Genomic DNA, 144,179 nt, shown 5'->3' on the forward strand with positions numbered 1-144,179 from the left:
CCCATGGTAATATTTTTGGAAAATGAAAAAATCAGGACACAAGCTGGTTAATATTATTTTAAAGGGACGTGATTCTCAAACTAATAAATACCTGCTATATATAAGGCAATGTCATTGGTATTGGGGATAAGGTGGGGAATAAAACTATACTGCTTTCATAGACCTCACATGCCATGATTGGGTATTTTGATTCTTTTTTCTTCACTATAAATACAAAACCAGGATAACATCATTTACATAATCAATGGAGCTCTTTTTATTTTTCTTTTAATAAAAGGGTTGACCATTGAACTATTATACATGCACTAGAGGTGTGGTGCACAAAATTTGTGCACTTGGGGGTTCCTCAGCCCGTCCTTCATCCTCAGTGAGACATCCTTAGAGCTGCTGCGGAGTAAGAAGAGGCTCCCACCACCGCCCTGCGCTCGCCAGCCTTGAGCCTGGCTTATGGCTGAGCGGTGCTCCCCCTGTGGGAGTGCATTGACCACCATGGGGCAGCTCCTGCGTGAGTGTCTGCCCCCCTGGTGGTCAGTGCACATCAAAGCAACCAGTCATTCTGCCCTTCAGTCTATTTGCATATTAGCCTTTCATTATATAGGATTATGGTATTTAAATTGATGGTTGCCAGAGGGGAGGAGGGTTGGGGGACTGGGTGAAAAAGGTGAAGGAATTAACTGAGAAGTGCAAATTGTTAGTCACAAAATAGTCCTGGACATGTAAAGTACAGCATAGGGAATCCTGTATAATAAAAGACTGATATGCAAATTGTCCCCTTGGGAGTACAACCAGGAGACCGGGAGTTCGATCATTCACTATGATGTGCACTGACCACCAGGGTGTGGCACGGAACATGGCAGGTGACCAGCGGTGGCGGTGGGGTGCTGAGGGAGTGAGAGAAGGGGGAGGCAGGGAGGCAGGGAGGCGGGGAGGTGGGGAACCTGATTGGCCCTGATCACCGGCCAGGCCTAGGAACCCAACCCGTGCATGAATTTTGCGCACCGGGCCTCTAGTATAGTCAATAATATTACAATAACTATGTGTGGTGCTAGGTGTCACTGGAAAAATAAGTGGGACTACTTTGTAAAGTATATGTTTAACTACCCACTATGATATACACCTGAAACTAATACAAAATAATATTGACTGTAAATAGTAATTGAAAAATAAAAAAGATCTGGCTGACACCTGAATTTGTTTTCTTTTTGCTCATTTTAAAGCAGGGAGTGGCCATCTACAGCCTGTGGACCAATCCTACCTGACACCTGATTTTGTAAATAAAGTTATATTGATAAATACCTAAAAAATTCTTATATGAAACAAAAATGGAGCTTTCATTTTTTTTTTCATTTGGCCAATAGTGTACATTTTCAGGAGAGATGGCTGAGCTGAGGAGTGCTGTGGCAACCATTAAAGCAGTGGTTCTCAACCTTCCTAATGCCGCGACCCTTTAATACCGTTCCTCATGTTGTGGTGACTCCCAACCATAAAATTATTTTCGTTGCTACTTCATAACTGTAATTTTGCTACTGTTAATGAATTGTAATGTAAATATCTGTGTTTTCGGATGGTCTTAGGCAACCTTGTGAAAGGGTCATTTAACCCCCAAAGGGGTCGTGACCCACAGGTTGAGAACCGCTGCATTAAAGGGAGCCAGGCTAAGTGGGTCTGCACACAGAATGACTTCCAGGTCTTGGCTAAGCATTGGCCCTCAGGAGCAGGCCAGCTAATAGAGCTTGTCAAGAAACCATTGCCTTGGTGTTATTGGAGAGCTTATACCCAGTTTCCTGACATTGATATGATTATTTTGTTAACTTATTCAATAAATCTTTCTTTTTCTAATCCCCAACATAGATCAAGAATTTTAATAGTATCTATGGCATTTTAATACATCCTACAAAATGGCAAGTCATGTATTCTATGAGTTAACTATGATTGTTTTGTTAACTTACTCAACAAATCCTTCTTTTTCTAATCCCCAACACAGAGCAAGAATTCTAATAGTATCTATGCCATTTTAATACATCCTACAAAATGGCAAGTCATGTATTCTATGAGTCCAGTAATCACTTATCTGGAAAAGAACTCAGTGATCCCAAGTATGCTGTGAAAGTTCTTTTGCCCTGAGTTCTCCTATAAGCATTCTTAAGAGGTAAAGTTTCTCAATAATATTCCACAATGGCACACATTATGACCCTTAGTCATATGGAAAATAGCTTAGAAACAAATGGTTAGGAAGATTCAAACTCTGGGATAATAATCATAGTGCAAACAAAGTAATTACTAAAAAAAAATTAGTGTTTTTCCCAGATTTTAAGTTTCTTTAAAAATAATACTATATTTTGGGGAAAGTGAGTCTAAAGGGGGGGGAGTCTAAGAGATAATAGGGAGGACCTAAATTTGATGCTAGTTGGCTGCTTCCCCAAATTTGAACAAAATAGTGATAGAAACGACATAAAAAATTAAGGCTATATCATTAGGAGCTTTAATTTTCTTGGAGTCATGGACTATTCTGAAGTAATCTTTGCAATTAAAAGTATTTTATTATTGGCACTGTGTTATAGAGGCTTCTTTGAAATAAATAAACAAATAAACCAGCACAGCCCCTTGTGTTTGGCACATGCAAATAACAGTTAAAGGATGCCTTCCTTTCAGGTAAAATTTGGCAATGGGGGAAAAGACTGCAGTTCTACATAGTTCCAGCAGGGGTCAATATGTTTTCATCATTGCATACTGGATGTTCAGAGAGCAGCAGCAGAAGTGTTGATCCTAATTGGAGCAGACACAAGGATCTTCTATAATCCTCTGACATCCTTTTCAAATAATAATTCTTAGGTGGGTGGTGGGCTGGTGACTGCAATGCCAGTGCAGGTTTCCCTACGATGAAGCCTAACCATTGTCAATTATTTTTGATGTATGCTAGCTTAACTTAAGTCTCCTTCTTACTGGCTTTCCCAACCCACAGAATGGTATTGTGCCTCCTAATTATTGAGACACAGCACCCAGGATGTTCGGGACAAGCGTGTTATTTTGGCTTAATGCGCTCTCTCAAACCTATCCCCTTCTTTTCCAGCCAGCCCTGTGCTCTTCCTACTCAGCACAAAGAGCAAGCATATACCTTCAGTCAAATACCTTCAGAGCAGTTTACTTACAACCCTGATTGCCATAGTCATTTGTCTTTAATTCATTAAATGCCAGCACTTGGAGGCAACTGGAGATATAATAATGAGCATATATGATTATAATTGCATGTATATAGCTTCAAATCTACACTAATAAAAGAGTAAGATGCAAATTGACCATACCTTCATGACACCCACCAGCCAATCAGGAGTGAGTATGCAAATTAACCCAACAAAGATGGTGGGTTAATTTGCATATGCAGGCACCAAGCGGCCAGGGGCATGGTGGGACGCTTGCATCGTCGCCATGGTGACGACACAGGCCTTCCACACCGCCCCAGCTGCTCCAGACCTCTGGGCAGCATGGGAAGGCGGAAAGGCGGCTCTAGCTAGAGCGAAGGCAGTGGCGACAGCCAGGGGAAGGAAGGCCCATTCTTGTATGAATCTTTGTGTATTGGGCCTCTAGTAGGTTTATAAATGAGACTAATTCCTCCCAAATCCCACCCACTTTTTAAATAATTTGTTCAGGGGCTCTGTCAGTCAGTGGTATTCAGGAAACAAATTGCCATCCTTCATATGAATTTTAAAGAATGGTGGTTGCCTGAGTTTCAAACTGTCACACAGACACTTAAGTTCTCTGAGTCAAAGAACAACAACAACAACAAAAAGACAAGTCCTGCTGCTCCCCTTTGTCCGCTCCCCACCCCCCCCTTGTAAACTTGTTTTTTCCTCTCCTTGGCCCTGACTTCAGTCCTTTCTGTGAATGTCACCATGTGGACACATTTTTAGAAACTCGGGTCTGGAGTGCTGAGGAGTGTTGAGTCAGGAATGTGTTACCAGGACATGTAGAAGGTGGTTAACTGCTTGAATGCTACTGCCTGCTCTGGAGAGGAGGGAGGAATGGCTACCCAACAGCGCTCTACCTCACAAAGCTTAACCCACGGGGGTTTTACAGGGAGGCCCTCATTCAGCTCTGTAGGTAGGGAAAATGGATGTCTCTTGGAAGGTGCACCATGGTGGTCAAGATGAAGTCAGAGTTAGCCAAGCAAAACCAGCAGGCCCGACCTTGGTCTAGGTTCATGGAGGCTGCGATCTTTTCCCACTCATGATTTAGAGCTTTAGAGAGGGCCTAAAATTAAGTAATCTGACACAGCCGTAAGATTCACTATCATATAGCAAGGAATATATTTATTCATACACGTAGTCACATTTTAAACATTCTCTCTAGAAATGCATAGAGATTTCTTTCTTTCTTTTTTTAAAAAATATATTTTATTGATTTTTTACAGAGACGAAGGGAGAGAGATAGAGAGTTAGAAACATCGATGAGAGAGAAACATTGATCAGCTGCCTCTTGCACACCCCCTACTGTGGATGTGCTCACAACCAAGGTACATGCCCTTGACTGGAATCGAACCTGGACCATTCAGTCTGTAGGCTGACGCTCTATCCACTGAGCTAAACTGGTTAGAGCCGTGGAGATTTCTTTTACTTTCAAAGATTACCAGTACCCTCCAATGTATCAATAACAAAAATAAATCCAATCATCTCATTATTTTTTAAAAATTTCTTTATTAATTTCACCATAGCTAAGATTTGGAAACAGCCTAAGTGCCCATCATCTCATTATTTTTGATAGAGCTTTCTTTTAAACTCAATGAAATATTTCAGCAAAACGGGCAATACAATTCTTTGATGGGCCTACTCTTTATCTCTTTCACTTTAATCCCACATTTATTTAGAAAACAAAATGTACCTTCTTCAAATTCTGGGGAAGGTATGAGGCATAAATGCTGGAAGTTGATGAAGATTACAGCAACAATTTCAGCTAGGGTCTGACAGCCACCTGACAGATGATGCCCATGTCCTGGAAGGGTAGTTAGAAAAGCTGGGAAGAATTTTGAGCTCATCCTTGGCTGTCATAGCAGACAGATTAATTTCTTTATTGTTCTAAAAAGGTCAAGGTTAGCATGAATGGGAGAATGGTTTACATGCACCATAATGCATTTCTTACAAGAAATATATATATGGAATGTTTACTGAGGGCCTATAAATATCAGGCACTAATATAAGTATTGGGGCCATATTGGTGAAAAGATATGCAGAGGCTGTGTTCTCATGGAGCTTACTTTCTTGTTAAAATAAGCATATTTTGAAAGTATATAGGTTCTAAAAATATCTCAGTGCACTTTTATTTTATCCCTTCACACATTTGCTTCTTCATATTTAAAATGTAAGCTGAAACACTCCTTGTATTCTTTGAAGGTGAAAGAATATATATAACTACAAGGTGAACTGCAGAATTTCATGACTGTAGAATTGCTTCAAAACCTGAATTGGGAACAGAGTGAATGTAAAATGGTTTACAAATAATTAGCAGAATAGGCTGCTAGTTAGTGCATTCATTCATGAAACTGAGCAATATGTGTCTGGAGCAGCTCACACCAGAGTTCAAGGTTGCTCTTTTCCCAGTGGGAGGCTGTGACAACTACACATGACCATGTCTTGTCTGCACAGCACGGCTTCAGGAAAACCAAATGCTCTCTGCCTGGAAATGCTGATCTGGGGAATTGGGATACGTGATAGGAGATGGTTTCCAAATTATGTTTTAAGACTTGCAAGGATTTAACTCTATCTATAGAATTTGTTATTAGGCCCCAAAGCAACCTTGAAACAGAATAAATAGGTATCAGTTTCATTTATTTACTCAACTATAGCTTTATGCTCAAAGAATGACCCCTTATATCTAGTGATTTAAAAATAAATAAATCTGTAACTTTAAAAACTTATTCGAAACCCATACTTTGAAGCTGTTGTATTTTTGCTTATTATTAGGATGGTACATTTTTGAAGTTATCTGGAAAGCAGGGCCTTGGGCATGTAATGGGTTTGCAGCTCTTTTACAAGCTAAGTTTGGAGCTTTACTATCCACTTATCTTGAGGAGAAAGCTACAGGACCAAAGATGAGAACTAGTCCTTTTTCCTCCCCATTGCCTTGGTTCTAACATTCATCCCTCCTTACCTTCCCCTCCAATAGATGTGATGGCAAAGTCTTCTTGTCCACATTTACCTTGAATGAATGAATACTAATAAACTACCAGGTCTTCCTGCCTTGCAGACTTCTGGAGTACAAACAATACTCCCAAATTTTAAAACCCATGTTAAAATTTTCCTTTGGAAGGTGTCAGAAAATCCTTGCTTTTGAGAATTCTCAACTCTTAAGAGAAGAGGTTACTGTTTTCCTAAAGCAGATTTTCTCTTCCAGACTTACTTACAACTCCTTAGACAGTCTTCATAATAAACAGAGAATACACCAATAGAGAAAATGTTACTGCTTCTTTTGTGAGTTTCCACTCTCTGTCTGCCTCTCTCTCTCTCTCTCTTTCTCTTAGGTTGGTTCAATGTTTGGGTATCCTATATAATAAAGAGGTAATATGCAAATTGACCATCACTCCAATACACAAGATGGCCGCCCCCATGTGGACACAAGATGGCTGCCACAAGACAGCCAGCAGGGTAGGGCAGTTGGGGGTGACCAGGCCTGCAGGGGAGAGCAGTTAGGGGCGACCAGGCTGGCAGGGGAGGGCAGTTGGAGGGACAAGGCCTGCAGGGGAGAGCAGTTAGGGGTGACCAGGCCAGTAGGGGAGGGCGGTTAGGGGCAATTGGGCCAGCAGGGGAGCAGTTAGGAGTTGATCAGGCTGGCAGGAGAGTGGTTAGGGAGTGATCAGACTGGCAAGCAGAAGCAGTTAGGGGCAATCTGCCAGGCAGGCAGGCGAGTGGTTGGGAGCCAGCAGTCCTGGATTGTGAGATGGATGTCCAACTGCCCTCAAGGGGTCCCAGATTGGAGAGGGTGCAGGCTGGACTGAGGGACACCCTTCCATGCATGAATTTTGTGTGCTGGGCCTCTAGTTTATTATATATGAATATTTCTCTATTATATGAATGTGATTTTTCTCTGTTACTGCAAGGGTATTAAAAGTTATAAATAGCCTTAGCTAGTTTGGCTCAGTGGATAAAGCATTGGCCAGTGGACTGAAGGATCCTGGTTCGATTCAAGTCAAGGGCACGTACCTTGGTTGCAGGGCGCATGCAGGGAGGCAACCAATCGATGTGTCTCTCTCACATTGATGTCTTTTTCTCTCTCTCTGTCTCTCTCCCTCACTTCCACTCTTTCTATAAAAATCATTGGAAAAATATCCTGTGGTGAAGATGAATGACACAACAAAAAGTTATAAATAGGTCTTAAAGTAAAGCAGTTGTGTATGTTAGAGTCCTTCGTAACCTGCCTAGGCTACTTTTCCCCCCTCAGGATGCCAATATAAATGTTTAAAGAAATAATCATTGCAGATAATTATCATGGTAGACAACTTTTAAGATTTTTTTTTTTTTTTTTTTGGTCATCAGCTTAGCGCATTCATCCCTCATTTATTCCTCTGTGTGTGTGTGTGTGTGTGTGTGTGTGTGTGTGTGTGTGTGTACTAGAGGCCTGGTGCACGGAATCTTGCACTGGGGGGGAGTCCCTCAGCCTGGCCTGCACCCTCTCACAGTTCTGGACCCCTCTCTCCTTACCACTTGGCTCGTTGCTCCTTAGCACTGATGCAGAGTTGGGAGAGGCTCCCACCACCTCTGCTGCACTCACTACCAGCCATGAGCCCAGCTTCTGGCTTTCTGGCTGAGCAGCACTCCCCCATGGGAGCACACTGACCACCAGGAGGCAGCTCCTGCATTGAGCGTCTGCCTTCCCCCCCGCCAGTTGTTATGGTCATTCTGCTATAATGGTCACTTAGGCTTTTATTATATATATACTAGAGGCCCGGTGCATGAAATTCGTGCACGGAGGGGGTTTCCTAAGCCTGGCCTGCACCCTCTCCAATTTGGGACCCCTTAGGGGATGTCCAACTGCCCACAGGGATCAGGCCTAAAATGGCAGTCAGACATCCCTCTCTCAATCCGGGACAACTAGCTCCTAACCACTCGCCTGCTTGCCTGCCTGATCGCCCCTAACCCCTCTGCCTGCCAGCATGATCACCCCTACCTTGCCCCCCTGCCGGCCTGATCACCCCTACCTTGCCCCCCTGCCAGCCTGATTACCCCTACCTTGCCCCCCTGCCAGCCTGATTGCCCCTAACCTCTCTGCTTGCCTGCCTGATCGCCCCTAACTACCTCTGTCTGCCTGCCTGATCGCCCCTAACTACCTCTGTCTGCCTGCCTGATCGCCCCTAACTACCTCTGTCTGCCTGCCTGATCGCCCCTAACTGCCCTCCCCTGCCAGCCTGGTTGCCCCCAACTGCCCTTCCCTGCTGGCCTGATCTTGCCCCCAACTGCCCTCCCCTGCCAGCCTGATCACCCCTAATTGCCTCTGCCTTGGCCCCCACCACCATGGTTTTGTCCGGAAGGAAGCTGGATGTCTGGAATATGGCTGGTAGACCTGGTCTAATTAACATATTCCCTTTTATTAGTTTAGATCGATTATATAGGATAGGATTGCTTAAATGGGGGGGGGGGGGGAGGGGAGCCTTTTTCAGCAGGAGAAGACGCTCTTGGCAGACAAAAATACATAATCTCTATATCTGGACTGATAGCCAGCCATATGAACTATACTTCCAAACCAGTCATTAAAAAATTGAACCACTTTCTTACACCTTACACCAAAAAGCTGTTGCCCTTAAAACCCCTCCTCATCCCCCACCTTAGGTTCTGCCTTCGCAGTTCACCCAGATATGATTCTGATTGATCTGTTTCTATGCCAGTCAGTGTCAAAAGCCCCGCCTCCTAGGCAGCCATTGGCTCCTCGCAATTCACCCAGATTTGGTTCTGATTGGTTGGTTTCTATGCCAGTCAGCATCAAAAGCTCTGCCTCCTAGGCATCCATTGGCTCCTTGCAATTCACCCAGATTTGGTTCTGATTGGTCGGTTTCTATGCCAGTCAGCAGCTCTGGGCCTGATCATAGAGGTGGGCTGATCAGCAGCTGCCCCAGGCTTCTGGTGAGCGGGCTGAACTGCTGACCTCCTGGAGAGAGAGAGAGGCTTGGCTGCTGGCGAGGCCTGGAGAGAGAAGCACAGTCTGATCACCTTGCTTCTCTCTCCGGGCCTTGCCAGCAGCTGCTGCCACTGCTGATCAGTCCCACCTCTCTCTCTCTCTCCCAGAGGTTAGCAGTTCAGCCTGCTTGTCTGCTGCGCACGCAGCCTGGTGTTCGGTCAAGTCTTCAGTTGTTTTGGATGTTACGACCCTGGCTCTTTATATATATATATATATATATATATATATATATATATATATATATATATGTATATATATATATATCGATAGATAGATCGATCGATCGATCGATAGATAGATAGATAGATAGATGTTCTGCTGTGATGGTCGCTTAGGCTTTTAAAATATATATGTTTTTCCATGTGAGAAAACTCATTTTTATCAAGGTAAAATCTTTCCTTTTCTACTAGGTGTGAGATGAAAGTGTTATATGAAATTTGGGTACCATATTAAAGCCCATTAACTTGATAACATGGGAAATAACTGAGAACCTTAGGTTATATCTTAAAAATTCAGTATCTACAAGTTTAAATTCCTCTCTTATATTGTGCTATTACTTGACCTGAACAACAACAACAAAATTGATTCTTAATACCAGATGACTTGTTTCCTTTTTTTTTTTTTTTTTTTTCACTGCTAGGAAATGCAAATCAAATTTAGAAACTGTCTATAGCAATTATATGTATCTTTATTAATGTGTCTTAACTTTAGTAACTCTTTTTAACTTTTATTCTTTCTGACTCTTATTTTTTCCTGTTGTACTGTATATGCTTGCATAATCTGTCTCAGATAATTTTGGAAGCAAGTTAGATCATAAATAAGCGACTAAATAAAATTATAGTTTACACTTATTTATTGCTCACTGTGTGTTACGCTCTCACCTAAGCATTTGACATGCACTATCCCATATGATATTCAGAACAACCCCAGGAAGTAGTAGTTGTCAGTTAGAAATGTATTCAGCTGCAAGTAACTAGATATCTGATGAATAGTGAACTAAACAAAGAGGAGGGTATTTATCTTAACAAGAAGTCTAAAGAAAAGTAGCTGTTGGCATGGATTTGAGAGCTCACTGGTGTTAGAGCTGACACCACTGAGGTTCCCTTGATTTTCTCCTCATAGATTTAGAATGGCTGCAGTACTAGTAGCTCTCTATTGTGCCTGCATTTAACACAGGAATATCTGTCACTTTCATTAGGAAGCAAAGTTTCTCCTGAAACCCTCAGTCAACTTTTGCTCACCTCTCCTAGATGTACGAAATGGATGCTGGCAAAAGATCAGGGGTTTGGCAATGGATATGGAAAGAATAAATTTAAAAATATTTAATATCTGCTTCTGCACAGAAATGGATAAATTAGAATGGGAACTGTCTGTAAATAGACCTTTCCAGGGGGCATCTACAAAATATTAACCTTATTGCAATTAACCTACACATAGGTAGGTAATTTATTATCTCCATGCTGTCAATAAAGAAAGATTTAGAAAAAAAAGTTTGCATAACTTTTTTTAAAAAATTATTTTTCAATTAAAGTTTACATTTAATATTATTTTGTATTAGTTTTAGGTGTATAGGACAGTGGCCACATACTCATACCCTTCACAAATTGCTCCCCCCAATATTTCTTGTACCTCCCTGGCACCATACATGGTAATTACAATATTATTGACTATATTCCCTATGCTTTACTTTACTTCCCCATGACTATTTTTTAACTATCAATTGTACTTCTCAATCCCTTCACCTTTTTTGCTCAGTCCCCCAACCCTCCTCCCTTCTGGTAACCATCAGTCTATTCTCTTCATAAAATTTAGAAAATTTTAATAGCTCGAGACAGAGAGTGAGTAAATAGATCTAGATTTTAATCTAGGGTGATTGTCTTGACAGTTTTTATTTTTGAACAATATGCTACTCTGTATCTAAAAATAAATACATTTCAAAATGGTACACAGGCATGCATATCAATATTAATGCAATACTAATACTGGGCTTCCAAGATAAACCCTTGTCATGCTTATTGCCTAATGAATTAAGCACACACAATAGATCCAAAATGTACTGAGGGAGTTTAGATACTGGTCATATCAGACTAGCTTGTATTAAACTAGTCTTCCCACAGATAACAATGATAACCTCTTGACAAGAAATTTACAACAATAACAACAAATATGTGAAAGCCAAAACAAGAGGAAAGTCAGTTCTTGAAGATAAGACGCTGCATTGTGTGTTATCGGATTTTATATAGCTGTTGGTCTGAGGTTACTCTCTAGCTTGTGGGGCATGAAAAAGCTAGAACTTAAGCAATAAACCAGTGTTAACGGGTTGAGCAGTTAGAGGATTGAATCATGGCTGCCAGGGCAGATAAAAGTGAGAACAGAGGAGCCGCGTAAAGGAAAGTTCCTAGATCTACAAATAACTCCACTCAAATTCTTGCCTCTCAACTGCACATGAGAAGGAGGAATGAGAGGGTTGGAAGGAGCCTGGCAAGAAAAAATAGATTGAAGGCTAAAATAATTAAGCACCGATTTCAACTGCTGCCCACCACAGTGGAGGCATGTTTTTCGTTTGTTAGTTTTTAGTCAATCCTTACCCAAAGATATTTTTCCATAGATTTTTAAAGAGAGTGGAAGGGAGGTGGTGAGACAGAGAGAGGAAAACATCAATGTGAGAGAGACACATTGATTGGTTGCCTCCTACAAGCGCCCTGTCCAGGGCCAGGAATCGAGCCAACAACCAAGGCAAGTGTCCCTGACCAGAATCGAACTTAGAATCCTTCAATACAAGGGCAGATGACCCAAACCAGCTAGTGCTGGAGGCATGTTTTGAATTTGAGTCCAACCAAATTAGATACTTGCTAGAGAAAACACACACACACACACACACACACACACACAGTTCAGAAGAAGATAACAGAACCCAGAAACTCTACAATGCAATGTGAAGACCCACATCCCACGTGGTTCAGGGTTTGAGCTCTGAAAGAGGGGCCACATGCAAATGAAAGAGATGAGACAAGAAATAATAATTTGGAAATATTGGGGGACCAGGCGGGATACCAACTCAAGAGGAAGGACTCCAGTTGGGCTCAGGCCTTGCCATCCTTTTATTCAATTTGGGATATACCTATAGTCCTTAGGCAGGCAATTTCCAGTAACAGACAGAGTATCTTATCAGTAAGGATTTACATGACTATCTGGTAGGGAAATTGCTTCAGCTACCATTGTCTAGACCCGTGGTCGGCAAACTGCAGCTCACAAGCCACATGCAGCTCTTTGGCCCCTTGAGTGTGGCTCTTCCACAAAATACCACGGCCTGCGCGAGTCTATTTTGAAGAAGTGGTGTTAGGAGAAGTTTAAGTTTAAAAAATTTGGCTCTCAAAAGAAATTTCAATCCTTGTACTGTTGATATTTGGCTCTGTTGACTAATGAGTTTGCCGACCTCTGGTCTAGACTAAACAGTGGGTGCATAGCTCTGACCTTTGCCAGGGCTCAAGGGTCACCAGCATTCCGGGATCCTTGTCCACACCTCTCTGCTAGTGAAGACAATAGGCAGTTTCCCACAATGTAATACACACTGTTTCCAGGATACTAAAATGAATTATTAGACATGTGAAGAAACAACAAAATGTAAAAATGTAACTTCTAGCAATGAGATAAAGCAGTTCATATAAATCAGCCCCAAAATGACACAAAGAAGAACTCTAATAAAGCTATTAAAAATATGTTTAAAACTTTAAAAAAATTATAAATAATGAGCAAATGAGAAAGATCAGCCAATAAATGAAAACCATAGTTGACCCTCGAACAACATGGGTTTGAACTTCACAGACCCACTTATGTGCATTTTTTTTTTCAGCAAATAACTGCACTGTTTTCAGTTAGTGGTGGAAATTACACAGATAGAGAGGACCGACTGTATGCATTGACCCACACCATTTTATCTAGAGGACCTGAGCATCTGCAGAAATTGGTATCTGAAGGGGTCCTGGAACCAATCCTTTGTGGATACCAAGGGACAACTAATTTAAAGTATTTGGGGAGTCAAAAGTTACATGTGGCATTTCAACTGCACTGGGGGTCAGCATCCTTAACCTTTATGTTTTTCAAGGGTCAACTGTATGAACAAAAATCAAATGGAAATTCTCAAACAAAAATATTCAATACTTAAGATAAAAACTAACAGAGCTTATGAGCATATTGGAAATAGCAGAAGGGTTCAGTAAACTTCAAAAGAAATTGTCCAATCTGAGAAATTCAGAAAAACTAAGATTGAAAATTATGAACAGAAACTTAATCACCTATGGGACAATATAAAATATCCTAATATATGTGCAATTGGCATACTATAATTGAGGAGAGGGAGGGAGAGAGAGAGGAGGATAGGAATATAGAAAAACAGAGCAGAGGGATGTATATATGGGAGGCGGGGGAAAGAATGAGAGAATTAGAAAGAAAATATGGGGTAGAAATATCTGAAAAAAATAATGAGTAAAAATATTTCAAATTTGAAAGAAAATATAATTCTACAGAGTCAAAAAATTCAGCAAGCCCTAAATTGAACAAAAGTCAAAATTCTACAAAGTCAAACTGCTAAAAAGCTAAAGATAAAAAGAGAAAATCTTGAAAGCAACCAGAGAAAAATGACACCTTTTATATAGGGGTTGGTAATGTAAAGAATGGTCAACTTTGAAACTTAAAGGTAAGGAAAAAACATGTTTAAAATACTAAAAGAAAAAAGAAAAAGGATCAATTTTATATCCAGATAAAATATTTTTAACAAATGAAGATGAAATAAAAACATTTTCAGGTAAGTGAAAATGGAAGGAATTCATCCTGTCCTAGGATAACTTTAATTTTACTAATTTTTATTTGTGACAGAAATCACAATATTTTTTGTAAAATGTCCATCAATTGGTATTTGTCTGATATATACATGAATATATGCATAGGTTAGTGCAATGGTAATCTTGTACCAATGAGAACATCTAACACAAAGTTAATAGTTTCTAATACCATTTTCCAAAAAATAGAACCCAAGATTCTTTTGAGAAATAGCAGATTCTAGAACTGGAGCAAGGAACATAGAAGATGAACTAGAAGAATCTTGCAGTGCCAGAAAGCAAGGAAATGTTCAAAAGCAGATCCAAATCATGGAAAAGGTGTGTAAACAGGATGTAGGAGCCAACTGGAAGAGCTTGGAATAATTGAGCAGTGGTCAAAGCTGGAATAATTTGAACAAGAAAATATAGTAACATTGGGTTATGACTCACAATATAAAAAATATTCACAGGTCCATTATGATACAAATAAATGAGAAAATAAATAAATGGAACAAAATAGACAAATCTGTGTAGAAAAATATTACAAATAATTATGCACATACTCCCTTCTCTAGGAAGTAGGCCGTGACTCCTGATTCCTTAAGTGTGAGCTGAACAAAGAGACTTCCTTCCAAACAATAAAGTATGGAAAGTGGAAAGAAAGAATAACTTCAGTGAAGAAACCTCACAAATACCATCTCAGCTAGGTGACAAAAGTTACTAACAACAGTGATAAGTCATGTGGATAGTATGTACCCTTAAATTCTTTAGTAATTTTGAAATTATGTCAAAATAAAAAGTCACAAAATAAGACCCGAGGGCTATTTGATCTCTGTGTACTTGGCATCCAAAATATGGTCCGTAAACCAGCAGTATTATCATCACCTGTGAGCTTTTTAGAAAAACTGAATTCCATGCCTCACCTCTGATCTGCTCTATCAGATCTGCATTATAACAACATGTCCAGGTGATTTTTTAAGAAAACATATTTGTATTGATTTCAGAGAGGAAGAGAGAGGGAGAGAGATAGAAACATCAGTGACGAGAGAGAATCATTGATCGGCTGCCTCCTTCACACACCCCACACTGGGGATCAAAACCCACAAGCCAGGCATGTGCCCTGACTGGGAATCGAACTGTGACCTCTTGGTTCATAGGTCCACATTCAACCACTGAGCCATGCTGGCCAGGCAATTTTCTACACACATAAATACTAAGCAGCCTGATTTTTAGGACTGTATTTGTGTGAAAGTATTTAGCACCATTTGCAAGTGTTGTAGAAATTCAGGGAGGTTGGTCATTCATCTTCATTTATTAGTAGGATGGCTCTAAGGATGTGCCAGTCCCATTCCCCATTTCCTTCCTTAACCCATGTTACTCTACTGTGCATGGTACAATGATACATTTAGAAACTTCTCATTCAATAACATCTGCTTAATGCATCTTTTGCCTTTATACTACCTAGTCTCATTTGAGGCGCAGCTTGACCCTCACCTCATTCATGAAGACTTCCTTAAACTCCTTGAACGTTTTATTTAAATTTTTTATTGATTAAAGTATTACCTATTTGTCCTTATTCCCCCTATCATCTTTCCTACAACCATAAAATTTATATGCATGCATACAAGTCCTTTGGTTGATCTCTCCTCCACCCCCACCTCCTCTATCTTCCCTCTGAGGTTTGATGGTCTGATCGATGTTTCTCTGTCTCTGGATCTGTTTTTGTTCATCAGTTTATGTTGTTCATTATATTCCATAAATGAGTGAGATCATGTGATATTTATCTTTCTCTGACTAGCTTATTTCAGCATAATGCTCTCCAGTTCCATCCATGCTGTTGCAAATGGTAAGAACTCCTTTTTTTACTGCAGCGTGGTATTCCATTGTGTAGATGTACCACTGTTTTCTAATCCACTCATCTGTTGATTAGGCTGTTTCCAAATCTTAGCTATGGTGAATTGTGCTGCTGTGAACATAGGGGTGCATATATCCTTTCTGATTGGTGTTTCAAGTTTCTTGGGATATATTCCTAGAAGTGGGATCACTGGGTCAAATGGGAGTCCCATTTCTAGTTTTTTGAGGAAACTCATACTGTTCTCCACAGTGGCTACACCAGTCTGCATTCCTACCATTATAATATTGTTAGCCTGCAGAAACAATTTGATCTTTTACTTCTTATTAGATGCTATTTTTTGTTTTGTTTTCTTTACGAGTTCCAAATATATTATATGTTGCTACTGTTATAGACCATTCTAGTTTCTCTGTTCCAACTATCTCCAAAGTATAGTAATGTTTATCCTCTAGAGTAAAATGAAGAGGATTTATTAAGGATGAGAAAAATATTAGAACTTCTGGTTATCACAAACCGAGGAAAGATAATAATATACTTTATTAACATTTGATTTTGATAACGAGGCAGAGTGTATATAATTTATAATTTTATAAAACACATGTTGAAGATGCAAACTCAAAACTTTTTCCCAATGTGGGTATGCAATCAATGTGGGAGACCATTGCTTTAGAGAGCAATAGAAAATACTCAATACATTTTTTAAAATTCCTTTTAGCAATAAAGAAAAACTAAAGGAAGAAACAATGACAGTGTGGTCTAAGAATCTCCATTGTAGATATGCTGGGGTCAGAGACTAACTCATTCCTTACTGGCTAAGAATGTGGTTATGGGGATCATGTTTAGATGGCATTGCACCAGAATTACTGTAATAACTTGGGATTCAAATTTCTGCTGCTTATCAGTGGTTTCTCATTTGATTGATATAGTGGGCATTCTAGGACAACCTGACATTGAGTCAAATAAACTCAGCAATTTTATGGTTGTAGGAAAGATGATAGCTGTATTTTTCTGCAAAATCTCTAGTTTCACATTTAGCTTTTAAAAATGCTAGCTCTTAAAAATAATATGCTAGAACTAAAATCCTGTAAAACTTATTTCATGCAGTCCTGATTTAGATAGCTCTTTTGACCAATAAATATAAAACAAAACTTCAGTTTTATGCCTAAAATCTAAATGTACTAGAAGAAATAATTTAGAAGAAATGAAAACAGCTAATTTTTGAAATTTTGACATTTTATTTGAAGACACAAAGTAACTTACATTAGTTCTCATTGTGAGAATAGAAGTAGTTGGAAAATCACTGCTAACTCACTACAATGATGACACAATAATAGAACCTGCTTCTCAAAATGTGTGCTATTTAAGCGATTTCCTACGTGGTAAAATATTTGCAAGCCATATTACTGATTTATCTGCCTTATATATGAAGAGACTGCTGAAATTAATAAAAGAAGAAAGACCGACTGCTCCAATGAAAAAAATGGACAAAGGATATGAAAAAATCTATTCACAGATAAGGAAGGTATACCTGGCTCAAAAGCATACATTAATACATATATAAATTAAAACTAAACAGAAACACAATGTATCTTCCATAACATTTGTTGGCAAAACCTGTATGAAGGGCAATTTGTTTATATATATTATAATAACAGATTACTTAAACATTTTTATCTCGTAATTTCAAGTCTGAAAATTTATTCTAGACATACACATGCTGGAAATCATGTATAAAATAGGCTATTAAAGTAAGTGTAGAGACTTTCACTACATTCTTTTAAAGTAGATAACATTTATGATATTTAAAAATTTTTAAATATTATGAAGAATTTAAAATGTAAAAATTAAATTACAATATTGTGTCTTTTCCTTGCATTGCATCAAATAGCTCACATCATAGTCAAATGGTGGGTACATTTATCATGAGATTAAATTGGTGTGTATCAAATTTCTCCACTTCAAAGTTATTTTTTCTTTTGTAGTTAATAGTTTCTAGTGGGAGAGGCTTTGAGACTAGGCAATTTTGTTTCTCCTCAACTTCTGCTCACTAATTTTAGCATCCGTTGCTGGACCAAGTCTGCCATAATTGTTGTGAGATGTCTAATGTTGATTTTCTGTTTCTCTCTCCTAATTCACTAAATGGAATTTTATTGTAAGAGCTATTTCTCCCAGGTATTTACTCAATTATTTATATCACTGCATACTTATAAGTATTTAATTTATTCTATAGGCTAAAATCCAATATAATTGTTATTTATTTTGTTACTCAAATTGATCCAACTTTGTTCATTATGACCATTTTATTATTAGGTCATAAATCCTGTTGTCTCCTCTGTTAATTCAAAAAGCCCCATCTTTTTGAGCATTATCTTATCTTCCTACACCACCAGAGAGTCCAGATTTGTATTTTCCCTGTCCCAGCCCTGGAGTCAGCCACTTCTTGAAGAGGTTCACAAACACATATATTGAAGCACCCTTTGGGGCATTGCATAATGTCATTTTAATTATGAGAAAACATTAGATAAAACTACATTAAGGAAAATTCTACAAAATAATTGGCTGGTACTATTCAAGTATCAAAGTCATGTAAGATGAGGAAAGACTGAGAAATTCTTACAGAACAGGAAGACCAAGGAAAAATGATAGCTAAATAAAATGTGAAATCCTGGATAGAATCATGGAACAAAGAAAGGACATTAGTGGAAGATTTGCTGAAATTAGAATAAGGTCTGTGTTTTAAGTGATAATGTTATAACAAATGTTTTCTTATTTTTTATAATTACACTATAGTTATGTAAGATGTTAACATAATGGAAAGCATAGTAAGAAATAGAAGAAATCATATTTTTGCAACTTTCCTGTAGCTCTAAAATTAGTTCAAAATAAACAGTTAAAATATTAAATTAAAAAGAGAAAAATACATTGAAGTAGTCTGGAAAGCTCTCCAGATATATTTTTAAATTTATGAAAGAAATGTTTACAAATTGTGTATGTGTGTGGAAATACATGTGTTTGTGAATATATATATATATATATATATATATATATATATATATATATATATATATATAAAAGGCTAAGTGACTGTCTGACCATCTGACCAGTAGCTATGATGTGCAATGACCACCAGGGGACAGACGCTCTGACCGGTAGCTATGATGCGCACTGACCACCAGGGGGCAGACGCTCAACACAGGAGCTGTCGAGCTGCAGTCACTTGGTAGCTGCGGTTCCCTGGTGATGCACCCTGGAACCAGAGAGGAGGGAGACCGATTCTGGAGTGCATCACCCAAGAACCACCCTCTTGCAATCTGGGACCCCTTTGGGGGATGTCGGAGAGCTGGTTTCAGCCCGATCCCCGCAGACCAGGCTGAGGGACCCCACCTGTGGGAGGGATCCCGCTCACTCCACAGACACCACCCCAGGTGCAGCCGGCCTGGGAAGGGATCATGGGAGGTTGGCACCAGGGCGTGTCTGGCCCATCTTGCCCAGTACCACCCCGCTGGCCACCTTCTAATTAATTTTCTTTCAATGTGCATGAATCCGTGCACCAGGGCACTAGTATATATACACTGAGTGGCCAGGTTATTATGATCTCTGAATGCATAATAATCTGGCCACTCAGTGTGTGTGTGTGTGTGTATATATATATATATGTATGTGTGTGTGTGTGTGTGTGTGTGTGTGTGTGTGTAATGTCTCTGAGAGGATACAATAAAAACTCTTGTAACCTCTGTAAAAACTTTGGGAGATAGGGAGTAAAAGATAAATTTTATTATATATTCTTTTTTTTAATCATGTGCATATATTACCCATACAAAAAAGCAAAATAAAAAAAATCTAAAGATCATTATATTGCTAAACTAAATGCAATGATTTACATAGTTAATATAAAATGTGTAGATTATTATTTAAATATATAATTACATATACATATTACTTTTATCTTATTTTTGAAAAATCTTTATTGTTGAAAGTATTACAGATGTCCACTTTCCACCCTTCCCCCCTTGACTCCTTCTAGCTTTCCCCTGCCCCAGGCCTTCACCACCCCATTGTCTGTGCCCATAGGTTATGCATATATGCATGCAGGTTCTTTGGTTGATCTCTTCCCACCCCTGCCTTCCCTCTGAGATTCAAGTCAGTTACTTTTATCTTATTGATGATAATAATTCATATGTGTTAATATCAAAAGTTTACTTAAATTCATTTATCTCATGTCGCTTTAATTTTTAAATCACTTTTTCCTCTACAGAGTGGTACTACTTGTCTTCCCAGGGCTGTAGGTCTTGAACTCCACTCAAGTGAACTATAATTTAAAAAATGATTGAACACCACTGTTGTAAGTCTCTGCTCTTTTTCAATAATTAATTTTTTCCATATCTGTTGTCTTGCTTAGGATGCCTTTCAGATTTTCCCCTTAACTGGCTGTCTTCTCTTCTTTAAAACTTAACTTATATGTGATTTTTTTCAGAAACTTTTTTCTTGGTTCCTAATCCTCAATTTTGAGCTTGTTACCTATCCTAAATGCTTTTCATTATGTGTGCTAATCTCTGGCAACACCTTCGTTTTATTATAATTATTTATTTTTTTAGTCATCTTCTTGGATTACATGCAATTTAAAGAAAGAGACTAAACATTTTGTCTTTGTGCTATTATATATCAGAGAATGATAAACCTTGGTCTAAAATTATATATATATATATATATATATATATATATATATATATAGAGAGAGAGAGAGAGAGAGAGAGAGAGAGAGAGAGAGAGAGGATGCAATTAAAATAAGTCTAAAATCTGAATATAGAAATCTCATGCATCCTGCAATGAGCAGATTCACACAGGTTTAAGTCACTATATAAAAAAAGAGTGAGATCAAAAGGTCTAAATTCTGAAAACCATTACACTAAATTAAAGGAAATAGTATGTAATAGCACTTGAAGGAATCCACTAGTAAGAGACAAACTACTATAGAGTATTTTCTCCCCCTTTTCTCTATGTTCCTTTAAAAAATTGAGACATAATTGACATATCCTATATAATAAAAGGCTAATATGCAAATTGACCATATGGTGGAATGACCAGTCGCTATAACATGCACTGACCACCAGGGGGCAGGAGCTTCCCCCTGGTGGTCAGTGTGCCCCCACAGGGGGAGCGCTGCTGAGCCAGAAGCTGGGCTCATGGCTGGCAAGTGCAGCAGCAGTGGCGGGAGCCTCTCCTACCTCTGCGGCAGTGCTAAGGATGTCCAACTGCCTGCTTAGGCCTTCTCCCCCGAGTGTAACAATTTCATGCACCGGGCCCCTAATAACACTATACATATTAGTCTCAGGTATATACAATATTATGACTCAATATGTGTATATATTGTGAAATTATCACCACAATGTCTAGTTAACATTCATCACCATACATTGTTACAAATTTTCTTGCCCTTGCGATTAGAACTTTTAAGATCTTAGCAATTTTCAAACATACAATATGGTATTATTAACTACTAGAGGCCCAGTGCACTAAATTCATGCATGGGTAAGGTCCCTAGGCCTGGCTTGCGATCAGGGCCAATCTGTGGGGCAACCAGTGGGGCGAATGGGGGCCCCACTGGCACCCGCCTTGGCTGGCCTGTGGCCTGTGGGCTGGGGGCAGCTCCTGCTTTGAGCGTCTGTCCCCTGGTGGTCAGTGAGCATCACAGTGACCTGTTCCGCCATTCAGTTGATTTGCATATTTGCCGGGGCTGACCAGCAGACCCTTAGTAACAGATGAATAGATTACTCTAATACATGTTTCTGTGAAAGCCTAAGGCACTACTTGGCTATCGCCATCAAGTAGCCCTGTACATCTGCCTCCTTTGGCTTTTATTGTTATAACAGCTTGAACTAAAATTAACCTCTAGATACAATTAGCAGGGTAAGTATCCTTCAGAAAGTATATGCTTCTATAAAGTCGGGTCTAAAAGACTAAACATAGAGATTCTAGCAAACACCCCAGGGATCAGACTTGTTTGGAAAAGTCAAGGTAGGGGCTGCCACCTTCAGCAAGTTCCCCCCAGAGGCCCCCAACCTTTCAGAGAATCCTCCTTACGACATTCCAACCAAGTCCTGTGCTTCCCCACATCTCCCCCCTTTTTGTTTTGCTGGCTGTAGAAGACAGAGGGAGGCAGCAAACTTTCTGCTTTGGAAGGTCGGGGTCTGCGAAGCGTGTTTACTGCTCAAGTTTTGATTTCGTAGACTATAAGAAAAACAAAGGAAATTACAATGACAGCAATGGTTAGTATAATTAAGAAGACAGGGTACTTACAAGTAGTAAATCTTGCCTTCTAGCAAGGTGTATCTATAATAATAAAAGCATGATATGCTAATTCGACTGGATGTCCTTCTGGACAAAGCCAGGGCTGTGAGGGAAGCCTGGGTCCCGGGTGCCTGCTGGCTGCCGGAGGGAAGCCCGGGTCCCGTGTGCCAGAGGGAAGCTGGTGTTGGCAGCCAAAGAAAGGAAGGCCTACTCTTGCACAAATTTCATGCATTGGGCCTCTAGTAGGATTATAAAGGGGAAGGGGATAGGGTGAGGAATGTAGCTAGGTGCAGGCCTGGGGTCTGTAGACATTTGCTATTGTCAGGCGATGAGATGATATTGAAGAGATAATGTTGATTTCTGGTGGGTTGGTCTGACCATGCTTATCTGTTCTGCTTGCTGGATTCAGAGCTGATTCATCTCCCTAATTACTTCACATAGGCCTTGAAAAGAAGACTTAAGAAAAACTTAACCCCCTATTCACATATAAGAATATGTGTTCTAAGATTTAAAATCATATGATTACTTTTTAGATTAATTCAGATGCTCTATTAGATTTATTATTCAGTATACTTCTAATTCCTTTTAAGATTTCTTCTTATAAACCTTCTATGACCTTTATAAACATTTTTATAACTTTCACAATAAATATTCTTATAACTTTTATAAAGTATTCCTACTCTAATTTCTTTTCTTCCTGTTATATTCCTTTCTTTATATTCCATCTCACAATTTTTACTTCCTTAACTCTAGTTCTTCTTTACCTTACAGACCCTTTGTAACTTATACATATCTTCTGCAATTTATATATACCTTCTGTAATTTATATATATCTTCTATAACTTACACATACCCTTTTAGTTTGTCTACTTCACTTTCTTTTTCCTTTATCTCTATACCTTATTTTATATAAAAACTATAAATTCCTTCTAATTAGTTATGATTAAAGGTTAGTTCTATATATGTTCCTCTATTCCTAGCTTTAGAGTAGTTGAAGTGGTGAGAAGTATGTCTCAGAGTCTAGCTCTTCTTTAGTTGGCCTATCGTCCTTGCTCTGCTCATGTCTGCTAACTGCCTACTATATTCCCCTCAAGGATCGTGGCTCTGAATTCTTTTAGGGAAAAGGGATGCCAGATTTCTTCTGTAATTACTTCCTGCTGAGGCAGGTCAGAGGTTTCTCTCAGAGCCAAGAGATCCTTGCTCTCTGTCAGAGGGACGATGAGGCCTAGGCACCAAAGGAGGTGGCAATGGTGCCTAGAGGTGGAATTATTCTCTAGGTGTAAGTAGGGCTTGTAATCTGGTGAAGACAAACTGTGATTGTATTATACAATTTATTATTATTGGGCAAAAGTTAGAACAGTTTCTAATAATTTCCTGTTGAAATAATTTTCCCTAAAATTACCCTTATTTTTATTAAAGACTAATTTACTTATTGTATTAAGTCTAGTTATAATTTGGCCTGATTGTTTGGTATGAACACAAAAAGAATAACAGTTGATTACATAGGCTATTTTTTAAAAATATGCTTTGCTGGAATCTCATGTGAAAGTTTATTCCCAGGGCAAAGAAGCCAAGCCACACAGTTGCTATCAGGCTTTGCCTGCAATACCTACAGAACTGGGGTGCATTCCTCAAGTTGAGGTCTCTCTAGGTGTCTTGAGATTTCTTTCATGCCATTTTTCAGGAAAGCAACCTTCGTTCCATACCTGGAAAGACTGTCATGAATTACGTGACTAAGCAAGGTACCAGGCTATTTATCCAAGGGGCTTATCAGCTTCAAAGTCAATCTTTATTCCTTAGAGCTTTCTGGTGACATCCAGAGTCCTGGCATGTCTCTCTTTCAGACATGATATTCTAGCAAAGTTTTGGTTAATAAAACTACAATTAGAAACTGACTTATGTCCTGTTATGAAGAAATCACATTCTTATTGGATTTATGCAAACAAATACATTGCCATGAGAACAAATAATTAACAAATTATTTATACAATAATTAACAAAACTATAATTATTTTAGTTCATTTAGTCCTATAATCAAATTCTTTTTCTCCTGACTTTTCTTGCTAATATTTCTATAAATCTAGATACTTTATAGAGTAATATAAATGACATGGAATCTTGTCCTTTTTACAAAATACAATATTCCACAATATTATAACTTATAACAATTAGTTATAAATGAAAATATATTAGAATATATTTAATATGTATATATAAATAGAATATAATTATTATTTCCTTATTTGACAGAGCTTCCCATATACCTTAGGTATAAAATTTTCCTTTATAAAGAGAGAAATCAAATCTTAAAATTCAAACCCTGGGAAGGTAGTCAAATATATTATATTATTATATATTATTATTATTACTAGAGGCCCAATGCATGAAGATTCGTGCAAGAATGGGCCTTCCTTCCCCTGGCTGTCGGCACAGCCTTCACTCTGGCCGGAGCTGCCTTTCCACCTTTGCTCCGGCCCAGAGCCACCTTTCTGCCTTCCCACACTGCCCAGAGGCCCAGAGTAGCTGGGGCGGTGCAGAACACCTGCCTCCCACCCCCCAGCTGCTCAGTACCTGTGTATGCAAATTAACCTTCCATCTTTGTTGGGTTAATTTGCATACTCACTCCTGATTGGCTGGTGGGCGTCGCAAAGGTACGGTCAATTTGCATCTTTCTTTTTATTAGTGTACATTATTATTATTATTAAATAATCTACTCATTTAAAGTAATTGACTTCCTGATTAATATAACAATTATTTTAATAATACATATTAAACCTTTGCTTCCTAGGCAAATATAGAAAAACCTTTTTTTTCCTTACTTTTAGAAATAGGTTTATTTTTCTAATGGAAAACATACTGACATTCTTAAGAAGCATAACAGAGATAATGAATTCCTTAGCTGAGAAACAATTCCCTCAAACTTGGAAATCCCAAGCGGGCTCCAATGATTTACTGCACAGTCACTTTCATTTCCTTGCTCTTGGTTTTTAAGGGTTCCACTGAGTTTCATTGCATTCTTTGGTCCTCACACGGGAGGACCTCTTTGCTGGGGCTGATCAGCAGCCCCTGAGCGACATATGAACAGATTACTCTAACACAGGTTTCTGTGAAAGAGAGGGCTTAAGGCACTACTTGGCTAACACCACCAAGTAGCCCTGTTCACCTGCCTCCTTTGGCTTTTATTGTCATAACAGCTTGAACTAAAATTAACCTCTAGATACAATCATCAGGGTAAGTATCCTTCAGAAAGTATATGCTTCTATAAAGTCGAGTCTAAAAGACTAAACATAGAGATTCTAGCAAAACATCCCAGGGATCGGACTTGTTTGGAAAAGTCAAGGTAGGGGCTGCTGCCTTCAGCAAGGTCCCCAGAGGCCCCCGACATTTTGGAGAATCCTCCTTACAGACATTCCAACCAAGTCCCAAGTTGCCCCACACATATTAGGCTTTTATTATATAGGATGGTCACCATGCAGTCATTACATGCCCAGGACTTTTTTATTTTATAACTGGAAGTTTGTTCCTTTTGACCCTCTTCACACATTTTGCTTACTTTCTATTCCAACTTTTCTTCTGGCAACTACCAATGTGTTCTCTATCTCTGAGCATTTTTTTCCAGATCCCACATAAAAGTGAAATAAAATGGTATTTGTCTTACTCTGTCTGACTGATTTCACTTAACATAATACCCTCATGGTCCATCCAAGTTGTTGCAAATGATAGGATTTCCTTTTTTATTTTTTTATTTTTATGGCCAAATTATATTCATATATATATATATATATATATATATATATATATATATATATGAATGAATATATGAACACTTGTTTCCATGTGTTGGTTATTATAAATTATGCTTCAATAAACAAAAGGTAGCTTTTCAAATTAGTGTTTTCATTTTCTTTGCATACATTCCCAGAAGTGGAATTGCTGGATCATATGGTATTACTGTTTTGTTTTTTGAGGAACTGCCATACTGTTTTCCATAGTAGTTGCACCAGTTTATTTTTCCACCAATAGTACTCAGGTTTCCTTTTCTCCAAATCCTCACCAAAACTTGTAATTTCTTGTCTTTTTGATAATAGCCATTCTAACAGGTGTGAAGTGATTTCATGCCAGAGTATACTCCTTCATGCCCATGAGGAAAGAAAAGTAGCTTACTATTTAAATTGGGTTATTTTACTTCAAAACCCAGATTCAATCAGTAAAGGGGGAGGTTATTTTAACGTTTACTTTTGGTGGCAAGGGCAATGTGTATGAATCCTACTAAATATTTCTTTGTCCAGGTCACCACAGTTCTGAATGTAGGTTGGGGATCTCTGTAGTCTTCCATCTTAGGCTTGACACTTTTGTAAAAGCACAGCTCTTACAAACATTCACTGTGACACTAGACAAGATAAACAAAACCTCACAGCAATCCCAGAACCTTACATATCTAGGCTAGTTCTGAATCCACTGTAGCACTGAGATCCTAGTTGAAGAAATTACTAGGTATCTTTCCCACAGCATGACTCAGTGGCCCTCCTAATGTTATCTTGCTCATGGCATCTGTTTCTACTCCCTGTTACCAATAAACTCTTTCTCTGTGTATATTAAAAACAAACAAAAAGAACAAAAATACTATTGTAGCTTATTCTAACTATATGATTTACTAAAACTCTGGCTTTTAGGATCCCTTATGGCTTGCACTCAGAGTTTCTCTTTATATATTTTTTCTAATTTGTTTCTTAGTACCTTATTCTATTTTAATTTTTTAGTTTAGTTTCTGAAGACAGTTGTGTGTGTGTGTGTTTGTGAGTCATAGATTTCTATCTATTTTTTAAAACAGCTTCCTTTGGATGGGTTAGGAGTCCATACTTGATGAAATTTGGGATGGGGCTGCTTTTGTTCAAAATATGCCCTCTGAAAAAAATCTATTTCAGAAAATATAATGGACAAAAGTAATATTGTAGTTCTTCAGATATTGTTGGTCTGTCGAACAAAACCAAAATATGGGTTGGAAATAAGACCAAAATATAATATTAGATTCAAATAGTCAATTTATATAAATGTTGTACTTGTTTATTCATATACATAGTAAAATGAAAGTTCTATAGGTCAAGAACTGCTTTGGGTATGTCAAGTTTAACACTTTATACACTATGGACATTTCATCAATATTAAACTAGTGTGATAACAGCTGAAGATATTTCATAAAATGCTTTTTTTCTCTTTTACTGTTGGTGTTTCAAGATTTGCTGAAAATAACTTTTGGAATAAATGTTCATTTCAAACATTTTTGGATAGTTCTTCATCAATTTTTTCTTTGAAATAAAGTGATTTATTATTTTAAAGTTATTGTTTGAAGAATCACATCTAGAGGATAGAAAAAAAATCCAGATATTAGTGCTATTTTTCTCTTAATTACCTTAAGATATTTTCTACAATTATTTAAAAAAATAGCTAAGTTATTCCTTTTCCTTCTGTTTTTTTCAATATTTGGGACAGATGACCTCAATAGTTTTCCAACAATTTCCTTTTTTCAGCCTCATTTGTCACCAGAAACATAATATTAAGTTGGGTTCACATCTATACTATAGATTTGAGGTGTTACAAAAAGAAATATCCATGTATGTAGAGTTTATACATGTGACTTAAAGGACTATAATTCCTCACGTAGATAAAAGTGATTACCAGCTGCAGGACCTAGCAAAGATGTTGGATGTTGTAAAAAGACAAAACCAGCCAGCCAACCAACCAACCAACCAAGCAAACAAACACAAGGGAACTCTTACAAAGTACATTTCAAGGAAGTGGTGGTTAAATAATAATAATGCTTTTTGCTGATTGTACACCACCAAGTTCAATCCACTTAATAAAATGGTATTTGCTTCAGGAAACATTATAAGCCATTGATTCCCACTTTCTCTTTCTAATCCACCTCATTTTCCTAAACTGCAGATCCATATCTAAGTGGACATTTCTATTTGGATATTTTACAGAGAGCTGAGTCTACATGTATCAAAGTGTACTTGTTATTTAGTCCTCCCATTTCCAAACCATCTTCACCTGGGCTCCTATTTTATTCAATGACACAGGAATTTCCTCACCTACCCATGGTAGAAATACATTCATCTCCCTTTCTTTCATCCTCATATTGAGTATCTACTCAATATCACCAAATCTTGGTTATTCTACCTACAAGATATTTCTAAAGGACATCTATTTCTCTTTATTTTTATGTCTAGTCTCCTTGTTCAAGCCACCAATTTCTTTTACTTAAAATACTGAAAAATTTTTACTGTGTCCTTAACTTTATATTTTATCTTTCTCCCCTTTAAAACCAAAATGATTTTTCTAAAACATGAACTTGAGCATTACTATTTCCTGTTTGCTTCTTTAGCAGAATCTGTCTCTTCCCTTATCTTCACATTACATTAGTTCCAGAATTTCTTTAGGTTTGCTGACTATACCACATTCTCATTCTTTGCTCTAGCCAGGGGTGGGCAAACTTTTTGACTCAAGGGCCACAATGGGTTCTTAAACTGGACCGGAGGGCCGGAACAAAAGCATGGATGGAGTGTTTGTGTGAACTAATATAAATTCAAAGTAAAGGAGCGGAGGGGAGAGCAAGAGAACCGGATAGAACAGCCGGATCCGGCCCACGGGCCGTAGTTTGCCCACGGCTGCTAGGCCCTTGAACATACCACCTGCTTGCCTTAGAAATACTTTCTCAATGTCTTTGCCTGGTTACCGCTTACCAATCTTTGGCTCTCTGCTTCAAAGTTGAGTGAAGTAGAATTCCTCAAGTCTCACAAGGTTAAATATCCCAGCTGTGAGTTTCTGGAACACTCTGTACTTCCTCTATCGAGATACCAATCTGAATGAAAATTGCTTATTCAAATGATGTCTGCCTTGTAAGTTATAAACTTCATAAGATGGAAACTATGTTGATCTTATTATTCCTCATAACCTCAATACCTACAAGAAGGTCTGGACCTATTAGGTATCAATGAATTTGTGTTAAATAAATGATTGAAAGTGCCCTGATTTAAACTATTTAATTTGATAAGAGTTAATTAATCCTCTCCCATGCTTAATGATTATCAGATAATATAAATCTCCTCATAATTGGTATCTAAAGGACACTTTTTACACCTCTAATGATTCATTTCATGTGTAAAGAGACTGACAGAAACGTTATTGCAAATACTTCCTTTAATAGTGAACAGTCTAATAAAAAAGAATGAAGCTTATATCTGCAACAATTGTTATGTCATTCACATAACAATTGTGGTCTGTCTTCTCACCCTCACACACTTCTTTGGGGGTGGGGCAGTGTAGGTTATGTGACATAACTTTTTGGAGAATAAGTGAGTATACTAGCTCAGTTTATCTTTTATTTAAAGATATTTTTATTGATTTCAGAGAGGAAAGGAGATGGAGAGAGATATAGAAACATTAATGATGAGAGAGAATCATTGATTGGCCGCCTCCTGCACTCCCGCTACTGGAGATTGAATCTGCAACCTAGGCATGTGCCTTTGACTCGAATCAAACCTTCAGTCCACATGCGGATGCTCTATCCACTGAGCCAAACTGGCTAGGTCCAGTTATTTCCTTTTATTTCTCTCTTTGGGTCCAAACTAGTTCAAAGAAAGTGTGCTTCTCTATGTGTGAGATCTACCAATGCAGGCTCACACCTGGGAAGGTCTGTAGTGTCTTTATGCTGTTGCACCCATGTTGGTGTCTGTTAAAATCTGGGTTAACAATTAGGAAACATACTTGTTGCAGATATACTGTAAGCTTCATTCTTTTTTATTAAACTGTTCAGTATTAAAGGAGGTAGTTGTAGTAAGTTTTCTGTCAGTCTGCTCCAGCTGCCATAATAAAATACCATAGACTAGGTGGCTTAAACAACAGACATGTATTTCTCACAGTTCTGGAGGCTGGGAAGTTGAAGATCAAGGTGCCAGCAGACTTGGTGACTGGTGAGAGCCCTCTTCCTGGTTTTCAGGTGGCTTCCTTCTTGCTGTATCTTCACATGGCAGAGAAAGAGGAAGAGGGCTCTGGTATTGTCCTCTTAATACAAGAGCACTAATTCCATTGTAGAAGCACCACCCTCATGACCTCATCTAAACCTAAATACCTCCAAAAGGCCCCGCTTCAAGGATCATCATATAGGGGTTTAACATATGAATTTTGTGGATACACATTTTTAGTACCTAGCAGCTTCCATTTGCTTTTCTATCTTTCTTGTTTTTTAATTGGTTCAGGAGAAAAAGAAATGGAGTGTACAATCTACTGGGTCTCATTGAGTCCCAGCATTGCTGTAGCATTGTCCCATTCTAGGCTATTTCCTTCATTTATCCATTTAGGCAACAAATACAGATTAAGTGTCCCCTATATACCAGGTAATCTCTAGGAAGATTAGTTCTTCCACCTGCACTTTAAAACAAGCATCAGAGAGTTTATGGTTTTACTGCCATTGGATTCTAAACATCGAATTAAAGTTGGATTGGATGGTATTTGGAGTTCATTTTATTTTAAGTATATACAATTTACTTTAACACTTTTCTGTATGACTTGCTCGTTTTAGGAGGCTAGTTTATGTATTCTCTCTTTTTTTATCACTCTATTACTTCTAGGTAAGTAGAATAAATTATTCTCTAAACTTCTATGTTTCCAACATTGTACCCCTGCCTTTAATTAATTAAATTTGTTCTTAAAGAAGGTATATAACTACATTTAAACGAAAATAGTTTCCATAGCACATCATAGATTTTCTAAATCCAGGCCATGATGTAATCAACTAAAATGACTATGATGCCCACATTCTTATTTCATCTGCAGCTTTCCTTATTTAAATCTATTGTACACACAGATTTTTCTCATTGCATTTAACTTAGAATTGTCGGACATTTTTCAATTTATTTTATTTTAGAAATTCTTGTTTGACTTCACAGTACTATGGAATTCAAATTTCTGCTGGAGTTAAGATATCGACCAAATAGGCTAGATTATGTGGAGCATATCTCTATGATGTTGACCTAGATGTTATAAAATTATGGAAATTTTCTATCCATACTAGCAGCTTATAGAATATCACTATACTCAAAATATTACAGGAAAGTGGATTTCTCACACTGCATTGATTGTTACTGTTATATCTATTAATATTATGTAGTAGTTGAGGAGCTTGCCCTTGATTTCCTAGAGTACATAATCTAATAGACTGCTTTTGTAGGTATATAAAAATTTTGACTTAATCCCTTTTCCTTTAAGTAGTAATTGCAAATGTGTATTCTGTATATTTGTATACAGAATATTTATATACTGGCATTGTTTTCTAAAGGGCTCTAATGGTAGAAAACTCAAGATCTTTGGTATTGGATTTAGATCAGATATTTTTTGAACAAATCTAACCTTTTTAGCCTATTAACTCTGGACAAAGAATTTTGGTAAGTGGATGTTCTTTACTAATATAAAATCTCTTTTGCTCATTTTTCCTTTTGATCCTAGCTTATGGCCTTAGAAACATAAAAAAATTGTGAAGAATAAAAAAATCAAGAACATCTATTTACGAGCATAGTTGAGTTATGCCTTAGAGGTTAAGAGAAAAAGGGAGAAAAGAACAAAGGTCATTGAATATGTTAATAGTCATTAAATAGTGCCCAAGGTGCCCCATGTACTGCTTGGAGCTCCCAGAAGAGTTTAATGTAGTCAGGGGATTTCAGAGGAAATCTTTCAAGATAATTTCCCAAGACATATCCAGTTACTTTTTCCTCTTTGCATTCATAGACGTTTGTTCCTTTTTATAGCACATCTTATTATATGTAATATTATATCTGTAAATATCGCTTCTACTAGTCTCTAAGTTCCTTAAGGATAGTAAGTTCCAAGAAAGCAGTTGCCACATTGGCAACAGTTTCAGAGACATTGAATTAAGATGGAAATATGCTGCACCTGGGAAATTTGGAGATTATTGGTGCTATTTGCTAGTACAGATTCGGGGCAGGGATGTTTGGGTGTATTCATCAGCATTCACTCAGGTAAAATGTCATTCACTGCATTCTGTTCATAGAGGGTTTGATATAAGATTAAGAGTTTACAGAACTTGGAAAAATTGAAGGAGAAAAGCTCTGGGACGCTGCCACTGAGGATAAGAAAAATGTTGCCCAAAGGTCAGAGAAATTGATCTCAGTCCGAAACATTAAAGTAAGTCTTTTTCAAAAGCTTGCCAGAAGCTATTACATGTCTCAACAACCTGTGGAAAGCCCCTAGAAACTGTCTGTCTGTGAGGGGAAGCAGATGGATCTTAAGCTTCCCTAAAAGCCCTGGTAACATGCTCATGTCTCTACATCTCTCTCATATGTCAACTGCTTCCAGGGAATAACAGCTTCCATTTACCTCAGCCTAATTCTTACCTGAGTTTCTCACACTGATCAACTTTAACCTAGAATCATGCAGAGCAGGAGGTTCTAGGAAGTGAGTTTCCAGGCTTAGTAGAAGTGGTAGTGGTGCCAAGTGGACAAGAACAGTCCAGGACTAGAGTTTGTAGGAGATTAGTTACCATGGCTTAAGAAGAGAAGTGGGTCACAAAGCAGAGGCCTTTTTTAAAAAAAAAAAATATGAAGTTGATTGAGACAGAAGAGTGTATTAAAGGCAGACAAAAGATTTAGAATTTTTTTTTTCCTTTTAAACAGTGGTAATATCTGGCTAGATTTTCAGCAGAAAAAAAACCACCACTAATAGAGAAGAATAGATGGTGGTATAATAAAAGAGGTGATAGTTAATGAAGCAGGTCTCTGAGGGAGATAGGAGTGGTTAAGAACAAAGCATGATTTGAGAGGTTAGGAAGGACAAAGCTTTCTCTGAAACTAAAAACAAGACAGAATGGCACAAAAAATGGATAGGGTTCGGAGTGCTGAATTGAGGGAGTTCATGAGTAACTACCTCTATTTTCTCTGAGAAGTGAGAAGTAATGATGCCTGTTGAGAGGGGGTCTGGTTGGGGTTAATAATGAGGAGAGTGCATTGGTTTGGAGTAATGATGAGGGTAGTACAACAAGAATTCCCAAGAGCCAGCAAGATAGTTAATTTCACTGAGAGCTCAGAGGAGTCTGGAGCCCATACATATGTATTGGCATCAATATTCATGGCTGCTGGATTTTTCCTACCTGCACTTACCATCTCTGATGACTTTATAGGTCACTTGAGTTCTTCTTTTCTATTATTTCAGTGAGCACCCTGTGCTTATCTAGTTCCTGACACTCATGTAGGCACAGTACAAAAATCATGTATGTGTGCCTAGTTTATGGTAGGCATTCAGTAGAATGTGTGTTAAACAGAACTGAACCAAGCTGGCTGTTGTAGGAGAAACTTGATCCAGGTTTATAGTGAGTTGTAAAATCCTGTGACAATGTTCCTGAGGTGACTGACTAAGGAGTTTAATATGGGTAGGAAAGAAAGTGAGGCTAGGAAGGGAGCTAATAAAAAGGGATACAGATGAAAGGAACAAGGGAATAGAAGTTGAGAGGTTAAAGAACAGATTTAGTGTCAGAGGAATAAGAAAACTAGGAAAAAAAAAAAAAACACCAACAAGAATTGTAGTCAAAGAGTAGATTGTTGGAGATATTTTCAGAGGTGTAGTACTTCTACGTGACAGAGAAAAAGGTTTCAATTATAGACATGGATTGGGTGAAGGGCACTGGAACTCAGAAAATGAAAGAATTAAGAATATGGTAATGGGAAGGGCCACCAATATACAATTGTACACTACACTGCTCTAGTCTACATCATAATGTGTGGATGCTGCTCACTGAATGTACTAGTATGCATTGCACACCAATGTGGCCAATATGGTGCCCAAAGTGGATGTTATTTATGTGGACTTTTTGTGTTCACACATGACCTTGCCAGGTATTGCCATATTGTTCTTCTAGTTAGCTAAGTGGGAAGTCTGGTCACTGTGTGATTGGAGGCTCTCTGGAGGGAGCAGAAAGAGAAATGGAATGCATCTAAGACAGGTTTTACAGTATACAGGAGTGGTACCTTGAGATACAAGGAATATTTCAATTCACAGAAAGGGATAAATACTTTACAAATGGAGAAATCATCAGCAACAAAGACCTAAAAGCAAGAAAGTGCTCTGGTCGTGTAGATTATACACTTTGTACTTTTCAAAGCTTTTCTGTGGATAGACCTTACCATGATACACACCATGGTGGCCATGGCGTTATGAGGACAATGGCAATCTTCAGCAAGAGAGTCTATTGACCCTTGGAGAATATATTCCAGTAATAGAAAGCAATTTTGAACTTAGAAGAGAGGGTCAGAGCAGGATGTTATCTACTTTTAAAGGAAGAACAGAAGGTGAAAATCAGAATGAGAAATTCTCTGATGTTTTATAAGAAATGAAACTGGTTGAATTAAAAACAAAAGGATTAGATTTCTATGTTACTAGAAATAATCATTAGTCTTTTCTAAGCTAAAAAGCTTCATAACTATGAAAATGGAAGAGAACAAAATGGATTGATTAAAGCAAGTGGTTTCTTAATTTGTCCCATAAAATTATTCTGATATATTCTCAAACAGTATTTACTTCAGAGAAACAATTGTTTCTGCAAATAGTGGTTTTGTATTTATATTATGCAGTATTATTTATTAAAATTATAGTGTATAATAAAATTAGCATCATTATTTTGCTTTATGTAGAGCCTTTGTTCCAAGGACCCCTGGAAGATTTATGAAAATATTGCAATAATCCCTATAACATCCTTGTGTAAAAGGTAAATTTTATTAAAAAATTCTGTTGGTAGTAACTCTTAAAAAAGTGGTGGGGACCTTTTGTCTGCCAAGGGCCATTTGGATATTTATAACATAATTTGCAGGCCTTACAAAATTATCAACTTAAAAATTAGTTGCTATATTTGGTCACACATTTAATTAACTCACCCCTAATGCCTTGGCAGGGCCAGACCAAATGATTTCATGAGCCTTATATGGCCTGTGGGCAGGACATTTCCCACTCCTGCCTTAAAAAATCAACTAGTCATCCACATAAAAGCAATATTAGTAGAGAAAGAAGGTGGGCGGCAATCAACATATAGGGTCTTTTGTATTTCTGCCACTATATTAGTTATGATGTGCTGCCACTATGTTAGTTATCCTGATAACTCAGTGACTGAACATAGCAGAAATTTATTTTTTCCTTCTCAAAAGTCCAGTTGATGGCGAGGAGTGAGGACTTATGTAAGAGTGAAGAGGGCAATCATATGGATAGAGATATTTCAGGAAACTTTGCCATTTTCAATATATAGACTCCAAAATTGACCTAGATGTTGTCATATGGACTACAGATGGTAGAATTGAGAGATAGAGATTTATGCAGGAGATTTTTATAGGCCATCACATTCCATAGGCCAGAGCATAACATATAATTACATCTAACTTCAAGGGAAACCAGGAAATGTTGCTGTGTATCAGGAAGAAAGGAAAATGGGTTTGATGAATAATTTGTCAGTTCCTGACTGTTGGAGTACTTACTCCTCAAAACCTAGATCCTTTATCCTGCTGACTAGGCCAATTGTAGGAACTCAGTTCCTTCATCCTGCTTCACTATGCTAACTGTCAAGTCCAAGCCCCTCAGCCAAGCCTCCTTGGACGCCAGGTATCGGAAGATGGAGAAGCCATGAGAAGTTATGGGTATGTAAGAGAGTCTTTACTATAGAAGCCAGTGGTCATGTAGCCATTGCTAACAAGGAGCCATTAGACAAAGCAGTTCTTCAAAGTAAAGTCTCATTCAGTAGCTGTATACCGGCTGGTTAACAATACATCTTCCCACACAGCAGTAGCAATACATCTTTGCCACACTGACAGCAGCAGCCTGCTGGTCAGTAACATACTTTATACTAGTTAGACAAAAGAGGCTTCTTTCCAAACAGTGACCTCACTATCTGGGTCATAGAAGGGAACACTTGCACAGTGTACAATACGATTACTGTGTCCTTGCTTTGCACCTGCATATAGCAACTCAACCTTGAACACTTTGATTAGGATTCCCATGCTCAGAGTGGCTTTGAACATCTGGTGTACTCTGAACAGGGCCTCAACACTCTAGTTGGCCTTGAGCATCTGGCGTACTCTGACAGGGTCCCCATTCTGATATAATCCCCAATCAGTAGTTCACATAAAATATGACCTGAGTTTCTTTTTTAAAAAAATATATATTTTATTGATATTTTACAGAGATGAAGGGAGAGGGATAGAAACATTGATGAGAGAGAAACATCGATCAGCTACCTCCTGCACACCCCCTACTGGGGATGTGCCCGCAACCAAGGTACATACCCTTGTCCGGAATCAAACCTGTGACCCTTCAGTCCTCAGGCCGACACTCTATCCACCGAACCAAACCAGTTAGGGCTGACCTGTGTTTCTTTAGCAACTATTTCACATCTTGACATAGGCTAGAGTATAGCAAAATTTTCCAGGAAATAGATTTCCACAATAGCACTTCTGCAATGGCTTAGTAATATAACTCTCAAGCAAAAGTTTTTGGTAAGATACAACTATTTGGGACAACCAATATAACAATTTCTAGTTTTGATCACAGGTGAACTGAGTTGTCATGGGCCCTTTTCTCATCCACTGTCAACACATAAAAAGCATGAGAAAAGAGATATGGATACAAACAATGACTTTAAAAATATCTAGCTAAAAGTGCTGTATCAAAGAAAATAGCTATAAAGTACTCTTGCATGTGCTTTACAGGTAACGTAAATGCTTGACCTTAAATGCCAAGTTCCATATTCATTTCTTACATAAAGCCTTCAAGACTAGCCATACTTAGTTTCAGTTGTCCACATTCCCTTTATAGACTTCCCCTGAAAAAGAAAATGAATAAATACTGGGTGTATATGTTTATACAAATATGTAATAAATAGCAAATGATCCACCAGATTATATAAATCAGGGAATAGCAGTTAAAAATTAACTTATTAGGGTTCTAATTTTTCCACTAGAACATACAAACTTTTTAGATTAAGACAACCTTTGTGTCTTAATAACAAATTTTTAAAGTAAAATTTGAAAAGTCAGACTTCACTACTGAGTAATTCTATAATAGTAAAAATAAATTCAAGGACACAACTCATTTACAAGTGATAGTGATGTTAATAAACCAAGAAAACCTCAGAAAACTAAGTTGATAAATAAGCATCAAATGATCCTAATAAGACATTTTATTATAGTTTCCCCCAATTTATTCATTCGTATTTTAGATGGGAATGTCATGTAAGCATTTTGGAGATAGAGAATACCATTTTGGGGATAACTGGGAATACTCTCACACTTTGCACTTGGCAACCCTATTAAATGTTATTGAATGACAGTTCATTCTTTCCCCCATCTAATCTACAATAACTACTTTTAGTGGCTTTATTTTGTGCAAAAGTATTTTTTCAATTTATTATTAAATAATAAGTATTAAAAATGACAAGTATTCCAAGATAAAAATAGCATAAATAAAATATTGGCTCTCATTTTGGATATGTTGATATTTTCTAATTTGACATTTTGCAAATTGTCCATCTTATAGGAACATTCTTTCCCAATTATATTTGTCAGACTTCCCATTGAATTGCAAATTAGGGAAGAAACCTTTTCAATTATCTTTCAAAATTCTGGGAACAAAATATCTCCTTCAGGAAACTCTATGGCAATTGCTTCCATCTATTGGGAGAAAAAAAAAGGAAGCCAGTTATTGTGACAAACTAGTGCTGTTGATTATTTCTCTATTTATTTTTCCCCTGTTCTTGGAAATTTACAGTCTAACAATTATTTCCATTAAAATTTTAAGTACTTCTATGAAACTATCTGTAATAAGATAAAATAAAAAACATGTATAACTTCAAAAAATTTCCCAAATTAAGTCAATGCAATTTAATTCAACAATTTTTATTGGGTTCCAAGTTTGTTTGGAATATTTAAAAGGTACACAAAATTAATAAGATAGTTCCTAACTTCAAAGGATTTAGTCTCAGTGGAGCTATTTCTAGTTTTTCACTTGCTTTTATGCATATCCTTAGAGTTGTCAATGATTTTACTATCTTCACTTTCTGCAAATCTGCCTACTGCAAAACTTTGCAAATGCTTCTTTTTTGTTGCTATATATAGTTTTTAAGAGCCCATTGCTTTTGGAGGGAAACAACATACCTCCAACACTGATGTTATCAGGAATCTTTGCCCGCATTTTTAAAATATCTTTACATGATGTTTACTTCCTGTGTGATATTATCAATATCCTCACTGCTTTTGGTAGCTAAGGTTAAACACTATTCATTTTCTGTCACTGTAGTATGGCTATATAACTCTTTCATGCCTTCTTGTGTGTGCTTATAAGAAATCTAAAATACTAATCTTAAAAGTGTTTAGAGGACTTAGAGTTATAGTTCATTAAAGAGATTTTACTTTATTCTGCTATTTTCCCCTGTAATTTACCCAAATTCACTTTTGAGGCTCCCCTTCATCAGGCATACACTCATAGAGATGTCTGCACTGAAATCCTAACTGTGTGACGGGCAAGAATACACAAGAAGTAAGAGGAAGAGAGACAAGGAACAGAGGGAAAGTGTTCCCTGTACTGAGAAGGAAATAAAATTCAGTCAGATAAAATAATTTGAATGATAATACTGAGCACATATTTACATAAAATTAAAAATATAATACTACTTTAAAAATTTTCAGAATCTCAGACATCTAATCTGGCCACGAGGGAGTAAGATATTATAAAATGAATCTCCTGCTACAAACAATTAAAAAACTGTACCAAAATTTAAGAAACAAATATTTCATGAATTGAACAACAGGAAGCACAAAACTAAGAAAAAGGAAACAAATGAAATTTATAACTGCTCAGGTTTTATAACTTAAAGTCATTTCTAGAGTGTGGCACAGGAAGAAAGAACACAAGCTTGGTCTGGTGACCTCATAAACTGAGAAGACAGAGACTGGTATTCAGGGAGATTGAGTTGACTAGAATTCATGGGATAAAGAACTTGAGATTATGGAACAATGCTGAAAAGGAACCCAAAAGGAACTTAACTCTGCCAGAAAATTCAACACTCTTTAAGGAATAAAACAAAATCCAGTTTTCAAAAATGTAAAATTCATAATGTCCAATATCCAATAAAAATTACTAGACATTCAAATAAGCAGAAAATAAACACCATAGTCAGGAAAAAAATTAATTATGAAGGACATGAAACGTACTGCTCATTTATCTTGCAGCAGGGAGCATGCTGTCATTCTGGGATCAATTTTATTTTTGTGCTGAGGGCACACTGCCCTCAAGCTGCTCACAACCCAAGCCTGAGCCTGGAGAAGGCACCAATGCAGTTATTCCAAGCAAGCTCTGGGACCCTTCTAATACCCGTGTTTCCCGAAAATAAAACATCCTCTGAAAATAAGACATACGTACAGGTTTCCTTCTGGGTGAAATATAAGGCATCCCCCGAAAATAAGGCCCCCAGGCTCTGTCTCAGAATGAAAATTAATTTACCGTAAACTGGTCGCTAGGGCTGCCCTGACTGGCGTCTAGCAACCAGTGACGTTACGCGGAGTCCTGACATCACTGCTGTGTGGAGGCGGACCAGAGGTCAGAGTGAGCGGTGAGCGCGGGGCAGGAGAGAGGAGGAGACTTTCGCAGATGCGTGTAGAAGAACAGGAGGATTAGAGCGGATGGGACACGGCAAAGGTGGTGAGTGCTGGTCTGTCTCTGGTGACACTACCTGATGCTCGCGGCCGCCTTCATGATGACTGAAGGTTCTCAGTCAGTGGCAGACCCTGCTCTAGCCCAGATTCAGGCTCCAGCAAGCCCAGTGACAGTCCCCAGGCAGGCCCCAGGAGGTAAATGTCTGATAAAGGGGTAGGGAGAATGTCTGGTGAAGGTGTTCAGTGGCACAGGGGTGGGGGGAGGGGGATCACTTAAAATGACACAGGAGGATCAGAGGGGGCAATCAAAATGACACAGGAGGATCAAAAGGGGTTACTAAAATGGTAATCCCCCCTCTGATTCTCCTGTGCCATTTTGATTCCCCCCTCTGATTCCCCCTGTGTCATTTTGAGTGATCCCCCTCCCCCCACCTTGATACCCTAATTCCTTTTTTTTTACCCCTACGGTAGAAATGAGTGCAAAAAGAAAAAGCTACTCCGTGGAGTACAAGAAAGGAATAGTGGAAGACTCTTGGGGCCAAAATCTTACTGCTTTCTGCAAAGAGAAGATGTTGAGTATCCGATTGGTCCGAAAATGGCAAGCAGAGTATGGTAACCTCATTGAACAAGTGGACAAGGGAAATGCTAAAAAGCGCAAGTGTGGATCAGGTCAGCAACCATTATTTTCCGAGCTGGAAGACCTGATCTGTGAATGGGTTGTTGACAGGAGAGCAAAGGCTTTGGGTGTGAATAGGGCTCAGATTCAATAATTTGCCCTTGCAATGGCACCACAGTTTGACATAGCCCCCGAAGACTTCAAAGCATCACAACACTGGCTGGATAATTTCCTTCAGCGAAGTGAACTGTCTTTAAGAAGATCTACAACACTGTTTAGGTTGGAAGATACTCAAGTTATTAAGCGAGCACTTGCATTCAAGTCCTTTATTGATGATGCTGACTTCTCTAAATACAATCTTTCCAACATGATTGCTATGGATGAAACTGCAGTGTTTATGGGCCAGTCATCTCAAACAACAATTGAACAGCGGGGTGCCTCCTTAGTGTACATTCCCTCCACTGCTTACGAAAGTGCACATGTTTCCTGTATTTTGGCAATTCGTCTGGATGGCGCTAAAATCCCACCTTTAATCATTTCTAAGGACAAGAAGGAAAAGATTGAACGTGTTTTGGGCGTTTTTATTCTTGAAACTGAAAAAGCCTGGGCCACACAAGCAGTTATAAGGAAGTGGGTTGATTTAATGCTGCCGCTTGTTATGCGAGGGAGCCAAAGAGGTCTGCTAGTCTGGGATGCAGCCAGCACTCACTGCGCTAAAGACATGAAGACATTTCTTCACGAAAGAAAAATAGATCAGATAATGATTCCCGCAGGAATGATGGCCTATCTCCAGACTCTTGATATTGCAATAAACAAGCCATTCAAAGACAATTTGCGCATGGAAATTAACGACTACATTGAAAATAGAATGGAGAGAAATCAGCGTGGAAACTTTGTGAAACCTAAACTGCAAGAAGTTGTGACTTGGGTGAAGAATTCATGGGAGAAAATCACTGACAGTTGCATTGCAAATGCACTGCGAGCAGGCTACCTTGACAAGAAGTACTCATTTAAAGACAGTGCTATTGCTAAACATGAGAGATTTGGTCAACTGATTCTGAAAGAAATGGAGTCACAAGAAATTCACCAGGAAATTCAGGGATTGGATTGTTATGATGATGTTCCAGAAGATGATGACATGATTGTCATTGAATAAATGAGTAAATTCTTGATACTGTAGGATTCACAGTTTGTCTGGTTTGTGTTGACAACTACCGTACTACCGTACTGTATACAGGTAATAAATTTCCTTTATTTTCATTTAACAATAAATGTGTACCATATTCTTCTTCATGGAAAAATAAGACATCCCCTGAAAATAAGACCTAGCGTGTCTCTGGGGGCAAAAATTAATATAAGACACTGTCTTATTTTCAGGGAAACAGGGTAGGTAACTTTGTCTGAAGCTCTCCCCATCGACCTTGTTGAACCTTTTTTTGGAAATACATTGCAATTCAAGATTGTTCTACCTTAAATTTATTTCTCTTCTACAGATATCAGATCTGAATCATGGTCTAAAAGCTCTCTATACCTTCCACTGCCCTCTACCATTAATCTCTTACATACCTAAATTCCATCATGGCATTTACTTTTCAGTAGACACAAACTAACACAAATGGTATTAGGGATTGTGCAAATGAACAGTGGTAAATCGAGATTTGGGACTGGCTTATTTACTGAAGGGCAGACAAAATGGGATCTATCCTGAGTAACAGGTTGGGCATGAATAGTCTCTGGCACAAGATGTCCAAGGCTTGATTGTTGACGGTTTTACCATAAGGTGCTTCCATAAGGAGCTGCCGTAGCTTCTCTCTTGCCTGCCATGCTGATAGGTACTTGATCGTGAGGGCTAGAATGAAAGATTAAATACATAAAAAATAAATAATTGGAAGTACTTTCTTAATAAGTGGGATTTATTATCTTTGGAAGGACCCTAGGGGAAGGAGGAAACTCACTGGTGGGGTTGCCCTTAAGAAAACTGATGGTTGACACTGAGTGAAGTGGACATGTCAGAATCATCCTGGCATACTTAGAGGAAGAGGTAAAGATGCTGAGGAAGTGAGGTTGCTGGATTGGATGTGTAAAACCAGAAGACCCATCCAACAGGAGAAAACAGAGGACATATTCAGTAAGTTCTTAGAAATGTGCTAATGGGAGAGACACTGGCATCACTAGGTCCTGTCCTGGTTTTTCTTTGCAGGACATGGCTGGAGATAGGAGAGGGAGTCACAGGTCTGGGTTAATTTACACAAGGGTGTTGGGGCCCTGAAATAATGGAGGCCAGGAGGTGGCACTTAATCATGAAAAATGAGGAGGCTGCATTACCTTAATTACTATCAAGATCAAAGGGGCAGCCAAAGGGAACTTGTCCCTGAGGAAATTATGGAGATGGTTAATAGAGTATGGTATCCTTTGGGACGAAATAATTTGGCAATCAAGAAGCATGCTATGTCCTTGGTATGTGTCTCTAGCAATGTTCAGCCAGTATGGTAAGGTGTGAATGTATCCAATTTAATGGAACTGCCAATTGAAAAGCTTTATTTTTAATGGTCATCTTACATCCATAAAAATCAAAGACATTTTGGGCTCAATAAATACTTATTATTATAGTTATTAAAATTATTATTTATATTAAAAAAAAGAAGCATGCTACCTAATTAACATCTATAATAAAATTAAAAAATCAAGAATGGAGGAGCAGTTAGATTGAAGAGGATCAGCCCAATAAAAAGTTACTACTCCTTGCTCAGTTTCTGGACCTGAGTCAGTTTTCAGACCAAGAACCCATTGACTGAAAAGAGGTTGAGTCCACAGGAGGAAATATTCTAACTCCACAGCATATGTATGCGGTAGTATTCTCACATTCCTTCCCCAAAGGGACCTAAAGCCATTTGCTTGGGTTGACTACACATTTGGGAAGAGAGATATGTTAGTTACTTTTAGTTGTTGTCTTGTGTTTTCCATAACACACCACAACAAACTTAGCTAAAAATGACACTAATTTATGATTTCGCAGCTCTGTAGGCTCAGATGTCCAACACTACTAGTATGTGACTCAGATGATTTTTTTTTTTAAGGTCTGATAAGGCCAAACTCAAAGGGTCAGTAGTGTTGCATTCCTTTCTGGAGGATTCTTTCTGGAAAAGAATATGCTTCCATCTTACTAAGGCTTTTAGCAGAATTCATCTCTTTATAGTTGCAATGCCCAGGTCCTCTTTTTTTTGATGGCTGTCAGACAAGAGATTCTTTTAGCTCTTTCAGGCAATATTTATTTCTTGTCATGTTGCCCTCTCCATCCTCAAGCCAGTAACAGTGCACTGAATCCTTCTCACACTTAAAATCTCTCTTACTTCTTTCCAGTCGCTCTGACTCCAGCTAGAAAACTCTTTGCCAGGCGTCCTCAAACTACGGCCCGCGGGCCACATGCGGCCCGCCGAGGACATTTATCCGATCCGCCGGGGGTCCGCTGCCTGTCCTGCTTAGCAGCCGACTCGTCAAGGGCCCGCAGTGCGCATAGGAATTTGTTCATAGTTTTTTTTTTAAACTATAGTCCGGCCCTCCAACCGTCTGAGGGACAGTGAACTGGCCCCCTGTTTAAAAAGTTTAGGACCCCTGCAGGCACATATGAATAGATTGGGCCCACCTGCCTCAACCAGGCTGCTCTCCCTACCCTTAATCGCATACATCTGCAAAGTCCCTTTTGCCATATAATGAAATACAGGGTGCCTCCAAAAATGTATACATACTTAGAATAATTATTCATTCCAGTGGGTTAAATCTTAAAGAAACATCAATTGAGCTATCAAAAAATGTATTTTTGGCTCTTTGAGGAAGACGTGGTTGCTGTAGCGCAGCTCTGTCCCGCACGCTCCTGACTCACTCTCGCTGAGGAACAAGTCAGTCAGGAAGCCGCTCTGCAGCCATGGGCTTTTAAAGATTTCGGGAAGACACCCGTGGAACCAGAGGGGGCGATTCACCGAATTAGAATCACACTAACCAGCCTCAATGTCAAGGTGTGTGCTGACTTGATCAGAGGCGCAAAGGAAAAGAATCTTAAAGTGAAAGGGCCAGTCCGGATGCCAACCAAGACTCTGAGAATCACTACAAGGAAGACTCCCTGTGGGGAGGGTTCTAAGACTTGGGATCGGTTTCAGATGAGGATCCACAAGCGGCTCATGGACTTGCACAGCCCTTCTGAGATTGTCAAGCAGATTACTTCCATCAGCATTGAGCCAGGGGTGGAGGTTGAAGTCACCATTGCAGATGCTTAAATCAGGCTTTTTAATAAATTGGCTATCAGTTGTTTAAAAAATGTATTTTTGGGGACACCCTATATATTCACAAGTTCTAGATATTAGGGCATGGGTATCTTTGGGGGTCCATTCTGCTTTCCAGAAAGAAATACCCAGGCTTTTGAGGACCTTTGAATACACGGTCTGAGTTGATATTGATACATAAAGGTTCAAAGTATCATCCTTGTTTTCTTTTCTTAGAATGGGAGTTTAGAGAGGCCAGGTAATAAATGTAGTTCTGGATAAAATCAGCTCATGGTAGGCTCTGTGTCCACAGATCACCCAACTGTCATTTCCCCTATCAATCCATGTAGAATTGCTATAGTTGGTAGTTGGAGTAACACATTGCCTGTGGACTACCATAGTGGGGACACCAGGTGAGAACTTCTGTAATGTCTTTGCTGTTGCTTTCCCAATACCCCAGTTAAGATAGTCAATTAAAAAATAATGTAACACCTTGATGGAATGGCAGAGATTAATCACACCATTAAATACTGAAAGGCAGGAGGAGTAGAGGTCCCTTCCTATCATATCTATTTAATTTCTACTCTTGCCCCTGAAGATATTGAATGATCCTGGCAAATGACTATAGATTAGATCAATATCAACCAGAGGAGATTAATAATGTTCCAGGTACATGTTATGTAGCCATTGATTTGTCAAATTTATTATTTTTCACTCCAAGTTAAAAAGATCTGGAATAATTTGCATTAATGTAGGGTACACAACAATTTTCATTTTTAGTTTTGCTTCTAGGCTATTTTAACACTCTCCTCTCCATTATATTATAGTCTGAAGAGATCTGAACTGCTTGACCTTCCCACCAATCTTCATACTGGTTCATTAAATTCATGGCATCGTACCGATAAGATAGGATGAGTAAGATGTGGCGAGTGAACTGGAGACCTTGGAAAGACATATGCACCAGAGATTGAGAAAAAAATATTTTATAGTTTCAGGGACTTGCTTCTTCAGTGAAAATTTTAAAGGTCTAGTGGTCAGGGTACAGTGAAATCCACTCCAAAATAGAAAACAAATTTCTGTATCTTGCATGCTCTTACACCAAAAAGTGAAGTATGGTATTTGGTATACCTCTTTGTGTTCTATAAGCATCCCAAATATCCTACAGACATTACAGGTATAATAACTGAGTAGTACAAGCAATGTTATGACAATAAATTTGAAAACCTAGACAAAATGGAAAAATTCTATGAAAGACACAAATGATCAAAGCTGATTAAAAAAACATTTGAAATTCCAACTAGTTATATAACACTTAAAGAACAATTTTTGTAATTATCTTCTCCCACAAAAATCCTCCAGACCCAGATGGTTTTACTAGCAGTTGTAACATCTAGGAAACATTATGAAGAATTAATGCCATTTCCCCACAAAAGGATACTTTCCCTAATTATTTTATGTGGCAAGCATTACTCCGGCTTTCAAATCACACAAAGACATTGTATTAATTTCCCAGGGCTGCCATAACAAAATACCAGACTTATTGGTTTAAAACAACCAGCATTTATTCTTTCACAATTGTGGAGGTTAGAAGTTTCAAGTCAAGGTGTTGGCAGAGCCATGCTCTCTCCAAACTCTCAAGGGAAGAATCTTCCCTCGACTCTTCCAGCTTCTGGTAGCTCCAGATATTCCTTGGTTTTCAGCTGGAATACTTCAATTTCAGCCTCTGTTATCACATGGCATTTTTCTCATGTGTCTGGTCAAAATTTCCCTCTTCTTATAAGGACACCACTCATATTGTATCCAGGCCCTCCCTAATGACCTCATCTTAACTTGATTAGTTATGGTAGTGACCTTGAGAAAATGAAAAGATTTCTTAGGTATGAAACAGAAAGGATGAATCTTAAAGAAAAATTAATAAATTGGACTCCAGGACAATTAAAGACTTCTGAAAAAACAAGTTACAGATTGGAAGAAAATATTTGTAACAAAGCTGGCTAGAGAGTGCTACATCTACAATATGTAAAGAACACTTACAGTTCAATATTAAGAAGAAAAATAATCCAATAATAATGGACTATATTTTAACAATCATTTTAAAATGGAGAATATAGAGAATATGCAATGGCCATAAAGCCCATGAAAAGATATAAAACATCATTAAAATCAAGAAAATGCAATGTAATGATAATTAACAATGAGTTGCTACAATATATCCATTAGAATGGCTAAAATTAACAAGACTAACAATGCCAAATTTTGTCAAGAATGTGATGCAACTAGGACTTGTACACATTGCTTGTAGGTAACCAAAATGTTACAACTACTTTGATAAACAGTAGAAATTCACCCAAGAGAAATGAAAACATATATCCATGCTAATGTCCTTAGCAACTTTATTCAAAATAGCCCAAAACTGGATGGAACTCAAATGTATGTCAGCAGGTAAATAGAAAAATTGTGTTTTATTCATATAATGGGATACTATTTTACACTATTAGTAGGTATTATACTATAACTATTTGAATCATCCTATATAATAAAAGGCTAATATGCAAATAGACTGAATGGCGGAACAACCGGACAACCGAACAACCAGTCGCTATGACATGTGCTTACGACCAGGGGGCTTGTGCAGAACATGGCAGGTGTTGGCCACGGCGGGATGGTGGAACAGGTGAGCGGGGCCACCAGACCAATGCGGGGCACCTGTCACTGTCATTGGGGTGAGCCTCTGGTGGTTACTAAGAATTTTTTGCTCCCATGTGCCACAGTCCTGCCCAGCGCTCATACCCACTGCTGGCACCAGCCCCACTCACACCCACAACCAGCACCGGAGCCACTGCTCACACCTGCTGCCGGTGTCCAGCACTGGTCCCAATCACTTGGTACCATCAGAGGGTGCGAGTGGCGGCTGCCAGCCCAATTGCCCCTGAGGGCTTCTCCACTTCTTCCTGCTCCTGAGGGGCAATCAGGGCAGCAGCCGCCACTCGTACCCACTGCTGGTGCCAGCCCCAATTGCTCTGTGTCATCAGTGGGTGTGAGCGGTGCCTGGCACCATCAGTGTGTGGGAGTGGCGGGAGCATGGCTGCCTGCAAACAGGGGACCAGGGGCTGTGGCAGGAGGGGCCAGGCGGGCATGTGGAGGATGGGCCAAGACCCGCCCCTGTGCCTATCGCAGCCCACAGTTCCTTTCACGATGCACAAATTCATGCACTGGGTCCCTACTTTAACTACCAGTATACAAAGGAATGAAATACCAGTATACCCAATACCATGGATGAAGTTCAAAAAAATGCTGAGTCACAGAACTGGCTCAAAATAGTACATACTTTATGGTTCATTTTATAAAACAGAAAGACAAATATAGACTATTATGATGGAAAATAGATCAGTGACTATTTGTGGCCGAGATGGGAATGGGGACCTCACTACAAAGAATACTAGGGAAATTTTTGAGTCAAGAAAAAGATTTTACATTATTATTGTTTTGATGGTTATTTCAGCATATACATGTGTCAAAATTTACTAACATTGTACACCTAAAGTGGGTTTATATTATTATAAAGATACCTAACGTTGTTTTTATAAAACTCTTACAAATCTAAAATAAGGAATTCAAGTAGACTAAAGTGTTCAGACCTGTCTTTTCTCTATTTTATCTCAGTAATGCATAAGGGCCTTTTACCATTATGGTTGGTTGTGGGCCCTGACTACTATAGATATGGCTCATTCATATGAAATAATCAAAATCCGACTTTATTAAAGTAAACATATATTTTTAAAATATATACTCTAAAAATTGTGAGCAGGCTAAGCTTGTCAATGTTCTTCAGATTAGAAGTTCAATTTCAATAAACTGAATGAACATGACTGAAAACAATTTGTGTCTTATGGTATCAGGAGTGATGCAGAGGAGACAAGGGGACTTTGCTTGGGAGGCCGTGGGCTCAGTTAGTAGTATGACCTGGGAATTACTGAAGGGCCAATAAGTAAGTTTCCGCGTAGGTGTGCTGGCAATGTAGAGCCTCTGCACAATAGTTTTAGAGAGTGCATCTTTGTCATAGTGCTCCAGGTCCCATCAGTGAGTTGGTCACACTTCTTTGATATGTCTCCTGGGAAATCACTCTTCCTCTCTCTTTACTTCCATTTTCAGGATGCACCATCACCCCATACCAGTGTCTTAGCTGCCAAGGAAGCAGCACTTCTTTCCTACTAATAGCTCTTTCCCACCTTTTGTTAAAGTAGTTTCTTCCTTTTCAAATATGTTTTTATTGGCTTTAGAGATAGAGGAAGAGAGAGGGAGAGAGAGAAACACCGATAAGCTGTCTCCTGCACTCCCCACACTAGGGATTGAGCTGCAACCATGGCACGTGCCCTGACTGGGAGTCAAACAAGTGACCTTTTGGTGGATGGGATGACACTCAACCAACTGAGCCACACCAGCCAGGGCTAAAGTAGTTTCTTAATGTCTGAAGGGGAACTCATATGGAAGAGGACCTTCCATGATCATGCACAGTATTTTCCAAGACCCACACCTGGGTCTTTTCTATAAGCGTGATTTTTTTTAGCATCAACTCTCATTTACCTTGTATGCTTGACTCCTCTTCTTATATTAAGCAAATGGAGAATTCATAATGAAAAAGTTTGAGAAGAACCACCTCAGGCTTCTGTTCTCTCTCCCTTCTGCTTCTCCTTTTTATGTGCCTCCACCTTCCAGCCACCTTTCCCATTCTTCTGTTCTGTTTATAATCCAAAGTAGATTCCATCAATCCTCTTGTTTCGTTAGTACTCCTTGCCCTCAGCCTCACCTCACTGCTCTTGCAAATCTTTTGACAACCAGCATGTAATCTGGTTTCCTGGGAGACAACCTTGATTATTCCTTGAAAACTTCAGTTACCCACCCTTACACAGTGACTATCATTCTCATGTCTTTTAGACTTTATAGCCATTGGCTCCAATAAAGCAAATAATAAGTCAAAGCAGTTTTTCCTTACTATACTCAACACACTCATGATTGTAGTTAAAAGTGTTGAGAAACAGCTTATAGCCTTGTTCTAATACCTTTTTTTCCCTACTAATCATATAAAAAGATCAGAAATATAGTCATCACTTGTTTTTAATTTCTTTGCAGACAGCCAATTTTTCTTCTTTTAAAAAATCCTCACCTAAGGATAAGCTTCCACTAATTTTAGAGAGAGAGGAAGGGAGAGGGAGACACACAGAGAGAAACATCAATGTGAGAGAGAAATATTGACTGGTTGCTTCCAGCCCCGACTGGAGATACAAGCTGCAACCTGGGTATGTGCCCTGACCAGGAATGGAACCTGTAACCCTTCAGAGCACAGGATGACACTCCAACCAAATGAACCACTCCAGCCAGGGCCAATTTTCCTTCTTTATGCATTACTCTCTGAGGAACTTTGCTTCTGATCGTGTTCTTGTTTTTTGTTTGTTTGTTTGTTTTTAATGAGTTTATTTTAATGGATTAGAACTTCTCTTTGTGTTAATTCTAGTTTTATTGCAATGTAGGGTCTGACGATTTTCTAAGGGTACTGCCTCCTTCACAAGATTATTGGGATTCAGAGTTAATGTTCAGTTACATTTTGCTCTTATTGGTTCTATTATACAAGTCAGTAACCTCATTCCACCTGCTGGTTAGAAAACACCATTGTTATGGAAGTGGGGAAGGGGAAGTTCTTATGATTAATTAGCTACTATTTTGTGTTATATGAAAATTTTCCAATCCTCAGCTTGAGGATAGAAAGTCAGATTATAGCATAGTATCTGAGATATGATAGGAACTCAGTAATATTTGTTGAATTGTGATTAGATATTTTCACCATGTTCACTGTGTTATCTTTACTGGTCAGGATAGGGATGCGTTGTCTTTAATTTGAAAGATGGGTTCATATCAAATAGCTGTTATATGAGAAAAAATTTAGTAAACAGGTGACCTTTTCAATTATGTATCACTGGTCAAAAGAGCTAAGAGAGTCTCTTAGCCTGATTCCCAGAAAGCAGAGCCACAGCAAAGAGCTATGATGGTGCTATTATTTTACATGGAGGACAATTCCAGGGAGGAGGAGTGAGGAACTAAAGGAGTAATTCACAGAAGAAGTAGTGCCAAATGGGGCTGTGGTATTGAACTGACTGCAGTACCACACTCTGGAGATGCCTATAAATTACATCTCTGGACCATTCCTGGGGAGGGAAGAGAGAAAGCAGAAACAATTTATCCATCTGCCCTTGACATAATAGTTCCCCATGCTTACAGGTCTTGCATGCAGTGTTTGGGAATTGAGCAGAATCCTGTGCTATTGTCATTATGGCAGACCTGGGATGGGAAGCCAGAGATACATGGATGGGGCGGAAGATGGGGCATCATCCAGTTGCATCTGGTAAATTTGCTGAGAACACATGGAGAGCTGGAACAAGGATGCCAAGAAGATCTGAGAAGTGTAATTGGTGTCTGATACAAAAGCTCTTCATTTCCTTCTGCAAACGTATGCCATCTGAACATACCCTCCTGGATATGAGACTTTGTGAGCATACTCTCTGCACTGCGGAGGACTTCCTTCTTATTAGACTTATTTCCCTATTGGATGTGGCTGATGGGATTTCCGCTAACAAAGACTGATGCCTGGAGGACATTCTAAGATGGATGGAGAGGCGTGTGGTCCATACATGTAGAGGAAAGAATGTAAGGAATGCTTGCAAGTACAATTCTTCTCTCCTTTGATTGCTTTCTTGGGAGTAATCTTTATGGAGAATTTCTGCCTTGTTACAAGGCTCATTCATGAATGTGAGGGCTGTATATGACACACTTGGGAGTGGCAGGAGCAGCTAGTGGCGTAGCTGCCACCATTATAACGGACAGAAATAAGATGCTCTGAGTCAGCGCCCCTGTGAAGATGTGCAGAATTTTTTGAGGAAGATAAAAATATGCTGAAAATAATGCTATGAAACAAATTCTGGTTCATGGGTCAATATTGATTTCAAATTCCTTTTAAAACACTCGGTTATAGATATCAATTTATTTAAAGTATATTGTATATGATTACCTCATTTTCAGAAAGGAAAATTGTGTAATGGGAAAGTTAAAGATAAGTTAGTTTTCTATTTACTTTAGTTTTATCCCCAGGAATAGAATCCAATCAGATTTTACCCTTTTGGGGGAGGCAGAGCTCCATTATGAAAGCTATTAATGCTTTTTCCAGAAAAATGCACTTTGCAGCTGTAATCTTATGCATATGAGTGCACATTTACAAGCTTGCATAAAATTTCAGACCCTTGAAATCTCTTTCTCCAATAAAGGCAGAAACAAAAGAATAATCTTACATGGTCTTTTATGAAACTGTGAATAAGAATTAACTTTAAGCAAACCTAATTCCCCCAAAGAAGTTTATGCTTGTTTTCTAACGAACTAGGTAAATTGTACATAACACTATTTATTTTTTTCTCATTTTAAGGAAATGACCAAATTTTGAATGCATTTTTCTCTTTATAGACAAATTGATGCAGTTCAGAGGAAAAATATGAGGAATTCAGGAAAAAAAGGGTATATGATAAAAGGTGAGTAGAGCTGGGAATTTTCCAATTTGGAGAATAGAAGGCCAAAGGGAGACATGGTAGCTTCTGAAGATATGTTAAAGAATAATACCAGGAAGATATGGACCAATTCTTATTAGTCAGTGAAAACAGAACAGGCTTAAACTGCAGCTGGGAAATTTAAGTTAAATATAAGAAAACTTTTTAACTATGAGAACAATTAAGCAATGGTGCAAATTGTCAAGAGAAATAATGAATTCACCTTTGCTAATAATATTCAAAGTAACACTTGACACTCACCCATCAGGAACAAGTTAGGAATAATAAAAATCAATTCTACCAACATTCTGGGAATGGATTAGATAATTCAAGAGGGAATGCTTTTCAAAATTCCTACCATGTACAAAAATAGACTCGATGGGAAGAGTAGCTTTTAAAATGTGTGAGAGGAACAAAATACAAATTCTACAAATAGTTATTAGTTTTCTACAATATATAAAATTCAAAGTTAGTCTCCAGGAAGGAAAAGATAAATCCCAAATGGCTCAGGCCCTCAAGTTGCTTATTTGCTGTTAAATTGGTGCCCCCAATGATTTTAAATTACATATCCTTGTTGGAAAAAATATTTTTACTAGTAAAAGTACAGTAATTGATATAGATGTAAAAATATACCAATTCAAAAGAAATGCAATAAATTTAAATGGATGAGACAAAAGTGAAAGAAATCTTACTTTTAAAATATTCTGCTCATTGGCTAATGGTAGTACCTTCACATATCCTTTGCTTATTAATGAAAACCACAATAATTAATCAGGCCAGTTTTATATTTAACAATGATAATTGTTACTCTTTATATCAAATCATCTGCTCAATAATGTTAAGGTTCTTGGCTGACGTCTTGTCACATCTGATTACTGTCATTATTTTTACCTTGTACAGGGGGCAATGAAGCACTTGAACTAGAAACAGGAGAGTTGTTAGCTGTGCTCTTTTAGATTGTTTTCTATGCTACTATTGTTTGTGTTACTATCCACCTGTAATTTTTCTACAGACACCTTTTTATTTTTTATTTTTTATATATTTTTTACAGGTACCTTTTTAAAGTTCTGGTTCCTTGTCTGAGGTTTGCTTCATTGGAGCTAGATAATACAATATCTGAAGTGATTTTTTTTAAATAACTCTTTATTGTTCAGATTATTAGAGTTGTTCCTCTTTTTCCCCCCATAGCTTCCCTCCACCCAGTTCCCACCCCACTCCCTGCCTTTACCACCCCCACCCACCACTGTCCTCATCCATAGGGATACAATTTTTGTCCAGTCTCTTCCCATACCCCACACCCCTTTCCCCCCAAGAACTGTCAGTCCACTCCCTTTCTATGCCCCTGATTTTATTATATTCACCAGTTTATTCTGTTCTTCAGATTTTTTATTCATTTGATTTTTAGATTCACTTGATAGATATGTATTTGTTGTCACTTCATTGTTCATAATTTTTATCTTTACCTTTTCTTCTTCCTCTTCTTAAAGAATACCCTTCAGCATTTCATATAATACTGGTTTGGCAGTGATGAACTCCTTTAGCTTTTTCTTATCTGTGAAGCTCTTTATCTGACCTTCAATTCTAAATGATAGCTTTGCTGGGTAGAGTAATCTTGGTTGTAGGTTCTTGCTATTCATCACTTTGAATATTTCTTGCCACTCCCTTCTGGCCTGCATAGTTTCTGTTGAGAAATCAGCTGACAGTAGTATGGGTGCTCCCTTGTAGGTAATTAACTGTTTTTCTCTTGCTGCTTTTAATATTCTCTCTTTGTCTTTTGCCCTTGGCATTTTAATTATGATGTGTCTTGGTGTGGTCCTCTTTGGATTCCTTTTGTTTGGGGTTCTCTGCGCTTCCTGGACTTGTAAGTCTATTTCTTTCACCAGGTGTGGGAACTTTTCTGTCATTATTGCTTCAAATAGGTTTTCAATATCTTGCTCTCTCTCTTCTTCTGGCACCCCCATAATTCAGATGTTGGTACGCTTGAAGTTGTCCCAGAGGCTCCTTACACTATCTTCATATTTTTTGATTCTTTTTTCTTCTTGCTTTTCTGGTTGGGTGTTTTTTGCTTCTTTGTATTTCAAATCTTTGACTTGATTCTTAGGATCCTCTAGTCTGCTGTTGGATCTCTGTATATTATTCTTTATTTCAGTCAGTATATGCTTAATTTCTAATTAGTCCTTTTTCATATCCTTGAGGGTCTCACTATATTTCTCGGAGAAGATTCTTGAGTAACCTATAACCGTGGTTTTCAACTCTATATCCAGTGGTTTGCTTTCTTCCATTTCTTTCATTAGTGACCTGTTTCTTTGTCTCCGCATTTTGGCTGCTTCCCTGTGTTGATAGAGTGGCTTTGTGTGCTAGGTGTCCTATAGGGCCCAGTGGCTCAGCCTCCATAATTACCTGAGGTGGACACTCTTGGTGTACCCCTTTGTGGGCTGTGTGCACAGTCTTGTTGTAGTTAAGCCTTGATTGCTGTTAGTATCACTGGGAGGAATTGACCTCCAGGACAATTGGCTATGAGGACCAGTTGTGTCTACAATGGGAGAACTTCTGTGCTGGAGACACCCTTATGGGGCAGGACTTGCTTCAGTGAGGTTTTGGCACTCACTGAGTCTGCCCCCTGAATGTGTCTCTTATGGATGTGAATAGTTGTAATCTAGATGGTCTCACTCTGACCACTCGGTACACTGGCTCTTGGATCTCCAAGGAGGTGCAAAGTCAGCCACTGCCTAAGGCCACCCAGTAGGAGCTACAGAGAGATCTGCAGATTCCTCCTCTTTGTTTGGGGTTTGGAGGTGCCCAGATGAGGCCCAGCTGTGAAGCAATGTAAGCTGCTGTGGAGCCTTGGGCCTTCTTTTGGAAGCTCTGGGGCTCTCTGACCCAGCTGCAGTTTGTTAGGTTTTAGATTGCAAAAGGCCAGGCCATTCATATACAAAAGCCTCTGCACACAGCTTGGGTGGGGTTGTAAATTGGGTGGGGCTGGGTCTCAGGGAATCACTAGGGCAGAGCAAACAGCAATGGCTGCTCCTGAGAGATCCCTAGGTCTCTGTGTCCCATGGCACTGTTCAGGAACAATGATCGCTGCAAGCACCTCTGAGAGAAAGCCGCCCTCGTGTTCCAGCCCAATGCAAGACAGTCCAGTTTCTCCCTGGATGAGTCTGGGTCCCCAGAGTCTTGCCCAGAACTGGAGTTCAGAGCAGTCGGGAACTTGTAACTCCCTCCCAATTGAAAAAGACAACAGCGTACCCAGTTGCCAGCCTGTTTCCGTGCGAGACTCTGTACCTCCACACTTCCGCACCTCTGCACCTCCTCCCAGTCTCAGTGTGCTTTTCTCTTTCCTTCTAGCTGTATCACTTCCACTCAGCCAGCCTTCCTGTGGTTCTGGATGATATCCGTTTTGTCTTTTAGTTGTAGTTTTGATGTCGTTGTGCGAGGCAGCAAGTTCAGGTATTTACCTTCGCTGCCATCTTGGTTCCTCTTCTCTGAAGTGACTTAATTGACCCATTTGACTGTAATATATATCAACAAGTGGCCCAGTGCATGAAATTTGTGCATTGGGGGGAGAGGTCGCTCAGCCCAGCCTGCACCCTCTTGCAGTCTGGGATCCCTCACTCCTTACCACCTGCCTGCTCGCTGCTTCTTACTGCTTGGATTGCTGCTTCTTAGCACTGCTGCAGAGGCAGGTGAGGTTCCCACCACCACCACTGCACTCGCCAGCCATGATCCCGGCTTCTGGCTGCCCGGCTTCTGGATGAGTGGCACTCTCCCTGTGGGAGCACACTGACTACCAGAGGACAGATCCTGCATTGAGCATCTGCCCCCTGGTGGTCAGTGCATATTACAGTGACTGGTCGTTCTGCTGTAATGGTTGCTTAGGCTTTGATTATATAGACTAGAGGCCTGATGCACAAAAATTTGTGCAAGATTAGGCCTTCCTTCCCCCGGGCTGCAAGCACTGGCTTTCCTCCAGCACTGGGGACCTGGGCTTCCTTCCTCCGGCTGCTGGCTGGTACCCGGGACCTGGGCTGCTTCCTTCCTCTGGCCATCTGCAGGCACATAGAACCCAGGCTGCTTCCTTCCTCTGGCCATCCGCAGGCACCCCAGGACCCAGGCTGCTTCCCTCCTCTGGCCTTCCACAGGCACCTGGGACCCAGGCTGGCTTCCCTTCAGCACCGGCTTCATCAGGAAGAAAGTCTAGAAGACATCTGGTCTAATTAGCATATTACCCTTTTATTATTATAGACTAGAGGCCCAGTGCACAAAATTCATGCACGGGGAAGGGGGTCCCTCAGCCCAGCCTGCACCCTCTTGCAATCTGGGACCCCTCGGGTGATGTCCGACTGCTGTTTTAAATCATCAGTAGGACATCCCTCTCACAATCTTGGAGCACTGGCTCCTAACCACTCACCTGCCTACCTGCCTGATCACCCCTAACCACTCTGCCTGCCTGCCTCATCAACCCTAACCACTCACCTGCTTGTCTGATTGCCCCTAACTACTCACCTGCCTGATCATCCCTAACTGCTTGCCTGCCTGCCCGATCACCCCTAACTGCCTCTGCCTGCCTGCCTGATGCCCCTAACCACCCGCCTGCCTGCCTGATCGCCCCTAACAATTCACCTGCCTGCCTGATCACCCCTAATTCCTCTTCCTGCCTGCTGGATCACCCCCAACCACTCGCCAGCCTGCTTGATTGCCCCTAACCACCTCTGCCTCAGCCCCCACCAGCACGGCTTTGTTAGGAAGGACACCCGGAATGACATCCGGAAGGTTGTTTGCTGTCTGGTCTAATTAGCATACTATGCTTTTATTATTATAGATATTTTAAACAACAAATGCCTGCATGAAGGCATCTTATCAGCTCCTATCTAGGGTAGGCAGATCCTTCTCTTTCTTCAGGACCTCATGTTCTAAAGATGGCTTGTGACCTTAGCATTCATGCAATGAATTATGTTTACTAGTATAGGTAAAATGATAGAATTACATGGCTACTTCCAGATTGTAGCAGACTAGATTATTCTAAAAGCATTTCAATGTAAATCAATTTAGATGTTAAATAAGCATACTTTTAAATGTATTGATGAACTCACAGAAAAATTTTTAAACCTTCAAGAGTTATCCTCCTTAATAATTTTAAATCTAGAAAAAATATTTAAAATATGTGGACAGTATACTAGTAATGAGAAACTTTGTTATAAATTTTAAAAGAACTTCTAAAGCATATATATATATATATATTCCCCCCAAAATGTATACACACACTTTGAATAATTATAAAGGCAATATTTATTAAAATACATTTCATTTTCAAAATTTGAGCTATCTGCTTATTGGCTGTTAAAGCGTGTATACATTTTTTGGGATACCTTATGTGTGTGTATATGTATATATGATAAAGATAAATTTCATAGGTTTGAAGTGCAATAAGTAATGGTGTGCAAATATACTGTTAAACATGTCAACAAATATAGACATACATAAAAAGTAATGACACTATCCAAAGTGTGAGTTAAGATTAAATAGAAAGCAAGAGAAAACTAAAATACTAGACAATAATATAAAGTAACTAGAGGCCCGGTGCATGAAATTCATGCACAGGGGTCCCTCAGCCCAACCTGCACCCTTTACAATCCAGTAGCTCTCATGGGATGTCCTACTGATGGCTTAGGCCCACTCCCGTGGTTTGCTGCTCTCTGCGGGGCCTGGGGGTTTTGCTGCAGCCATGGAGATGAAGCCCCCATGCCCTGCTGTCCGCTCTCTGCCTGCCACTGCCATGTGCCATGCGAAGGAAGCCCCAATGCCCTGCAGTGTGCTCTGTCTGCCAGGCCTGGGGGCTTTGCGGACACTGACACACTAAGGAAGCCCCCATGCCCTGCTGTCCAGGCTCTGTCTGCCGGGCCTGGGGCTTCCCTGCCATCACCCTGTGAACGAAGCCCCCATGCCCTGCTGTCCGGGCTCTGTCTGCCTAGCCCGGGGGTGCTCCTGCTGCTGCTGTGCTAAGGAAGCCCCCAAGCCCTGCTGTCTGGGTTCTGTCTGCCAGGCCTGGAGCTTCCCCGCCATCACCTTGTGAACGAAGCCTCCGTGCCCTGCTGTCTGGGCTCTGTCTGCTGGGCCTGGGTCTTCCCTGTCACCACCACGCTAAGGAAGCCCCCAAGCCCTGCTGTCTGGGCTCTGTCTGCTGGGCCTGGGTCTTCCCTGCCATCACCCTGCGAATGAAGCCTCCATGCCCTGCTGTCTGGGCTCTGTCTGCCATGTCTGGGGGCGGATCCAGCCTCGCTGCTTGGTCCCTGCGAACCCTGGCTGGGCTGATGGGCCCAGACACTGCAGCAGCGGTGGAGCAACAAGGCTGGATCCGCCCCCTCTGGAGGCAGATCCAGCCTCGCTGCTTGGGCCAACAGGCCCAGACACTCCAGTGGCAGGGCTGAGGGGACTGGGCGGGGCCATCTTGTGGCTATGGGTGCTGCCATCTTTGTGACAGAGTGATGGTTAATTTGCATATTACTCTTTTATTAGATAGGATTTTGGATGGAGATTTTTAGAGTTAAAATTTTAAAGTTAAAATATTCTAAGATCTTTATATTGTTTAGCAGGGGGGATAATAAAGGGATTTTTAAAAATATTAATAATGCAAGGTGAATTTTTAAAACTAACCACCAAAAATATATTACTGCTATATAGAGTCAAATGGTGAAATGGAATTCTAAAAAAATCAATGCAATCAACCCAAAAGAAAGAAGAAATGAGAAAAAAGGTAGCATAAAAAGTAGGACAGATAGAAAATACAAAATAAGGAAGTAGAAAAAAAATATATTAGCAATCACAATAAATGTAAGTGAACAAAATATTAAACCCACAAATTAAAATACTGATATTTCTAAAGTGCATAAAATGTTCACATCCAACAAAAGCTGTGTGCCAAGGACACACCACCTAAAATGTAAAGGCAAACAAATATCTCTATATATAAAAAGTCAGTGACCCTAAAGGCCATAACGACCATAATGACTGGTTGCTATGATGCCCACTGTGGCCAGTGAACTGCCTGATCAGGCGGTGGGGCCGGCCAGCCAACCTCTTGGCCCCTTCCCGCTGCCAGCCTGATCCTGATCGGACTCTCCCATCCTGATCAAGAGCGGGCAGCTGGCCAAATGCCCCCTCCTTTCCCTCTGGCCAGCCCCACCCCTGATCAGCTCGCCCCACCATGATAGGCCCGCAGCCCCTCCCCTGGTCAGTCCACCCCTGATCACACCCTCCCACCCCAATAGGGGGCAGGGCTGGCTAGCCAACCTCCTGCAGCCCCTCCCCCCAGCTGGACACATCTCCTATTGGCCCCCACCACCCTGATCGGCCCGCAGCCCCTCCCCACGGCTGGCCCCACCCCAGATTGCCCCCCCAACCCCAATCGGATGTGGGGCCTGCCAGCCAATTGCCCATGGCCCCTTCTGCCAGCCAGCCAGGACCTGGTTGGGCCCTGATTGGGGTGGGCCGGCCGGCCAACCTCCCACCATCTCCTCCTCCCGACAGACCCAGCCCCGATCCATCCCAATTGGGGCTGGGCCAGCCAGACCCCACCTGTGCACAAATTTGTGCACTGGGCCTCTAGTTTTAGTATAAGAGATGGGAAAAAGGCAAATACTACCCTAAAAACGCAGATAAGAATAGTATTTTTAGACTTAGGTCAAAAGCAATGTCAAGAAGGAGGAAACTCCATAGACAATGATGTAATTTCACTTCACAGGGTAGAGATAACATTTCTAAATCTGTATATACCTGATGAAATAGCCTTGAATTTATAAGGCAAAACTTGACAGAACTATAAGGAGAAATGAACAAATCCACTATTAGAATGAAATATTTAAACATTTATCACATTATGTGATAATATTTAATCTGAATAACACACTCAACAAACTATTTTAGTGAACTTACAAAGAACTCTGCACTCAATAATTACAGAACAAACATTCTTCTTCAAGTACCATGTAAATATACAGATTTCAAAGAATATAATTTATGGACACAAGACAACAAAATAAAGTTAGAAGGTAAAAGACCTCCCAAATATTTAGAGAAAAAAACTACTTATATATAGCACATAAGTCAAAGAAGGGATCTTAATATAAATTTGAAAACACTTAGAACTGGATAATAACAAAAGTACTTGTGTGAGTTTGTCAGTTTGCATCCTCTAAGAAGTAGACACTAATGCAGAATTAGATGTACAGGAGCTACTCTGGGGAAATGTCTTTGAAGGATAAAGAGGGAGGGAGCAGGAGTAGGCCATGGAACCTTCAGACTGTGATGCAAGGCTGACATCTGTGAAAAAAGGAAAAAAAATGGAAGGAGGATTTCAGAGGAAGAACTTCAGACAATCACACAGTCCTGGGCTGTCCATCAGAGGAATTCCACATCCAGCAAAATTGCACTACCTTGGCATCCTTGCTGTGCCCAGTCACTGGCTCTGAGCAACCTGGGGAAGTGTAGCCTTGGAGAATGCCACAGTGGACCTGTCAGTCAATTATGTACCCCCAGCTCATTTTTTTTGAAGGAGATCAGAGTAGCACACCTCCATGGCCAACATAGTATAAAACATACACACCAACCTTTCTGGTATAAAGTAACAATATTTTGAGGAAAATGTGTGGGAATAAGTACTTACCTTAGAATAAAAGCTTAAAGGTAATGAGCTCTGTGTTCACCATAAATTAGAAAAAAGTCAATTGAATAAACCCAAAGAAAATAGAAAAAGGAATACATATGGAATACTACATGTTAAAGTAACTTGTTAAAAAAATTAGTAATATATACAAATCATTGGCACAATGGATCAAGAAAAAAAAGATGGCATAATATGTTAAGCATAAAAAGGAACTTAATTGTAGTTATAGTTAAATAATAAATTAATACAATGATAAAGGAGTAAGATGAACAATGTAAATGATAATAAATATGTAAACTTAGATAAACTAGATAAAAATAACTAGAAAAATATAGCATACTAAATGTGACTCAAGAATAGTAATACCAAATAACTCTAAGTAGTCTAAAAATTAAATCAGGTTTTTAAAATCTTTCTACCAAGCAAACAAGTCCAACTGATTTTTAGGTGATTTCTGCCAAGTATTTAGAGATATAATTATGCCAAATACATAAAAAGGTTTTTAGAAAATATCAAATGACAAACACTTGCCACCTTATTCTATATAAACACATAAAAGTGATAAATGTATGTTTTATATATATATATATACACATATATATGTGTGTGTGTGTGTGTGTGTATATATATATATATATATATATATATATATATATGTATATATATATATATTTGTATACACATAGTATAAGCTTTAGTACCCAAACCAGGTAAAGAAAATATAGACTTATCTCACTCATGAATATAGATATTAAATTTCCATCACTAGTATATATCTAAACATATGAATCTCATAAGTATAACTAAAAAAACAAACTCAGCAATATTACACATCCTGATATAATTTTAGTAAGTTCAAAACACAGACCAGTCAACAATCTACGCTTAGGAACATGGGAACATTTAGAACCGAGTATACCTCTGTGTGGAAGGGAGGGAAGTGTAGTCTATGAGGCACATGGCAGAGGTTCAGTGTTATTAGTAATGTTTTCTGTCTTAAGCTGGGTGGTGGCAATTTGAAATTATTTTTGTAGCATCAAAAATTTTTAAATTATTTTTTAAAATTTATTTATTAAATTGGTTGGAGTGACAATGGTCAATATGGACATATAGGTTTCATGTGTGGGCAGATTGCAGATTTTGTAACATAGAAATCAAATGCTTTTAGAGATGGAAAGGACCTTTGAAATAAACAAACCTGGTTTCTCATTTTATTCATGAACACACCAGGCTCAGAATTTCTAAATGCTTTTCATATAGTCACACAAAATCACCTGACTCTCTCACTAATATTCTCTTTTATTACAAAACACTGATAGAAGTTGAATGATTTTCCTGTCTGAATCTTTGGTCCATTTGAACTGTTATTAGGCATGAAATCCTTATGCCAAACATTAAATAATAAAGCCCACTACTTGGCATTCACATTTTAGTATTTGTTTCAAAACTTGCTTTCAAATCATTTATTTTTAATATGGTATCACCAATTATTTTAAATAGTGAAATATGAATAGCTATCATTTATTAAGTGCTTCTTATAAGTTTATCACTGTGATAAATTTTTACAAATATTATTGACTAATTCGATGTATGGTTTTATTAAAGTTAGAGTCCAAGTTTATTATAAGGGAGCATTTCCCTAATTGCATCATTATTAGCTGTAATATCGTGACTTAACTTGAAGAAACATTTGAGGGGATTAGAAAATTTTCCTACAGGAATACAACGAGAGATCAGCTGGGTGAGAAATGGAATCAAAGGTGGCAGAGAAACAGGTGGGGCAAAGGAGAGGAAGAGAGGTGCTCTAGTGGAAATGTGTACCCTGTGTAGGAGGACCCCAGTCCTTGTGCCCTGAGTGTAATACAGAAACCTCAAACAAGCTATGGACTCTGAACATAAAACGTAGGCTAGGCATGGGGAGATTGTTTTAGAAACCTTTGAGAATCAGGATGTGCTACTTAGCTCCCCATCCCAGCCCCAATATCTGTCACCCCAGGGCAGTGGCATTACTCCCAGGGATTGCTAAAAGGATTAAAGTTTGCTTCTATCAGTCTATAGAATAACATCTCTGAGACAGAGTTTGAAATGAGTCCCAATTCTTAACTATCTGCATTTGTGAACTGAGTTTCATACCCACAAAAGAGTGATAGTAAATAATGTGAAATGGAAGCCGTCAGAGCCAGTGAACTTGTGACATGAGAAATCGTGGATGCCAATGATGGAAGCCTGGGAGACACCAGCATTTAAAAGGACAGAGGAAACAGAGCAGCTGGAAGAGCACCCATTGAGCTAAGGGCAACACCTCAAAAGTGAGGGGTTATATAGACCAAGGACGAGCAGAGGATATCAAGAAACTGGGATGAGGTCAACCATATCAAACTTTTCTGAGAAGTTAATAAAGATAAAGGTTGAGGACTGCATGCTGGACTTAGTGACGGGGTCACCAGTTTCTCTGAAGTTTTGGGGGAATGAAGAGATGGCACATATAAAGGAGTGGCAAGTTAGTGAAGAAGAGGTGACAGCTGGGGTGCACAACAGTTTTAAGATGTTTGCTCCTGAACAGGTGACAGAAATAGGAAGGTAATTGGAAGCAGATAAGGGGAGAAGGAAAGGTTTCCTTTGGAATGAGAGTGAAACATGTTAAGTACATAGAGTGTCCCCAAAAATGTATACACACACTTTGAATAATTATAAAGGCAGTGTTTATTAAAATACATTTCATTTTCAAAATTGAGCTATCAGTGGTTAAAGTATGTATACATTTTTTGGGACACCCTATAAATGGAAACAGAGGAAAAGGATAGGAGTAATTGGTGGAGTAAAATCACAGAGAATGTGGGAATGTGGCCAGAAAAGAAGTGAAGAGACGAATATAGATAGGAGAAGGTCTGTCTATAACTTTGGTGACAGAAAGGAAGAAGAGAGTCTTTTCTGATAGACTCTATTTTCTCTGTGAAGAAGGAGGCAAGGCCATCATTTGCTGTGTGTTGGGAGGGGAAGTTCAGATGCCTGCAGAAAGAACAGTGGCTCTAACTAGTGGGTCTTACCTTGACTGCACATTGGAATCACCTGGAGATTTGTCAAAAGTTACAGGCAAATTGAATCCGAGTAGGTGAGGGCAGAGCCCAGAATGAATGTACCAGTATTTGACTCTTGAACAACACGAATTAGAACTGTGTGGGTCCACCTACACGTGGATTTTTTTCCCAAAAAATATATTGGAACAATTTTTGGAGATTTGCAGCAATTTAAAAATCTTGCAGATGAGCTACATAACCTAAAAATATAAAAAATTTAAGAAAAAGTTAGGTATGTCATGAATGTATAGGATATATATAGATACCAGTCTATTTTATCATTTACTATTTACTATAATAAAATATACACAAATCTATTATAAAAAATTAGTTTATCAAAACTTATGCACACAAACACGTACTGACCTTACACGATGCCATTTGCAGTTAAAAGAAATGTAAACAAAGATACAGTATTAAGTCATAACTGCATAAAATTAACTGTAGTACACACTGTCCTATTGTAATAATTTTGTAGTCCCCTCCAGTGTATCGATTATACTCGGCTACCATAAGGCAATCATATTGCTGCTTCTTTATTATAAAAGTAAATGCATATAAATTTTGTTTTCACATTATCTTTTCATTTTTGACTAGTGGCCCAGTGCATGAAATTCATGCACAGGGGTGGGGGGTTCCCTCAGCCCAGCCTGCACCCTCTCCAACTGGGGACCACTGGGGGGATGTCCAACTGCCAGTTTAGGCCCGATCCCACAGGGATTCGGCCAAAACCGGCAGTTGGATATCCCTATCGCAATCTGGGACCTTTGGCTCCTAACCGCTCACATGCCTGCCTGCCTGATCACCCCTAACTGCCTCTGCCTACCTGCCTGTTCATCCCTAACTGCCCTTTCCTGCCGGCCTGATCTCACCCCCAACTGCCCTCCCCTGCCTGCCTGATCTCACCCCTAACTGCCCTCCCCTGCCAGTCTGGTTGCCCCCAATGGCCCTCGCCTGCCGGCCTGATCTCGCCCCCAACTGCCTTCCCCTGCAGGCCTGATCTTGCACCCAATGGCCCTCCCCTGCTGGCCTAAACTCACCCCCAACTGCCCTCTCTGCCTTGGCCCCCACCACCATGGCTTTGTCTGGAAGGAATTCGGACGTCTGGAAGATGGCCAGTCGACCTGGTCTAATTAGCATATTACCCTTTTATTAGTTTAGATAGATTATATAGGATAGGATTGCTTAAATGGGTGGGGGGGGAGCATTTTTATCAGGAGGAAATGCTCTTGGCAGACAAAAATACATAATCCCTATATCTGGACTGATAGCCAGCCATATGCACTATACTGCCAAACCGGTCATTAAAAAATTGAACTGCTTTCTTACACCTTACATCAAACAGCTGTTGCCCTTAAAACCCCTCCTCAGCCCCCACCTTAGGTTCTGCCTTTGCAGTTCACCCAGATTAGGTTCTGATTGGTCAGTTTCTATGCCAGTCAGCATCCAAAGCTCTGCCTCCTAAGCATCCATTTGCTCCTCACAGTTCACCCAGATTTTGTTCTGATTGGTCGGTTTCTATGCCAGTCAGCGTCAAAAGCTCCACCTCCTAGGCAGCCATTGGCTCCTCACAGTTCACCCAGATTAGGTTCTGATTGGTCAGTTTCTATGCCAGTCAGCATCCAAAGCTCTGCCTCCTAAGCATCCATTTGCTCCTCACAGTTCACCCAGATTTTGTTCTGATTGGTCGGTTTCTATGCCAGTCAGCGTCAAAAGCTCCACCTCCTAGGCAGCCATTGGCTCCTCACAGTTCACCCAGATTTGGTTCTGATTGGTTTGTTTCTATGCCAGTCAGCATCTCCAGGGCTATCTCTGGGCCTGATCAGAGAGGCGGGGCTGATCAGCAGCCCCCGTAGAGGACCCAAGAGAAAGAGGCATGGCTGATGTCCAGGTCCAGAGAGAAAGAGAGAGGCAAGGGCTGATCAACAGCTGCCATGGAGGCTACAGATCAGACCCTGCTTCTCTCTCCAGGCCTCTCTTCTGGCCTGATCCTCAGCCCCCTCTGCAGTCAGTGTTGTATTGCTGTGCCTGCAGCACTGACTGCAGGACTGACTTCCGGTCAGTCGAGCCTTCAGTCATTACAGACCCTGGGTTTTAATATATTAGGATATCTAGTATTAGTAACACACATAACATCTACAGTGTTTTGTATCATATAAGACAATATTGATGTAGGTACTGATAGATGATTCAGATTATAAACAGACAACATAAACTTATGGAATTGATATTTTCTCTCCTTGTGATTTTTTAAATAAAGTCTTCTTTTCTCAGGCTTACTTTTTGTAAGACTACATTACCCAATACATACATACAAATTAAGTGTGGGCTTTATTTTATCAGTAAGGCTTCCAGTCAACAATAGGCTATTAGCAGTTACATTTTTGGAGAGTCAAAAGTTATATGTGGATTTTTGACTGCATGGGAGTTGGGAGCCCTAACCCTGGCACTGTTCCAGGATCAACTGAACTTTGAATAAGTCTCCAGGTGATTATTATTATTTGTTTAAAATATATATTTTATTGACTTCAGAGAGAAAGGGAAAGGGAAAGAGAGATAGAAATATCAACGATGAGAGAGAATAATTGATCGGCTGCCTCCTGCATACCCCTTAGTAGGGATCAAGCTTGAAACCTGGGCATGTGCCTTGACTAGTAATTGAAAAGTGACCTCCTGGTTCGTAAGTTGACGCTCAACCACTGACCCATACTGGCTGGGCTCCAGGTGATTATTATTTGCTACCAAGATTGAGAACACTGCCCTAAACCCTGGCTGTGCATTAGAGTTATTCAGGGGAGCTTTGAAAAGTACTAGATGTCTAGATTCCCCCACCAGAGAATTTAATTTTATTGGTCTGGGATGGGACCCAGGTATCAGGGTTTTTAGAAAGCTCCCCAGGATTCTAATGTGTAGCTAGGCTTGTGAACCCCTGATGTAAATGGTGGTAAGGCAGCGTTGAGGACTCAGCAGAGACTGGAGACCTCAAGTTTGTCATAAGGGCAGCTTGCAGAGTTGAGTGACCCACGTGGCGCTCAGCAGTCCTCATATAGAACTGGAAAAGATGGACAGTGGGGTTCGTCTGAGCCCACAGTTTTGTTAGCTGTTACTCTCTTGGAAGAAAATGCAGAAAGAGACTGGCAGATTTTGACAATATAAGTTTAAATGATGAAATAAGAAGTATAAGCTTAATAGTAAAGGAGGAAAAGACATGAGGCTGCCCATAAGGAATAAGTAAAGGGATCCTGAGGGAGAGTTTCCTGTGAGGTCAAGGACAAATGTAGAGCAAGAAACTGCTTAAAAGAACTGGTAAGATTTGTGGAGGATAATTTAAGATTGACTTTATTTTTATACTTTCTCTTCATTTTCTTTTCACATCACTGACATAGGCTAATATCAATGTTAGTAGTTATGCAAAGATGAATGAAAAGATGAGTATTAGAGATGATTCTTGCATGAAATACCATGCCATTTTGGGGATAATATAGAGTAGACACGGAGTCTTACATTTCTGATGTATTTTGGAAGTGTTGACTCATATTTGGCCTTGGCAGTTAGAAATGACAGCTATGACAGATGCCTGATTCTGATGCCTTTTTTTTTTTTTTTTTTAAGTTGGTCTCCTTTTGGATCCTGCCATTTGCAACAATGTGGATGAACCTAGAGGACGTTATGCAAATGAAATTAGCCAGACAGAAAAAGTTTTTTCTTTTTCATGATCTCACTGGTATGTGGAATCTAAAAGAGCCAAATACATAGAAGCAGAGAGTAGACCAGTAGTTATCAGGGGCAGGGAGGTGGGGAAAAAGGAGAGATAGTGATTAAAGTGTACAAAGTTCAGTTACATAGGATGAAAGGCCAGAGATCTAATGCACAGCATGGTGACTATAGGTAATACTATATCAAAAGCTGGACATTGGCTAAGAGAATAGATTTTAAGTGCTCTTATCACCCACAAAAATGGTAACTCTGTAAGGAGAAGATATGTTAACTGGATTGAATGTAAGGATCATTTCACTATGTATATGTATGCCAAACCATTGTAAGGCCTTAGAAATAAATAAGTAAACAAATAAATAAATAAATAATTTTTATTTAAAAAATTAAAATAACAAAAAAGAGATTGGCATCCTTCATATAAACTCTCACAGAAATCTCCAAGCCTTAAGATCTCTCTGGGGAGGTCTCTGTGTGGCCTTATACAAGACACATAGCAGCAGCACCCGTACTCACTGTGTACCCTGAAACTGACCTTCCTTTTGGGGGTACCTCACCTTGATGAGCTGCCTTCACCAGTTGGTTCTTGGGGGGTAATTTGCTGTCTTATTTATACTTCATCTCAAATGATGATACTATTTTTTCAAAGGTTTACAAAACAGAACCTTCAAGAAATAAAGGTGAACAAAAAATCCCCACAAAATTGCAGAAAATAAAAATAGTGAGAAATATTGATGTTTCCACAGCCCAACTTTCTGATTCTACAATAATTTTTTTCTAAAACTTTGAAGGCATTTGTTGGTGTTGATTCCCTCCCTGCTCCGTCCACCTGGGCTTACATAGTGTATTTAACTTTATTTCCTGCCACATGGAGAAGTTTCTAGAACACTTATACCCTTTTGAAACAAGTCTTAAGCATTTGATGTAGTACTACCATTATGGATTTCCCTATTCTGTCTAGGTTTCCAGAGTCAATGGCAGGACTATTGTGAGAGGAACTCACAATTTTGGACCAGATCCTGCTATTTTGCTCAGTCAACAAGATGTACTTTTACCCAATATAGAGCAATTGAATAATATATTTATTATATAACTTTAATTTATATTTATTAATAACATGACTATGTATTAGACACAACTCCTGATACTATATGCAACCTTTATTTTCCAGCCTTGGAATACCATTGATTTTTCTATCATGTCTTTGACATTGGTTTAGATAAGGTATTTAACCCATGCATTCAATCTTTTTTATAATTCTGCCCTTACAATGAAATCCCGGGCTTATATTTCAGCAGATGCAGGAGACAAGAGCCTATCTAAATGCTTCCTTACAATTTTTATAGCCTCGCAACAAAACTCTGGGGCTAGCCTCAATAATTTAATGACATAGCCTGCCAGCAGGTATCTGCTACTGCAGTGGTGGGGTCTTTATCTCAGTGTGTTTGGTGAATAACCCAGTTCCAAAACCTCATTCTGAGGGTCTGCTTACCACTTGTTTTTTAGTCTGATCTACCAAAAATATATAGTTTGAGACAAGTGCTTGTGCTCAGGTTGTTCATTTTGGGAAGTCATCTCAAGCAATAGGAGTGCTGAATTAGGGAACATGAAACAGGGGAGAGAGGAGGCCAATAAATGATGTAATCTTAAATTGGTCACATTGAGGGTAGCCAGAGTTTTGTCCTACCAGGACCCTCTGAGAAACCCTGTAGAATTGCTTCAGAATTGTCTGCCTGAGGGAAAGAAGAGGGGAGGTGAACCCCTGTATATTGTCCTCCATGGATGGGAGTTTTTCTCATTGGGCTTTAACTTCCTTGTATCCCCAGGCTGCACATGTGTGAATGCCTGATGGGTTTCCTGAGAAGTCCACATTGTGGAGAGAGATTACAACTGAAGCAAGCTGGTTGTTGCAGTAATGACAGCAATGAAAGCTGGGCCAAGAAGCTGTAGGTTGGGCAAAAGAAGTGACCAATGTGTCCCCCTCTTTTTCCTAAAATTTCCCTCAAATCCAGTTTTGCATTTTGATTCTGCTCTAGGTGTATCATTAATGTTTTTCAGTCAATTAACCAAAATCATTATAGCAGAATGGAACCTCAGCAAGTTTTATGAGGGCCCCATTATGCAGATGATGTTACTGAGGCACAAAAGGCTCAAGAATTCTAGCAAATTTCACAGCAAGTTAGTGTTACAATTAGACTTCGAACCCAGGGCTCTTGGTTACCTTCCTTTGGTGCCATGAAACTTCAACCTCTTGGAGTCCTACGGGGTCATATAATTGCTAATATGTGAAGATCTTTACATTCACCCATGTTCTTTGTTCTCTGAGAATAACTTCAGTAATGCTTATATTTATCCAGTACTTTATATTCTTCCAAGGAATTTTGTGCACATTAATCCGTTTAATTCTCACAGGAACACTATGAGAGCTGTTTTCTTGTGACTTTATAGATTAAGAGATATAAATTTAGAGATTCAGTCTGCCTATGGTCTCAGTTAGAAACTAGAATTCTGTCTTTTGAAGTAGCTGGAATTCTGTCTTCTGAATTCATTTATTATAAGCCATGGGAAAATCCTTATTAAATGCTAAAAGAGTACATACTTACAAAATCTTGTCATTATTGAGCAATCTTTAATCTTTTGTGAAAATGTACAAAGTCCTGCCTGGCCAGTGTAGTTCAGTGGTTGAGTATTGACCTGTGAACCAGGAGCTCACGGTTCAATTCCCAGTCAGGGTACATGCCTGGGTTGTGGGGTGTGCAGGAGGCAGCCGATCAATGATTCTCTTTCATCATTGATGCTTCTATCTTTCTCTACCTCTCTCTTCCTCTCTGAAATCAATAACAATATATATTTTTAAAAGAAAATATACAAAGTCCAAATATTCTCTTTCTCTCTCTCTCACACACACACAGGAGAATAATTATTCATGTAAAATATATAAGCTTCTGGTGTCATGTATAAATAATTGTTAACAATATTCATTCATTTAAAAATTATTGAGCACTTATTGCATGCCAGGCATTGTTACTATAGATTATTGTCAGAGCAGATAAAACCTTGTTTTCATGTAGCATATTACTTATATTAAAATCCACATAATTTATTATTTGTGCCCATTGCTAAAACTCAGACTGACTTCCTACATACTGTAATATTTTTTATTGAAACAAACCATGAAAGAAGAAATCATTTAATGCCTAGAACATCTAGGTGAGCTGCAATATGCATTCTTTACATTGTAGGTTATTTTTAACATTGCTCCTCTGAGTAGGGAGACCAACAGGAATAAAGATTATTAAACAAAGAATCTCTGCTTCCAGGTAAGAATTTTTGTATTCATTTTTACTTAAGTAAAATTGTCATACCCTCATCTCCATCCCTCTTAGACCAAGTTCCCAGTTCTACTTAGCCACTAACAAAACATTGTCCTCATTTCTAACTTTCAACACTGTCTACTACTTTTGCCAACTTGTGATTACCTATGGAAGGCATTTTATGGACTGAAATGCCTGGCTTAAAAACCCCCTCCCCCCCCCAAATATGCATAGCAAAACTGATGGTAACATATGGCCCTATATTTTTTCCTTCTTGCCAGTTCACTAAAATAAATTTACTTTCAATTTACATATTCTTGTCTACATCTCAGAGCGTTAAAATATATTTGTAAGGTCTGTCCTGTCTATCTTTTCTGAGATTATGCAACAGCTTTGCATGCTGTTTAGGAAATAACAGGAACTTTTATGATTTTTAGAATCTTTCATTTCCCAAGAAATTTAGAAAAGTTTATGAGATCAGGAAGAGAAAGGCATGAAATCCTTGGAAATGTAAAATTATAGAAAAGGTATAACTGTTTCTACAAGGTACTTAGTCATATACCAAATTTAAAACAAGTCTACTGCCTATAAAACTATAATAGAATTCTATTAGATTTTGCTACCTTTATACAATTTTGCTTGGACCCTTTAAACAAAAACCATACTATTAAAAACTGTAGAAATCTGAAGGCGGTCATGGTGGGAATTTTTACATTAAGATGAAACTTATCATGGACCTTTGAATTAGCTAAAATGGAAATCATATATTTTCTTCCAGAGACCAAAGTCTACTTTGCTGTCCTCTGAGAAAAATTAGCAGGCTCTAAGAGTATATCTTAAAAGACTGGCTTCCATTTTCAGGGTTCCAAGATCAACCATCCTTGATATTTTTGTCAATGGAGTGTTTGTACAAAGAAATGACCCTGTAGGTAAAGAACATCATGTGCATGTGGTAAGAGTGCCCTGAAAGGAAGATGTGGAGACCCTGGGCCTGCTTTGCTTGCTTACAGTCTAGATTCTATTGTGGAGGACAGAGCTGTGACTGGGTCTTTAAAAATCTGTGATAGGGTTGGGTCATCAACCTCCTTTTCTTACCATGTGGCTAACTAAGCACGACTTAACCACTACCAATGGGTCATAGAGATGAAGTGTTTGAACTCTAAGGATCCTGAAAAATATATAACAGGTGATATTGAAGATGCTTGTGAAGTTGAAAGAATAAAGTGAGGCATTTTAAGATGTTTAGAGCAGTGGTTTTCAAGTGGGAGTTTTGTTTCCCAGTAGGGGACATTTGGCTGTGCCTGGAGACTTTTTAGTTGTCACAACTGGGTGAAAGGCTACTGATGTCTGGTGAGTAGAGGCTATGGGTGCTAAACATCTTACACTGCACAGGACCGCCATCCACAACAAAGAAAGCTTGGTTTGACTTGTTTTAACACAAACATCTTAATGTCCCAAACATCCATGTTACAATATAACTACAGCTTATATATAGTGCAAAGATACTCCTTAGTATACCATCCTAGAGTTTACCCGATTGCTCTCTTCTTTGCCGAGCCTCACATAATTCCTCATAATATTCCCAATCTCTCTCCAGTCTAAATGCCCATCATAACCCATCCTGTCACCATCCCAAGCATCATCTCATACTTGAATTTTAACTGATGAATGGGACTCAAATATGTCATAGTTTAAAAAACAAAAAACAAATGGTTCTTTAGACTATAAAATGGCCTCGTTGAATATGAGGTACCCATGCAGGAAGACTCCTTAACACATTCTCCCTACAATACCCAGGTGACTTCTGACTCCTTTTATTTCATGGCATTTTGTATTATAGGGTAGGCTCCTCTGACAGGAATGCACATTGCTGCCCCCAAATTTGCTGCAAGCACTTATATCTATGAAAAGGATATACAAAAAATTAATAAAAATTGTGAGTTATTATTTTATTTGGAAAGTAAAATAATATGGTAAAGCAGCACAAAACATTCTTTTTTTAAATAATAGAGTAAATAACTTATGATGTTATCAAAGAAGAGAAGTAGAGTAGGAGTCAGTCACCAAATTTTCTGAAAGGTAGATATTTCTGAAATTGGTTAGAATTATTAGAGATATGGTCAAAAAGGTAGACTTTCAAAAATTATCTATTTAGGTCCATTGCCCATTTTTTGATTGGGTTGTTTATCTTCCTTTTGTAAAGTTGTATGAGTTCCCTGTAAATGTTAGAGATTAAGCCTTATCGGAGATAACATTGGCAAATATGTTCTCCCATGCAGTGGGCTTTCTTGTTGTTTTGTTGATGGTTTCTTTTGCTGTGAAAAAGCTTTTTATTTTGATGTAGTCCCATTTGTTTATTTTCTCTTTAGTTTCCATTGCCCTAGGAGGAGTATCAGTGAAGAAATTGCTTCGGCATATGTCTGAGATTTTGTTGCCTTGGATTCCTCTAGTATTTTTATGGTTTCCTGTCTTATGTTTAAGTTCTTTATCCATTTTGAGTTTATTTTTGTGTATGGTGTAAGTTGGTGGTCTAGTTTCATCTTTTTGCATTTATCTGTCCAATTTTCCCAACACCATTTATTGAAGAGACTGTCTTGACTCCATTGTATGTTTATGCCTCCTTTGTCAAATATTAATTGAGCATAGAAGGAAGGCCAAGAGGCATATGAAAACATGCTCAAAGTCACTAATCATCTGAGAGATGCAAATCAAAACGACAATGAGGTACCATCTCACACCTGTCAGAATAGCTATCATCACCAAATTAACAAATGACAAGTGCTGGCGAGGATGCAGAGAAAAAGGAACCCTTGTGCACTGCTAGTGGGACTGCGGACTGGTGCAGCCACTGTGGAGAACAGTATGGAGTTTCCTCAAAAAACTAATAATGGAACTCCCATTTGACCCAATGATCCCACTTCTAGGAATATATCCCAAGAAACTAGAAACACCATTTAGAAAGAACATATGCACCCCTATGTTCATAGCAGCACAATTTACAATAGCTAAGATTTGGAAACAGCCTAAATGTCCATCAGAAGATGAGTGGATTAAAAAACTATGGTACATCTACACAATGGAATACTATGCTGCAGTAAAAAAGAAGGAGTTCTTACCATTTGCAACATCATGGATGGAACTGGAGAGCATTATGCTAAGTGAAATAAGCCAGGCAGAGAAAGATAAATATCACATGATCTCACTCATTTATGGAATATAATGAACAACATAAACTGATGAACAAAAATAGATCCAGAGACAGAGAAACATAGATCAGATGCTCAAACCTCAGAGGGAAGGTAGGGGAGGGTGGGGGAAAGGGGGAGAAAACAACCAAAGGACTTGTATGCATGCAGATAAGCCTAACCCAGTGGTTGGCAAACTCATTAGTCAACAGAGCCAAATATCAACAGCACATCGATTGAAATTTCTTTTGAGAGCCGAAAACCGACTTCTGCGCATGGGCCACGAAGTTTTAATCGCACTGTACATGAGCGCCCGCACTTGGTATTTTGTGGAAGAGCCACACTCAAGGGGCCAAAGAGCCGCATGTGGCTCGGGAGCCGCAGTTTGCTGACCACTGGCCTAACCAATGGACACAGACAACAGAGGGGTGAGGGCATGAGGGGGGTAGTGGGTTGTAATGAGGGAATAAGGACACATATATAACACCGTAATCAATAAAGAAATTTTAAAAAAGGTAGACTTAGTACAAAATAGAATAAAAACGATAAGACTGGTGATTTAAAATTGTTAAAAGTTGAAGGAGACTTGACATGGGTTGGTAAACACACAATACAATATGCAGAGGGTGTATTGTAGAATTGTATAACTAAAACCTATATAATTTTATTAACCAATGTCACCTCAAAAAATTCAATAAAATACAATTTTTAAAAGTTTAAATTTAAATTGCAGAGACATGGAAAAACAAGATTAAAGGCTCAGTGAGGGAGTGGTATTGGGACATGTGTGCTCAGTCACGAAATTTTAAAAAGAGTATAATTAAGCTTGCGTGTCTGATTGTGGGGAAGAGTCATATTGCGAAAGATGGAGCAGATGTTCGTGCCTGTGAGACACGCGACAGAGATGTCGGATTTTGAGAGATCAATACTTTATGATTGTGGAGTCTGACATTCCTAATCTGATAAAACAAAATGTCTCATTTGGTAGGGCATTCTCTTTTCCTCTTGAAAAATAAACTACACTTAGCATGTTGTTTCTCTTTTAGGTAGGGAGACAATAAATGACTAGTAGGAAACTATTCCTTTTTAGGGATTTTTACTATAACCGTGGTCGGCAAACTGCGGCTCGCAAGCCACATGCGGCTCTTTGGCCCCTTGAGTGTGGCTCTTCCACAAAATACCATGACCTGGGTGAGTCTATTTTGAAGAAGTGGTGTTAGAAGAAGTGTAAGTTTAAAAAATTTGGCTCTCAAAAGAAATTTCAATCGTTGTGCTGTTGATATTTGGCTCTGTTGACTAATGAGTTTGCCGACCACTGAACTATAAGATATCATGAAAATGCAGAGATAAAGACAAGAATAATGAGAGCTAAAGGTCCAAGTTGCTCTACAAATTCTTTTGAAAGGATGGTCTCACCTTCTGATCTCAGATCATACACCTTTTTCCCATTCCAAATTAACACCTCTCACCTATGTTAGCCCCTTTTGATTACTCTTATCTCCACTCCAAACACTTTCCCTCAGGAGGGAAAAACTGTACATGCATTATAGCCAGTGGAGTCTCTTTATTTTTAATTTTACTTAAAAATTTCTGTAAGTCACTTTTTGTAATCGCTTACTTCAAACAAATGGACCCAGGCAACTTGCTTGGGGAGTTGAAATTTGGCATCATACAGCACTGTCATGGCCAAGAAAATAAAGGATTTTCTATTCCAATAGCTAGCTGCAGTCAGAGATCTTAGCCTAATACGAATGTGTGTGTACAGTCAGTCATAGCACCTAAGATGGATAGGAAATGAGATGTGTCATAGAATTCTCTCAAAAATTGCTGCAGCTGCCGGGTTTCCCCTGGAAAGTAAATAACAGATATATTGACATGTGTTTTTCATAGAAAAGCAGCTTCACTGATCAATACTGTTAGAGGGGCTGCCTGGTCAAGTCTGGAGTTGTGCATGACAGTCTGGGTTGATGCCACGTACACTGACATCCTTGTTAGTCTAATTTGCAAAAGGAGAGCCCAATTCTCCCAAGTCACATTCTCTAGATGCCCTTCTAACCTGACACTAAAATTATATGCCGTTTGGGGAGTGATAATGAGTACCTCTTCTGTATTTTCTCATCACTGACATTCCTGACTTCAACCACATGGGACGCACATGATTTCCTGCCCTCATCTCCGTCTCTGTTTCTCCAAACAGGCAATGGAAACACTTTGTATAAACAAATTCTCATTCATACCTCATCATGTGAAAGTTGATGAAAGTATATCTTACACTGTGAAAATATTAATCAAAGCAGCTTGTCAATTGTTAAAGTTAATGATTTAGATTTGCAGTGCTCTGACTAAATTTTAGTAGGTAATTACATAATTATAGGCAGGTGAACACAATAAAAAATAGCAATTGCCTCTTCAAGCTTTTGACTATGTCAGGGTACCACAACCCCATTCTGGAGAAAACTGCTCATCCCACGGTGTTTGAGGCCATGGGTGTAGCACAGCTATTTGTCTGAGGAAGGATTTCCATGCATCTGGGTCCACCTTCCTAGAGGTTCAAGATCAGGAGGAGATTTGTCTGTTAGCACTCAAATTTGTTGTTGAAAACACTATATTTACAAGTTTCTACCTCTTTTCTGGAATAAATAGGCTTATTATTAGTTATCCAATGATCCACTCTAATTCATAGAGTACCTTTCCCCCATTCAAATTTCAGGATTTAAATACAAATGTCTTTTAGTTTATAGATTTAAAGTGTTTCAGGACAATTTCCCTCAAAACAAATTTCTGGAAAACAAAACTTTTCTTTATTGATTTTTTTATGGTACCATTGAAGCAATGTTTCAATCAGAAAAACAAAATCTTCAGAAGTTTGACTTAAAATATTTTGTGGTATAGAGCATTGAAGTACTGGGATGATTTTTAGGACTTTTAAAAACATGTAGCATCATTTTTAACTTTGGACTCTTTTCTTCAAAAACACAATTTGGGGAGAAAGAAAGAAGAGAAGGAGACCGGATCATGTATATTCTCATGTTCTTCTTTCCTTCTCCTCTTTCTTTTTTGTCACCTCTTCTTCTTTCCCTTTGTTCCTTTTCACTGAGTCCTTATCATGTCTCAGGGATCATAAGATAATATAAAAGTAAAAGCAATGCAATTTTAAAATTTAGGGAATTCCCAGTATAGTTAAAAAATAGAAAGATAGACAGGTGCTAACTAAACCTAGATGTAAAGATAGAAATATAAATTGGAGATTATAAAAGTGAAGACAGGAATGCAATTTTGCAATGAGAAGGAGGGAAGCTTATAAGAAGTCATTTATCTGAATCATGAATATTCAAGGTGAAGAGTGTGTGAGTGTGTCTGTGTGTGGGAGAGAGAGAGAGAGAGAGAGAGAGAGAGAGAGAGATTTAGGCAAAATGAATAGCCTGTCAAAGACATGGAAGTCTGAGAGCTTTTTAGTGCTGTGTTTGGAGAACTTTAATAAACACAAAATGCATGTGTAGGAGTATTAAAGGAGACCTTTGGGGAAATCTCTTATGGGACCTAATACTACTGAACCTCAAAGTAATGACTTTTTCCCATCTCATATAAACATATAGGATTAATGGACAGTGACTATTTTCCCAGATCAAGATATGTCAAAATCTTCTTGTTCTTTCCTAAAGATAAAGTAGAGCATCTGTACCATCTGTAACTCTCCCACTGAAAATGGTATGCTTGTGCTTCTTTTCTTTTTCTGTTTCTAAAAAGGTTAGGGATACATTTGTTCTGGAATATCCTAAATGGATTACAGACTTTTGATTGGATATTATCATGAGGACATAATTTTTGCTTATGATGCCATTCAATTAAAATAATGAAATTTACCAGACATCATCACTTAGCTTTTGAAAACATAATGAACTTGAGGCAAATGTATATGCTAATGATTTATTTTAGAGTACAATTGAGGGGCAGCAAGAATGAAGGAAAAAGAGAAGTGAGGGACAAAGGGAAAGCAAATATATTGTGATGTGTTATTGAAATGGCCACAGCATCCAAAGAAAACACAGACATTTACTTCGTGTTGTGAGATGGCCCTGAGGAACCATATGGAACCTTGGCTTCTTGTACTGTCTGCAAATGGAGAAGGTGAAAGATAAATTTATGTCCTGGATCTTCTGTTTACTGTTCAAGTTGTGTTCCATAGAGCATTTACTCCCTCAGCGTTTCAGGCTGTGTTGCCAGCACATGCATTAGGTGGTTATGCTATAGCTTATGGTACCAGAAGGAGAGGCATAAAGAGCAGAGTAAAGTCCAATGCATATGGGAAGAGAGTTTGCGGAGAGAGAAGAGGCAGTCTACTAGAAATGCTTCTTTTAGCCAGAAGTAGTATGTTAAACTCTATCATAGACAGGAAGGGCTGCTCAGCTTGAATGATGTACTTAACTTACTAACCACATGTGTTCCAAAAGCCTCTAGGTCAAATTTGGTCCTTGGGGAGTAGTTGTGAATTAAGGCAGCTGGAGGGGATGCAATCCCTCTGAACAGAGCTTGTTACCAAAGGGTACTAGGAAGATCTGGACTAAGTCTCGCTGCCTCTCACTGCATGTGGTGTGGCTGGGGGTTACTTCCAATTTGATAACTCACATGAAGAACATTTATTGAATGACTTTCCCCCTTGTTAACAGACTTTCCCCACCGCCTTATGATAAAACGGCCTTTTTAAAAAATCCTTGTGTACAAATGTTAAAACTTTTAAAACCTACTTCTAAGTTCCAAAAATGACAGTAATTTTATAAATGTCATTACAAAAATTAGGGTGTTTTCAATGAAGGCTAATCAATTTCTTCTAGGCATAATTTCTGCAATGTAGGTAGCTGAACCTAAGTGGACAGATTATCGATTGTAGAACTCAGATTGAATGAATTTTTTTCTCAGTGTGAATGAAAAAAATTTACATTTCTATACTAGATTATGAGTTTTGTAAACACACACAGATGTATATTTATATATGAGAAATATATATTTAATGTCACCTTTCACTAATATTTTAATTTTGATTTAGATAACATGGATATAATTTCTACTTTGCAAATTACATATAAGAGTTTATATCTTAGATTTTGGAGGCAAGATCGAAAGAAATACCAATACCTATATACAAGTGTGTTTTAAATCTATTTTTTAATTTCTGTTTCAGTCAAACCTGAAATATTGATCTATTGTCCTTCTTTGCATTACATTGAACCTATTCGCTGCTCTGCTCACAAATGCTAATATTTCTGTGACCTGGAGAGCCTGGCTCCTGCAGCTTCTGCTTCAGGCATCACCTCATTATTATTTTCAGCTCCTTTTTAGAGAAAAGACACCGACCTCTTACCTGGGTCTCCTACCCAGTTGGCACTTGGGGAAGGGCAACTCCTTTCGAGGCTCTGTGTGCCTGCTGTGTTTCTACATCACCTGATATGCTTACCTTTCCCATCCCCATCTCAGAAGAGAAATACAGACAAAGCACCACCTTTCTGCTCTTTCTTCCTTGGTTATCAGAGATAACTTACCCCCATTGATGGCCATCTTCACAGTGTTATTGCTGATGAGGAGGAAAATTCCTAGTATATATTTTCAATAACTATGTCACTTCTTTTTTTCCTTGTTAATAACTACTAATTAGTATTACTTCGAAAAAATAACTTTGATATTGTATTTCCGATATATTTTTAGAGAAGCCTGGTTTTATTCAACCCACTCTTAGTTTTAAACCTGAGTTCTTTGCACAACCAAAGTTTTTCTCCTTACATTTATTTATTTTTTAATATATTTTTATTGATTTCAGAGAGAAAGGAAGAGAGAGAGAGAGATTGAAACATTAATGATGAGAGAGAATCATTGACTGGCTGCCTCTTGCACAACCTCCATGGGGATCAAGCCCACAACCCAGGCATGTGCCCTTGACCAGAATCAAACCTGGGACCCTTCAGTCCATAGGTTGACCCTCTATCCACTGAGCCAATCTGGCTAGGGCTCTTCTTACATTTAGATATATTTCGAACATAACATGTTTGAACTGTTTATAAATGAAATGTTTGGTCACAGCAACAGACACTGAAGCCTTCCTATTAATGGATATCTTTCTGAGGATACATAGCTTCAGGTGCTTTAAAGCTGATGGAAGCAAAATATCATTCTAGAACTTGAATTTAAGATATTTCCATACAAATTCAAACCAAACAGACAATTTCACAGATGACACCAAATTTCACAGTTTCTCTCTTTTTTTATTTTATTTCTGTAAGTCTGATTTATATAGGACTTTTACTTTCACCAATAGCCCTGAATAAGAATCCTGCTTTGGTGCTTTTTTGTTTGTTTGTTTTTTGTTTTTTGTTGTTGTTGTTAATCTTCACCTGAGGCTATTTTTCCATTGATTTTTAGAGAGAGTAGAAAGGCGGGGACGAGACACAGAGAGAGAAACGTTGATTGGTTGCCTTCCGCATGCGCCCTAACCAGGGCAAGGGATTGAGCCTGCAGCCCTTGATCAGAATCGAACCCAGGACTCTTAAGTCCATGAGCTGATGCTCTATCCACTGAGCCAAACCAGCTAGAGCTTAGCATTCATGCTTTGGACCAGGTTTGAAGATAGGGTCAAAGAGCTGAGTACCACATGAAATGAAACCATCCATGTACACACACAGCATGAGCTCTATCAGAAGTCAAACTGCTCACTAAAGAGGAATAATACTAAGATGAGTAAGGAGCAGTTTCAGGGAAACAAAAAGTCTTTAAACAATAACAGGATAAAATATTATAAATGACTATAAGAGAATTAATTTTAGATGCTATACTATTCTCAAATCAATACAATTTCCACTTTTGTCACTGAATAACAGTGTTAGACAAGCATTAAAAATGGTCCACATAAAACCTACTGTTCACATGGGAGGCATTGCCTTGCATGAATCAGGGAATCCTTCTCAAGTGCCATTTTTTAGAGTATGCATCCTTTGCCCATAAGTTTCTTCTTCGTTCTTCAGAATGCTGGGATTGATGTAGAGGAAGCAAAGTTCACAGTCTCTGCATAAATGAAAATTTATTCACTTATTTTTAAAATATTTTTATTTATTTCAGAGAGAGGAAGGGAAAGGGGGAGATATATAGAAACATCAATGCTGAGAGAGAATCATTAATTAGCTGTCTCCTGCATGCTCCCCAATGGGGATCAAGTCCACAACCTGGGCATGTGCCCTGACTGGGAATCAAACTGTGACCTCCTAGTTCATAGGTCGATGCTCAACCATTGAGCCACGTCAATCAGGCATTTAATGAAAATTTATTTTAAAAAAATCTTTAAATTTTATTAAATTAAGATCTATTTTTATATGAAAAAAGATCAGAGTATTGAAAAACATTGATTGAACATTTGGGGAGAGAACTATTTTTATTAATGGTGCTATCTAATCCTTGTGCTTGTATAGATAGCAGGGTTAGTCATCAAGTGATTCCTTCAGAAAATGATACTATAGAAGACTGACGAAAGTCACAGCTTTGATAAGCATGCATAAAATCAGAAATGGATAAACATCACCAAAATATGCATAAAGGAATAAATTTGAATTGAGAATCTGGATTCCCAAGGATGGCATACCAATATTGTTTTTTGTTATTAACACTAACCAGATGATATTTTCTCCATTGATTTTTTTTTTTTTTTACAGAAAGTGGAAGGGAGGGGGAGAGAGAGAAACATCAATGTGAGAGAGACAAATCAATTGGTTACCTCCCTTGGGTGCTCCAACCCGGGCCAGGGACCAACTCTGCAACCAAAGCACACACCCTTGACCGAAATCAAACCCACGACTCTTCAGTCTGTGGACTTACTTTCCCAACACTGAGCCAAACCAGCTATGGTGGCATACCAGTATTTATCAGAGGTTTCCAGGATTTATCTAATGAAAATCTGAATGACTGTTACTTTCCAAGTGTAAGTGGTAGGAGAATTATTTCTTACCAACTAAGTCTTTATCACTTCTAGAAAAGCCAGGAAATGGCCAGATTTCTTCTTCACCACCTAAAATATCTAAACCAGTCATCACCCATCCTGCATACTACCATAAAATTGGTCTATTTCATGTTACTTGCCTACTTAAAACCCTTCAGTGGATACTCATTATCTACCAGATAAACTATAATCTTGACTAGTTCTTTCATTATTAAACTCTTGAAGAAATAAATGTTTGGATTTGTCAAGTTACTTCCACACTTACACAATCATTGCAACTCTCTGTGTGTTATATATAATTGCCTGAACATGACTTTCATGTACATTGTTTTCTTAGCTGGGGTGCCTTGCCATCCTACTCTTTCTATGTGTGCCAGACTCCTACCTGTTTTTTTATTTTAATTTTTATTTATTGATTTTAAAGAGAAAGAAAGGGAGAGAGGGAGAGTGGAGAGAGGGGAGAGGAGGAGGAGGAGGAGGAGGAGGAGAGAGAGAGAAACATTGATTTGTTGTTCCACTTATTTTTTTCATTCATTGGTTGACCCCTATATGTGCCCTGACCAGACATCAAACCCACAACCTTGGTTTACAGGAATGACACTCTAACCACCTGAGCTACTTGGCAAGACTATCCTTCCTGGGTTTTGAAAATCAGCTCAATTTCAGAGAAAGTTCTATGTATGTAATATTATGTATATAGTTTTTATTCTCTGTATATGCTTTTATTGTCTTGCTCTTGTCATTTTACTTTGTAAACACTTTGAGGGTGAACTCTAGACTTATCGTGCACACCAGTGTATAGCTTGATGTTTAGCGCTCAAGAATTATTGGGAACAAATTTTTGTAGAAGAGTGAATCAATAAATCTAGGAAATATAATTAATCATAAATAGTTTCTGGATGCTACTTAAGTTGACTATACTTGATTTGGAAATTAGATTCTATTCCAAATGCCAGGGTTAGATGTAGGGACATCTCCAAATCAGGCTTGGGAGTCAGTTCTTCAGAGTGGAGTGCAACCTTTACACAAACCCAGAATTGCCTTAGCTGTCAATGATGGGGGCAATAAAGTTGGTATTTCTGAGTAAAGTAGAAGTCTTTGTCCTAAACCAGTAGTGTTTCTTGGTGTGTTTTTTTTGAAGAATCTATTGATGAAATACTTTTATAGATTACTAAGTTTTGAATTGGTTAAGTGTTTTAAAGCTATAATCATGAAGTATAAAAGATTGACACTTCAAGATAGCACTTCTGTAAAGCCTTGAATCAACTTACAAATCACTAACCTAAATAAGATAGTAAGTAAAAATAGGAAAGATAGGGTAAGCATGGCAATAAAATGAAGATCAAATTTATAATGAGAAGAAAAAAAGAACATTAGGAGATGACTTATTCATCTTGCATTTTCAGCACCTAGAAAGGTTTGACACTTGGTAGATGTTCAATATAGTTTTGTTAAGTAATTGAATGACTGGGTCAATGAGCAGCCAGGGAGACAAAAGGAGGGAGATATGAAAAGCTGTTACACTTGGGTGAGTTTTCAGTAGAAGATCACTATATGAAAAATGTTCTACTCTGATCATGAATAAAAAGTCAAGAAATATATGAGGTAGTAACAGGACAATAGAAGAAGCTTAGATTTTTAAAAAACTCTATGCATATGTAATTTACCATAAAATCTACTGATTTTATGTGTACACTTTGATGGAGTTATATAAAATTTAGAGTTGTGCCATCAGCAACACAATCTAGTTTTACATTTTCATCACCCCCCAAATTTCCTTAATGGCCATTTCAGCTAATTCTCACTCCTATCACGAGCCCTGGACAAACACTGATTTCTCTGTTGCTATAGTTTTTCTGTTTCTAGAAATTCCACATAAATGTAATCATACCATACATTGTCCTCTGTGTGGCTTCTTTCACTTAGTGCAATGCTTCTGAGGTTTTGTGTTGCTGCATGTTTCAGTGATTCATTCCATGTCCATTGTTGAGTAGTACTCTGTCACATGGGTATACCAGTTTGTTTTGCTATTCATTATAATGATGGACATTTGAATTGTCTCCATTGCTTTTAAACTTAGAATGCTGCTGCTATTGAAGTAGAAATTTTAGGGGGACACATAGACAGGCTTAGGGATATTTTAGAATTGGGGTCCATGGAAAGCATGGGGCTGCAGGCTGGGAGAAGGTACATTTTCATAACACAAAAGCCAGGTGCAGTCACATCTCCATAACACAAGGAAGCCAGATGCAGTTACATTTCCATAAGACAAAGGGGCAGCAACAGGCATATTTACATAAGACAAGGGAACTGGAAGTAGCCAAGAAAGGTCACATTTACAAAATAAAGAAAAGAAAGCCCTTCATTCAGAAGGAAGGAGCAGGGGAAGAACCTCACATGGGATGTGTGAGCCCAGGAGTTACTATAGTAAGCAACTCTAAGGGGAATAGTGACCAATCAGAGGGGAGACCAAGGCACCAGGATTTGCAGACTTTATAAACTGTGGGGAAGAGGGACTCAGTGGGACCCTTCTCTCCCTCCCCAGGTGAGAGTCCATTCTGTGGGACTCTTCCCCCTCCCCACGTGGGAGTCTGTATTTGTTCTTCAATAAATCTCCACCTTTGCTACACCACTTTCTGTCCGTGGATTCATTCTTTGATTCCGGTGGACAAAGAATCCGGGTTCCAGTCCAAAAATTCAGTATCATTATGAACATTGACATTAACTCTTTATGTGGCCACCATGACTTTTATTTTTAGGGACAGGGACAGATGCTTTGGAGTAGATTTGCTGGGTTGTTTAGTAAATGTATTGAAAGGTAAAGAATTTTGTTTACTTTATCTTATCTGGGCAAATCCTGAACTTCTTAACTCCAGAGATTAAAAAGCAACAATAGAAAATGGAGCTTTAGGAAAAAAAGCAAACCCTAACTGAAAGAGTAAAGTTTTTTTTTACAGCTGTCTGTTTTATCTTAAATCTCCAAGGTCTTCCCCCTTCGCCAGTGATGGGAACAAGACCCTTAAACCTGTCCCAGGAAACAGCCCCGAGCTAAGAGCAGACAGAGCAAATAGTGCTCTGACAGATAAGAAAAGCAGGACATGAGATTACCGGATGGGACTGTTGACTGAAAACTTAGGCCCTGTCATTAAACATGTTATTAACGAGCCCTGTTGGAATTTCCTGGCGACTTTGTCCTCTCTTCCCCCCTCACATGTGTAACCCCCCGATGTATGGTTTTTGCCTATATATACTTGTAAGACTTTCTGCTCGGGGTTCGACTCCTCTGCTCCCGTGTGAGTTACGAGTTGAGCCCCAGCGCGCTGGAATAAAGCCTCTTGCTGTTTGCATCAAGTGACGCCTCCTGCGGATGATTGGGGTTGCCATCGATCCGTGGGATAGAGTAAGGGTCTCCTTCTGGGGGTCTTACATATGTTTAACTCGAGGAAACTCCAATTTACTATCCAAAGTGCAAAATTACAACATGAAGTTTCTTCTTCTTTTTTTTTTTTTTGGTTGTTGATCATTATTATTAAAGTTGATTCCTGTTAATATGTATTGGTTAAGTAGTTAAACTTAACAACTAGAGTTGAATCACTTTTTCCAAACTTGTAACTAGAAGTGTGAGAGTCACTATGTTTTTTTCTTATCTTCTTTTTTTTTTTTGCCAAACAAATCAAAACAAAACAAAACCAAAGAGCAAGAATGTAAGAGGGCTATACTATGCAAACTTTAAAACCAGAGTATTTTTTTTCATTTAATATATCTGATAACTGTTATGACATAAAAATATACTTTATTTGTATCTAACATATTCTTTCTTAACATTGCATTTCAAATATTTTTGCATTATTCACATTATGCATTTAAATTATACTTTTGAATTGTAATCATTTTAGCAGAAAGGAATACCTGATTATATAATGTGAACAACATTACATTTTAATTATCTGTGATAGAAAAAAGTTATTGCTACTGGTTTACATTGCTAAGTGCTAAACAATAGCAGTTTCCTAAATTACAAGTAAATTTACAGGAGATGCTAAAAATGTAACAGCACTTTATAGCTAACATAAGTTTCAGTTTGTGAAATCAGACAATTTTATTATTCCAACTTAAAAAAAATTTTTTTTCAGTTGAAATAACTGTAGCATATAAGTCACTTTGGAACACTCAGTGTACAACTGGGACCAAGCTTTGCAAGAAGCGAAGACGAGAAAGCTGAACTCTAAACTGCAAAGGAATACATTTTGGTCCTTTGCACAAAGCAGCACATGAGTCATTCTGGGTGTACACATGCATATATGAGCAAGAACCATTCATGTTTTCCAGGTTTTGAAATCTCTTAATTATAGGAAAGTAAAAGCGTCATCAGAGAAAGGCATGCTAAAAGCATCTTGAATAAAATGGATGCTTTGGGTTCAAGAATCTATTCTTTTTAGTCTCTCTAGTGTCAGGGGGTTTGAATTTTACTTCTTATAGTCATGGTCACATGGTACAAGACAAAAAGAGCCAAACATTAAACAAAATCAGGCAAAAGAAACTAAGAATGAAAGGAAGGAAGCAACTTCTTTGTTTCAGTTCCTGGAAGTCTCCCTTTGAAGCACACTAGGCAGTGGGAAGGGGAGAGGGGTGTGCTAGTGGGCAGGAGCCACTTAGGCATACCTGGTGGTGAACAATGAGGCCAAGATTAGCATCCCCTCCTCAGGGCCAGCTCCATTCTAATGCATATGAAACTGCAGCAGCTCGGCAGGAAGTCAGTTGAAGTGCTGGCTCTGGGGTCCCTCAGAATGTCTTGTAGGTGTCCTTTTGTTCCGCTTACCTTGCTTTCCCCTCCTGATACAAATAAGCCAAATGACATGGTTTTGAAATCTATGCTTCCATTAGGCACTCACACTTACTTCTCTTTACAACTGGAGAACAGACCTCTCTATCCTCAAAATGCTTTAAAGTGAGTCAGCAAGTTAAAGGAATGAAGTCATGACTGTCCAAAAGGGAACTCACTTATTTAAAAAGAAAAAAAAAAAAACTATTAATAGATTAAACTATGCATTATGTAAAGCAAGGCCTTTGCTATTTTAAAAGTCACTGATCTAGAGTTAAGAACAAAATTAACATGACTCAATGACTTTTGACTCAAGTAACTTTACCAAAAAAAAAGGCTTAGGGAGTTGATAATCTGCTCATAAACATAAACATTTCTGAGATGTCTTTGTTATCCCAATATGATGTTAGTTGTCCCTTTTAAGGACTCTTATTATATCCTTGTTTATACTGATATCCTATTTATAACACTTGTGGCTATTGTTATCAGTGGGGAGCTCTCTGTGTCGCCCCCTGTTACTAGTGGAAGTGGGCTTCTTGGGATGTCACGAGAAAAGGAATTTTCTGAGACTCACATGGGAGAATGAGTAATATTTACTTGCATGAAATTAGCCATTCCCCTCCATCCCACCAAAAAAAAGTCCCATTTGTCTTCAGGAAAGCTAGGGTTAAAGCCAGTGTCTAGAGTTTCTCCTCCATATTTGCACAGTCCAGTCCAGCCTCTGGCTGGCTTAGCTTGTGTTCCCATCTCTGCAGTCCATTGTGTGTCAGGTTCGCATGGCTGTGGAGGGAATAGGGCTGAGTTCCAGGAAGCATGAGCAAAGCCAGAGAGAATTCCTGCAGATTTTAACCTTCTATGATTTCACAAGCTTGCAGTGGCTCCACAACCTCGAGCCAATTAATTTTGTTCCAGGATAGACTGATAAGCAAGCACCTTCCTTACATCACCCCAACTTCACTGTGCATATCTCCCCTTTGTTGGACCCCTTCCCCCAGTGACCTGCAGGGAATGGGCCAGGGGTTCCCTGGGAAGTGACATTGTAGCTTCCTGGTGAAGCTGCCCAGATGACCATGCTTATAATATCTGGCCTTCCTTTGCTTTCTTCCTATTATTATTATTAGCTAATTACATCAGTAACATTATTATTTTGAATGGTCCCAACTCCACCACAGTTACAAAGAAAAAACAGTTTTATTATTTCTCAAATAACCACCTCCAAATGGTTTTCCCATCCAGTAACATCCCTGGAGAATCCCACGGCTGGCTGGTCACTTTCAGGTCTCATAAAAAAGATCAATCCAGTCATATTTAAAATTACAACCTCATACCCAATGTAACACTTTCTTCTCTCCAGCCCAGGTTTGACCAATAATTGGATTTGGGAGGTGAGCTTATCTGCTATTCAACTCCTCCCCTCACCATTTGGATTTGTGTTGGAACAGGCAGGATGGATTAGACACACAGGGTGTTAGTTTTTAATGGACACAGCTGCAGACCACTGTCAGTCATTGCTCTCCCCCTGGCAGTCTTCAGCTGGTCATAGACACCATCTGTGTGGCAAGGCTTCCATGTGATGGCACTTCTTTGGGGTTTACCTGTGGACTCCTCAGAAGCCTGCTCATTACAGTTTCCTGACCCAGAGATCTACTTTAGCTTGACTTCTTCTGGTCCTTCCTCAGCTCCTTCTTATTGAACCCTCCACCCACAGCCTCTAGATGCCTGAGTATTCTGCTTTTTTATGTGTGGTACCAGCATCCTGATTTAAGCCCAGTTACTTCTTAGATGGAAAGAAAGGCACCAATCCTTGCTAATCCACTCTTGAGGCAACAGGTATAGCACCATGCAACATTTTAATTACATATCCCATTTCAGTTGCCTGATGGCTAACTTCTATCTAACTTACTCTCCTGAAATTACCTTGAGGACAGTGAGGTAGGGGGCAGGGGCATCATGGTAATATCTGAATTTTCAGAACCTAGCTTATTGCCTGGTAGAAAGTAGGGGTTCAAATTAGTGAGTGGATGCATTATCAAATGTGTTTTTATAATAAATAAAAATCCCAAAATATTGATGATGTTAAAAAGAAAAAATACATATCTACTTAATTGAAGTATATTAACCAACTATTTTTTAAATTCTACAGATGAATTCAGCATTATTTGTGCCATATTTATGCTTCATTTATAAGATCATCAAATGTTAGGAAATGTTGTGAATTGGGCATTTTGTGTGACCGACAGACTTTGGGACAACTCAACCAAGCAATACTTTTATTTAAATGTCTTAAGTCAGATATAAGTAGTTCTGTACCTTTGGAGAAACACCAATTGTCCCTGGCAATGGGATGAGTGGCATTTCTATGGCCAGTGTTTCATGGTCCACACTCCATTTCACAGCTTTAATTTTTTGGGCACAGAGATTCTACATGTGAGCATCTGGGATTTTATGACAGAATGTGGGTTTTTGTTGTTGTTGTTGTATGTTTATTTGTGTTGTCTAGACAAAGGCATATGGAAAACATACAGTAGTAGCAATTTCACCTTTGTATAGTTACAAAATTCCTTATTACAATAATCCTTAACCCTAACTGCATTTGTTAAATAGTATTTTTGATTTACCTTTATGTAAATTTTCCTTAGCCATCCCCAAATTCCACTCTCCATCATCAAATTATCTCTGTTAATAAAAAGAAATGACAGACAACTGTCTTTTTTAACAAAGCTTTTTAGAAACTACTCTCAAATGGCAATGCAAAGACAAGAGCCTCGGGGGACCTTATGACATGGTGATTAAGACCACTTGGGTTCAAGTCTACTCCAGCACTTCCTACCTGGGGACCTGAGGATGATAACCAAATCTTGTTACATTTCATTAAACAGATCCAAGGAAGGACTAGATTAATTGATCAACAGGTCAGAAGCTCTGGATTACTGACATTTTACCAACGGTTCACGTTTGTTTGTTTGTTTGTTTTAAACACTCGGTGTTCAAATCCTCTTATAACATGAGAAACATCAGTTTCAATTTCACTACCTAGATTAGAAACCTGAGGCCTAAACAGTGGTTTGCTGATATATGTGTTCCCTTCGCTCACTGCAAATATGGGGCATGCTGAAAGTACCTGAGGGCCTCCCCTTGGCTATGGTTTCAGGAGGATACTCCTGGAGGCCCTCTGCTCACTGAAAGTCCTTCGAAGGAAAGCTTTTATAGGTACACAGCACTTTTCAGTTGAAAACGTGCTATGAGTTTGACTAAAACTCAGAAAACTTGTCAAACCAGGGATTACTGTCCCCATTTTACAGATAAGGAAAATGAAGCTCAAAGAGGTTAACTGAGGTGCACAGTCACATGATATTTAATAGCAAAGTAAGGATTAGAACCCCGTTCCTCTGATTTCCAATCCCATGTTCGATCTGCTGTGTTAGCGGAGAGCCAGGGAGGTTATCATCACAATAGAAAGAAAGCTAATTCAGCTGCAGATTGATTAACCTACAGGGGAATCCAATCAATGTTGGTGGAGAGCCACTTTTCCCTCTGCACTGATGTTTTTACCAGCAGTCTCTCCCATCTAGATGAGAATCAGAATTCCAAATATCAGAACAAGCTAAATTTCTTTTTCCCCTCTGTAGTTGCATCTGTCTACTTTGGGGGAAGATATACATGTTGCTAAAATTTATAGCTGGCAGCTTGGACTAGCTCCTCATTATACTGAGTTCTGTGGCCGTCCCCAGCATCTTTCTGGACTTGTGATTATGGATGATGAATCTAATAAAAGAGTAAATATTCACATGATTCAACATGAAAGTGTGAAGGCAGCTTCGGATTTCTGTTAGGTCAATTGCCATTCAGGAGGATAGGTCTACAGCACAACTTCCTTCCTGTCAGTGGAATACTGGCTCACATTCGGGAAACTGCATTTTAAGTGTGGCCTTACAGATTTGAACTGGAGAGCTTGTTTTATTTAACAATCCCAGGGACTCAATATTGAGGCAAAAACAGGAGGGTGAGATTTCATGACTACTATAGGAATACAAAACATGTATGTTTCTTTTATTTTCATAATGAATAAATACTAATAGTCTTAATTGAAAGCCCTCTATCTGTTGCAATTTTGCTTTCAGTTGCTGTGATGCACTTTTAAAAATTTTTTCATGTTCACTTTTTCTTTTTAAAAGGCCTGAGTATTCATTTTGCATTAATTGGAATATGTGTGCTACTTTAGCAGAAATATCTATATTTTCATTTATTATAATGATCACATTTTTTTTCTCACTAAGTCTGAAAACCCTCCCACCTTACTGTTCTGTTCCCAAAGCACGATGTAGTCCATGCTTGCACATTCATGATCTCATTAGAATCTATAAAGCAGGATGTCATCAATGACATTGTGTGCCATTGCAAACCCGTATATGAGAATGCAACTTTGTGCTTTTGGGGGATAAACATGTTTGCCTTGAACATTGCACAGTTTGTGAATGTGTAAAAAATGGGGATAGTCCTTTCATTCATAACTTCCTAACTTCAGGAGGTTTACCACAAATATTTGCACTGTCAAAGTTTACCTAAAGTTTCTTTATTTTCAAAGAACAATTAGAAAATGAGTAACAATGATAATTTTACTTAAGAAAAAAATTGGGCCCACTTTATATTTTTGTCAATTTCCTGGAATATTTACTCATGCTTAATTTGAAGAGATTATGCCTTCTATTTTCTGGTTAGGCAAAGTAGGTCCAAGTTTTAGTTTCATTTGGAAATTATATATTTAACAATGTCTATCTTATTTTTCAAAGTAATTTTAGGTAAATATCAATAAAAACTAATATAATTCTGCAATCTAACCTGTCTCTTTAAGATGTGTGACAAGGGCTAGAAGCAAAGAATCTGCAATATTCTTTATAATTTCATGGGGTCTTCTGAGGAAATGTGCCAATTTTATGGGGACTCGTAGGGAAAAATTTTGATTTCATGTGGATTTGGGTGAAAAGGTAAATTTCATGGGATTTCTAAAAATGGCTGGATTGCTCAGGATCCATGAAATCTATGACAGTCATGGAGAAAATGCTCCACTCTTGTCATGGAGTAAATTTTAGTGCAGTTTGGCAAAACTTTATTTCTTATACACCTGCTATGTTTACATTATACATTTTGAGTCTTTTTTGATCATTGACCTTTATATAGATGTGTGTGAATACTAAAGATGGTACTTTGTGTAAGTAACAACATGTTGTTACTTTGTCAGTTACTTATAGTATATGTTGTGTTGTCACTTGCACACATGTGACTCGTGGTCACTTACGTGGGAGTCAGGGTCAGATGCTTAGAGTTTTGGTGGTCCTTGTCAAGGAATGGAGAGCCGCCTCTCATTCCTTTTGCCATAGTCTTCATAGGGTCATAGGATGTTAGGTTTAGAGGAGACCTTAGACATCACCCAGTGTGATGGTCCCCCAAGGGTGTTCCAAGGTCTAAACATCCAATCAGAGTGCCCTTGGGAACGTGTTAAAAATTCAAACTCCTTGGCCCTACCCCAGACTATCTGACCCTGATTCTCAGAGAGTAGAGCTTGAGAATCTGCCTTTAAAATTCATCAACTTGGCTAACTCTGATCATGATGCATACTTCAGTTTGAGAGCCACTGTTCAAATCCAATTCTCTTCCCAACTCAATAACTGACTACCACATTGTCTCTTATGACTTCTAGATCTTCTCTAAGATCCCTCTTTATAGCAAGGCTGAGGCCTGGTGAGGTGCCATTAGCTGAACTCGTGTGTGGAACTGGGGCTCAGCCACAGGGAAGGCTGCTGGGGAAGAAAAGAAGTCAAAGCCCGAGTCTGGAAGCTTGTACCTATGGAAGCACAGTGAATGCAACAGATATAATAACTCACTGATTCAGGTGAGCTCTATTGGTAACAAGCAGAACTTCCTTGATGGACGATTTTTTTGTTTTCTTTCTGAAATGGTGAACAACTCTTGACAAAGTCCCAAAGAAAACAAAATAAGATTTTACCTTAATTGTTGTGGTGCCTGCATTCATGCAAAATTCAGTATATATTAAAACAGTGAAAAACACTTTGTTTTTAATATGTGAAATAATGTTACATTCTAATGCAGATAATTAGGAAGAGATTTTTCACATACTTGTATGTCCAATGGAACATCAGAAGGTAGTGTTGGGTACAGTAACAATCTTTCTTATTCAGTCCTGCCAGCATTGCAAGATATCCAACATTTTTGTCTTCCAAAAATTCATAATGCTTCCTAATTATTATGACCAGAAAAACTTCTCAACTTCCAAAATGCCTTCTTGGAGGTATCATAATTTTGAGAACCATTTTCACTGGCTTTGTAACTTTTCAGTCACACCATATACAAATCTTTCTAAAATGAAAATCTGCTCATGTAATTTTCTTGCTTAAAGTATTGGATATTTTCCCATGCCTTCCAGAATAAAGTTCAACAACTTAGCTTAGCATGCAGAAATCATCATGGTCTGGTCCCTTTACATTTCTCTAGTTTCATCACCCATGACTCAGGCATACTGGAGTGCTTAAGTACCATGCTACTTTATGACTCCACATCCTTAGATGTGCATTATCCTAGAAGATAATCTTTCTTCCCTTTGCTCATTCAAAGACCAAGGGTCCCATTTTTGGTAAGGCCTCTTGGACAGTTGATTTTGGTTATATTGCCTTTCCTCTGTACCTCTAGGCACAGATTATAATGAAATTATTGGTTTATTCAACCTCTTAAAGTAAGAACTTTGATGTTTCTTTATAAAATTTTTATATTTCTTAGCATGACCTACAAAAATCATCAAGATATGCTCCTACATATATATCTAGCATCATCATTCATGATCTTCTACCACTTAGATTATAGCCATATCTAAAACTTGCCTTATACTTTCTAGGACCTACCCTGCAGCCTCTACCCTTAGACATCTTGAAAAAGTCATTTCTGTTACCATCAACTGTGTAACTCTTGCTCATTCTATAAAACTCAGCTGAAATTGTCATCAAATTCATTGAGAATCTGTTGGGGTCATGTATAGTGTTTGGTCCTGAAGTTTATATGGACAAGTAATCCAGTCGTAAATCTTCCATATCTCCTGAGGCTGGATTAAAAGCCTTTCTCCGCCAAATCTCTAGCACAGCAGTTACCTCACAATATTGCATTGGGACTGTAAACTTCTTGAGGAAAGACAATGAACCATCTTTATTATTATGTGGTTAGCAACTGGCAGAGTACTTGACTCATAGTAAACACTCAAAGAGTAGGTAAGAACTATGATGTTCACCAATCATCAATGTAGTCACTACAATATTTATTAAAATGTTTTTGGGTGGCAGTTTTAAGGATACCTCCTCCATATTTTCAGTCCTAATTATTACCAAGTGCAGTATTTTGAAATAGATCCTCACATAGTTTTCTAGTGATTTTTTTTTTCCTTTTCTTCTTCCTTGTTTCTAAATAACTTTCCTTCTTGATAACAGCCCTGGAGGTCTGACTTGCCACCTCTTATTCTCAATTACTGAGGATGGAGTGAAACTTGGACAGTGAGAAAGCTGATAAGAGAAATATTGATTCATTTTAAATATGGTGTTGAAGGAGAGCTCTGTGAATATCCTGTATCACCAGAAAGACAAACAAGTGCATCCTAGAGCAAATTAATCCTGAAACATTGATGGAAGCAAAAATGGCAAAACTGAACCTGTCCTCCTTCAGGCACATCAAGAGAAAGGAGGATTTATTAATCCTATCTAATAAAGAGAGAGTATGCGAATTGACTGTCACGCCCTCACAAAGATGGTAGGGCCCACTCCCCTCAGCCCCACCGGGGCAGCAGGCGTGTGGCACGGCTGGGCCGGCCCCAGGTGGGTCTGGCCACTTCGCATGCCTGCCTCCAGAGTCCCCTAGTCCCCTCAGCCCCCCAGCCACCCAGGGCCGGCCCGAGGCACAGGCAAGCCTCAGATGTTGGCTGCCCAGCAACCCAGGGCCAGGCGAGGGATGACCAAATGACTGAACAAGCAGGCTGCATGGGGCTACCTGGCTGGCGAGGGGGCCATGAGGGGCAACGCAGCTGGCAGAAGGGGCAGTTGGGGGTGACCAGGCCAGCAGGGGGGGCAGTTGGGTGTGACCAAGCTGGCAGGGGGGGGGCAGTAAGAGGCAACCAGGCCTGCGGGGGGGCATTTAAGGGTGACCAGGCTGGTGGTGGGGGGCAGTTAGGGGCGATCAGGCCATCACGCAGAGGCAGTGAGGGGTGATCAGGCCAGCGGCGGGGGCAGGCAGGTGAGCAATTAGGCAACCAAGCAGGCAGGCAGGTGAGCAATTAGGACCCAGCAGTCCAGGATTGTGAGAGGGATGTCCGTCTGCCGGTTTAGACCGACAGGCGGACATCCCCCAAGGAGTCCTGGATTGGAGAGGGTGCAGGCTGGGCTGAGGGGACCCCCCCACCCCATGCACAAATTTTGTGCACCGGGCCTCTAGTCTCCTATAAAGGAGAAGTTGGGGAGGGGAAGTTAACATTTGTACATCCCACCTGGTGCCAATCCTGGCTGAAAGTGAGGAGGCTCAGCTCTATGTCCCCCCATGCCCACCCCCAAAATCAAAGAACCAAAAGGAAATGTCACTTCTTGACCCGCTCCCCCCTGCCCCACTTCCTAGTTACCAATGCATTTAAAAGGAAAGCAGAATGGCAGTCCTGAACCATTCTGACTGTATAGTTTCTTTATCCTTCATGGAATGCTTAGTTTTCCAGCTACATAACATCTGGTTTTGTTTTTCTGCGTCTGAGTAGGTTTTTGCTAAATGTGAAATGAATTTATAAACTCTGAAAAAATTTACAATTTTGATTTCTAAAGCCCAAAACCATAGGACAAGCAGATGCCCCTTTCCCAAATCATAAAAATTGAAACATGGAATTTCTTGTATGTTATTATAATGTTTATTTGGAATGAAATTTAAAAAATTAAGGTCCTTTCTTGCACAATAAATGACATTGGAAAAAGTTGTAAAACTTTTCATCCTGTTCTCAGAGGTAACTTTCAAAAATCAGAAACTGACTGCCTTCTGTGCAGAAAAGTACTGAATGTATATATATATATTTTTCTATTTTTTCATGTATTGATTTTTTTTTTAGACCGAGAAAGAGAGAGATTTGTTGTTCCACTTATTTATGCTTTCCTTGGTTGATTCTTGTATGTGTCCTGACCAGGGATCAAAACCATAACCTTGTCATATTGGGATGATGCTCTAACCAACTGAATTACCTGGTCAGGGCCTGAATGTATATTTTCAAAGTATTGCCTAAAATATTTAACTAAAAATATTACAAACTAGATGTTTACAAAAAGTTTTAAAAATAATCTTATCAAATTTTCTTCCAGTAAACATTTTTACTTTTGTCCCTGAATTGTAAAATCATAAATTTGAAAAGTATGTTACTTTTATAGTAGAAAGCCCTGACCTGAATTAAACTTGCGACCTCTGGTATAAGGGACAATGCTCCAACCAACTGAGCCACACTGGCAAGGGCTGAATATGGTCTTAAGATACCTCCATAATGTCATCAATGCTTTAGGTGCTTGCAAAGTAAACGATTTGCATATATCAAGCCCTTAAGTTGCAGCAGGTAAGCAGTGCAGAGAAATAAATATTTAAAATAAAATTTTTAAATACATTTTTAAAAAATCAGAGCCCAACATTATTTTGGTGGCATCACACATATTTTAAATAAGACAGATTTTTAAAAAAATCTAAACATATTACCAACACTTAGCTGTATTTTTCTTCCAAGAGAGCTATAGCATGATTTTTAAGAAAATTTATTTCATATAGCTTCATAGCTTGTTGTTGTTCTCCTTCCTTGTATAATTACATCTATGTTATTTTTTTCCTCTTAAAATCAGAGTTTCTCTTGTTGCTATTTCCTGATACAGATTTCTCTACTGCATTCTGGGATATCAGCCTGGTCAATCAAAGGAACTTATTCAAGGGCTCCCACCCCCTTGAAACATGAGCAGGACATGGGGCTAAATTTGGGGTTCCAGTTCCCAACCCCAAATGGCAGTGGACTAAAGGCACACTTAGCCTACATGCAAAATTCATGACATTCCAGGGACTGGCTGGGCTCTGGCACTGTATTAGATATGAAGATCCAAGCTGCTCTCTATATAAAGGGATTGCTTTATTGGTACCCTGGCTGTTTTAAAGTTTTCTTTTAACCCAGTGACTTTGAAGTTTCTTAGTATTTGTGTGTGAGAAGAGTGAAAAGAGAGTCAGACAGAAGAGAGCTGACATTCCCTAGAGACACATCATGTTTTCGGCTCCTCTTTATACCAAAGTTCTTCTTGCATTTTATCTTATATCTCCTCCTACAGGCTAAAGATTTGAGCAGTTCTTCTTTTCTTACCAAACTTAAGGGATGGAAGCTGTAAGGACAACCACTGTCCATTGGATCTTAAATGCTTTACTCAATGTATGGAAGATAAATGCAGGAATTTTCATGAACCCCCTACCTTATTATTTGACACTGGGCCTTTTTGTTAGAGTCCCTGGATCATCAGGTCCCTTGACATTTCTGGAGGAACATTTGAAATCTTCATTTCAAAAGCAAATGATAAAATAATATTTTTATCATGCATTCTCTATTAAGAATTAGTTGAAAGTGTTTTTTTGTTTGTTTGTTTGTTCTGTTAAGACAAAGAGAAGATGCTAACAGACTTTTCTGCCCCAAGTCCACTTAGGTACATTACTACATAATTTAACTGAACTTTCACAAAAGTTCTAGTGAGTATATATTACAAATGCAATTTTAGATAGGCAGGAATGGGGAAGGTAAGGTAAGACATTGAAATCACACAGTTGATATGTAGCAGATCCAAATTTTTAAACCAATTTTGTCTGATTCCAAAGCCCATGCTTTTCCCTCTGATCCCAATACTTCATAGAAAGGAAAGAAGTTGAGGTACCTGACCTAGCCAGAGAACAGTTTCCTGGTTTCTGAGCAATTCTTCCATGAAATGGTGATAATACAACTGCATTGTGACTCCTAATTAAACAAAAACTTCTCATAAAACAGATTGGAAATGAAAAAAAATTTTTTTTTGCTTATGCCTCAACTTTATGTCTTGGTCAGGTGAATTTTTAATCTCTTATTTGCCACTGAAAATGAAGTAAGCCATTATCTGGCTAGAAGAAAAAGGTAGGCACTTCTGTGGGAAAGAGTTTTGCTTATATATTACTAGAGGCCTGGTGCATGAATTCGTGCACCAGTTGGGTCCCTCGGCCTGGCCTGCAGAATCAGGCCGAAACCAGCTCTCCGACATCCCCCGAGGGGTCCCAGATTGCGAGAAGGCATAGGCCAGGCCGAGGGACCCCACCTGTGCACGATCAGGGTGGGGAGGGATGCAGGAGGTTGGCCAGTGGGGAGGGACTGTGGGAGGGCTCCAGGGCATGTCCAGCTCTTCTCGCTCAGTCCCAATAGGCCGGACCCCAGCAGCAAGCTAACCAGCAGGTTGGAGCATCTGCCCCCTGGTGGTCAGTGAACGTCATGATGGTCATAGTGAGCAGTTGAGCAGCCTTACCATATCATTGGCATATTACACTTTGATTGGTTGAACAGATGACCAGACACTTGGCATATTAAGCTTTTATTATATAGGATTTGGTCATATTTGCTCAACCTTATTGTATAACAGAGGCCTGTGTTTGGAGCTCTAGAAAGCTTCTAAAAAATGGAGCAAAAATATGCCACCCAAGATTTTCCTGTCACCGTCAGTTGTTTCTGAGGAATCGATAATAAGGCTTCTTTGCCTTTTTTTTTTTTTTTTTTTTTTTTTTTACCAGATTTTAAACTCTGTGAGGTCCTAGAATTATTCATTCACACAAGGTGTCAGTTTGGAGGATTTTACTACAAGTCAGGCACTGTTCTAGGTACCAGAGGGTAACAGCAGAAAACACAACCAAGAACTTTGGTAAGTAGCTAGTATTTGTGTGTGTGTGTGTGTGTGTGTGTGTGTGTGTGTAGAGAGAGAGAGAGGAATTGTTTGTATGTATTTATGCATATATGGAAAGAGAGGAAAAGGTAATAAAAAAATAAATATAAAACATATCATGTGCTGTAAGTGGATGCCAATGATAATGGGTGCCATAAAGAAAAAAAAAAAAAGCCAGGATAAGGAGTTAGAGACTGTTGAGGGAGATGAGGTAATTCCCATCTTATATTGCATAGTAAAAAGAGCCTCTGATAGGTCATTTAAAAACAAAAACAAAAAAAAAAACACAAAACAAAAAAAACAGAGACCTGAATGAAGTAGAGGAATGAGCCCTGTCATTACCTGAATAAGGATATTCTAAGCAGCGGCAACAGTAGAGAAAGTGGCTCTGAGTCAGGAGCATGTCTGACATTTTTCAACAACAGCAAAGTGTGGAATTGAGAAATGAGGGAGGAAGGACACAGCAAAGGGCTAACCTGTAGAGGAATCCTAGGCCATGGGAAAGAGTTTGGATTTTACTTTGACTGAGATGGGAAACATTAATGAGCTTTGAGCAAAGAGGGCTCGCTGTGGTGCTGTGTTCAGAATAGACCAGAGGAGCAAGTATGAAACTTCATTATCTTTATTCACTGCCTCTGGATAAGCCTATAGGGGTGTAGAGGGAATTGAATAAGATAATGCACAGGAGAAGCCATTCAGTGACTTAATATGCCCTACAGTCCTAGAACATGAAGATAGTCAGTGTGTTGGCTTGGGAGCCAGCATAATTAAGTGGCTTAGAGATGAGCTTGGACATTTCACTGTGTGGGCTCAATCCTAGCTCCATTTCTTACCTGTGTGATTTTAGAAAAGTTACTTGACTCCTGCATGTCTTGAGTTTCTCTTCTGTAAAGTGTGAACAGTAATAATCTCTACTTTGTGGAATCCCTGTAAGTAGAATACTTAGAGCACCATCTTGCCCACAGTACACACTCCACATAGGTTTTCAGTATCACTGTATAGATTTTGCACTTTACCGAGTGGCTTCATGTGCTCCGTCTCACAAGATCATGCAGTAAATTGTGTAAGTATTGTTATCCCATTTTGTATTTAAGGGGACAAAGGTTCAGAGGAGTGAAGTGACTTGCCCAAGAGAGCCTGGCCCTAAAGCAGTGGGGCTCAAATTGAGCCCATATCTTCCAGCTCCAGGTTCTCTCTTCATTACCCTCTGCTAAATGTCTACGAGGAGCTCGAGTTCAAGCCTCCTAACTCTAAATTGATTAGTTTTTCTATTTTATCATAGCTCTTAATAAAATCATTATATAATGCATGAATATATTATTAATAAAAAAATGACAAGAGAAAGAAGGACCCTTTAGAAAGAAGCTGATAAATTTAGGTTGTTAGAACATGATGTGAATATAGGAGGCTGGATACCAATCAATTGTTGACACATTGTACAATTCTGAGAAAATTACCTAACATCTTGAGTCCTTGGTTTTTTCATATGCTAAATGAAATCTCAGTATATTCTCATATCTGCTGGCTAGATTTGTGAAAATATAAGCCAAGATAAAGATGGAAACATTTAGGCAAAAAATGCTACATATACCACATGTGTTGTTACTATTAAACTTTTCTAAGAAAATTCAGATCTAGACACCTCTAAAATACCTTCTGGGGTTAGTTAGGAAGCATTTGCTCAAAAACTTGAATTCTTTCAACTTTTATGGGAGGAGGGTGAGTGTAGATTAAAACTTTTTTAGTGGCTTAAATTTATGGGAATTTTTCAAGCAAGCTTAGAAAAAGTTGCTCAGTCCTATCTTCTTGACTTTTCATAGTAGAAGAAATCACCTGGTATTCTTCCCCAGCCATCAGTACCATATGAACTTGAACCTCCCACCCCCATGGGAAACAATTAACAAAACTTTTTATTGACTTCAATAAACATTTATTGAGTATCTATTATATACTTCGTCACTCTACTAGGGGAAGCCAAAAAAAAGATAAGACAACATACTTGACCTCCTGAAGCTCAGAATCTAGCGGGGAATAATGCTGTAAACCATGTGGAGACCACATGTGTGATCAGCTGTAATAGAGACTTTTACTAAGTGTTTTGGGTGTATAGTTCAAAGTATGCCTAACTATGACTGGTGTTCGGTGGGGAGGATCAAGGAAAACGTGTCAAAATGATGTTTAAAATAAGCCTTGAAGCATACGGAAAGGTTTTCCAGGTAAATAATTGGAGTGGGAGGAAAGGTGTTTCAGCAGAGGAGGACCTCTGTAGTGTCACCAAGGACAAGGGAGTGTGTTGTCCTCAGGGACATTGACAGGCTCAGGAAAGGTTGGTGGAGTAGGAAATAATGGTGGGGGATGACACTGAATATGGGAGCAAAGTTTAGAGAATTGTTTTTGGTGGTTGATAGAGTAAATGGCCTGGTATAAGCAGGACAGCAACGGGATCAGATTTGATTAATACAAAACCTTGCTAACGGAGGGATTGGAGAAGAGTGGAACTGGCATCTGAAATACCAATAAGGACACTATTTCAATAGATTGAGTGGAATATAATTGAAGTAAAAACTACGGCAATGAACCAGAAATGGAAACTCAATCTAAACAAAATATTTTGAAGTAGAATGTGTAGAACTGTTGAATAACTGGATGTGGATATTGAAGGAAAAAGAAAAATCTAAGATTATCTCTCCATTTATTAGTTTCCATCAATAGAGGCAGAGTAGGAAGAGGAGAAATTGGAGACTGGCAGATGGACAAAGAAATTGAAGGTCAGTTACAGTTATCTGTGTAATAAGCTTGGGGTATGTGAGGGACAGTCAGACAATGTGTTGTAGACAGTTTCATTTGAAGTTATAGGAATCAAGCCAAGGTTGGGAATGGAAATACACATTTGGGAAGTTTGGAATGTGGGTGAGAAATGATATTTAGAGATCACATAAGGAAGCTCGGAGAAATAGTAAAGTGGAAAGAAACAGAGTAACGAGGTAATCTTGGAAACATCACCTTGAAGGAGTACTTAGAGCAAGAGGAATCCGTGGAACTAAAATCCGTGGAACCAAACAAGATGCAGACAGGGAGACGAAGAGCAACGGGGAGGCAGTGACGTCTGTGAGGCCAAAGGAAGCAGGAACGTGAAGCTGATTTAAACTGCAAGAATGGCCCGTACTGAGGATGTTTGTTTGACCTTTGCCAAAGCAGTTTCAGTGTACTGGTGGGGCCAGAAGCCGAATTGCAGGGCCTGTGGATTTAATGGGGCCTGGGCTGTGAAGAAGCAGAGCCATGAGGTTGTGCTTTTATCGTTTTCCTAGAGAATTTTCCTTGTAAAGGGATGAGCCATGGTTATAACCAAGGAAGGGGCCCTTTTGAGGGAGATGTTTGAACATATTTATAGGTTGAAGGGGAAGAAAGAGATTGATGTTTTAGAAGAGGTATTTAACACCAATGTCTTGTGGATGCAGGAGGGTTGAATTAGATTGGGGGAGGGAAAAAAGAAGACTTCTTCCTATGAGACTGAACTTCCTCCCCATGGATGAACTTAGGTGACTCAGCACCCACTGCTTTCTGAATTTTTCTACCTTTTAATGTTCAGGGAGAGTGTGACTGAGGGCCTATATTCTCGCAGAGAAGAATGGACATTGGTTTGCCTCTAAACTGTGAACACGTGGTGTCAAATGAAAGAAAAATACCACATGATCTCCCTCATTTATGGAAAATAAAGAACATTATAACCTGATGAATAAAAAGATAGATACAGAGGCAGTGAAGCATCGAACAGACTGTCAAATTACAGCGGGAAGGCTGGGGAGTGTTGGGGAGGGGGGGAAAGAGATCAACCGAAGGACTTGTATGCATGCATATAAGCACAACCAATGGACACAAGACACTGGGGTGGGTGGGATGAGGGCATGTGTCAGGGGGTAGGGGAGGCTGGGGGAAGGTCAATGGGGAAAAAAAGGAGACATATGTACTACTACTACTTGTAATACTTTAAACAAGAAAATTTAAAAATAAATAAATAAATAAATAAATAAATAAATAAATAAATAAATAAATAAGGGAAAGCAGTTCTGATATTAGTAGTCTGCTGATAAAGACTTAATAAAAGCCAAAGCAGGCAAAAAAAAAATAATTGATAACAATAATAGATCAAATTATAAAATTGTGGTTGATATGGGTTGCTCTTTAAATTTTTCCCCTCCCTCCAATGGTGGTTGGAGAAAGGGCAGAGGCTCCTTGGGACTGACCAGCTTAGATAAGCTCTCAGTCTTATCTGATGTTTATAAGACTGAACTTGAATTCCAGACCTGGAGGTTTGCCCAACTGCACATCCTATCTGGCTTATGCTTTCTCTGATAAGCAAATAAGTCAGGATTAGATAGTGGCAGATACCATGTCATATGCATATTTATAATATTGCAAACTTGCCATCAAGCTGACTAAGTCAAATTAAGCATATAAGAAATGGAAAGCTTAAATGGAAGCTGATGATTTCAGGATTCCAGGATGTGGCTATGCCAGATCAGTGTGTTAACTTAATGAGGGAGAGCAGCTCGCATTTCAGGAAGGAAAGCAGCCACGTTGTCCTGACAAATGCATCTGTCTTTCTGAAGGTTCTGTGCCTTGTAGACGCCTCTCCTCAACCCCCTCCCCCAAACACTCACCTGACTCCTTGTGAAAATACACTCAGGGTATAGAGTTTGCCTGTCTGATGTTGGAAGCCTTTTCTGCTGACCACTGTAGTTACTCTGTGAAGTCCTTGCTTTGGAATTCCCTTTATTGCACAGTCCTTTGTTCCTTTCTGCTCATGTTCTGTTTTTGCTCTTGAACTATTTCCTGTTTGTTCCTTCTTAATACTCTGCAGAGTTTTAGACACTTCAATAATTATCTCTTCTAACTTGTCCATTCTAATAAACATGAAGTTAATTTCCCCCCCTTTCTTCCTAGTTATAAACATTGATAACCATTAATCATTTTGTTGCCATTTTTGTACCTTTCCAAGTCATTGGCATTATTTCTTGAATAATATAATATAATAAAATCCTACATAATGAAAGAGTAATATGCAAATTGACCATACCTCTGCTACACCCACAAGCCATGCCCACCAGTCAATTAGGAGTGAGTATGCAAATTAACTCAACCAAGATGGCTGCAGCCACAGAGAGAGCAGGAGGCTTGGGTTTTCCCGGCAATGGAGGAAGCCAAGCTTTCCGCACACCCTGGCTGGCCTAGGCCTGCGCTCAAGGCTACAAAGTTTCAATTATAGAAGATAAATAAATCCCAACAAAAATGGCTGCAGCCATGGAGTGAGCAGGAGGCTTGGCTCTGTTCAAGGCTACAAAGTTTCAATTATAGAAGATAAATAAATCCCAGATACCAGGGCCTCTGCTTGGGTTGCCAAGGGGCGTGGCCGGCCTGCAAACCACCACAGGCCCCTCACCCAGGCTGTCCCACGCCCCAAGGTAACCCCCACCCTGATCTGGAACAGCCTGCAGGGCAAACTGGCCAGCACCCACCCGTGCACCAGGCCTCTATCCTATCTAATAAAAGAATAATATGCAAATTGACCATCACTCCAACACACAAGATGTCTGCCCCCATGTGGTCAAAGATGACTGCCCCCATGTGGACACAAGATGGCCGCCACAAGATGGCCAGCAGGGGAGGGCAGTTAGGAGGGACCAGGTCTGCAAGGGAGGGCAGTTGTGGGCGATCAGGCCAGCAGGGGAGGGGAGTTGGGAGGGACCCGGCCTGGAGGGGAGGGCAGTTAGGGGCAACCAGGCTGGCAGGGGAGGGCAGTTAGGAGCAATCGGGCCAGCAGGGGAGCAGTTAGGTATTAATCAGGCTGGCAGGGGAGTGGTTAGGGGTGATCAGGCTGGCAAGCAGAAGTGGTTGGGGAAATCAGGCAGGCAGGCAGGTGAGCGGTTGGGAGCCAGCAGTCCTGGATTGTGAAAGGGATGTCCGACTGCCCGTTTAGGCCTGATTGGGATCGGACATCCCTTGAGGAGTCCCAGATTGAAGAGCGTGCAGGCTGGGCTGAGGGACACCCCCCATGCATGAATTTCATGCACCAGGCCTCTAGTATAATATAATATAATATAATATAATATAATATAATATAATATAATATAATCTACACTAATAAAAGAGAAAGATGCAAATTGACCATACCTTCGTGACACCCACCAGCCAATCAGGAGTGAGTATGCAAATTAACCCAACAAAGATGGCCAGTTAATTTGCATACACAGGTGCTGAGTGGCCCGGAGCAGGACACTTGCGTCGTCATCATGGCAACAACACAGGCATTCTGCACCGCCCCAGCCACTCCGGGCCTCTGGGCAGCATGGGAAGGCAGAAAAGTGGCTCTGGGCCAGAGCGAAGGCGGTGCTGGCAGCCAGGGGAAGGAAGACCCATTCTTGCATGAATCTTTGTGCAATGGGCCTTTAGTATAATATAATATAATATAATATAATATAATATAATATAATATAATATAATATAATGTAATGTAATATAATACAATCTTATATAATAAAAGCCTAATATGCTAAGTGTTTGGTCATCCGTTTGCCCATTCAACCAATCAAAGAGTAATATGCAAATGATATACTAAGGCCACTCAACTGCTTGCTATGGTGTGCACTGACCACCAGGGAGCAGACACTCCTACTGGTAGGTTAGCTTGCTGCTGGGGTCTGGCCAAGCAGGTCTGAGCTAGATGAGCTAGACATGCCCTGGAGCCCTCCCATGGTCCCTCCTCGGCTGGCCAACCTCCAGCATCCCTCCCCGGACCCAGTTGTGCACTGGTGGGGTCCCTTGGCTTGGCCTGCACCCTCTTGCAATCCGGAACCCGGCCTGAGGACCATTGTCAGAAAGGGATGTTAGAGAGCCGGTTTTGGCCCGATCCCACAGGCCAAGCCAAGGGACCCCACTAGTGCACAAATTCATGCACCGGGCCTCTAGTATAATCTAATCTAATCTATCCTATCTAATAAAAGGGTAATATGAAAATTAACCATCACTCTGCTACACCCACAAGCCACGCCCACAAGCCACACCCACCAGCCAATCAGGAGGGAATATGCAAATAAACCCAACCAAGATGGCTACGGCCACAGAGAGCAGGAGGGAGGCTTGGATTTCCCTGGCAATGGAGGAAGCCAAGCTTTCTGCCTGCCCTTGTCGGCCTAGGCCTCCACTCAAGCCTACAAAGTTTCAATGATAGAAGATACATAAATCCAAACAGAAATGGTGGCAGCCACGGAGCTGGAAAGAGCAGGAGGCTAGGGTTGCCCCCGGTGATGGAGGAAGCCAAGCTTTCCACACACCCTGGCCGGCCCAGGCCTCGCTTAATGCTACAAAGTTTCAATTATAGAAGATACATAAATCCCTTCAAAAATGGCTGCCGCCACGGAGCAAGCAGAAATCTTGGCTCTGCTCCAGGCTACAAAGTTTCAATTGTAGAAGATAAATAAACCCCAGATACCAGGGCCTCTGCTTGGGTCGCCAGGGGGCGTGGCCGGCCTGCAAACCACCACAGGCCCCTCGCCCAGGCTGGCCCCCACCCGTGCACCAGGGCTCTATCCTATCTAATAAAAGAGTAATATGCAGATTGACCATCACTCCAACACACAAGATGGCTGGCCCCATGTGGTCAAAGGTGGCTGCCCCCATGTGGACACAAGATGGCCACCACAAGATGGCCAGCAGGGGAGGGCAGTTGGGAGGGACCAGCCTGCAAGGGAGGGAAGTTGGGAGGGACCCAGGCCTGCAGGGGAGGGCAGTTAGGGGTGACCAGGCCTATAGGGGAGGGCAGTTAGGGGCAAACAGGCTGGCAGGGGAGCAGTTAGGCATCAATCAGGCTGTCAGGGGAGTGGTTAGGGGGTGATCAGGCTGGCAGGCAGAAGCGGTTAGGGGCAATCAGGAAGGCAGGCAGGCAAGCAGTTGGGAGCCAGCAGTCCTGGATTGTGAGAGGGATGTCCGACCGCCCATTTAGGCCTGATCCCACCAGTGAGATTGGGCCTACACGGGCAGTTGGACATCCCTCGAGGGGTCCTAGATTGGAGAGGGTGCAGGCTGGGCTGAGGGACACCCCCCTCCCCTGTGCACGAATTTTGTGCACCGGGCCTCTAGTATATATATAAAAGAGTCATATGCAAATTGACAGAAGGGTGGAACAACCAGAACAACCGCTCGACCAGTCTCTATGTCGCTCACTGACCACCTCTCGGTCCCTCCCCCTGGCCAGCAGGCTCTGATCCCTTGATGGTGAATGGGGAATCAGGGGTGGGTGGCAGCAGCTGCTGGCAGCTGGGGAAGATGTCCCTGATCACAGGCCAGGCCTAGGGATTATACCTGAGCATGAATTTTGTGTGCTGGGCTTCTAGTATAGTATAATATAATATAATTAATATGATATGATTGATATGATATGATATGATATGATATGATATGATATGATATGATATAATATAATATAATCCTATCTAATAAAGAGGAAATATACAAATTGACAGTCATGCCATAACAAGATGGCTGTGCAAGAGCTGAGGCAGGGATTCCATAACACAAGATGGTTGCACCCACAACAGAGGCGGGGATCCCGTAACACAATATGGCTTCACCCACAGTGGAGGCCGAGTTCCCATAATGAGCCTTAATGAGCAATCCGCAGGAACCTGAGGCTGTGTGGTGTTGGGCTGGGGCAGGTGACCTGAGGTTGCGCCCCCTGCCTGGTGGGGTTTGACAGGGCTCCTCAGGCCGCGCCCCTCACCCTGGTGCCAGGCTGCGGGACCTCAGGCTGCCACCCCCACCTGGCAGGGCTTGATGGGGGACCTCAGGCCATGCCCCCTGCCCTGGCACCAGGCTGGGGAACCTCAGGCTGTGGGACCTGAGGCCATGCCCCCTGACCAGTGGGGCTTGACAGGGGACCACAGGGCACACCCCCCACCCAGCGGGGCTTGCTTGAACTGCAGGCCGAGCCTCCCACCCTGGTGCCAGGCCGGGGGACCTGAGACTGCGCCCCCCTGCCATGTGTGGCTTGACAGGGGACCTCAAGGCATGCTCCCCGCCCTGGCGCCAGGCTGGGGGAACTGAGGCTGCGCCCCCTGCCCAGCAGGGCTTGACAGGGACCTCAAGGTGTGCCCCGCCGGCCTGGGCCAGGGGACCTCAGGCTGCACCCCCACCCTGGCAGGGCTTGATTGGGCTAGCCGGGTCTGGATCTAGCCCAATGGGGGTGGGGCCGGCCAGGTCTGGATCTCACGCGATTTCGATGCACACGTGGATGGGTGGGGACTTGGCTCTGGTTACCGTGGCACGCCCAGACTCTGACAGGAGGAAGGTTTTCATATACATTTTACTAATTTTCTTTCATCTCTGACATGTCTATTATAGAGAAAGGGCAAATAGCAATATTAAAATATTTCCTCTAATTAATTCATGCACTTTTAGTGTGCATGAATTTCATGCAACTGGTCACTAGTATAATATAATATAATATAATATAATATAATATAATATAATATAATATAATAATATAATATCTTTCAATGGCCTATCATACTGTGATTAGTGTCCTTTGCTAATTTTTGTCAGATCTCCTGTTTTATGTCCTTTGTTGTTTTGAATGTTTTATTTTATTTTATTTTACTTCTTTTAAAAAATATATTTTTATTGATTTCAGAGAGGAAAGAAGAGGGAGAGAGGGATAGAAACATCAATGATGAGAAAGAATCTTTGATCAGCTGCCTCCTGCACACCCCACACTGGGGATTGAGCCCGCAACCCCAGGCATGTTCCCTGACTGGGAATTGAACTGTGACCTCCTGGTTCATAGGTCAACACTCAAACACTGAGCCATGCCAGCCAGGCTGTTTTGAATGTTAGATGACACTGAAGCAGTGGTTTCAAATTTTGCTTCCTTTTGTATCTAGATCTCTCTCTAGTCCATATATGCTACCTTAGTCTGTTCCAGCTGCTATAACAAAAATACCATAGACTGAGTAGCTTCACCAGCAAACATTTAATTCTCACAGTTCTGGGGCTGAGAAGTACAAGAGCCAGGCTCTGGCAAATTCTGTATCTGGTGAGAGCTCGCTTTCTGATTCATAGTCTTTTCTCTGTGTCCTCCCATGATAGAAATATGGGAAGGCTCTCTGGGGTCCTTTTCATAAGGATACTGAACCCTTTTCTGAGGGCTCCACTCTCATGACCTGGTCACCTCCCTTAGGCCCCACCGACTAATACTATAACAGTGAGGGTTAGAACTTCAACAGATGAATTTTGGTGCCATAGACATACAGTCCATAACATCTAATTAACAGCTTGCGAGCATTCCAGGCTTCGTGCTCTGTAGTTTTTAAATGCATTTACTTTTCTATCTATAGTAACATGTTCCTAGGCTGGACTCATACCTAAATTGTTCACATTCTCTCTTTTAGAATGCTTGAGAGTCAACAGTCCCAGACTTAGTGAAGATCCTATACCATATGTATCCCTTTTTTTTTTTTTTTCTTTTTCTTACAGAGCTGTCTCTCTATCATAGATCCCAGGATGGAAATAGAAGAAGCCTTCACTTACCAAAGTGTGGAGTATAAGGAAAGATGTCAAAGCTCTTCCAAAGAGAATTATGGTTGGAGTCTATTATGTCAATGTTTTCCAAAGTGAAATGTTGTCTTTCTTAATCTCTTCCCCTTGAGAACTAAGCTTAGAAGTCCTAGCTTCTCTTGCTTCCTCTACCCTCAACTTATTCTCTCCAAGCCAACACCTAGCTGCAGAATTAGATGGGGGCAGGTGTATGTTTAACTGTGCCAGATGCCAACCTGGCATAGTTAGGGCCCTCTGAGTTCTTCTATCCCCCTATCTCACCAAGCTTGAAATGCTCTGACAGACTTGAACTTGGCCGAATACTAAGGAATTGGCCCAGCTGGAGCAGAACACCCCCCATATTTTCATTGCTTATACATAGCAATTAACCCTGAGACAGACTTACTTCCTGTTAAAAGTAACATGTGTTACGCTTACCTTACTGTCTGAGAAAGAATGTTTTACGTGAGGCTTTCCACTGGTACATTTGGTAAAACCAACCTCCCTGGGAGACAGTAACATGTTGCTTTTGTCTCATTTGAGTGAGACGGGGAAGGAAAGAGGTACAACAAAGGAATATTCTGGGGAGAAAGTCTATTCCCCAATAGTTTCAGTTTATATATAGAACCTCAAGAACCTCATGAATTTTAAAAAGGATTTAATTTGGAAGTATGTACATATTTTATCATGAATTTTAAAAAGGATTTAATTTGGAAGTATGTACATATTTTATCTTCCAGAGAGGATACTTTTAGGGCAGTAGCTGTAATGATTTACTGAAATTGCATTTCCCACACTGCAGAGCAAGCCTCCACAAACACAAAAGGTTGCAGTGGCTGCAGGAGCACGCTGGCGGAAGTGGCAATCTGTCCATTCAGCTCAGGACAGGGCAGTGCTGGGAGTGCTAACTCGCAAGGTAGAGAAAGGTAGGAGTAGTTGAGGGATGTTCTCCGCTGCTGCCCACCCAAATCCTGAGGAGCCCGTTGTTGAGGGAAGAAAGGAGGAGACTTCCCTATGGAAGTCAGGCCTTCAGCAGCTGGGGAAAGGAGGTGACTCACACTGCACTTCGTCGGACACCAAGATCTGGAGAAGGATTCCCATGGGACAAAACCCAGGCTGCGGCCCTGTCCATGCATGGTGCGGTGGTGGCTAATGTAGCAGTGGCAACTGAACCTGGGAAAGTGAACTTAAGGGAGTGGAATCTTAGTCCATACTCATTACTTTTCTCTACTGGTGGCTGGGAAAATAGTATTACTTATATAGTTATGAAGAGAAACTTCAACTTATTCAGGACAATTTAACAAATGCCTATATGGCCCCTTTATACAGCAAACACTTTGCAACATGCTGGAAACGCAGAGGAACAGCACACAGTTCCACCTTCCAGTCATGTTTTAGGGTGTTTTGCAAATGTCAGAGATCCTTGTTTTTCATGAAGGGATGTGTAAGCCCTCACACAAATGGTCTCTGACTAATTAAAATCACAAATTTATACAAGTTACTGGTGAGGTGCTATGTGTTCTATTTTTGTCCAAATTTCACAGATGGCCATTACAGGTAATAGAATATATTCAACCTGGTCAAATCCTTAGAGAAACGCGAGACCACAAGGCACACATATTCTGGTTTCTGAACTATTTATCTCTTTAAAGAATATAGAACTGTATACCATTGTAGTCATGAGAAGGAAGATAAAGCTCTTTGACTCCACATTTTCAAATGACTTTACTTATGCCAGGGAAGCATTCAAGTTCAAGGGGTACACTGACAAAACAAGAATTACAGCAGCATAAACAAAGACAATGTCAAGTTTGTGACAAAAGCTGACAGGAAGTAAACAGTATAGCTAAGGTGAAGATCTCGCTTAGAGGATACTGAAATATCTATCATGTTTCCAATCACCCTCCCCTATTTCTTACTACAATGAGGGTGTTTTTTTTAGGGTGTTTTATTTATTTTTTTGTTTTTCAGTTTTTAGTGTTGGTTTTTGTGTGCTGTTGCTTTTATTTTTTTTCCATGAAAAGAAAGGAACATACCCAAGGACAAGGACCCTGTATTGGAGCCAAGGTTGGAGCTTAGATATTTTTGGCTTCTAATTCTCTGCTGAGTCCATTAGGCTATGTCTCTTCTTAGTTCTATTACTTGATTATCTGTCCTCTGCATGTTTACATACTCAGAATGATAAAATACATTTTTGTTCTTATGTTACTAATGCTGTAGAGGTGTTTTTCAATTTTGCTGAACTGCAACACTAAACATGGCAAATAACAGCTTTCAACAAAATGTTCCCAAGGCATGCCTCAAATGGGTGTTAAAAATAGGAATGCAAATGCTAATAACAGTATTGATAAAACAAACTCTGGCTTCAAAAGTGAGAAATTCAATTAGAAAAAGAAAGCGAAAGTATTTCAGGACAATACACTGTATGAGAGTACTAATGGAAAATTCAACTCAATGACACTATTACAAATTAGGTAAAATTTTCCCCAATATAGTTACCTGATAAGGTAATGGGGGTGTGGTTCTAGAACTTCCAATTCTCATTGACTCTGGAGGTTACATCCTGAAACTTTGATCACTTTGATATTTGTAAACAATGAAAAACAGGACTACTAAGTCAAGGGTTTACCCACTGGACCCAGCCCAAGTAGCTTCTTAACGTTCAGACACACATGCTGATAATAAACTTCGTCTGCGTCACAAAGAGGGTAATGTCCCACTGGTTATGAGTTTTATGATCATCTAATATGCAAGTACTTAGACAAAAGCTAACATATGAAAGTACTTTATTTTTTTTTTATATGGTCTTCCCCAAAGGAGCTCAAAGCACTTATCAGACTGCCTGTCATGAATATTCCCAGCATCTCTGGGAGGGAGAAAGCAAAAATCACTTTGCTCATTGTTATTATCAACATTTAGATAACATACCCTGAGGATACTCTGTAAAACTTAAGGAAGCATCTGTGTCCATCTGCATGGTGGCTACAACCTAAGAAAGCCTGATAAGGTCAACCTCACAAGTATTAAAACAATCTATGGCAATGAAGGTTTAAGTGCCCACCAAGCTGTGTTCCCTCTCCTTATCACATTCTGGTTAATAACTAGAATCTTAAAATTTTATCTTTTGATATGAAGCTGCTTACTCTGGATCTTTTCTCAGTGGACATGGAGTTCAGTCCATCACCAAGCTTTGTGAAAAAGACCTGAACTTTTGTCCCTGAAGACCTTGAGCAGAAATATCTGAGTATCAAATAGGAATTTTCATATAGCCTAAATGATGGCCCATCGCTGGGGTGAAGATGGTCAGGATAATCACTAACCTTTTGAATACATATAGATATTTAGAATATTTTTATATGTTGTATGTAAATAATAACTATTTGGTAAGAGAGTTGGGTGAGGACTAGTTCTTAAGCCAGTCTTTTCAAAAATATATAGTCTGCAACATTAATTGCCTAATATGCTCTTGAAGTAAAAGTTCAATAAATTTGGTAAATTCTTCACTATTATTCCCTCTTAGATATTAACCATATATAGTAGTATGTATAGGAAAGACTCTGAGCTGTCTAAAACATAAGAAAACAAAACTGTTTTTAACCTTGTAGGAATTGACCAAACTTATTTTAACACCAAATCCTTTTTCGTGTAGCATCCATGAAGCAATGATTGGGAAGATAACTTTAATTAATTTCTTGAGAGTATTTAACATGTTTGTTTCATTCCCTCTATACTCAGTAGCTATGTAAACCGTACTACTTGAAGTCAACAAGATCATAATCTAAAATATATATTGTATGGTGTTTATGTCATAAAAACATTTGAAAGGGTATAAAATTATAAATGCTGAGTTCCAAATGACTGAGACAGGCAAGGGTGTGCCCCAGAATTTAAGAGAGAGATATAGTCCAAGGAGTAAGATTTTACAGAAGGTTGGTGCCAATGACTAATGGTACTTGGAAGTGGGGCCTTTAGGGTGTGATTAGGTCATAAAGGCAGAACCCTTATGAATGTGATTAGTAGCCTTATAAAAGACCCCAAGGATCTCTTGGCTTCTTCTGACATGTGAGAACACAGAGAAAAGACAGCTGCCTATGGGCCAGGAAGCAAGCCCTCACCAGACACTGAATCTGCCAGTGCCTTAATCTTGGACTTTCTAGCTTCCAGACCATGAGAAATAAAAGCTTTGTTGTCTAAAAGCCACCCAGTCTTGGTGTTTTATAAGGCACCCACTATAGCAGCCCTAATGCGCTAAGACAGTTGGATAGTCTCAGGCTGTGAAGAGAGGAGCAAAGCAGGTAGTGTGTGGGGCGGGGTGTGGAGTGGGCAGGGGGAGAGGGGAAGGAGTCCAAGCATGGTGTGCCATCTTACAAGGATGAGAAAGAATACCTGAGTGACCTTAGTTATGCTTCGTAATGACAGGCTAAGGAAATTAGCTTTATTCCCAATCATTAGGCTAGATTTCTTAGACTTCATCTCAGAGATTCCAATGTGGCTGCTGCCACCACCATTGTTTGCCATCAGAAGTCAGCCTCTGGCCCTAACCGGTTTGGCTCAGTGGACAGAGCGTCAGCCTGCGGACTGAAGGGTCCCAGGTTCGATTCCGGTCAAGGGCATGTACCTTGGTTGCGGGCACATCCCCAGTAGGGGGTGTGCAGGAGGCAGCTGATCAATGTTTCTCTCTCATTGATGTTTCTAACTCTCTATCCCTCTCTCTTCTTCTCTGTAAAAAATCAATAAAATATATTAAAAAAAAAAAAAAAAAAGAAGTCAGCCTCTGTCTCTGTTTATTTCCTATCAGAGTCCTGGCCTCTCTGTCTAGGCCTATCTGCCAGATTTGCAGTGTTGGAGCAGGAATACACTAGGAGACCTCCATAGCACATATCTAAATAATATAGTAAATTTGGAAAACTTAGAAGTAGCCCCTATTATGAGCTGAATTGCTTCCTCCCAAAATTTTATATGTTGAAGCCATAACCCCCGGTACCTCAGAATGTGACTATATGTGGAGATAGTCTTTAAAGAGGTAATTTGGTTAAATGAGATCGTTAGAGTCAGCCCTAATTGGTTGATTATAAGAAGAGGAAAGTGATTGGTTTCCTTATAAGAAAAGGACAGACATGTATGAAGAGGAGACGATGTGAAAACACGGGGAGAGAACAAGTCAAAGAGAGAGGCCTGTGAGGAATCCAACCCTGCTGACACCTGAACTGTAGACTTCCAGCCATAAGAACTGTGAGAAAATAAATTTGTGCCAGGGGTCCTCAAACTACGGCCCGCGGGCCACATGCGGCCCGCCAAGGACATTTATCCGGCCCGCCGGGTGCCGCTGCCTGTCCTGCTTAGCAGCCGACTCGTCCCGGGCCTGCAGTGCGCATAGGAATTTGTTCATAGTTTTTTTTTTAAACTATAGTCCGGCCCTCCAACGGTCTGAGGGACAGTGAACTGGCCCCCTGTTTAAAAAGTTTGAGGACCCCTGGAACCATCCAGTCTGTGGTACTTTGCTATGTTAGCCCTGAGCAAATTTATACAGCTCCCAAATATGTCCTGCCCTAACCCCCAAAACCTGTAAATATGATGATATATCATATAGCAGATAATTTTTTTCATTGCAAGATAACTTTAAAATAGGGCTCTTGTTCTGAATTTTCCTCATGGGCTAACACAGCGGTTTGCCACTCTGATGACTAATGAGTTTGCCGACCACTGCGTAAGGCATTACCCTTACCCAGAAGTTTTGACTTCAGGTTAAAGACATTAGTACATTATTAAAATGTCTTTTAAGTGTTTTTCCCTAAGGCAGTGGTCAGCAAACTCATTAGTCAACAGAGCGGCAAACCGCAGCTTGCGAGCTGCATGTGGCTCGTGAGCCGCAGTTTGCCGACCACTGGGCTAACATAATCACATGAGCCATTAAAGGCACAGAGTTCCCTTCATCTGCTGGTTGAAGAGAAAGCCAGAAAGATTAAAAAAACTTCATGAACTGCTGCTTGTCTGAGGATGGAGGAGCCCTGTGAGAAGGAATGCAGGTGGCTTTAAGGAGTTGAGAGAAAGGCCCTTGAGTGGCAGTGAGAAGGGAATGGGGACCTCAGTCCTACAACCATGAGGAGCTAACTACTGCCAAAACCTGAATGAGTTTGGAAGCAGGTTCTTCCCCAACTTCTTCATAAGACCCTAGCCAAGCCAACACCATAACTTTGGCCTGAGACCATAAGCAGAGACCCCCATCTCAGCTCATTTGGACTTCTGACCTACAGAACTTTGAGGTAATGAATTGGTGTTCAGTTGATAAGTTTGTGAAATTTGTTATGCAGCAATAGAAAACTAGTTCAACACCCTTAGAGTTTTAGCTCAGCACAGGATTGCAGTGGGCCTACAGCCCATACCTCATCTCTTCCTACCCTTAATTCCATCCCTTACTGTGAAGTGTGGGACACGAGCACATATGTTCCAATTTCATCTACACCTTCTGCAAACTGCTATTCCTTGGCCACATTTTGGACTCAGAGATGCACAAATTTGCCTCATGACTCACTATCAGGAGAACAAACTCAGGGAAGAGGCCCGCACTGTCCCTAGAAGCAGTCCCGGGCTATTTGGGAATAAAATATTAGGGTTGCATGGGTCTGGAGCTTAGTTCAGATTAGGGAACAAAAAGCTCTTGATGGGTAACTGGTCTGGCTGGTAAATTTCTTTCTGAGGAGGGGAGGAGCTATGGGTCAGAGGAGGGCCAAATGGAGCCTCTAAGTGCAACACTGAGGGTATAGGCTCCCACTAGCAGGGTCTAGTGATGATACAGCCTCTATTTAGTGCTTTTGAAATCTCAAAAATGCAAGAGTTTCTATACAAAATAAATTAAGAAACTTTATTTTTAAATCAGAAGAATAAGGATAAAAATGGAATTTGGGTTCTCTTTAATTTTGCAGTTAGGTGCAAGTTGGATTTGAAGTGGAAGAGATTGAAAGAAGAATTACCAGATGAGAATGCCTCAAGCAATGTGAACACAAGGTGAGGAGCAATCAAATGCAGGCAGTAACAATGCAAATGTTAAAAAAAAAAGTACCAGTGAAAGTCTTTTTAAAAGTTTTTGTTGAATTTGAAATCTAATAGTATTTCTTCCTGGAGATGTGTTTGCATTTAATGTCATGAAATAGGGATTCCAGAAAGATGACACAGAAAGAACGAGGTACTTTGCTGTAATTATGGGGATACTTGAAACTGTTGAGAATATGTGATTAGGGATGAGAATAAACCGTAAAGGATGCTAAAGAACAGACATGGAATGAAGAAAACCTGGAGACAGAGAGAGAGAGAAAAAAAAAAAAGAGGGGCGGGGCATACACAGAGTGGAGAGATTTCCCAGAAAGTCCCTGCTGAGAGGGACATGTAGGAAAGAAAGGGTGAGGCTCTGAGTCAGGTAACAATGAACCTGGAAAACCCATTTTTCCTTCCATAATCTGCTTCTCTCTTGAATTTCTTGCATCTGAAACACCGTCTGAGTCTCTGACTTTGGGCTAATAACCTTGTCTGGATTTTCTGTGTCTGAGCTTGTTCCTGTTTACCGACTCGACTCCCTCTCAGGCAGGTCCCCAACTTAGTTTTTCTGATCTCATCTTTACCCTCAGTTCTGTCCCACTAGAGCTGACTGAGTTGGAAAGTTTGAGACCTTTGTCTGGCAATATGGAGTGGTCCTCAACATAAATGCAGCAATATCCTATATAATAAAGAAGTAATATGCAAATTGACCATCACTCCAACACACAAGATGGCCGCCTCCATGTGGTCAAAGATGGCCGCCCCCATGTGGACACAAGATGACTACCACAAGATGGCCAGCAGGGGAGGGCAGTTGTGGGCAATCAGGCCAGCAGGAGAGGGCAGTTGGGAGGGACCAGGCCTGCAAGGGAGGGCAGTTGGGGGTGATCAGGCCTACAGAGGAGGGCAGTTGGGGGCGACCAGGCCAGCAGGGGAGGGCAGTTAGGGGTGACCAGGCTGGCAAGGGAGGGCAGTTGGGGGCAATCAGGCAGGCAGGCAGGTGAGTGGTTGGGAGCCAGCAGTCCTGGGTTGTGAGAGGGATGTCCCAGATTGGAGAGGCTGCAGGCTGGGCTGAGGGACACACTCACACCTCCCCGTGCATGAATTTTGTGCACCGGGCCTCTAGTAGAGAATAAAGATTAAGTAAAGGATGTAGAGATTAGGCAGTCAGCACTGGCCTTGAAAAACTCATCTCTTGCCAGAAACAGTAAAAGAAAATCAATTGATGAATCAATCATTTAACCTTAGTCTTATCACTTTGTATTATTGATTTTCTAGGAAATTTTAAGAGTGTGCAATCTGAAAATTAATTTGGTGCTCATTATTTGGAGGATGAAGGCAGAGCAGCATTCAGGGAGTTTTGTCATTATACTTCTCATTTTTGTCCTCTTAGAATGTCAGAAATGACCCCAATTTTATTGATTTGACAGGGCAGGAAACAAAATACTACATGAAAACTTGGCTGAAAATGCTATGTAAACTATTCCTGAAATCAGGATGTGAATCATATGCAACTGACAGTCATCCAGTGCACATGTATTTATTGACTTCTTACTCTATACTGAGGACTATTCCATGTGCTGGGTTAGAGTGGTAAGAACATAAAACTCTGCTCTCAAGAAGTTTACATTTTAGGTATGTGGGATAAATAAATGAAAATGAATAAAATGCTTTTAAATACCAGGTTGTGTATAAGTAGGTTTATAGTTGTTTGTATGGAAAAAGACATGCAGGTTTTGATTACTACAATAGCTTTATTAACTCTGTGTTTCATGTACTCACACCTGTAAACCTACTTTGCCAACTCTTGTGCAGAAAGCAACTATCTTGTAATTTTAAATGCAAATTGTTTTTCATTTGTTCTCCACATTTATTCTAATGGTGCCATTTTCTAATCTTCACTACACCAAACTCTCCCATGAATTTTGAACATAGCTTGATAAATGTATATCTTCCTTAGATGCTTATGTTTTTCTCAGCAACTGTAGAATTATGCTGTAGTATGTCTTTGATTTATGCAGTAACCAAATCAGAGACTGGGATTCAGTAAAGACCCATTTCTATGTGTCCCTATGGCTTGTCATTTTTACTTTTTGACATATCTAGAATTGTGCTTATATACTCCAATTCCATGCTTACTTAACTAAATGCCATTATTTATTGTTTTGGATTATTCAAATAGCCTACTAACTGGTCTTTCTGCATCTTAATTTGAGTGTCTCTAATTTACCTCTTACCTAGAATGACCTTAAAGCTTCTATATGATTGTGTTATTTCCTTATTTAAGATTTTCGAAGCTTTCTCTTTAAGTAAGAATAAAGTGTAAACACCCTTGTTTGGCTTTTGTGACCTGGCCTTTGTTCAACTCACCAGGCTCAGTCCACCACTTTCCTCCCCACCTACTCCAATCCAGCTGCTCAAGTAATACTAAAACTGTGAAAGAACAGGGACTTTCAGGAAGCTTTTGGATTTGATTTCAAGCCAGGCTCTGACAGGTCAGACATACAATAGGTTACTCAAAACTTTCTTGGGCTCCATTTGTCTTCTCTAAGATGAATGTATTATTACTACTCCATTGGATTGTTATGAAAACCAAGTAAGATAATATATTTTAATTTGATAGTTATGTAACTTGTACATTAAGTATCTAACATATATTAAATGCCTTAAATGGTAGCTATTATTAAAATTACTCCCCCTCTGTCTAAAATACTTTTCCTCCAGTGTTTACCTGTTTATAAAACAGGCTTTAATTCATCCTTCAGAATTCAAAACAGACCATCACCTTCTTTGAGGCATTTCCTTAAGCATATGAGAAGTTCTGAGTTTGTTAAAACTGGGTTTCATCTTAGTTCCATTATATTCCACTTGTATAACTTTCAACAAGGAACAATTTCCCAGATCCTCAGTTTTCTTATTTGAGTAATAAGGATGAAAATCCCTATCTTATAAGTTTCTGTGAGTATTAAATCATTTAGGAAAAAGATAAATAAATCTATACCTTCTTTCCTAACACACAAAGGCTCTCTCATCTCCACTTTTACTCACCATCTCTTTAGTGTTTTTATATTTTCAATGTTAATGGAAAGCTGATCCTATTTTCCTAAATTATAAGTTTATTATTTGTCCTTTTAAACTTTACTTAAAAGATACAGCCAATGAACCTGAATCATTTTAATTATTTCTTTCTATATTCCTTTCAGAAAAAGGAAGGCCCTTATTTCTGTTTGGTAGAATCAGAGCAAGCATCAATATGCATTTATTTATTTACATTTATCAAAATATAAATGCAAAATGTTGCAGAAGACCTGCACCGTCAGAACTTTTTACCCATGGAAATGTCTATGTACAGCAGACAGAATCAATTAGTGTGGATCACCTGGTTTTATGTTGGGTGCTGGCAAATAAAGCACAGGTTTTGTTTGAGGTGAGAAACATTTCATTTTCTCATGAAAATGAGACAAATTACATGGTTTGGTAGGAGAGGTTCTCTGAATAAAAAAACAAAAAAATAAAAATCATTAATTAAAAAAAGAAAGGTTCTCTTAAGGAAAACTAGCCAGCACTGGAAAAAGACACATGTTCATTAGCAGAAGAAAATTTAAATAGGCACCTTTAAAACATGCACAAAATATGCATTGGTCATTACCTTTTAAATAATAATGAACATAATGGAATACTATAGAATTTGCAATCTGTGATGTTTATACATTTTATTTTTATCATCTTTCTTTAATATTGCCAATATATCCCTTTGAAAAACTCACCTGACAAAAGTTCAAAATCTCTGCACGACCATGTTATTTGAATAATATTGTGTGAATGATCAGAGCAAAAGATGAGCAGAATTGATAGCAATGTCTTCTAGATTTATAAAAATGAACAGAGTGCTTATACTGTTTGCTGCAGGCATTTCTTAGAACACTTAATAATTGGTCACTAAATGAAATCTACAGTGGGCAACCCACAGTCTCATTTCCATCTGTCTCTCTCTTTCTAAACATAATTGCCTTTGATCAGCTCTTGTTCTGTGAATTTTAAAAACTGTGTAGAAGTGCTTCCATTATTGATAAAGTAGGGGATATCTTGGCTTTATCCCCATAGGTTGAGGTGTGTCTGTAATAACCTTGAAAATGTATAGATGTTACACCAGCAATCAATTGCTATGTACTGTACAGCGTTATAAAGGGTTCAGATTTCTTTCAAAATCTTTGCAAACCATTTGGACCATGCTGAATTATTTCTTGAATGAGTTGACTCATCTTTGGCTGAGAGAGATGAGTCACCAAGAATAGTGAACCTTGAGCACAGACTGAAGCTCTGCCAAGGTAAACATCAAGACACATAAATCAGCATTTCCTTCAGCTGGGTTGCCTGTGGATGAAGGAAGAATGGGCGACACGTACTCAGAAGCCCTCCACTCTCACTGCACAGAGAGCAGAGGGAAGCTGCAGGGATGGGGAGATCCTGACACAGCCAATCAAATCGTGCTGGATTGGAAAGGCCGAGAGAAGCTAGGAGATAGAAAATGCCATAAAAATGCGTCAAGTTAATTTCACGCTTTCCCACCTTTAACTTTTGCACAAATTAAATTTAATGCTCCTCAGCCTGAGTGGTCTGCATACAAAATGTTACCAAAGTGGTTGGGGCTGATGGAGTGTTATCTACAAAATTGTAAGAAAATATTTGTTCTGTGATCATGAGTAACTTCACAGTAATTAAAATGTCCTTTTCCCCCCTTTAAATGTACTGAAACTCTTGTAATTCACACAGCATAAACACTAAACCATTTACTGTTTCTTGATATGAGATACCAAGTTAAAGTAATCAACTATTTCAACCTTTCTTAATTTCAATTTCAACATAAAAGTGAGGGATTTTGCTCATTAGATGATTATCATTGGCACTTTCCTGTTCTAATAATTTAAATTCTAAATAGGGCTCATCACTGGTGACTATCTCAACCTAAATCCTATATAATAAAAGCCTAATATGCTAAGTGTCTGGTCGTCTGGTGACTGGTTGACTGTTCAACCAATCAAACATAATATACTAATGATATGCTAAGACCACTCAACCACTTGCTATGACATGCACTGACCACCATGGGGCAGATGCTCTGACTGGTAGGTTAGCTTGCTGCTGGGGTCCAGCCAATCGGGACTGAGCGAGATGGGGCGGGCATGCCCTGGAGCCCTCCCATGGTCCCTCCCCAGCTCCAGTCATGCACTGGTGGGGTCCCTCAGCCTGGTCTGTGTCCTCTCACAATCCAGGACCCCTCGGAGGATGTTGGAGAGCCGGTTTCGGCCTGATCCTGTAGGCCACTTCCCTCGGGAAGGCGTCTATTACAGGGCTCATGGGACTAATTGGGTGCCAGCCCCCCCGGCGGGTGCAGTGGGGCCAGGATGAGCAGGAGTGGCAGGTAGGAGCTGCAGGCAGCATTGGACTGCAGGTTTCAGCCCGATTCCTGCAGGCCACCCAGAGGGACCCCATCCTTGCACGAATTTGTGCACTGGCCCTCTAGTGTTAGAATAAAATACCATAGGACAGGAGATGTGGCGTGTGCATGGCCTGTAACATCTGGGAAACAGACATGTTTCTGATATTCACTAGAATTGCTGATATCAGTTTTCATCTCAGATGAAACAAATTCATACTAACCAGGCCCATAAAAGAGCACCCTCAGCAGGAGCTGAGAATTAGGGTGTTTAACTTGTACATATTTGTGAGAAAATAATACACAAGTGTATTCTGCCTTTTCTCTCTTATATTCCTGGTCTGGAATATAACATCAACCTACCAAGGAGTTCTGAAGGGTTTGGGGCTGAGAGAAAAGTGTGTCTTCTTCCAGAGCTGATCTTAAAAAAACAAAAACAAAAGCTTTTAGCTTTTCACCATTGAGTATGATATTAGCTGTGGAATTTTTATATATGGCCTTTATTATGTTGAGCTATGCTCCTTCTATACCCATTTTGCTGAGAGTTTTTATCATAAATGGATTTTAGATATTGTCAAATACTTTTTTTGCCTCTATAGATATGAACATATGATTTTTATTCTTCATTTTGTTTGTGTGGTATATCATGTTAATTGACTTGTAGATATTGAACCAAACTTGCATTCCAGGAATAAATTCCATTTGATCATGGAGTATTATCTTTTTTTTTTTTTAATTTTTTTGTTAATCCTCACCTGAGGACATTTTTCCATTGATTTTTAGGGAGAGTGAAAGAGAGGAAAAGACAGAGAGAAACATCGATGTGAGCAAAGCACATTGATTGGTTGCCTCCTGCAGGAGCCCTGACCAGGGCGGGCCTGGAGGAGCCTGCTATCAAGGTATGGGCCCTTGACTGGAATTGAACCCAGGACCCTTCAGTCTGCAGGCCGACGCTCTATCCACTGAGCCAAACTGGCTAGGGCCAAGGACACTCTTCTAAGGAGAGGGTGGTGACACTAACTGAATTGTACCTCAAGAGAAGGTGGAAGAAAAAGTAACAAAAAATATGCTTACCTAAAACTAAACTACATTGTCTTCCCTTAATAATTTAAAGATGCCTTGATAATCTCTGTTTATCAGAGCATCTCTATAAACTATGACACGAATCTCAAAGATTTGAACTTTTCGGTAGGAATTATAGTGAACACATATGCTTTTGCCTTGAGCAATCATAAACATCTGTGGGAAAAAAAATGTTTCTTTAATCCAATCAAAGTATCTGAGAAATACTATTTTTTTTTCTGAATCTCATCATTTTCTTTCTTCCAAGAGTCCCCTTAAAAGCTTGCAGCTAAGCCAATATTCATGCTTTTCTCTGCTGGAATCCCTCCCCTCTCTCCACCCCGTTAGTCTATGGTAACTCTCCTTTTTTTTCTCTTTCGCTTCCTTCTCCATCCATCCTCACTGCCATCTCATGGACTGGTGGCCCCTTAATCATCTTTTTAAAAGTTGCTCAGAGTCCTCTGTGAAACCTTCTCTCTGTCTCAGAAGAGTTAGTTGCCTCATCACTTGTGCTCCCAATGTGCCATGGAAACTCTTCCATTACCACCTAATCTAATTACCCTGTGGTTACCTGCTCCCATCTATTCCTCCCACTGGACTGTGATATCCTTCAGGGCATGACTGTGCCTTTGTCAACTTTATATCTCTAGCATCCAACTGAGTACCTAGGCACTCAATAAATGTTTGATAATTGAATGAATCAAGAGCAGGATGAAAGAGAGGAAAGTAGGGAGCAGCATAATAGAATTAGAGCAAGCATATAAAGGCCAGCATAAAGCGCTGTCTGCTGTCCAACTGTCCTTCCCCAGGTTCCCTGGTCAACAGTATCATTGTAGACAACTTTAAGAGGAAGCTTGAACTGGTCAACATGATGCAGTAGAGCAAGTAAAATCACTGATCTGGTAGACACTGCCTAAGAGGTAGAGGTTGTCAAGTACCTGTGTGTTACAGGACTGGTGATTTTAAAAACACTTAGGTATGTTTATAACTTGGAGATAGAGTGGTGATCTGTAATAAATGATAGGTGATGGTCTACAAATTATGAAATGCCTACAATATGGAAGCTGTCTGTGTTAGGCACTTCTCTACATTATCGAACATCTCGGGAACCTTATCATCATTTTCACAACTTTATACATGAAACAAACAGAAGAGTTAAAAAAAAAGTATAAGTACTTCAGGCGAGGCCACACAACTGGTAAAGTGTTGGAACAATCCAACCTAGCTCCATCAGTTGAGGTCAGAATCGACTCTTGCCAGAGATGCACTCAAGGAAAGATTCCCAGAAACCAATTAATCTATCAGCTATGCAGGAGGAGTGGGTTTCCTCTCATGTGTGACCAAATCAGGCTCCAGTTTAATCGAAGAGTCACTGGACTCCTATGATTTGCTGCTTTTTGCCAGAACTTCAGAAAACCCTTAATCATTTCCTAACAGTGTTTCGTTAGTACTTGAGCCAAAGGCTACATTTTGCCAGAATCACCAAGCTTATAACATTTTCAGAGCTTTAGCTTGCAGGAACATTAATACACAATTTCTCCCGAGTTCTATTTAAAACCTTAAGGAGAAAAAATTCCTCATGCCCCACATTCTCTTTTTCTTGGCCCAAGTCCACATGAGAGTCTTTGCTGCCTGTTCCTCTCATATATACTCTCGTTCTAGGACCAACCTGTGATTCTTTCCAAATTTATTCTCTCCCTTTACTCCCTCCCAACCATTTTCTTTCCTTCCTCTGGTACATGGTGAAATGGAATTTTTGGACTGGAACCTGGATTCTTTGTCCGCCGGAATCGAAGAATGAATCTACAGACAGAAAGTGGTATAGCAAAGGTGGAGATTTATTGAAGAACAAGTATAGACTCCCACATGGGGAGAGGGAAAGAATCCCACAGAATGGACTCCCATATAGGGAGGGGGAAAGGGTCCCACTGAGTTCCTTTTCCCTATGGCTTATATAGGCTGTAGATCCTGGTGCCTTGATATCCCCTCTGATTGATCACTATTCCCTTAGACCCAGGGGTCCTCAAACTACTGCCCACGGGCCACACGCGGCCCGCCGAGGACGTTTATCCGGCCCGCCGGGTGCCGCTTCCTGTCCTGCTTAGCAGCCGACTCGTCCCGGGCCCGCAGTGCGCATAGGAATTTGTTCATAGTTTTTTTTTTTAAAACTATAGTCCGGCCCTCCAACGGTCTGAGGGACAGTGAACTGGCCCCCTGTTTAAAAAGTTTGAGGACCCCTGCTAGACTATAGTAACTGCTGGGCTCAAAGGTCAAACACCACATGGGACATGTGATGCCCTCCTCCCTCATTGTTCTTTTCTTTCTGGCTTCTTCCTTTTTCTTTATTTTATAAATATAGAACTTTCTGGCTACTTCCAGCTCCCCTGTCTTATATAAATGCAACTGTTGCTGCTCCTTGCACCTGGCTTCCTTGTGTTATGGAGATGTACCTTCTCCCAATCTGTAGCCCTGTGTTTTTCCATGGACCCCAATTCTAAAAATTCCCTAAGCCTGCCTATATCCCCCTAAAATTCCTGTTTCAATGGTAAACAAAGCTTCCCACACCCTCAGTCTCTTCACAGAAAGATTCTCCCACCTTCTTATTCACCTAAAGCCAGCATCTTCCTGAAGGACACATACCTTCCTTCTGTACCCAGCCATGGAAGCTGGCAGTCGATTGTTCTCTCAGTCAGAAGAGCTGCAGGTGAGGGCTGCCCTTCTAAGTTCCCCAACCAAGCTCTGACTATTCAGGTTTGTTTACAAATCTCTGCTTCTACTGGCTAATCTTTATTTTTCATTGTGATTCATATAATCTTCCTTGAAGGCAGGGACAGTTTTTTATATCTTTGACTTCTCTAGCAATTCTCAATTCTATGGATACTCAGCATTTTTTGTAAATGATAAAAATAAGCAAAATCCTTTTTTAAAAGACTTCTTTCTCTCCTACATCTGCTCAATTGACCTGGTTGTATTCTGTTCTTCTTACTAACTTTTTCAAATACATTTTTTTTTTTTTTTTTTGCTAATTAATTGTAGCCTCATGCATTCAGGGCATTTACGACTAAAATTTCCCTCTGACTTCTACTTGCATTGCCTCTTACAGTTTTGATATGTAGTACTTTTATTATTATTGACTAGAGGCCTGTTGCATGAAGAGATTTGTGCAATAGGCCTTCCTTCCCTTGGCTTCCAGCACCGGTTTTCCTCCGGCACCCGGGACCCAGGCCTTCACTCTGGCCAGAGCCTGCAGTCTTGTCTTCGCTGTGGCCGGAGTGCAGCTCCGGTAGATCCCTTCACCCCCAGCCCTCCCTTTCATAGCAGGCATCCTGCCCTGCCTGGCCACTCTGTGCCTGGAGCAGCTGGGCAGCCGCCATCTTTAGCCTTCTAATTTGCATACTCACTCTGATTGGCTGTGGGCGTAGCGGAGGTATGGTCAATTTACATGTTTGTCTATTATAGGTAAGATCAGTTAAAAAATATTGTTTCAGTTATGAGTTCTTTGATCACTGTTTTTAGAAGTTTTTAAAATTTATAATATATGTTTTAAAATGCATCTTTCTTTTCATTTTGTAATAATTCCATTGAAGTCAAAGCATATATTCTGTATAACACATTTTTAATTAGTAAAGAATTACCTAGTTTTACCCCTCCTTCACTTTTGCAATATGGTTCATATGTGTCTGAGAAGAATGGAAATGCTCTAGTTTTCAGATCCGTGATTCAATATGTCCTCTAAACCAAACTTGTTGAGAGATCTTTACCATGTTTTGGTCTGCTTTACCTAAGAATAATATGGAGAGTTGTGTTGAAACCTCCCATTATGGAGATGGGTTATCTAATTCTCTGTAGTTCTGCTATGTTTGTGTTTTGGAATTTTTAAGCCATTTCATAAGGTGCTACAAGTTTTGAGTATTTAGGTCTTCCATGTTGAATCTTTTATCATTAACTTGTGACAGCCCCCCTTCTTGTAATCTCTACTAATTCATTCTTTGGCATAGAATTAATGTAGATACCCTACCTTTATTTTGGTTGATAGGTGCTTAGTATATCTCTTTGCATCCTTTTACTTTATAACCTTTTAAGAGCTTATATTCCAGGTGTATCTCTTTAGAAATAACATAAGGCTGGTTTTATTCTCCAAGCCAAAAACCTTTCTCTTTTTGGAAGGAGGTCAGTTCATTTTGTTTTATATTGGTTGATATTATGGCTTGTTTCTACCATCTTATCCTATATTTTCTAATTGTATCACTTTTCTTCTTTTTTTATTACTTGATGTTTGGTTTTTTCTTCCATTTTTTCTCTTCCACTTCTTTAGATGAATAAAATCTATTTTATTCCTTTAGTAGTTATTCTTGATATTTTATTGTTCATGCTTAACCAAAGTTAAGCATGAACAATAAACCACTCCTGAATTACATTAGACTTCAAAACATTTCGAGATCATCTCTCATCATTTACTAGTATATGCTATTGTGGCCCAGTATTTTATATTTCTCCTTTGAAAAATCTTGTAAATAAAATATATTTTATTTTTTTATAATGTGTGTTAACGTCAAAAAACCGTTGAAACTTGTAAAGAATTTTTGTGAGTTTATTTGAGCCAAACTGTCGACATATGTCTGGAAGCAGAACCTCAACGAATTGAGATAATGCTCCAGAGAATGGCAGGTTACATCTGTATTTATACATTGCAATGAAAGGAAGGGACATAGGTGGGTTACATGAAATCCATTGGTGATAGATTAGAGAGGCAGGAAAAAGCAAAGCAGGGGAAACCCCTGGGATTGGATAAAAAGTAAAGTGATGGACACATACTTAAGTGGATGCAGGAACAATTAACAAGATAATGAGGGAATTTGTGGTATCTGTCCTGGCACCCACCACATTTGGTTGTGCCCCAGGGATCCAGAAAAAGGGAAGTTACAAGTTACCCAGACATTTTAAGGGTATGTTATCGTAGATGCAAAAAGACAGATAGGCTCAGTTAAGGTAAAGGTTGACCTTGTCAGTGAAGTTACCAGCCTAGGACGTAACTGCCCACCGTAACTGCTTTTAGTTAAAGTTTAATTTCAGACCATCCTTTGTGGTTACTTTAGGTCTCTGAGTTTGCAAGACTGCCATGCAGGCCTCCCCTGAGCTTGTCAGGTCAGCATGTGGCCCCATTTTGTCCACATGTGTAATTGTCTCCTAACTGATCACCCTGCTTCCATTTTGCCATTCCTAAGGTCTAGTCACCACAGAGAAACCAAAGAATCCTTTGTCTTAAAAACAACAGCTTCACTTTAATTAAAATTTATAATATGGCATGTAGAAAAGTTCACAGACCTTATGTGTGCACCTTGATGGATTTCACAAAATGAATATATCTATCTGCATATTTCTTTTTATAGCTGAGCAATATTCCTGTTTATGGATGTACCACATATTATTTATCCACTTACCATTTGAAGGACATGATGGATGATTGTCTAAAAAGCTGCACAGGTTTTTATGTAACACTAAGTTCCCCCCCCCCCCTTTTTTTTATAGTCAATTCCTAGAGGCAGATTGCTGGGTCCTATATGTTTACCTTGATAAGATATTGCCAAACTATCTTCCAAATGGACTGTACCATTTTTAACCCAGCATTGTATGAGAGCACTAGTTGTTCTGCATTTTTGTCAGAACTTAGTGCTATTTCCCTTCCTTTGTAATAAGAATGGGTGGTACCACCTGGGTGTAATTTGCATTCCCTAATATCTCTTGATGTGTTTGTTTGCCATTCCTATGTTCTCTCTTTGGTAAAGGTCCTATTTGGATCTTTTGCCAATTTTTTTCTTGGGTTGTTTATTATTGTTGTGTTTATATAATATATGTTATAGCTTGAACAAGTTATTTGTTAAAAATGTGACTTGTAAATGTTTTCTCCCTGCCTATGTTTTTTTCTTCTTTTCATTTTTTAACAGTATACTTAGCAGAACAAAATATTTTAATTTTGATAAAGTACAATTTATCAATATTTTCTTTCACAGAGTGTGCTTTGGTGGTATATTTAAAAACATGGGCAAACCCAAGGTTATTCAGATCCTCTCTTGTATTTCCTTCTACAAGTTGTTTTTTTTTTTTAAGTTTAAGAATAATATTCTTTTTTTTTCTTCTTTTTCAATGTTTATTTTTTCTTTTAATCTTTACTGTTGAAAGTATTACACAGGTCCTCCTTTCCCCCCATTAACCTCTTTCAGCCAGCTCCCATCCTCCCTCTCCTACCCCCCAGACCCTCACCACCTCATTATCTGTATCCATGAGTTATGATATATGCATGCAAGTTCATTGGTTGATCTCTTCCTGCCGAGAACCAATTCCAGCATGTAATAATTACAAGACTTTCTCCAAAAGGTTGGTGAAGCTTGGGGAGCTCAACAGGGTTGAGTCAAATGTAGTTTACCTGTTGGAAACGGTAAACAGCACTTCCCCCAAACCTGAATAGGATAATCGTTTCTGTCAGACAGCTCAGGGCATTTTATTGCCTTCTGTTGGCCATACACCTGAACAGCTGTAGGCTATTCCCCAAACTGATAATGCTTCTGTATTCTACCCTTTGATACCTTACCCTTTAAAGTGTATAACTCCACCTTGCCTTGGGACAAATTGTGTTATAATAAATAGCTTGGGGTCCTAGACAAGGAGAGTCTTCAGTTCCTTTTAGCTGAAGCTCCTCTGACCCCCAATGCTTTTCAAAACTATCTTTCATCCTTGGACTCCTTGAATCTACCCTCAGCCCCTTTCTCCAGAATGCTGAACCCTTTGTAAGGCTGGGAAAAGACCCCCGGCATTATGGCGCCCTAACGAGGGGCACCAACATCTTCCCACCCACCCTCCCTTGCCTTCTCTCTGAGGTTCAACAGTCTGTTATAGCTATATATGTACATTTAGGTTGATGGTTGGTTTTACATTATTTTTTGTGTAAGATGTAAGGTATAGATTATCTGTTGATATCCAATTATTCTGGCACCATTTGTTGAAAAAAAATAATCTTTATTTAATTTACACATTTGTGACAAATCAGTTTGCATTTGTGAGTGCTTATTTCTAGGCTCTCTATTTTGTTCCATTAATCTATTCATCTCTCCTTTGCCAATACCACACTTCTTTCCTTAATGTAACTTTACATTAAATCTTGAAATAGGGTAGAGTGATTCCTTGAGTTTAGTATCTCTTTTTCAGAATTGTTTAGCTGTTCTAGATGCTTTAGAATCAACTTGTTGGTAGCTACAAAAGTCAGCTAGACTTTTCATTTGTATTGTGTTATCTATAAATTAAATTGGAGAGAATTTATTTTTTAGTTCTCTAACACGTAAATACAGTGTATCTCTTCATTTCTTTAGATCTATGATTTCTTTCACCAGAGTTTTGTAATTTTTAGCATATAGACCTTGAGATTATGTTTTTAGATTTATACCTAAATGCTTTATTTTGGTGCTATTATAAATGGCATTTTGAAAAATTTCAAACTCATTGCAAGTATGTAAAGATACAATTAATTTTTGTGTATTTTACTAAGCTCATTTGATAGGAGCGTTTCTATAGATTCTTTGAGAAGTTATCTATAAAGAGATACAGATTTTATTTCATCTCTTCAACCTGTATGCCTTTTTTTTTTTCCTTGCCTTATTGCACTAGCAAAGACTTCCAGTATGATACTGTATAGGAGTGATCAGGGAAGACATCCTTACCTAGTTCCAGATCGTAAAGAGAATACATTGTTTATTATCATTATCTATCATGATAACTTTTTATTTCAAGAGTAGAGGACCAGTGCGTGATTAAAATCGTACGAGGAGGTGCCCCACCTCCCGCCGTGCAAGGAGGCACCCCACTTCCCGCCCTGCAAGGAGGCACCCTGTGGGCCACCGCAGGAGTCAGGCTGGACTGCTGCCGCAGGCGGCTGGGACTCATACCTCACTGGCGCCCTGGGCCCCTCCTACCCCTCTGCCTGTGTCTGCTCCAGGCCGCCGGAGCTGCCAAGCCGGCTCAGGCAGGCTCCCCTGTCTAATTCTCTATCTCCATTCCGGGCCTTACCTGCGCATGCAACCTCCTCCTGTCCAGTCGTCCCGTTATGGCGTCCGGGCCTAGTTTGCATATTACCTCTTTATATATTAAGAAAGCCTTTTCTAGGTTAAGAAAGCTCCCTCTATTTCTAGTTTGCTAAGACTTTGATCACAAATGAATGTTGAAATTTATCAAAACCCTTTTCTCCATGTATTAGGATGATCATATGGTTTTTATAGTCTCTTAATATGGTGAATTATGTTGGTCAATATTTGAATATTGTACTAGGCTTTGCATTCCTGGAAAACAACACCCACTTGGTCATCATTTATTATCCTTTTTATGTATTGTTGGATTTGATTTGCTAATATTTTGTTGGTGATTTTTGAGTCTATATTCATAAAAGATGTTAGTCTCTGGTTTTCTTTTCCTATAATGCCTGTCTGGTTTAGAAATTAGGGTATACTTGCCTCATGACATGAGTTGTGACATTTATCTCCTCTTCTATTTTCTGGAAGATATTGTACAGAATTGTAACTATTTATTTCTTTAATGTTTAGTATAATTCAGCAATAAAAGAATGTTTTGGGTCTTGCTTTACTTTTTAAATTTTTATTATTATTTTTTAATCTTCACCTGAGGATATTTTTCCCATTGATTTTTAGAGAGAGTGGGAGAGAGAGGGGAAGACAGAGAAAAATATCCATGTGAGAGAAACACATTGATTGGTTGTCTCCTGCATGTGCCCTCCGCCATATGCCTTTGACTGGAATCAAACCTGGGACCCTTGGTATTCAGGTGCTCTATCCACTGAGACAAACTGGCTAGGGCTTGCTTTATTTTTTTAAGGTTTTTTTAACTATACATTAAATTGAAAAGGTATAGGTTATCTATTTCCTCTCAAGTGAGTTTTGGTCAGTGTATCTTTAAAGAAATTGAGCCATTCCATTTCATCTGTTTTTTAATGCATGCATATAGATTGTGTTTTAGTATTTTTTTATTTTACTTTTAAGGTCTATAGATATCACCTCTTCTATTCCTGATATTTATAATTTTTATTTTCTCTCTGTGTCTGTCTCTTTTTTTATTTGTTAGTCTGGTTAGACATTTATCAATTTTATTCATTTTTCGAAGTACCAACTTTTATTTCAATTGCTTTTCTATTTTTTACTTGTAATTTCATTGGTTTCCGCCGTTACTTTTATTATTTACCGCCTTCTGCTTAATTTGTGTTTGGCATGTTTTTTTTTTTTCCCTAGTTTTTTACTTTAGTTTCTTAAAGTAGAAATTTAGATTATTGGCTAAGAACATTCTACTTTTCTAATATATCATTTAATAGTATAAAATTCTCTATTAGTATTACTATAGCTATATCCTACAAATTTTGCTATGCTTTATTTTTATTTTAAGTCAGTTAAAAATATTTTCTAATTTTCCTTGAGATTTCCTCTTTGACCCATGGTTAATTAGAAGTGTACTGTTTAATTTCCAAATACTTGAGAATTTCCTATATATCTTTTTGTATTGATGAATTCTTTAATTCCATTATGATCTGAGAACATAGTTTGCATAAATTTCAATGTGGAATTGAAAAAAAAGTGTGCATATACACAGGATATCTATAATATAGTGTTAGTTTTTTAATTTAATAAATCTTTATTGTTCAGATTATTACAATTGTTTCTCCTTTTTCCCCCCATAGCTCCCCTCCACCCGGTTCCCACCCCACCCTTTGCCCTTACCTCCCTCCACACTGTCTTCATCCATAGGTGTACGATTTTTGTCCAGTCTCTTCCTGCACCCCCCATATCTCTTTCCCCCTGAGAATTATCAGTCCACTCCCTTTCTATGCCCCTGATTCTCTTATATTCACCAGTTTATTCTGTTCCTCAGATTTTTAATTCACTTGATTTTTAGGTTTACTTGTTGATAGATATGTATTTGTTGTTCATAATTTTTCTCTTTACTTTTTTCTTCTTCCTCTTCTTAAAGAATACCTTTCAGCATTTCACATAATACTGATTTGGTGGTGATGAACTCCTTTAGCTTTTTCTTATCTGTGAAACTCTTTATCTGACCTTCCATTCTGAATAATAGCTTTGCTGGGTAGAGTAGTCTTGGTTGTAGGTTCTTGCTATTCATCACTTTGAATATTTCTTGCCACTCCCGTCTGGCCTGCATAATTTCTTTTGAGAAATCAGCTGACAATCGTATGGGTGCTCCCTTGTAGGTAATTAACTGTTTTTCTCTTGCTGCTTTTAATATTCTCTCTTTGTCTTTTGCTCTTGGCATTTTAATTATGATGTGTCTTGGTGTGGTCCTCTTTGGATTCCTTTTGTTTGGGGTTCTCTGCGCTTCCTGGACTTGTAAGTCTATTTCTTTCACGAGGTCGGGGAAGTTTTCTGTCATTATTTCTTCCAATAGGTTTTCAGTATCTTGCTCTCTCTCTTCTTCTGGCACCCCCATAATTCTGATGTTGGTACGCTTGAAGTTGTCCCAGAGGCTTCTTACACAATCTTCAACTTTTTGGATTCTTTTTTCTTTTTTTTGCTTTTCTGGTTGAGTGTTTTTTGCTTCTTTGTATTTCAAATCTTTGACTTGATTCTTGCGTTCCTCTAGTCTGCTGTTGGGTCTCTGTATATATTTTTTTATTTCAGTCAGTGTATGTTTAATTTCTAGTTGGTCCTTTTTCATATCTTCGAGGGACTCATTATATTTATCGGCCTTTTCTAGGATATTCTTGAAAAGCCTTATTATAACCGTGGTTTTGAATTCTATAGCCAGTTGTTTGTTTCCCTCCCTTTCTTTCATTTGTGATCTGTTTCTTTGTCTCCCCATTTTTCACTGCTTCCCTGAGTTGGTAGGGTAGCCTTGTGTGCTAGGTTTCCTATATGGACCAGTGGGTCAGCTTCTCCCTGTTAACCTGAGGTGGACAGTCTTGGTGCACCCCTTTGTGGACTATGTGTACAGCCTTGTTGTAGTTAAGTCTTGATTGTTGTTGGTATCACTGGGAGGAATTGACCTGCAGGCCAGTTGGGTGTGAGGATCAGCTGTGTCTACGCTTAGAGATTTTCGGTGCTAGAGACAACCTTATAGGATTAGCCTTGCCAGATTGCAAAAGCCTCTGTGCTCAGCTTGGAAGGGGTGGAGTCTCAGGGCGGAGCAGACAGTCTTGGCTTCCCGTCAGCCCCGCCCTTGCACACGAGTCTCCAGACCTCTACCTTCCGCGGTTCCTGAGTTTCTGCCTTATAGTCCAGATTTCCCCCGTAAGAGCATGGGTCCCCAGGGGCTTGCCCGGAACTGCAGTTCAGTGCAGTCGGAACTGGAGTTCAGTGCAGTCAGGAGCTTCTGACTCCCTTCTGCTAGGGATAGCCTGTGGTAACCTCTGCAGTCAGTCTTTGTGCACACTCGCGCATCCAGACCCCTGCCGCCGCAGCTCCCCTGAGTCTCTGAGTCTCCATGTGCCTTTCTCTCTACCTGACAGTCCAAATTCCCCCTGTATGAGCCTGGGTCCACAGGGTTTCGCCCGGAACTGAGGTTCAGTACAGTCGGAACTGGGGTTCAGTGCAGTCGGGGGCTTCCTATCCCCTCCCACCAGAGAAAGCCAGCCAGGCACTCCGCCGCCCTTCCTCTCTGTGCACGTGTGTCTCCATACCTCAGCTCTTTGCCGCTCCTTCTCCATGAGCTTTCCTCTTTCCTTCTAGTTGTAGAATTTCCACTCAGCCAGCTTTCCTGTGGTTCTGGATGGTGTCCCGTTCTGTCTTTTAGTTGTAGTTTTGAAATTGTTGTGCGAGGCAGCAGTTTAGGTACTTACCTATGCCGCCATCTTGGTTTCTCTCCTATAGTGTTATTTTTGGTCGAGTTTTGCGGACTCTCAAAATACCATCACTAGACCATCTTCTTGTCTCATTCTTATTCTTGTTCAAACTCCTGGGAACAACTGTCATATAGATTTTGAAAACTCAAATATCTATGTCTGTAGCATAGATATCTATTTTTATATGCAAGCTTTTGTGTGCACTCAAATATTTACTGCACTTCTTTTCTTTGAAGTCACAATGCCAAACTTCAAAATAAACAGGCCCCCAAATAATTTAAAGCAAAGCTACTCTTTCTACCCCATTGCCCATCATAGACATGTGGCTTATGCTTGACTCTTTTCTTACTTATCTCCCATTCTAATAGGTCAGTGGTCGGCAAACTCATTAGTCAACAGAGCGGCAAACTGCGGCTTGCGAGCCGCAGTTTGCCAACCAGTGTAATAGGTCATCAAATGTTGCTAATTTTCTCTTTATTTTCATAAAAAATCATTTTTGTTTCTTATCCATTTTCAGTAATATCCTAATTTTTCTTTTACCTCCAGATTTTAATGTAATCCAGTTTAGTCTCTATAACAGTATTGATCTATTTTAAACTTAAATTTAACAATTGCCACTTGCTCATTCCTCCATAAAATTTTCTGACTTTTAATTACCTTAGGGATGCTAAAACAAATAAGCAAACAAACACCTTAGCCTCACACAGTAGGTTGCTCATAATCCAGTTCCTCCCTACTTTATCTCAATTTTCTCACCACTCTTCCATTCTTTTACCACAGTGAGCTACTAACAAACTTCTACCCTCATCTAAAATAGTTTCATCTTTTATGAATTACTTTTGTTTTATAAATTTATGTTTAATCACTTAATGTATTATACAGGGTGTGGCGAAAGTAGGTTTACAGTTGTTCATATGGAAAATAATACAATAATTAATAAATAATAATACGAGAATAAACTGTGTTTTGAATACTCACAACTGTAAACCTACTTTTGCCCCACCCTTGTAATTGTTTGCTATTTTGTATATCTCTCTTAGTAGATTATGAGATCTTTCAGGATAGGGAATGCAATTTTATAATCTATACATCCTTTCCTATACTCACCAGAGTGCCTAACTCATAATAAATACTTAATAAATCTCACTTTGAATAAATGAGTAAATTAATGATTTATTGAATGTAAGAATAAGCCATTGAGCCAGGACTGGAAACTGCATATTCTACTTCCAAGTAACACATTGACTTTATGTTTAATAGAACAGTACTTAGTAACTGCCTCATATGCCATTTCAGTAAAGGACAGGTCTTACTTTATAATTGGGTAAAATAATGTCACTTTGATTTTACCTTTTTAACCTTTTTTTGGCTATGGAAGCAACTGTTCCAATGTCTTAAATAAACATTCTGCAAAGATACTCAAGTATAGTCTTTTTAAAGGATGTAACTGATAGCTGAATACATTGCTTTGCACTTGCTCCCACAAGAGCTTGGCCATTTCACAGTCTCATGTTATCTTGCTACAACATATTCCCATCAGTTTCCCTCTCCACTAACTAGGAGAACTTAGTGTTATCTGTGACTCCTGAGCTCCCTCCAGTTAATTTATAAAAGGTTAAAGAAAAATTGTTCTAGTTCAGGTTAAATAACAAAAGTCTCTAATTAACCGATTTCTACTTTTTATTTTGTAAATGTCAACTAGTTCCAGATATATATAACAGTACTTCTAACCTTTGGGGAAGAGATTTGCCAAAAATATTTTGAATATATAGTTACATTAAATTTAATGTTTCTTTCTTATATATGAATACATTTTCAGCATCAACCATCTTTAAGGCATTAACCACAACTAAAATCCCCCTATAGACATTGAATTGATATGTCACAGTGAAGCTGTAGAATTTAACATATAGATGCCATAGATTACTCAGAAAGTACAATGAAGTATGGTACTTACAGATCTTATTAAGGAATTTAGTTGATGATTTTTGTGATAGAGGCAGGGCAAACCACTAGGCATAGAGGTTAGCACATAATAAGCTCTTGAGATGCTAGCTTTTTATAATTATTTTTAATTTAAATTTACTCTCTAGGTAGCTGTAAAAATGAATGCATTATTTTTTATAAACTGTGTACTAATCCTAGAAAACATAAAAAAGTGAGTTTTGCTGTTGTTATGGTTCTTGTGAGTGCTATATTTCTTTTGGATACTGGATTGTATTCTACAATAATCTAGATTGTGAACATCAGAAAATTATTTGGTCTCAAAAATGACTGTTAAGGAAGCCCTATTTGGTGCCTCTTATTTATTTCTACCACCAACTCAACATTTTCAGCACAAATTACAATAAAGATGAGAGTTAAATATTAACTATTATGTTTTTTTTTTCTTTTCTTCCTGTTTCTTATTCAGAAGAGAACTGTATGCATATGCTCCTGTTCCTGAATGAAGAAAACAAATGGAATGGTATATTTTCATTCATTGAAATGGCACATTTCCTCCTAGGGATTAAGTTAATTTCCTCTTCAAAATCTCCCTCTCCACCCTCACATAGTCTTCCCTTAATTTCAGATGCTCATTCACAGACTAGGGCAATATTCTGCATGGAGCAATAAAAATGAAATGTAACGAAGATGGAAAATCAGATCTGACATTTAGAAGACAGTTTTAATAAGCCACAGATTCTCACATCCTAAGACTGCTGCAGAGTTAATAGATTTATTGTATGTCCTGTGGAACCATGGCACACAAATAACTAGAAAGGAAACAAATGAGCTAAAACATAGTTAGGACACTACCTTTGTAGTAATTGATTAAAATTTGGTTCATGGAGTATTATTTATGACTGAGGCAAAACAAGGAGCCAAACCAATTAAGGTCATGAAAGAGAGCAGAGAACTTGACTCCAAAATCATGTTTACCATTGCTTTCAATTCAAAATAATTATTTTCTGTTTACCTGAATTTTCCACTTCACTCACCCTACTTCTTGAACAGAAAACCTCAGAATGCTTTCTTATTATTAACCTGATTTTGCTCTCTCTTCCTACCCTGCTTTCTTATCTGCTTTGCTCACTGTGCACCTACCCTTAGCGGATATTTTGAGCAGCAGCTTTACTAGTATTTAATTATCAAGTTAGCACCTTCTCTTAAGCTGGTCATCTGCAGAGAAAACCCTACTCTCCCAGCTCTGCTTTCTTTATGTAAAGGAATCACTTTCACAGATATTTTGCAACCATAGGATGGCAAGTGATAATCCTGGTTCTGACCCTTCACATCCTACCCCTGCCTCCTTTCTTCACTAAGCATGTGGTCCACGGTGCATTAGGCTCTGTTAAAAGAAATGCAGTACTCTGGGGGAAACAGCCTCACTGTCCTCCACAGTGGCCAGGGAATGTCAAAGTGCTTCAGTCAGTACTGGCATCCCTTTTTTAAAGAGGGCATTGCCAGACAAGAAGGGGACCAGCAGAAGATGGCCAGGGTATTCCAGAGTGTTAGTGTTGCAGAAGACCAAAGAAAACCAAGGACGTTTCTGAGAAAAAAAAGGAGGGACACTGTTTAATACACCAGCGGACTCAGGGAACAGCCTTTCAAATCTGAGTGAAGGAACACGCATGGGGATTTCCTTTATATCTCCCTCCCTGTGATCTTTGTCCCACAAACATGGATTATGCTTCTGGTCCTTTTCGTGGGCCTTGCAAGAAGGCCCCCAGGTGTTTGGGATCTCCAGGCCATTTCTCATGGTCTGGCCTGGCGCCAGCGTTAATAACCCTCCCTCTGGGGCAGTGCACTGTTCACAGTAACAGGTTCTGCAAGACCAGTATCTGGGAAGGAGAGAGGGACTTAATTATAGGTTAGCAGGAATGTACACTGAGCTTGCTGGCTTGGATTCAGATCACTAGCCCCAAATCTCAGGGTTACATTGGAAATAGCCCTTTTTAGCCTTCTCATTCCCTCCCTCCCCACTTGTCTCACAAGCTTCTCTTAGCCTTGTGGTACAAAGACTATGAGATGTTATGGTGAACATGGACGACAACCGCTCTTAACTGCTTCCAGCTGGAAAGGGGCGATGACAAAGGGGTTAGAATCCCATGAGGGGTTTGTAGAGAATTCTGAAGTTTAAAGGCATTCCCGTCCAGTTTGCAGGCAAGCAGGGGTTCCACACATGTAGAATGTTCCTGCAGGGGAGCACTAGGTGGTGTTTTCAGCCTTGAGGGTAGAGTTGCATAGTTCATCTGGGAGGTAACCTGTTGGATGTTGGCCCTGGGTACTGCTGAAACAAATAGGAGCAACATTAATTAGCTGCACATTGGCCGTGACAGGTCCTATAATTTTTTCCATCCAATACAATCCACCCCCACCCCCCCACCCCCCGCCGCCCCACGTGCATTTGGTAGTGGAGTCGTAACATGCCACAGGCTGATAAGTATAGCTAACAAACATCTGGCTTGATGGGGCTTTCCCATAGGCCACCTGGTGTAGCATATTTGGGTAGTGAGTTTCTAAGCAAGGACACATGGCAGTGGTCCCTATGGGAGGCAAGTATGTGCTAGCTAATATTATTAGTGGGAGCATGTTATTCCCTCTATTTCTGTTCAGTGGGGTCCACAACAGTGAACAGCTAGGACAAAGAGCAGTATTATGGCTATTCCTGCCAGGCAGATGTAGCCAAGAATAGCATGATAAGGTGCAGTCCAGCAATCCATGATGAGGCCTTTGTTTCCTTGCTGTGTGGGAAGCAGTATTTTATGGTGCTTCTGTGTTCCAGCAAGAACAGATGAGTTCTCCTCCTGGTGCTAGTCTCGGGTTCTGGCTGCACTCTTTAGGAGGAGATAAGAAAGAGAGATTACTGTTAGGGAGAATTCAGCAGGGCGTTTCTGAATTCCTTGGAGCAGGTTAATCGGCCAGATCTGCTGTCTTCTTTAGTGTGATCCTCAGGGGGTGTTTCTGGTCAGAGGTCACCTTCCACTCAGGCTGGGCATCAATCAGCTGGTGGGCTGCCTTCACCCGGGAGTGGTGGATCCAGGTATTCAGTCCTGCAACCTTGAGAGCTGTGGGGGTGGTTAATATGACTGGATAGGGTCCCTTCCAGATAGGTGTGAGGGGCTCCCTTTTCCAGTTCTTTACTCAAACCTGGTCTCCAGGTTTATAAGGATGTACGGCTGTTCCTAGAGAGATGGGTAGTCGGTCAGTAACCCATCTGTGTACCTCAAAGACAGTTTTTCCAAGTCCTTGTAGTTGTTTCTGGATTTCTAAGTTCCCTATTTCCCCCAAATCTCCCTTTGGCTGAATTAAGGGAGGGGGTCTACCATATAGAATTTCAAAGGGAGAGAAACCTACCCTGGCCCTTGGGGCACAGCATACCCGCAGAAGTACAAGAGGCAAGATATCTGTCCAGGGTAAGGTTGTCTCTTGGCATAGCTTAGCCATAGTCTGCTTTAGAGTCCGGTTCATGCGTTCTACTTTCCCTGAACTCTGAGGCCTGTAGGCTGTATGTAGGTTCCATTTAATTCCTAAAGCCTTAGCTAGCTGTTGTACTATTTCTGCTATAAAGGCTGGGCTATTATCGGACACTATTGTCAGAGGCATTCCATACCGTGGAATTATATCCTACAGCAATGCCTTAGTGACTTCTCTCGCCTTTTCCGTGCTAGTGGGATATGCCTCGACCCAGCCTGAAAAGGTGCAAACAAAAACTAGCAGGTATTTATTTCTTCTGCTAGGCCCTATTTCTTTAAAATCTACTTCTAAGTCTTCAAAAGGAGCTTGCCCACAGTGCTGAACTCCTATTGGTCCCACAGGACCCTGTTTGGCATTGTTCTGAGCACAGAGGAGGCAACGTTGAGAGACTGAGGCACACAAGGAGGGAAGACGGGCAATTAGGTAGTATCTGCCTAACAAAGATTCTAGGGCAGTCTTCCCTAAATGAGTAAGTTCATGCTTCTGGAGGACTACCTTATGGGCTAACTGTTCTGGGACATAGACCCTATGATCTGGGAGTATCCACCAGCCTTCCTTTGTTCTCTTGCCCCCTTCTTGCTGGGCCCATTCCTCTTCCTGAGGAGTGTACTTTGGAGGTTCAGGTAATTCGTGAACGGTGCCACTTGTTCTTTAGCAGCAGGCTTGGCTGCGGCATCAGCACATTGATTTCCTTCTGACACTGAGTCTTTCCCTTTCTGGTGACTTTTGCAATGGATGACGGCTATTTCCTTGGGCTCCCAGACTGCTTCTAGTAACTTTAAAATCTCATCTGATTTTTGATTCCTTTTCCTCCGGCCGTCAAGAGCCCCCTTTCCTTATATATGGCCCCATGGATATGCAGGGTAGAAAAGGCATAGCGCGAGTCAGTGTAGATGTTGGCACGCTTATCCTTACTGAGTTCTAAGGCTCTGGCGAGGGCCCAAAGTTCTGCCCTCTGTGCTGAGCATCCTTTAGGCAAGGCCTGTGCCTCTATTGTCTCAAAGTTTGATACCACTGCATATCCGGCTCGTCTTTTTCCTTCATCTAAGAAGCTGCTGCCGTCTGTGAACAATACCAAGTCCGGGTTTGGCAGGCGCCTATCCGTTAGATCTGGCCAGCTGGAATAAACCTCTTCTAGGACTTCCAGGCAATCATGCTCAGGGGCCTCCTCAGCAACGGGTAGAAAGGTGGCAGGATTAAGAGTTCTTACTGCTTCTAATCATACCCGCGGATTCTCACTTAACAGGCCTTGTTATTGAGTCATTCGAGCATGAATCAGCCAGTGCTGCCCCCTTGCTTCCATCAGGGTGACAACACCATGAGGTACTTTGACATTTAATTTTGTCCTAAGGTAAGCTTATCCGCTTCCTTGACTAACAATGCAGTGGCTGCAAGGGCCCTGAGACATGGGGGCCACCCGAAGGCTACTGGGTTAATCTGCTTGGAGAGATAGGCTAGTGGCCTTTGCCAGGGTCCAAACTCCTGGGTTAGAACTCCTAGGGCTACCCCGCTCTTCTCGTGAACAAAAAGATTAAAGTCTCGTGTCACATCTGGTAGCCCTAGTGCTGGGGCCTCAGTGAGCTTTGCCTTTATGGTGATGAAGGCTTTCTCCTGTTCGGGACCCCAGTTCATGGGTGCCTTCTCTTCTCCTTTTGAAGCTTCATAGAGAGGCTTAGCCAGGTCTGAAAACCCTGGGATCCAAATTTGACAGAACCCTGCCACTCCCAGGAATTCCCGAATCTGCCGCTGGGTGCTAGGGACTGGGATGGCACATACTGCCTGCTTTATTTCAGTCCCTAGCCTTCATTTCCCTTGGGTGATCCGAAAGCCTAGATACTTGACTTCTTTCTGACAAATCTGTGCTTTTTTCTTAGACACCCGATAACATGTTTCAGTTAACAGTCTCAGGAGGGCTCGTGTTCCCTCCCAGCACTGAGCTCGTGTGGAGCTAGCCAGTAGGAGGTTGTCTACATATTGGAGTAGAACACACCCCAAGTCCTGTCCTGGGAACTTAGACAGATCAGATGCTAGTGCTCCACTAAAAAGAGTAGGGGAGCTCTTGAACCCTTGTGGCAGTCTGGTCCAGGTGAACTGCTCCTTGGCCCCTGTAGTTGGGTTTTCCCATTCAAAAGCAAAAAGAGGCTGGCTGGAAGGAGCTAATCCAAGGCAGAAAAAGGCATCTTTCAGATCTAGGCATGTAAACCATTCCGCCTCTGATGGGATGAGTCCCAGAAGAGTGTAGGGGTTCAGCAGTGCTGAATGCAGGCTTATAACAGCCTCATTAACAGCCCGTAGATCCTGGACAGGGTGGTAGTCATTAGTCCCAGGCTTTTTGACAGGCAAGAGTGGCGTGTTCCATGGAGACCTGCATCGTTTAACAAGTCCCCACTGAAGCAGCTGGGCTAAGTGGACCTGGATTCCTAGTCGTGCTTCTCTCGGAATTGGATATTGGCAGATTTTAACAGGCTGTGCCCCAGGCTTTAAGTCAATCAGCACCAGGGCGTGGTCCTTAGCCAGGCCTGGAGGATTTCCTTCAGCCCAGACCAGCGGGAATTATTTTTCTAATTCAGGTTCTAATGGTGAAGCCTTTGACTGGGGGGTATAAGTCTCCATTCTTCCTCCCTTCGCACTGCTAGGAACAGGATCACTGGGGAGGTCTCTTCACTTAGGCGAAGCTGTGCTGAGTCATTTGGAGCAAAAATGATTTCTGCACCCATTTTGGCTAAAAGGTCTCTGCCCATTAGAGGCACTGGGCAGTCTGGCAAATACAGGAATTCATGAATTACTTGATGACCACCAAGTTGGCATCGGCGCGGGTGGCAGAATGGTCTACAAGTCTGATCCCCAGTAGCTCCAATAATGGTGACCTCCTTTCCCGAGAGAGGCGCTGTTTTCTGTGTGACTACTGAGTACTCAGCTCCTGTATCAACCATAAAGTCCACAGTCTGGCCCCCAATTTTCATTCTGACCATGGGCTCGTGGGGGCCTAGCTGAAAAGAGCCCGGTCTGTCCTAGTCGGAATCAGCCATTGTTAGCCCAATGAGATCTGCTTCGAGTGGCTCTGGTTGATAGCGACTGGGTGGAAAAGGGGGTCCAGTTTTCTTACTTTGTCCCTTGGGACATTCATTTTTCCAGTGTCCTGTCTCCTTACAACAGGCACACTGGTCTCGTCTCAGGCTCGCTCTTCCTTTTCCCCCTGATCTGTATTCTTGCTTCCCTTTCTGATCTGTCTGGGAGCCTGAGCCTCTAAAAGCTGCTGCTATTATATTGGCCCTTCTTTGTATTTTCTTTTCTTCCTCCCTCCTTGCCACACTATCTCAGTTGATGAAAACCTTGTTGGCTATCTCCAGCAGTTCGGTGGCATTCTTTCCTGGAAACCCTTCTAGCTTCTGTAATTTTCTCCTGATATCAGGCTGGGCTTGGCCTACAAAAGCGGCATTTACCATGGTGTGATTTTCCAGGGCCTCAGGGTTAAAGGGAGTGTAGATTCGGTATGCTTCACATAGTCTCTCATAGAAAGCTGCTGGACTTCCGTCAGGGTTCTGGAAAACCTCAGAGATTTTAGCCATATTGGTGGGCTTCTGGGCTCCAGCCCTGACCCCCTGGAGGAAGGCCAGCTGATATCTTTCTAGTCTGGCCCTTCCATCTTCTGAGTTCAGGTTCCAATCAGGTTCCTCATCTGGAAGGCCTCCCTGGCCCATCTGTCTGTATCTAATATTCCTGCCGGGGCCTGGGTCTGGAGCCACT

General features: G+C 39.8%; 1 protein-coding gene across 1 annotated transcript; it reads left to right on the forward strand.

The window, feature by feature from the left end:
* Nucleotides 1-42,735: 42,735 nt before the first annotated feature.
* On the forward strand, nt 42,736-44,699 carry LOC308241700 (small ribosomal subunit protein uS10-like; the record flags this gene model as incomplete). Its single annotated transcript, XM_080655233.1, has 2 exons — nt 42,736-42,885; nt 44,319-44,699. 2 exons carry the CDS (start codon nt 42,736-42,738, stop codon nt 44,697-44,699), a joined length of 531 nt encoding a protein of 176 aa, XP_080511359.1.
* Nucleotides 44,700-144,179: the final 99,480 nt, after the last annotated feature.

Source organism: Plecotus auritus, assembly GCF_963455305.1.
Source record: "Plecotus auritus genome assembly, chromosome: 1".
Classification (NCBI taxonomy): Eukaryota; Metazoa; Chordata; class Mammalia; order Chiroptera; family Vespertilionidae; genus Plecotus; species Plecotus auritus.